The 144,179-nt window shown below is 35.0% G+C and overlaps 3 protein-coding genes across 15 annotated transcripts; 1 reads left to right on the forward strand and 2 right to left on the reverse strand.

The window, feature by feature from the left end:
- Positions 1 to 1,957: 1,957 nt before the first annotated feature.
- Positions 1,958 to 30,820, reverse strand: LOC113498973 (type I inositol 1,4,5-trisphosphate 5-phosphatase-like). Of its 2 annotated transcripts, XM_026879264.1 has the most exons (13): positions 30,502 to 30,820; positions 16,932 to 17,162; positions 14,917 to 15,084; positions 11,396 to 11,521; positions 10,841 to 10,969; positions 10,144 to 10,305; positions 9,744 to 9,868; positions 8,944 to 9,051; positions 8,656 to 8,752; positions 8,029 to 8,165; positions 7,148 to 7,295; positions 6,328 to 6,364; positions 1,958 to 2,632 (listed from the first exon to the last, which is right to left on the reverse strand). In XM_026879264.1, the coding sequence occupies exons 1-13, from the start codon at positions 30,580 to 30,582 to the stop codon at positions 2,472 to 2,474; spliced, it is 1,710 nt and encodes a 569-aa protein (XP_026735065.1). In that variant the 5' UTR covers positions 30,583 to 30,820; the 3' UTR covers positions 1,958 to 2,471. The 2 variants fall into 2 exon arrangements, with proteins under 2 accessions (XP_026735065.1, XP_026735057.1); XM_026879256.1 differs by lacking the exon at positions 1,958 to 2,632 and having other exon boundaries at positions 3,412 to 6,364.
- A 244-nt stretch (positions 30,821 to 31,064) lies between these two features.
- On the forward strand, positions 31,065 to 61,265 carry LOC113498984 (alpha-sarcoglycan). 12 transcript variants are annotated; one of them, XM_026879316.1, is made up of 12 exons: positions 31,066 to 31,702; positions 32,519 to 32,651; positions 33,797 to 33,933; positions 50,693 to 50,835; positions 51,315 to 51,463; positions 51,738 to 51,869; positions 52,145 to 52,319; positions 52,595 to 52,723; positions 53,182 to 53,303; positions 53,633 to 53,701; positions 54,627 to 54,725; positions 54,978 to 61,265. In XM_026879316.1, exons 3-12 carry the CDS (start codon positions 33,804 to 33,806, stop codon positions 55,363 to 55,365), a joined length of 1,536 nt encoding a protein of 511 aa, XP_026735117.1. In that variant the 5' UTR covers positions 31,066 to 31,702; positions 32,519 to 32,651; positions 33,797 to 33,803; the 3' UTR covers positions 55,366 to 61,265. The 12 variants fall into 12 exon arrangements, with proteins under 12 accessions (XP_026735077.1, XP_026735117.1, XP_026735149.1 ...); XM_026879348.1 differs by having other exon boundaries at positions 31,066 to 31,320; positions 32,604 to 32,651; XM_026879329.1 differs by having other exon boundaries at positions 31,066 to 31,316.
- A 54,561-nt stretch (positions 61,266 to 115,826) lies between these two features.
- On the reverse strand, positions 115,827 to 130,601 carry LOC113499073 (tyrocidine synthase 3-like). The gene is given in 18 exon segments (XM_026879417.1): positions 115,827 to 116,193; positions 116,859 to 117,016; positions 121,198 to 121,350; positions 121,869 to 122,011; positions 122,236 to 122,335; positions 122,338 to 122,373; positions 122,649 to 122,861; positions 123,095 to 123,185; positions 123,525 to 123,664; positions 124,044 to 124,202; positions 124,550 to 124,590; positions 124,592 to 124,628; positions 124,631 to 124,713; positions 125,047 to 125,327; positions 125,529 to 125,755; positions 126,347 to 126,523; positions 126,867 to 127,000; positions 127,602 to 130,601. Coding segments are annotated over 18 exon segments (2,535 nt in total). The 5' UTR covers positions 127,823 to 130,601; the 3' UTR covers positions 115,827 to 116,052.
- Between the last annotated feature and the right edge of the window lie 13,578 nt (positions 130,602 to 144,179).

The raw sequence follows: 144,179 nt of genomic DNA on the forward strand, positions 1-144,179 counted from the left end.
CTGAAATTTTTTGACAGAATTTCGTCTTCGCTATAATGTTACAACGGTTCACGCGTATTTATCGGGATCGTCCGACTAGTTTCAGACTCAAACTGACTAAGGATTTGATTTGGGTACAAAACTAGTCGGGCAAACCCGATAACTACGTGTGAGTAAACCGTTGTATCAATTAAGTATTAGTTTAAATTTGTTTTTTTTTTAACCTTAGCTATTTGTTATGGTATTGTATGGGTTTTAAAACATTCGCCCATTTCGCACTACGACATCTATATGAAAACACTGTATTGGAGAAACACTTAAATATTCTTACAAATGGGGCAAAGAATTATATTTAACTATTTCTATGAGATACTATTTTAACAGTTAATATAGACACCGAACACGTTTTATACTAAATTTTATTTATTTAATTTTAAATTACTATTCATACTGTATTTATTTTATGTATATATAATGGATATGTGTTTTCAAACGAAGACTCGAGAAAGCTGTGTCTAAATTATTTATTTGTCGATATAAAGTGTTGTTTTAATGTACGGATTTAAACTGAATGCTTACTATTATATCTAGAGGTGTACCACCACTTAGAACTTGGAGCCAAACTTTGTGACTTGGGCACTATTGCAACTTGAAATTTGGGACCCTGCTTTATATCTGCACCTGGGACCCTCTCAATTGCAACTTTATTTTTGAGGCCCTAGGTGGTGGTAGTATCCCTAAAGTTAAATACTTTGTCATACTAATAAATAGGTACTTTAAGATTTGATTGTTTATAAGTATTTTTATTAATTATGTTAACAAATCTTATACTTCAATTTTATCATTACTAAATTTCTTTTAAAATTAAATAATTCATAATTAAAATGACATACACATATAAACGTAATAAAACATGGCAAATAAAGTACCCTGTGACGTCTCCTCGACTCTAATTAATGATTATAAGTAATAATTTAATTATTAAGAGATATAGCAAAACGGAAAGACAAAGAGAAGAAATGAGTATTCTATTGAAAAATAAAATTACACTTATCATAAAGAAAAAAAAATATTACTCAAGTAATAATTATTTAGAATACAAGTATATATTTTACTAAATATATTTATGCAAAAAATAATTTACAACATGCAAGAAACTTTGGAATGTCATAATAATTATTAAAAATATTTATTATAATATTATTTTTGCAGTAAAAGTGAAGTGAAATATTCATGAATCATTTAAATATGTATGTATATATACTAATCAAATGTGGTAAATACTTTTAACGCCATAAGTGTACCAAAATTAGATACAATTTTACGGTTTTTTTCTAAATACAACTTGATATTATATTTGACAACTAAATACTAAGATTAATATTATTTTTAGGTCTACGTCATATTATATTAATGTAATTGGCGATATTATTATGTATGTAGGGAGTAAATTTAAAAAGAAATGTCTAATAAAAACTTCATTAAATTTAGAGCTTGAAAGAGTTTCTTAATTAATATTATCCAGCTTTTTTATATTATAGCAAGTAGATAAGTGACGTTTCTGCAATCTTTAACGTAGACAGGAGAACCCAAGTGTTTCGACGCTTATTGAACTTTTCAAACGGATGGAAACCTCAAGTCTACCTGCTGTAATGACTATACACGGTGATTTTTTAGTCGTCTTACAAAAGCAGCCCAGTTTATGTATACGACGTAAAATACCCCTAGGCGCGATTTTTTTTTTATCATCAACTAAGATAATAAGTACGAAGAAAATTAAACAAGAGAAATCTGAAATATACTCTTAAAAATGATAAAATTGCCGCCGCCCGCGCCCCTCACCATTGTTACAAGGCTTGGACCGCACTCGCAACAGAGCTGTGTTTCTAAAAAACTACGAATTACATCATAATATTGAATAAAAATTGCATTTAATTTTTTTTCAAATCTCATAAATACCTATTTTTTATCATGGACGTGTTCTAGTCATTGGATACATGAACTGGGCTGCTTTTGTAAGACGACTAAAAATCACGGTGTATACAAAAGAGTGCCTTCAGTGTTATGCTGGTAGACACATAGACATTCAAGAACGTGACTTAGCAGTACGTCGTTTTTGGAAACGGGCGTCAGATCTGTCATTTCAATTTATTTAAACGATTTGATTATCAAAATAATTTGCTTGTAGAAATGTCACATGGCAAGATGGAAGTTAAATAGTCTGAAATATTGAATCAATTTGGCATTTGACTTAATAAAAACTCAAAGAGTCCGTCAGATAGATTTCCAAAAAATATGGGGTGTGTATTTTTTTCTTTTATGTACGTGTTTTTATTACTTTAATAAAATAAAAATACATATAAATTATGATGGAAATGTACCTGACAGACTAACAAGATTATGTAATCAAAACAAATAACTTATTATAATCAACTTCACATTGAAATCTCCTTCAATCTCTAGACTTAAGAATAAATAAAATGATACAACATTTAAATATCTGTTTCTTTGAATATATTATTAGGGCTATCTAAGTTAAAGTGTATGTACCGTGAGTTGGGCGAGTCTGCAAGCGCGTCGTTAACAGTCTCCTGATCTTCTGGCTTAATTTGTTTCGGAGACGATTCAGAATGGAACTCCTGGCGGAAGTTTCCTGTAACGTTTAAAAATTGCTTGTAGAAATATTGAATGATTATAGAGGTAGAATAAATGTAATGAATCTGTTTAGCCTTTTCAAAGATATGTTGGGGTCGACTGTTTTTAGAGTTGTGGAGGTCAGATAAGCAGTTTTTCTTTCACAGCTAATAGCATTGTGGAGCTAGGATAAGATGTTCAGTTGATCCAAGTAATACCTCAAGATTCAAGTGAATATCCTCTACCTATTTGACCTTCACAAGTAAATCATGGTATGAACTAAATTAAGTGTGTGAGTTGTGTAACTAATAGTGCAAAAATACAAAATAATACTTACAAGCAAAGCGTACGAACAACATCAAACTGAGGAGCAACACAATACAGGGATTGAGGAAAAAACATGAGGGTCTAACCTCACCTCTTAGGGGATAGACAGACGGACTGCATATCCAATGCAATCCAAATGCAAAATGCAGTGAAACGACTGCAAAACAAAAGTGCATTTTGAATGCAGTCGGCGTGCAACCGGACTGCACGATTGGTTCAAACTGCAATTTGTAGAAATGCAGTTGAAATGCAATTTGCGGTAGGATTGCAGTTGAAATGCAGTACGTCTGTCTAGAGCCTTAAAATGTGTGGAAGCGAGACAGGGCACTATATGTATAGCGGCGTCTCACTTCCAACAACCTTACTTTAAGAGATTATAGTACAAGAGTATGGGAGATTTATAATTATGAAATTGAAAAAAAAAAAATATTTTTTGCTATAAATAAATAAATAACAAAATGAAACTATAAATCAGTGCGAATAACGTTTATTAACGTGTCACACCGCGTCGGGTGCCTCACATACGTCTTACGTATTACATCGTGTCAACTGTGGCAAGACCTTTACATTTAAGGCCTATTTTATTGTTATCAGATTATAATAAGGTTGAGTAAGGATCAGTTTTTTTGTTTGTTTGTCTGAGTTTTTTGTGTTCCACTATTATTTATTTAATAACTGTTTTTCATGTGTACTTACATTGGAATAGGTTTAATAGTTTCGGACCAAAAGCAAAGCATTTCGGTCGGGTCTGAGTAAAAACTTATTAAAGAAATAATTATGAATTCACCTCAAGTTATTCTAACAATAAACGACTATTACTTCGGAATACCTGAACCGAGTTTAGAAAATTAAATAAATTTATTATAGGGTAGGGTGGGATGTTGAATTTTTAATTTTGAATTTACTCAGTTTCAATTGCTATGTGATTTTGGATTAGAATTTAGAACTATACAGACAAAGACACATTTTTTACATATTGCATTGCATTGCTAAATTATTAATAATAAGTTGACACCTAAAGTCACTATCATTGAGTAAAGATTATGGATTTTTGGTTTTTACTAACAAATACTTTTATATTGAATCATAATTGTTTATACAGCTAAGTTTTACTCATGATTAAGAACTATAGGTATTCGAGTAAACAACGAGCTGTATAAATAACTAGTGTTTTAATTATTGAATAATAAAGTATGTTAATTTCTAAAAAAGTAATTATAAGTGAGTTATTAAGATTCAACAAAATATCGTAATAAATAAGACTTTGCAATTACCTAAATCTCAAATATAAGTCAAAGATGACTTTAATGTTAAAAGGTCTTGCCACTGAAAATAAATATTAAAATAACAAAAGTGTTACCAGTCTTAAAAGAATAGTGACTTTAAACCAAAACAATGGTAACTAATAGTGACTGTTTCTTTATAATTAAGAGTTTAATATACCAATTACGATTTATAATACTTTTTATGAGAATTATTTTTGTTGACAATTTCAAGTTGAGTGGTATTTGTAACAGATCATGTTTCAAAGCGTTTTTTGTTTTGTTTAATTTTATTAGAATTCATTGTACAGTCAACTTTAAAACAAAAATAAGTTAATTGATATGGCTTATGATAGTTTTGAATAAATTTTTATGTGCTGATTAGTTTTATTTCCGTCGTTTTAGACAAGTTATAATGGAATAATTCATAAAGCTGTTATTGCTTAAAGATATTTATGCCCTCTTTATTTAATTTCTTTAGTAAAAGAGTATCTTAAAGACAATTTTCCCCATAGAAGTGATTTTCGAAACAGCTCAACTAGTCATAACATAGTTTCTAAACCGGATCAACAAAATATTTAAATTGTTTTTTTTTTGTAGCATTATCAGAAGTTGAACTTAAAATATGTCAACAAAAAAAATCAAGAAGACTACCACCATATTTTAAAATAATATCATTACAATTGTGTAAGCGAGACAACATACTATACGATGTAGAACGGCATCTCTTTCCCACAACTATAATAATACTTTTACAAATGGCAGTATTCAGAACGCATACGAATGTACGTATCGCTAAACACTTGAGCATACAGACTAGATTTATATAAACCATTTGGTATAAATTTCATATTAAATTGAGTAATTATATTATTATTATCGAAAAATTAATATTATTAACTACTTTATTGCATTGAAAACTAAACCCCCATTGTCAAATGCTCCGGAATTTTGATGGTTATTAATTTTGGTATGAAACCTCTTTTATAAATTTGAATGTCCTAAAAAGGTTTTTACCTTTTACCCGACTGCGTTAGGAGGGTAATGCTTTACCACTCTTGTGTTCGAATATCGAACAAGTTATTAGAGTGGGGATGAGGGGGTAAAGTAGACTTAAACTAATGATTATAATAACGCGATATCGACTAGTAGTAAGCACAATAAGTATTATTTAACAAAATAATTGGAAAAGCTTAAAATTAATATTCAATTAAATTGATATGTTAAAGTTAAAAATGCATGCGGGTTTAAAATACCATGCTTGTATGGTAAAAATACCATATTTGGTCTTACATAACCATTATTATGGTTAAACAAAAAAATCAAAGTGCCATACAACATAAAATAAAAAAAAACTGCACAAACAATGCATTGTCAAACAAGTACCATCGAAACGTTACCAGTCAATATGAGTCAAAAGCTTTAAAGTAACATTTCGAAGGTAAAAAAAATCGACTACACAAAAACTAGTCGGGTTCACATCACTAGCTACAAGCTCAGGTGCAACACTTAGTCAGGTCACTACAGTCACACTTCACTTTGCGCGCGCGCCGCCTACAGAACCCATAGCACTTTAACGCCAAACAACACAACCCCCCTTTTTTACTAGCCTCCGACTTGCACGACTCGCGACTATTAAGTCTTTGCAACTCCGGAATAGACTTAACTTTCTCATCTTTATCATTAAGTAATTTATCTAATCGACTTTTTAGTTGGGTGGGAGAAACACTACGGTCTCGATGTTTAGTCGATTTTGTAGTCGATACAGTGACTTCAGTCGATAAGTCTTCGCCTGACGATGCTTCGACGTTAGGGCTATGAGAATCGATACTTTCCGGGGTATAAGGATCGACGCACTGTCTAACACTGAGTAAGGTATTATCTACCTCGTTGACGTAAATACCATCATGGCTGCAATAATCAGCGGAGGTTATTTCGACGTGGGGTATTCGGAGCATGGTTTCGTTAAGCGAGCCCGTGCGAGTCCGTTTGAGCTTGTGGTCGTCGAGGCGGTCGGGGTGGCTGCAGGAGAGGGGGGGCAGGGTCAGGGTGTTGGACGCGTACAGGTTGGGGTCCGTGGGCAGGCGCGGCAGGGGCAGGGCCCGCCCCACACACGGGACTCTACCTCGCTCGCTCTGCAGCATCACGCGCAGGTAGATCGGCTGAGGACAAGAGCTTAGGTTACAATATTGAATTGTTTTTGGTACATTTCTTTGAAAATATTTAAATTTCTTTTGAAGATCGATAACATTGCTCTTTTTAGAATACTCTGGGAGTATTACATAGTTTGTAAGCGTTTCATATTTATAACTGGTCTTTTGTTTTTTCGTTCGATTAATATAATAATCACATTAATGAACAGTATAGACAAATAGAACAATTTTGGAAATAGAGACAGCAGGCTGTACAATAGGGTAGTTGACTAATTTTGAAAAACTAATTCATCGTGTGCCTTATGGTCTAATTTAGGTGAAATATGAATATTTCAGTAAAATTCAATTTGTAACATATTATATTTTATGTTTTTATGAACTATTTGACATTATGGCTAAAAACACGCCAAACTGTCATGACGACTCGTGTTACTTCACGATATGCTAAACAAAGAACTGTTTGGTTGAGTGGATAACAAGTTTTTACAAATTATCTTTTAATATGGATATTGTCAAATGTCAAGTTTGTTTTGTGTTGCAATACGTGACGTTACGCGCCGTTGGCGCAAATTGGCGTTCGTTGTCACGTGACTAATGACAGTATTTCTGGAATGTTATTTCTCAAAAATATTAAATAATCATGATTTATTTAATCAATGTGATCGTTTTTTCACATTTACAAAGAAGAAACTACAGACACTCCAGTTGTAACGATAAGACAGTTTAGTGTCGCCAATGGATGTTATATCTGTGTGGAGTAAAGTTCCATAGGTGTGTGGTCGGGCGCCTCACCTTGTGGTCGCCCATGCAGGCGTCGCCCCCGATGACGCCGTAGGCGGGGCGGCGGCGCGCGCCCGGCTCCCGCGCGCGCGCGCCCGCCTCGCCCTCCGACTGGTTGCGCACCAGGCGCCGCCGCGCGGGGCACTCGCTCTCACACATCCTGCGGCGGACAGGCGGCCCGTTATAATGTAGGTCAAGTGTATGGGAGAAGTCCCCTCGGAGGAAGTAGTGGGAGAAAACCGACTTGTTATACAAGAATTCATGAAACTTCACATTAGACTACTTTAATACTTTAGAGAATGCCACTATATTGATGGAAGTCCAATGATGATTCCTGCTAGGGTAGCAGGCTTGTCCGAAGGAATTACCATGGCCCCAGTAAAATCACAGGCAGATTTTAATTAGTTGAAATCTAAAACTGAGAAGTGGGTTGACTGCAACCCACTCCTTTTTTTTCTCGTTTTTTAAAAACGAGAAGAAAAAGAGAGTGGGTAATACCTTTTCTGATTAATTTCATTGCGCGTTCCAAGGCAGTTAATTGCTCTCCCTGGGACACACCGAACTCAAGTGTTTCGATGGTTTTCATTGGTTTCATTTTAGATCCTGGCTTACAAGAGTTGCAATGATGACCATGTGTCCACCACACATGTCCGTCATTGCAACTCCTGTGTAAGCTAGTCCTATTTTCAACCCAAGGTGAACAAGTCATAAAATTTAATGATTTTGACACATCCAAAAGAAAACCACTACTTTCTTTATTCCCCTTTTCACTTTGAACAAATCCCGGCGAAAACAGTCAACTAACTTTTTTACAAAAAATACTCTAGACGTTCTTGCTTAGTACTTTCCCAACTTACGTATAAAACCCAAATAGTGACCAACACTACACTGACCTGGCATTAATAGCCTGCTGCACGCTGGTAGGATCCGCAATACTCTTCCTGCTGAAGTTAATCCCAGCGGTGGGCACCGACAACGCGTCCAGCTCCGCCATGCTGCTCTTCTTCTCCAAGGTCTTGCCGGGACTGCCCTATATCAAGATATCGGAATAATTTATCGCGGCGTTGTTTCTCTAGTAAAAAGCATATTTTGTGGGTTACCCAAATGCTTCAGCGATCGAACGTTTGATCCCCGCCTAGAAGACACGCGGGGTTCGAAACCGTTACACATTGCGAACAGTAAGTTTGGCCTGGTGACCTCAACTGCTCGGCTACATTATACTCTAAGAATAGACTACACGAACATAAGAGTAGTTTAAGGTCCCACGCAAAGCGTAAAGCGGAACGCACTATGTGATTACCCTTACATAGAATAAACATTTTTATACACAATTGCTTGATAAATTTTCATTTCATTTAAATCTTTGCCAAAAGATTTCAGTCCCTAAAGAACTATTAATAAGCTGGATTTATTAGCTGACTGAACGACAGCTGTTCCACCGCAATATACCAAGAAAATAAATCGTTTCATACATTCCACCCACACAGTAATCCTAAGAACTGTGTCTGTACTCCACATACCTGCGTGATCTGCCTCGCGGGGGACCCGGACCTGGCCGGACTGCTGTCTGAAGACGACACCCGTCCACTGCTATCTGTGGAGTCTGTCACGGATTTCCTGAAAAAAAGATACAGGTTAGTTATAATAGGTTAGGCTTCATTCATTAATGTATCGCTATGTGACCCACACTATCTCTTAAGACACAGGTATACGTTATATATTATATCCTGGTTTAAGAGGCAGGGTTATATTTATTATTAAAAATAAAAATAAGTTTATTTTTAAACAACCAGCTATCTATAATTTACCTAGAAGCATGGACATGCCTGGAGTCATTAGTCCGCGCGGCGTCCGCGTGCTGCAACAGCAGTCGCGCAGACTGCGAGAGCAAGATGCGGTCACACCAAGCAGGACAACTGTACACACAGATAAAAGAGTGCTTAAAGCGAAAGTAACACTTGTCTTCTTTGCTATTGTACGAGACGGCAATCATTATTATTATTCAGTTTAATGTATTTTTACACCTTACTTTGTTTTCCAATTTCTAATTGATTTGTTTATATTATATGCTATATACAGATGAAATCAAAAATATCTAAAAACCGAATAATAAACGGTCACGGATTTCCGTTGCTTTCTCGTCCAGTAACCTTCTAGTCGCTAAAGAAGTTTTATTCCAAAATATCATTCAGGGGTTGGATATCTAAAATACAGTTGAACTCGACGAAAAATATCGGACGTCCATGATTTTTATTTAATCACCTTTATGGACATCATACTAATATTATAAACGCGAAAGTTTATAAGTATGGATGTTCGTTCACGTTTCACGCAAATATCACTGAACGATATACAATTTAGACGAAACTTAGTAAACAAAAAAAAAGGTTATCACATCTCATATTGTTCCAACAGCATAAACAGACAATATATAACCAGGATTAACACATAGGATAGTTTATATTCAGTTTTTATGTTCCCGTGGGATTATTTTCGATCTGTCGCAAGCGGATCTGCGGGCAACAACTGGTTCCTTATATTTTCATCCATATATAAGTAACCATCTTCACTTATATTTAAAACCTACTTTAAATAACAACATCCATACCGTGTCTTCATGTAGTGTGTGGGCAGATGCACGTCCTCCTCGAAGGGGTACGAGGGGGGGAACTTGACGGGGAACTCGTACAGGTGCGGCCGTAGCGCTTCCAACTCGCGGTCGTAGCGTTGTAGCTGAGGAACGATATATATATATTTTTTTAACATCTCCCTCAGTAAGGTATTTAATCCTTGTGTTGCAAACATACAAATCACATGCACAATGACACCCAGATTCAGAACAAGCATTAAAACCCCCAGCGACACTTCCGTGGGAGGCGTTTTTTTTAAATAAGACAATTCCCTGGACTGTCTTGTTCAGGAAAGTACCTGATCAATCTGAGCCAGCAAAAGCCAGTAAGTGGCCTGCATGCATCGCCTGTCTCTCCCTACTCTCCCCCCGCACTCACCCAGGGCTCCCGGAATATCTTCTGATGGTCGACGTGCGCGAACTCCTTCTTCCCGATGGTGAGCACGACGCGGCCGTCGGCGGCGGCGCGGTACTGCAGCCGCGACGAGTCCACGTTGGCGCCGTTCTGCAGGCGGGATGCTGACAGGTCTTCTGTTACTTTCTGTTGAGGTATAAATGATTTTTCAGTTTGTTTTTGTAAATAGATCAGTTGCCAGATCTAGCGGCAAAAAGTATATAAGTTTATGTCTTTTTTGGGATCCAGCCCCACCTATAGGATATCTTATTTCAATACGCGTGAGCGAGTCGTTTTAAAAGAGAAAAACTAAACGGTCAAAATAAATATAAACACCAATTTCGATAACTCATTCCTAATTTTCCGCTACTTTCAGGAGAGATTTAGGTCAATAAATTTTACTTTACATTTCCCATTTTGACTCCCTATCCGGACTTCGGGATTTTTCTCTTCTCCTTAATAGATATATTTTGTGATAGATTGTTGAAACCAAAAAGACACTACCAATCTAAATCAAACTCATAATTTTTTATAATAAGTTTTCAAGGCACTACGTTACAGTAATGACTAAATGCAAAGTTCCAAAATGCAATTGCTATAGAGAAAAAACGGCAAGAAACCTCATAGAACATTTCAACATATCGTATCTTACTAAGTTTCATATAATCTGCAAGCTCCTTACCTTAACTACACCCGCAGTGTCAGCCCTAAAGTTAAAGTCGCCGAAGATGAAGTATGGCGCCGCGTTGACGTCAGAGTGTAGATGACGTAACGTGTGACGTAACGCACGCCGGCGACTGCGGCAATACACCTGTAGAAAAAAATTAGAAAAGCCTTTAACAAGTATTTTAGCAAGGAGGTTTATACTATTTATATAGATTAGCCCCTATGCGGAGGTTATATACTTATTGTACAGGAAATACAGCCAGCAAAAACAGTAGAAGTATAAGGTTTCTCCAAGATTGTCTGTAAAAAGGACTGGTAAGGGTTGTAGGTTATAAAAAACCACCCGTACAACTGCTGCGGAAGCTGACACACGCGTACTAAGGCCGACAATTATAATGATATATAGTTATAATAATTATTTTGTATGACAAGTAAAATATTATTGATACCAGAAAAAAAAGTACTCAAATAAAGATATATCTAAGCCGCCAAGCTTAACGTGTAAAGATTTACTCCATAATAAAGCCTTGTTTAAACCAAAAATATTACAGTAAAATGATTAACAACTTACAGAAGGGAATGGTTCTATAGCGAGCAGGTTCGACGCGTCATGAAACAGGTGAATGTTGACGAACTCCACCGCCGTGCCTCGCACCCACCACCGAGTACGGAGGAAACCTTTCCGGGACCATTTGCACTGAAACAGAATATAATATTTAGCTTTATGTCTTCAGGAGCTCGTGGCTAAACTGCACTTGATACGGTCGGTCTCTGGATGGGTGACCATCTATATCATAACGACCTATCTCCGTGTTTAATTTTGTGACCGGGCTACTATTTTATACATCTTTGACAGTCTTTAGGAAGTCTAACAATCAATTTAACTAAGGGGTAAATTCTTTCCCAGATAACTGGGTTGAGGAGGTTAGATAGGAATTTGTGAAACACTGGTACTTAGTTCAATCCGGTTAGAATGCACGCCAATCCCAATATACTTGGAAAAAGGCTAGGATGATGATTATTTGATATTGTTTAGGAAGTAGTTCGTTTTACATGCGTAAACCTGAATTAGACCCTGAATTAAGTGTCACTCATTTTTACTGCTTAATTTTTTTTTGTCAAATACTCTATTTTAACATGCTCTATAAATCACTATTTAATTTCGTCAATTCAACTAATAACATTACCAATTACACTACAAACGACTCTTTACATAATACCAAGTACATGTAATACTTATTACCTACGTCAAATACATAAAATTAATTGTTGTAATCATTAAGATTCCTTGTTAATTATATGCGTGACGTGTGCTAATCGGACCGTGGACGCATGAATGGCGGGCCCTTGTTACAACGAGATTACATCAAGTGACGTAGGCGTATATTGTATGTAGATTGTGCTGCTAATGTAGGCAGATGCAAGATTAAATAGGGATGTTATAGAGCTGTGTTAAAGTAACCGAAAGTGACAAATATCTGAAGGGTTTCGGATATTTTTTTGATAAGGGCGAAGTTGGTTTGAAATTCAGTATCGGTTTTTACTAGCCCAAGAAACAAAATAATCAAAAACCTTTTTCAGACACTTTCGACTTTCGAAAATGACTTTGGTTGCGGGTTTTAAAATGACTTATTGAGTAGTACCACACAGCATCTTTCTAATCTGGCAAGAAACGCTATAAGCTGAGTCAATTGACCCAGAAATGAAATAAAAAAATGTAGAACTGAAACTAGGTATCAGATATTTTTAAATATTATCAGATATTATTATATTACTGGCTTTTCGACCGCGGCTTCGCCCGCGTCGACGTCGGTTATATCGCGTTTCCAAGAGAACTCTTCAAAAGTCCGGGATAAAAACTATCCTATGTTCTTTCTCAAGGTCAACTCTATCTCTGTACCAAATTTCATTAAAATCAGTTCGGTGGATTAGACGTGAAAGCGTAACAGACAGACAGAGTTACTTTCGCATTTATAATATTAGTAGGGATTCTTGACCGGCTTAGATAGCGATATGATATTTCTCATGTATCCGAATCCAGAACCGAAATGGCTCATAAGTGACATCCCTACTTTAGAGCGAATACTGGACAGTGTGGTTTCATTAAAGACAGCTGTTATGGTGCATTTTATCATAAAGTGAGTTACATGCACGGCTGCTGGCAAAATGCCATAGGATGAAGTTTGAACCACTTGGGGAACAACTCGTATCTAATTGAATTTTATGATATAAAGTTGGATAATTACTTAAGGATAATTAATAATATTAATTTTTAGCTAAGCAATAATTGATAATAATGATCACATCCATAAGTAAATATCTTAATTAAAAAAGAAGCAACTCCCGCACTGAGAAAGGTAATACTTGTGTTGCAGGGGGTTTCACAAACATTCAAGTCAGCACTAAAAAGCCAGCCCTCGTGGATCACACAAACGCTGGCCTACGCGGGGTCAATCCCGTGACACGTCGGGCTTAAGCGGGTTTGGCGTAGTGACCTTAAGTACACGGCTAGCTTTGGATTGTTCAGCTGTTCCATCAGAAGGCTGAGTTTCCACCAGAGATGTGCTGACCGAGGCGAGGTAAATGAAGCGATTCTATTGGTTGTTTACAAACACATACCTCGCTACGCATCCTCGAACGTATCTGGTTGAAACGCAGCCTAAAGCTGGGGCGGATAGTACGATCGTACGTACGTCACTAAAATGTAACCCCCTAGCAGTACCAACACGCACGCGTGTAGTCTTACCAATTAATGAAGCTGTCTAGGCCTACCTAGATTGAAGTTTTCAACAAAGCCTTCTTGTGTTCAACCTTTGTCCCCATGTAAGCAGGTTTCTTCCCTTGAAGTTATCCCGTGTATTCAAAAAGACCGGTTTAAAACTTTATAGTCATACGAAAGGTCAAAGTTCATGTGGAAATCATTAAAAATGCAAAGTTAAAACGACTGTGACACGACTATTTACTTACCCCATTTTTCTTTACGGTTGAAAAGCACGTAAGCGTTTACAAGCTAGCGTCATTTAAATAGTATTAGAGAAACTACGTGGGAAACCGAACAAGTGCATATGAACTTAGAAAACACCGAGAGTCTTATCACGAAGGTAGTGACATTGAATAAAAGTATTTACACGTGTTCTAACAACGGTTAGGGTTGAAGTATTCATTTATATTCTGAAGAAAAATGCAAAGGAAGAGATCTGAAGGTCTACCGCCAGGCCTTAGGACCCATTTAGCCGATGCGAGAAATATCGTGCAAGTTGTAATTCATTGCTAGCCGTCATATATCACGTTAGATACCCGAGCTTGACGGCTGCACAATGTATTGCAATTTGCATGGTATTTCTCGCATCGTCTAACTGGGCCCGTAGAGTAATATTGCTGAGGGTGGGGAAGAGAGATGCCGCTCTTCACCGTGTATTGTGGTGTTACGCTTCAACAGCCATAATATTAATACTTAAAGACGTGGTGGTAGACCCTCTGGTTGTTAAAAATTTCTCCGGGAAACAGGTCTAACACCAAGGAGGCATTTAAAGGTTCTTATATAAATATGGAATAAGGAAGCTCGTGTATTGCACTATATATTATATAGTATTACTGTTAGAGTATTTATTGTGTATGACTCACAATGATTACGAATTTGTGGTCGTAAACAAGTGTCTCCTCAAGATAAGTGGAAGCCTCTTTATTGTGTAGTAACGTTAACTTAACAATAGTTCTACTATTAACAACGTTAGTCACATTTTATGTTCAATTCAATTATATAGCTGTATTACCAATAAATAATTTATAAACTGAATAAACTTCTAAATAAAAAGCAGCACTTAAGAGCTAAAAGGTTTCATGTCAGAGATCTAAGACAATATAAGCTGAACAAAAGGTGTCGCAAAGCCCTTTTTGTTATTTTTTTCCTACGGATTATTAGTTTCAAACTTAATTTTTGACCCACCCTAAATCGACCGAATCCACCCAGTCCAAACATACAAACATGAAAAAAAACCAAAGGAATTGCGAGCCTTCTTATATTTTAACCATCTCCAAACCTACAAATTTGTTCTACGATCATCCTAATCCAAGTGTATCTGAACAACTTACTTCAGGGAAGAAATGCTGTGGGAACTTGGCCTTCTCCTTGGTGGTAACCTTCTCAATGTTGCCTGTGTGTATCTCCTTGCCAACCGCGTCGACATACGCCTTCAACTCGAAGTCCCAGATCTTGAGGTCCGTTAGGGACGAATGAGCAAAGTACATATTGCCTAGAGCCTGGAAAAATGTTTGGAAATCATAAATTGATGACATGTATTTTGTAGAATTTTTTATAAGAATTTAATAGTGATAGGTAGGTGCCGGAATGAGCTCGATAGTTTTATTTTTTAAGGTCCCAGAGTTATTGTAGGCTATGACTGCTTCATGGGACTTAGCAAGAATTAAAGTCATCAGTCAGAAATAAACAGGACTGCTTTAGAACTGGTAACAAAAAACTTAAAAAAATGGTTCGCAAATGACTCCCAAATATTCAAAACACACGCATAAATAACACCTAGACTTTGTAGAAGCATTTTTGGAAAACACAAATACTTGTGGATGACGAACCAGTAACTCGCGCACCGTTCAAAGGGGAATGAGAGTTATACTTGACTTTGTACAGATTTTCCAAAGAAAATTTACTGGTACCTAGTGTGAAGGGAGACCCCTTAAATGGGACAGTTTAAGTCTAAAATGAATTAGGAGAATAAATAACAAGAAGTTACATTTTGTTACGGTAAATAGGCCATTTTATTCACGAAATTTATAGACGCCCAACGGCGTTGGGGTACTTGGAAGCATGATAAATAAGCGTAGTTTAGTATAAAATATAAAACAGGCACATCTTGATTTGGGGAACAATTGGAAATTAGTTGGTATCTTGTTGTCCTTAGAAAGAACCTGGTCCTTTTTTAAGTTTAGTTTGCTATATTTTTGCAGGAAACAGAACATCTTTAATCGAATGTTATCTGATTAAGAAATTGATAAGATAAGATAGAATATCATTATTAAAAAAAGTGTTTTGGATGTTCGTCATCATCACATTTTTCTTTATTAAAAAATAGAATACAACCAGTATCTTACAGTATTATGTATGGCTCCTAGAGCGATTATTGATAATTACAAATACAAATTAATCGAAACCAATATTATTAATATTGTATAAATATCAAGAGTGCGCGAAACAGGTTTAAGATTGCAAAAAAGAAAATTAATATACGCTGTTCATTACGAGAAGGCGATGTAGAATATTCGCCTTATATCGTACAAGTAAAATAATAAAGTAAAACCTATTTGAGTCGGACTCTGACGTTGAGGGTTCCGTACAAATAGGCTAAAGGAAAAGAAATAGGTCACCTATCAATTTTATTCCTGTACCATGCATGAGTTGACCTCGCTTTTGATACTGATTTTTGTTACATATATTGGCAATAGAAATACATCATAAGAGAAGAAGAAGAGAATTTATTAGTTAATTGTCTAGCTAGTCTAACTGAAAGACAGTTTAAGCCTTAATAGAATCCTGTTTCCACTTTTAAGACACGGAACTAAAAAAAAAAGACAATAAAGGGCCCTTGACACGCGCAACGCAAGTCTCCGCCGGATATCCGATGGCTTCAATCATGGAAGATGGCGCCTGATTTACGAACCTTACTGACTATCGCAAATGGCTATGTATGACAGTAAGCCAGGAGATTGAAAGTTTAACTCGATCTCGTAGCAGTTTTTTTGCTGTGGTGGAAGATATTGTAGTCGTACTGCGTTCGCTACGCGTAATTTAAGGCAACGTAGTACTTTTAAATGTGGTAGTAGGCCTCGTGAACTTGAAGATAAAAATATAATATAATATTCCACAACTTTCACAGAAAGCCATCTAGTCTTAAACTAAGCAAAACTATTTATTTCTAAATACAAAAATAATATGGATATATTAAACCCAGACACAGAAAACGAACGGGCTTATCACAAAAACATTTGTCGACAAGACAAGACCTACGGTGTAGCAGTCAGGGCCACTAACGAGTAGACCAAGAGGTCAATCAATCGATTGAATTTGCGATGACAGTAATTAAACATATACTCACAGTAAACTTCTCCGGTGAACTGAAGTCCTCATCCAGGAATATCCTGATCTTATCGAAGAGCCTCAACTCGGGACAGTCGCAGAGCCTCTGCACGAAGTCCTGGACGTATTGCATGGACTTCTCGTATGCTTTGCCGCCGACTTCCTGAAGATGGAGGGCAATGAACTTCGGGTCCATCCGGGATACTGCTTGGAGGAACTCCGATGTCCATATTGGTAGCATCACTGAAGGCTGTGAATAAATTAGAAATAAAATTATTATCATCTAGTTTACATAACAATTAGGGAGGATATACCATCACTTTTTTTGAGTTCAATAAATTCGAAATTCTCCATCAGAGGGCTTTATGAAGAAATGTTAAAGGGAAATGAAATGAAATTAGAAATTATTGATTCTGTAAGTAGGATACACGTTTCTATGTCTTTTTTTTAATACCCTGAGAATAAATGTCAGAGTAAACTCAGAGGTCTCTTATAAGATTTTATTCGTAAGTTTAAAGACAGCTGTTCAAATACATAATTAATTGCATAATCAAGTACATAGTATTTTCTAAATTGGCCTCGTAAAAAGAGTGTTTAATGTTACAAACTATTAAAACAATTTGTATACGTTTTCCATCCATGCTAATGCTATAAATGCGAAGGTAATTCCGCCTGTCAACCTAAATACTGTAAGTACCTCATGTAAAGTGCGGTTTAGGCTATTAGAGTGGGAGTAGATGCTTCAAAACCCTTCACCCGAAATCAATTACCCACACCCCGCCGTAGCTCTGCAAAAATATATTTTCTCGAGGCAAGGAAAAACACGATATTTTTTTAAGATCATAAACAAATATCTCCGTTCTATTTTTAAAAAAGCGGTCGTAATCATTCAATTACTAGGGTTCGGGGTCACTTGCAAAAACAAAAGAAAGAATTTCATAACAGCTTTCCATAGAATTTAATTAAATTTTGGAACGAAAATAACATCATAACACGATGAATTTGACTAGAATTTTTCATAAGAATTTTGATACGGAATAACATTTAAAAGAATTATACTTTTCTTTCCAAATTTTCAAACAAATAACGAAAATATCATGAGTACGAACGACATGAACGACTTATGTTGTATTATGGTAGTCTTAGTAAAGGTCAACACTGAAATATAACTCAATATAACCGTGTCTGCATTTGTATGCCTCTCTGCTGTCAGAGATGCATTGAGGAAAACAAACACCACTAAATACTACAACCAAATAATAATACAGTAATGATGTGAAAATAATATTCTCGGTCCATCCATTGTTCAAGCCTTCATTCTCTCGACGCGGTAGTAATTGCTGTCTTTTCGTCACCTTACAATTGATACTAACTCAATTGACATTTGAACTATCAACAAGACAAGCAGACAGGTATTTTAATGTATTTTGAGAACGACCGGGTCGGTTTTAGATGACAGGTCAAAACGTGACTGCGAATGAGAACTACATGTTTATGTAAATTCATTATTGTTGTTATTAATAAGATCCGGTCGAGAGGATTTTTGCGAATGTTATTAGTAGGTCAGTTGATTGGCAGGTCATGGTTGTAAATAATAATTTTCTTAATAAAACTCACTTAATCGATAAGTGTTGGTAAACTAGACTTTTTTTTGCAATCATTACAACTGGGCAAGTTTATCACACTGTGTGCCAAAATATTTCGATGCTTCAAACTTTGCCCATAAATTGTAGTTTTGAACTACTCTGCAACGCAACTCGAACAAAGTTTTCGAGTTTCAGCTGTTTGATGGCTTATATAACTTTGATTGTTCTCGTCTAATATTTATTTTTAATCAACAGAAGGTAGTCAGATCAGAAACAGATGAGATATTAAAAAGCAGTAATGTAGACACCATTCCAAAAGGTGCCATCGTCGACGTCCCGTAAATAGATCGAACCACGCCTTTTGATAAGCACAAGGGTATTGTTATGCATGTAAACAGGTTATACGTAGTATATATTATAAGGAAACATGCAATAGTTTTTATTATAGCACATGATACAGTAGGTAAACAATACACGGAAGGATCTAATGTAGCTGAAAACAATGCACGAATGAGATAATTGACTGAAACAGAACAATTACATACGGTGTTCCACAAGGTAGGGTGTTTGGTCCAGTCTTTTTAAAATGTTTGAATATTACTATAATTACCCATGCTTTGGACGGATGTTATTAAGTTAATAGAAATGCAATAATAATGATTGACAATATTTAATGTTACCAAATATTTTAAGTAAGTCAGAGCAGTAAGATGACTGAAAACTAAAGAACTAAAGTAATAAAAAGTCTCGTGAAGTGAATCTGACATCTAGATATTAAAGAAATTGACAAGGCAATACAAGAATGCACAAAAAAGACGAACAAATGAAGACATTACGTCGGTCCTATATTCAAATGTCACGGTTTTATTACAGGATGTTAAATTTATGTTAATTACGAACTTTACTATCGTTTATTTTTAGCTCTGGTTGCGTTTTACGAAGAAACACGCATAAAACCAAAACTTATTCACGGAAAAGGTCACTAAAGAGACGAATAATTATTACAAAAGAAACAGTAAAGTATTGAAGATCAAGAAATCGAGAGTGGTATGTCTAGTGGTGATAAAATTTTGCAATAGACTTTACCTCATAAAAAAGAGCTAATTAATTATTTTAAACTTTCAAACTAACAATATTTAAAGCAAAACTGTTTCAACTCCTAAGCGAATATGTAACTATTCAATAGACAACTCTTTTCTTAACTTTTTTATAATAATTAAACTAGTTTTCACAACAAATGTTGACCTTTCTAACTTCTGAATGTGACTTAGACGTGATGTGTGTGTGTGTTTTTTTTGTATTGTAATTTAAACGCTGTTTTCGAATCAATAATCCCTAATTTTAGTTCTAGACTGTAAAACGTTTCTACGCTGGAAACTGCATTATTTGGTCTTATACATTAATATACATTTTTTTATTTACATTTTCGTAAATAAATCTACATAAAATTAAAACAAACGTAAATTATTCAACATGATAGTCCATATTGCTATCGATCTTACAATTCTAGTCAATACTGGCGCCAAAAATCATAAACCAGACATCAGTTTAAGAATGGATATATTTAGTAATTCGTGCCATGCTTGGCACAACAATTGCTAATACATCAACGGAATAACAAGCACCTAATTACTATTACACATGCGTTTATTTTAAACCAATTCACATACATTCTAGCCCCTATCACATGGGAATACCGTCATCCGCGAATTCTGAATGAGTGATAACAAGAAGAGTGGTTTAACAGAACGAGTTACTAATCACGTAGACCAAGTTTTAAGAACACTTAAAATTGAGCCATATATTTTTGATAGTAAGGTTTCAATTACATACTCGTATAAATAATGGACCTACTTTGAGCTTACACAAGAGCAGTAAATTGAAACCCGCCCTAGACAAGTGAAATTTATACCAGTAAATTGCAACTGATTTATTTGTAAAATAAATTACTACAACCGATACTGAAGAAGGAGGGACAAATCCAAATGACGTGACTTATAAAAAAATAAGTATTTTTTTATTTTTTACAGATTTAGGCAATTCTTGCATTCGTATGAGACCAAAATGATGGGTAAAAGCGTCTTCTTGGAACCCGCTCTATCTCTAGCGATTTCTAGCCACTTCCGGTATTACCGATATTACTAGATCATCACACCAACGCCACACGAATTACAGGTACAGTATTCAATCAGTATTACAAAAAAAATCAGTGATCTCCAAAAGATAGCATGGCAACTCACGATGGACTAAAATTCTGAGGGCCTAGCAATAAAATTGCACAGGAACATAGACCTCATAGAAAGTATAGGAATGATACTCGGTTCAGACTTTTTGTCTTGTCTGTTGACTACATCCCGTAGAAAGCTAAAAGAGAGTTTCCACAGCACCAAATACATTATGTAATAGTTTTCCCCTTCAGCAAGATGGGAGCTGTATTAAACGTATAATAGTGTCTTGAGTTTAGGACTGGCATTGTATTACGTAACGGACACAAATTCTAAGCTACATACAATTTTCCGGTACCCTTTGGAATATACATACATTTTGTAGACAATATGGTAGGGGAGAAGGTAGAAGATATTTTGAGTTCGTAACGAGGTATGTGGATTTACATTTAAGGTTTCCCGAGTAATGGTCTAAAAATATTTAGTATCAACATTTACATAGTGTTTCAGTGCCATTTTTGAGGTATCACAGTTGTAAGTAGAAGATTACTTCATAATACTGAAACCTTGCAAACGAGTCTTAACGAAATTTGGGTTGTGATTCATAATTATGACCTTGAGGTTAATAGTGTGAATTGACGCGGAGCTAATATGAAGATTCGGTCGAAAATATTAGGTGAGCTACTCGTCCGAGATAAATATTGTCCAAGCTAGAAAAACAAATCCAAGTCAATTCTTCTTTTCATTATATGATTAATGTTGAACGTGTGTCAGTTTTTAAGTAGCCTTATAAAAAATGTGTTTACTGGTTTCTTTACGATGTTTCACCGTTTTAAGAAAGTGTTAATTACTATGATCTAAATGGCAGCACAACATTAGAAAAGTCGGTGTGTATCTTAGGATCAGATTTGAGATTTTTTACTTGACAGTCCAACGGTTTTACCACCAGGCTTTCACTGCAAACTGCTGAATCAAAGTTTACCAGGAATGTTAGATAACAAAACCTTTATCAAACTAATGAATAACTGTTCTTCTCAGAAACGTAATACTGGGATTACCAAGGGGAATAGAATATCAATAATGTGGTAATACCGTATTACTTAAAGACAAAAGCCTTAGCCATAAATGAATATTCAAAGGCGGTATCTGTAACGCAAACTCATTTAACGCACGAAGCCATAATGTAGTCTAATGTGTTATAGATTGGAATTCTTTGTCGTCATTGCATTCAGTATAAGACAATGTTTGAGTGTTCTGATCATTGTTTTTTGTTTATAATATAGGAGCGGATGGGCAGGCCTTTGGTGGAGCCGGTGAGAAGTGGTCATTGATGTCCGGTGACGTCCGCAGACTAAGCCAAAAAAATTGTTGACATCTTAAAGAATCAGTTGATCTAGTGATATATAAACATTGATATCGGAGGCACTAGAACGGAGAATCTAATAAAAGAGCTAGGTAGGGGTTACCTAACTTAATGATAATAGCCTCTTGTCTAACCTATGAAAAGTTCATGCGGGATCCGTGATTAAAAAGTCAACTTGATTCCTTATCCCTCTATTCGCCGCAAAAGCTTTGATCTAGCATTGTCTCTTACATTTTATATGAGATCAATTTACATAAAAGCCTGCCCAAAACAATTCCAAATGCTTCTAATATTACTTGTAAGAAAAGAGTCTTCACATTTACTATCTCTCTTGTTGTCCTTTAATCGTTAAAATTTTTGTTCAGCTGTAGCTTCGCCAGTCGCCACCCCATCCTCGCTGGGGCGGACAATTACGTTTATTTATGGACAGACCTTCCTCGAGAAGGCGATCGATTGTTGAAGACGAGAATAAAATCTTTTCAATATATTTAAGATTAACCCGACCCCGATAGATGCGACAGGCAGGCGTTGGAAAAGGTCTTCATCTACACACGTAGTCAGAAATCTCAAGGGAATGTACTATGTAGACGGGATAAGAAGTATTTATTGTAACCATTGAGCCCCAAGTATGCTGAAAATATCCATTATGATAATTTGAAATTTTATTACAATTAACATGGTTTCCCTCATCTATATATTACTACTGGTTTTCACAATGGTAACTTTAGTGAAAATCTCTATTCTCTCTTATATCGATATTCGAGCAAAAATTTCAGTCATTTTGCCTTGCTATATGAGTGATAATCATTGAAATTACCCGTTAAGCTTACTCCGTTCCAAAAATTTACAAAATCGATACATGTTTTAGCTGTCAAAACATAACAAACAAATATTTACTATAGCTTTTAATACATTAAGTAGGTACTCACATGAAACACTATCGATTGATTAACAAACCATCCAACTTCCAATTTTTGCTTAGTATATCGAAGCGTAATGCTTTCATCAAATTTGGAGTGTGGAATTAGGTTACATGATAGGTTGGTACGGTTGACGGGAGCGCTAAATTAATTTTGGCGGTGAAAGTTTCGTGCGATAAACACGTATGACCCAGTATCGCGCCGCTGGTTAACCGTATCAGTAGCGACATAGGCATCGGTATTACCTCATGCTCTGTAATGGATACTTTAAGTGAAGGCTTCTAGCTCCATTTCAAGATTCTTCGAGATCTTGATTATTCAGTAGCTCTCAGCATAGCAAAAGCCAGATTACGAAAGTAGGGGAATGTGTGATACTATATTTCTGTATGGAGTTTTGCTTGAATTTTGGTTAATGTATGCCGTATGTACCGTAGGAGTACATTAAAAATTTAATTTAAAGAAACATAAAACATAAAACGGTACCGAAACAGTCTTTCTGCTACTTTAGTCTTGTTATATAAAAGATGACCAAAAGGCTAGTGATAAAGATAATTCCGAGAACAATCCTATTAGGAAAGTCCACTGTTCTACAAATATTTTAGTAAAAACTCAGTATACCATCATTAAAAACAAAGTGCTTCAATTAATTAGTCTAATAATTTGATAACGAACATTACCATTAGTCTGAAACTATTTTTTCTAAAATGTTTTTTTTTTCTTAGTATATAGTTGATAGGGTCTAATATTAGAAAACCTAAAAATTAAAATCTGAAATAAAAGGGTTGGAAATAGCCGTACACATATGGTACAGTAGGATTTGGAGTAAGAAAAATACCGTAAAAATGAGAAAAAAGTTGTTTATTGTTCATAGTTATTTAAAAATGTAATCAGAATAAAAAAAACCGCAGCAAATGAAAACTTATTAAAAATACAAGAAAAACATACACTAAATTAGCATTTTGTGTGGTAAGCAAGAAAGCATTCAACATGCAATCCAACATTACATTTGATGCATCTTGCTGGGCTTTGTCGGTGGCAATGTCCACATCTCGTTCTTTTATTATCGGGCTGTTTTATTATATAATGACCCTTGTCATCAAATCGGGAATCCATAGTTAGAGATGATTGTCGGCTAGGTCCAGGCTTGCTTCGAGACTTATTCGATTCAATTATGGATATAGCTATGCGACGTCTAAAATACAATAAATCTTGTTTGCCACCATTGTATCTATAAAGTAGCCAGGCATTTTGCACTGACATGTCAAGACAATGCAAAATAAGGGGCATGTACCACTTTTTTCCCCGGATGCTAGTTCTGACTGACGAAATATTTTGATCAGATAAGTCGACACCACCCATATTTTGGTTATACTTCTGAATCAAGTGAGGCTGAGATACACTAATTTTCTTTTTTAGTTGTTGTGAGTATCTCTCTGCCTTATGACACGGTAATATCCCCGTTGAATTTGAGCAAACTGTAACAATGCTGTTGTCATGCCATTTACAGATTATAATGGAGTCACTAACACGATAATCATACTCTCCTCTTTCCTTCTTCTTCATTTCTTTATTAGCTATCAAAGGACATTTTCCTGTTCGATTTTCTCTTATAGTGCCCGTTACACCCATATTCCTTTTTGTTAACTCTTCAACCAACGGTAACCCGGTAAAAAAATTATCAATATATAAGTGATATCTGGATCCAAGCTCAAGTTTCATTAGTTTATCTGAATATGTCAAAACTACACTAGCCCCAAGGCCTAATTCAGCATATCTGGCGTTCAAAATTGTAGTGGCCCCTTGGTAAGGCTCAAACCAAGCTATATAGCCCCCCGCAGTAGCTCCTACCCACAGTTTGAACCCATACCGTATGGGTTTGCCACGAATAAATTGTTTACATCCATGTCGACCAAAATAAGGCACCATAGCTTCGTCAACACTGTGGTTTTCTTTGTGGGGACAGTGGTCTAGAAACTTGGCAGATAATTTGCTCATAAGTGGCCGAACTTTTGCAAATTTATCAGAAGAATCTAACTGATGGTTGTCCATACAATGTAGATTTGAAAATATGTAGGAAAAGCGGTCTCTCGATAAAGCACTAGCAATGAGCTCATTCTTCACGTCAGGCGAGTTCTCCCAATACATTCGTCTTCTATTTACCGAGGAATAGCCACTTACTAACAGAACACCAATCATACACTTCATCTCTTCTATTTTTATATCAGCAGCAAGGTTTTTTCTTCCTATGTACCTGTTCGTCTCAGTGGTCAATAAATCAAAAACATCCTCCGAAAAAAACAAAGAAAACCATTCTAGTGGTGATTTTTCCTGAGGGACGTGGTAATCAGGTCGCCATAATGATAGTGAGCCTTCGTAATCCCGTTTCCTCCAGTTATATTTTTTTAAAACTTTATGAAGGGGCTCATCATTCGTGTCCGGATCCCCAATGTTGTCCAAACTAACTGTAGCGGGTTGACGTAGCTCTGCGTCCGCTCTGAGCAAGCTGGGAGGTAGATTATTGACATTGACCTGATCTTCGTCTCCAGAGTCCTCGTCTGTCAGTTCTGCATTCGCATTATCAGGCGGAAGTATGAATACATCATTTTCACCTTCGGTTGTCTCAACATCCCCCTCTTCCAATAAAGATAAGATGTCATTCAGGGATAATGGTCTGAAAAGCAAAAAAAAAGTTAATTGAAATGGCATATAGTCCTACCGTACCAAATAGGGTACACCATTATTCATGTCTAAATAACTAAAAAATAAATAAATAATTAGGATATTCAAATGTCACAATGAAATGATAAGATAAAGATGGATCAATGTTATATCGATGTTCATAAATTGCGATAAGCATGGGGATCAATTCCTCGACATAAATACCAAAAATAAAAAATATCAGTACCGATATAACTTCCGGGTTATCTATTTTTATAATAGGTTCGTAATTAAGTACTCATAACAGTAAATCCCCGAATGGAGCTAATCGTGGTTACGACGTTGAATGATGTGATAATAATGTAGGCTCTACCGATTTTTTTCTCTCCAGGCTCTCGATTTAATGTAAATTCCCACGTTTTTTATAAACTCACTTTCTTGTTTGTTTTTCGTTCCGGTTGGATTTTTGCAACTCAATTTTAATCCTTGTGTCGCAGAGGCACCACAAACATTTAAGTCAGATGCATAAGACATCCAGATTAAGGACAAGCATTCGTAGGTCACACAATGCTTGTCTATAGCGGTGCGGAGATCAAACCCGTGATACATATCGCGTAGTACTAAATTGGCGAATTTCGGTTCTTATAATCTTCAATAAGTTATATATACCGAGAAAAAGGGGAGGAAAGCCTGTGCTCTGAAATGAGACTCGAACAACTAAATAGTTCCCTATGAAGTGTCCTTTGAACACCAAACAATGCCAGTATACGAAATTCTACTACTTTAGTCTAAACATCTACCGCCATACCTGACGGCTGACTTATCCTACTACTATTATAAAGGCGAAAGTTTGTAAGTATGGATGTATGGATGTTTGTTACTCTTTCACGTAAAAACTAGGTACTGAATGGATTTGAATGAAAGTTTACCACAATATAGCTTATACATCAGAAAAACACATAAGCTACAATTTTTGAGGTTTCTAATGTGAGGTCGTAAAAAAACACATTTTTTGCGCTTACATTGCATACGCTGACTGAATCCTACAAGATAGATAGAAGGCAGATAGATAGAAGGCAGGTATAAATTATAACTTATATCTTCTAACGCGGACGAAGTCGCGGGCAACAGCTAGTACAAAATATTTTTGACTATAAATTTAAAGTCGTCAGGTATTGGAGACTGGGCTTTCTTCGTTTCCGAAGAAGATTGCAAATACTAATACATAAAAGTAGCACTCTTCAAGAGAAAGGTCAATTGACTTAAAGACAAAGTAAAGAGGTACTTCAAAAGACGGTCTAGGTAAGCTTGAAACCGTGGCCGCCTCTATTTTTATTAACACCCCTTGTGCTAGAAAAATATATAGCACAGTTATTCTCAAAGGTATAGGAGGCTTTTTCTACCACAACTGCAACAGTCTGGACTTCGGGAAGAGAAAGGAATGGGTGCGTCATATTTTGTCAGTATAATTTTTGCCGAGTAATTCTGCTAATATTAACTCTGTATCGCGTCCCGACCTACCCAGTACCCAGCTATTTAAAGATAGGGCCATCATTTCATTTAAAAATAAGCTTATCATGTAAATCCGTCAATATATTGCCGCCTACGCGTAATAACAACTATTTTTTCAACGGACATGCTAGATTAGTCAGAATACAAAAATAAAAATCAAGGGCAAAATAATTGCAAGCACATTTTTTTCATAGAGATAAGGATTTATGGGTATTTCAAAATAATTGCTCGTTCACGTAGGATTATAACTGGTTTTTCTTTTTCCCCATCGCGAATATTGACCTTAGGAGGTCGCATTGTTGATTGACTTATGATAAAAATCACTATTAAGGTATTTGTTGTGTTGTAAGGTCAGGTTTGATGTCATCCAATAAGGAATAGACGACACACTAACCGATCCGCTGTTGCACAGTATCACAAATTAGTTCCATGTTTAAAAAAAAGAAAAATAGTTAAGAAATTGGTTTAAAAATTCATTTTCTACTGTATTCAAGTACATAGCCTCTATGTACTTCTTAGGGGTACAATGAAAAACTGTGTCGTAATTCTTCTGTTTAACCCGTTTATTGACCATTAATGTTATTGTATATTGTGGTTAGCTTAAGGAGGATTCAAATAAATACTGAATATTAAGCGTAACGTTTTCTGTATTATCACAATACAAGCAAATATAATTAGATTTATCCTGAGCATTCCAGTTTTAAAGGTTAATTGAAAAGGATAATATTACGACAAAAATAAATGGATTCGCAGAAATTATACGAGTTTATAACTTCATCCAGTAATACGAATGACGAAATAGGAATGGAATGTCCTCTATTCTATACCAAGGGACGTAACTTAATAACTAAAAAATAAGTAAAGAACACATCCCAAAAATGGTCGATAGTTTATTTTTGCTTTCACATCTCATATGTTGTACATAGCTAAGGACTAGTGATAGGAAATCCATTTTCATGTCAATAAAATTGTATGAAATATGACAATCTAATTGAAAGGATAGATTTCCATGCGGTTTTGAAGGATGCAAGGAAAGACCAACCGACAGAGATCATCAAAATGTTTTAATTTGTAGTAGACATGAATGAGAGTTTTAGAATCATTCTGTTACAGATGTAGGGAGTCTACTTTTGTGGTTCCGAATTGTCATTCCTATGGAGGAGAACTGGTTAGACTAACTAGATAGACTAAATAAGTAAGTGTAGAAAAATAACTAAAACAATATTGTACAACTTCATTATTATTATAATAACGGCCTTTACGTCTATTGCAGACGATTTATGGGGTAGTGTCTGTACGACAACGCCTTTGGTGACTATACAGACCGCTGCGAGAGCGACATATCCTACCACAGGCTTGACATGAGAATTCAGTGGCGTTTGGTGTTGAACCACATTCATGTCATTATTACTATATGCTATCAGTTATGTTATAGAAATGACTATGCCTATAAACAATATGATCTATAAGTCATCTGTTTCAGTACTTAAGCTTAGCAATATTGGTGTATCTTTTCCAAGCACATAAATATTAAATAAATAAACGACTGCATTGTATAAGTGACATTTTAATACAATCATCCTAATTGGATTTTAGTCACATTTTATTACTAATCTAAATTTTAAAATAAATGCCAAGTTTGTTTGTTATTTTTAACTAATACCTAAACAAAATAGGAGTACTTAATTATGTAACATATTAAATAAGTTTAAAGCACTGCAGAAATAACTGTTTTTTTTATCTAGTTATATGTGGGAGTAACAATAAATGTTGTTAACATATCACTCAATCACTTTTATACTAATGGTTAGATAAGATATTATATGTTTACAAATATAGATAACATTTTTAATATAAGTGTTGAAGCCACTGGAAATAGGCATGGGTTTTTATGGAGAAAGTTATCATTAGCTGAACTGGCAAAAATTGTTTTGCCATAGAAATTATTTCTGGGGGATTTCTGGTCAAGAAAAGTCGTTACATACGAAAAAAAGGATAGGACTGAACATTCCTTATTGCTTATTATTATGGGATTTAAAAAGTAGATAGTAGCCAATTTTGAGATTTACTAAACATCATCATTGGCCTAGCCTTTTCCCAACTATGTTGGGGTCTGCTTCCATTCTAACTGCATTCAGCTAAGTACCAGTGTTTTACAAGGAGTGGCGGCCTGAGATGTACTACAGATGCATATAAATTTTCATGAAAATCATTTAATTGTTTCCGATGTATGGTAACTATTGTAACTAACATTGTGATATGAGAATATGAAATATATTTATTGGGTTTTCTAAGAAAATAGAGCAGGTCAGATAAGTAAAATTCCTTAAATTATTCAATTAAATATTGTAAGACTAGCTAAAAGAAATATTTATGAGGTCATAATTTTAAGATTATTTTTCAAATGGATCTTTCAGGTTATTTTTAATCTTCTATTCATACCAGATCCATCTTGACGGCATTGGGCAAGTTTGTAATTAAATATATGGAATGTATAATATATAACAATGTATCTAATAATATGGACTTGTTGTTTGTAGCAACAATGTTTCTACATAATTAGGTACATGTACAATATGTGTTAATTTAAAGCTCTTCTATTTATTACTGTTCTGTGTATTAATAATATCGCACCCAATAACAATATTCAAAATGCAAGTTGACCTTTTCAAATGTTTGACATATTATTCTTTAAGATAAAATAACTATTATTCTTGTAGTCTATTACTATTCATCCTACATTCTACTAAAAATAACAATTTTACAAATAACATTGTGTTTATAAAATCAAGATAGCTGATTTTAGAAAATTATTCTATTAGAATAATTATAAAATATGTATAAATTAAACACACTATCATCAATCATGAGAGAGATATTATTTATATATTTTTTAATTAGGTCTTAATTATATTAAAGCTTACAACCAGACTAGAGGCATAAATAAGATGAAGTCCTTCTACAATCCGCTGTGAATTTTAAAGTGCTGGTGATTATGATAGCAAATAATTATTTAAGAATAAAGTTAATAGTAGAATTATGTTTTATTTTATGTTCATTATGCAGAATGTTTAATAATAAAAAAATAAATAAATAGACTAGAATTTTATTTAACATTGATTTACTCTTAAGAATTTATATTACACCTTTTAAAATAAATAAATGGGGGTAAATGAAAAAACAAATTCGCGCGTGAAATCCTCTTTGGTATTCTGTTAACAGCTAGCATCAAGTGCATGCAACCAATTTGTTTAAATTTAGAACACTTATCTGCATATAAGCATCGCGCGCTACATTTAACTAAATTAACGACATGATCACAGACATTTGATGTCACCTAACGATGAGACAAGAATGAAACATAACATAAAATGATAATACTCACATCTTCGAATATAGATCCAACATTGGCAGTCACAAGTAACAACGGCACTTTATCCGAACCCATCTTTTTGAACTTCAACATGTTCCTGATAAGTTTTTGGGTGAAAACAATTCCTCTAAACGAACGAGGTTATTCTCAGTCTAGCGACGTTTTACCGCTGTTTCTATAATTTGGCGCGAACACGCCTTAACTAAAAATACTGTTGATTACATTATTTTGTTTAATTATTACGCTTTCCCGTTGAAAACGGAAGATTTTTTAGTTTAGCTAATTCGTCTGAGTCGCCCCAGCCCTTTCTGACATTTGTATGAATGAATGACATTTTTTACACTCACATTTGCACGTATAAACAGCGTAAACCCTGAATAATTTACGAAGTCTACTACAGGTTTAAATCAAACCGGTAACACTGAATAGAAGATAGCTTTTAAAATATTTTAAATTTTATTTTTGCATAATTCTTTTATATTTTTCGTAATATTAACACGATTCAAATATTAAAATTATTTTCCCAAGTCAAAAACTGAAAAAAAATTAAGCGCTCGTACGTTGAACGGAACGTTTTTCTTGTACCAAGAAGCCTATTCAATTTGGTCGGTTGTTGCACCAATGACGTCTCCGCTGGCTTTACGTCACGCCCACTTTCAGGGCCGTATTGGCGTAAATAAATATGGGAACGCGGTATTATAACCGAGAGGTCAAGATATACGTAGGCTATGACGGTGGAAAATGAGTTTTATAAATGTTTTTCATTATTTACTTTCGTAACGCTAACATGAGACACGAGTCGTTAAAATTATCTATACACACACTTGGTAGGTACGTACACACGTAGATTTATGACAATGTTACGTGTTGTTCTTCAATTATGTACTGTGTTTGAACATAATTAACTTTAATAAATATTGTCTTGGACGTTTAAATAAAACAATAAAAATAAATAATCAAGTTGGAACACTTTACATACGTAGTTTCATTGAAATTCACTATAAGTCGTAACTAAAGGACTAAGACTTTGAGTGTGTTTTTTACTTTTTATTTCGAAATGGTTGTGCCAATGTCGATGAAATGTGTAATGACCGAAGCTGATGCACTCGGTTAACACAACTTTTCGCAAGTTAAAATATCACCTACGCGGACGAAACTGCGAGCAAAAGCTTGTTTGGTGTACATTTTACTCAATACGCAATGAGTAGCTATGGTCTGTAATTGTGCTCTCATGCCATGAATAGTCCTTTGTCTGCTGTGAGACGCTGACAGGCTAGTGTTCATTGCTTGTCAGGTTTTCCTCTATTAGACTAAAGCCTATTCATTGGTGTATGAAGTGTCCGTCCTGAAGCGAGTAGGGTGGTTTGATTCCTTTACAGACATATAAGGGAATCTAAATAATGCTTATGTGAGAATACATGCTCATAATAATAGTGTTCTTGTGCCTCATTATCTATAAAAATATGGTTGCATCGTCGGGAAGAATGTTTTAAAAGAAATGAACTAGAAACGAATGATTCAAATGTGGTTACATCCTCTCAAACAGCGAATTGGCGTGATAAACGTCGTAGAGTGGCACCTCTTTCCAACAACTAAAACGATTACCATTTAAGAGGTGCGAATAGGTTAACTATTAGTGGAAAGAATGTCAAACTTCTTTAGTTGAGGCACTGGAAAATTCTACCCCGATTTCCTTTGTAAGTTTGTCAGTAAACAGAGAGCATCTGTGAGTCTTAATAACAAACAAGCGTCTCTGGTCAAGCATGTCCCAATGAAAGTAGCGAATCCACAATTTTCATTCTTTATTCACAGATCACAGGAATATAACATACAGGAGCAATATAAATTTCAATTTATATTTAGGAAATAGGCAAAATTTAATGATTAACACGCAATTATTTTTTATTTTGTTTTCGATACGATAAAACTAGTAAACAAACCATCAAATATCCGCTTCCATAGCTTTTTCCGCTTCCCTAAACAGTTTTAATATTGCGCAATTCATCTCTGTATATTTTCGGGCGCACAGCGGCTCGCACATGCGCCTTAAGTTTGACGGCGCTCTGTAAACGGTTAAAATAGAAATCGATTGTCGTGCTATTCCTGTGAATTAGGTCGGGTTTATTCCTTAAATCAGCCATGGCGGACCACTAAGGAGGTTGGTAAGTAAAATCTTTTTTTTTAATAGACCTAGCTGTGGTATTTTGTGTGAAAACTATTTGAAATGTTGTACGTGCTGAAAAGCCGCGCGGAATTCCGTTGCCGGTTTATTTACGGAATTTAATGGTGTTTTTCTTGTTAGTTATTTTATTAGTAAACAATTTGGGATTTTTGACGTTAACTTGGGAATTAATTGCGGTCCTAGATTTTATGGGAATTTTAACTATTCTAATCAACTTTTATTAAATATTTCAATATAATATGACTGTTATTTATATATGGGATGACTTTTTTATGTTTATTTTAACGTAAGTGAGTGTAATTTTGAATGAACAAAAACAATAAAATATAACATTATTTTTCCTAATTAAATCTCTACTGAAAAATCTAAAGCGCTATAGTTACCAGGTACGTATTTAGGTAAACATAATAAAATGTTAACGTTTTTATACACGTGTTCACTTCGGGTCAATTCGGCTACTTTCGGCTTAATTCGGAGCCCTTTTTCTGGTCACGTGGGTGTCTGTAAATTTTCAGTCGTTTCGCCATTACTTTCCTGGAAAGGTAAAATATTGTTCTGTAAGGAAAATCATTATTTGGGGTAAAGTGGGAGTTAAAAGTTGTTAAGTTGTGAAATGTGACCTTTAAGGTAATTGTCGTTTCCAAGTTCAGAAGTTAAGCAAAACTCATTGCTTAATTTCTTGTACGAGTTATTTATTTCGAAAAAGGACGTCTCCGCAGTATTTCTTGTGTAAAGCAGGGTTTCACAATTATTAATCACATTTTTAAAAAGGGCACTCAGTTTATTAAATGGTTGCGAACGCGGTGGTCGATACCCAGACGGCAATTAGAACACTAACCTAACCCAAAATTTGAATTTGAATTGGAAATTATCTAGTAACCAAGTAGGATGTGTAAATGATTACAAACGTGAGAAATCTTTATTGACAAATTTTTTCTTCGTTGTGAGATCCAAGACAATAATATATTATCCTACCTTACACAAGTTGCAAAAAAGACTGGGTTACTGGGGAACATTTTGAGGTTTTGAAAGAAAAGACTGTATTCCAAAAATGTATAGTTATTCCAACCCTTATTGTCCTGGCAGCTCTCAGGTGATATTAAACTGATTACCTTCTCGTTCCAGTGCCATCATGGCGATGTGGTGCTCGCTGCTGCTGCTGGCGTCGGCATCAGCGGCGTCGGCACACATCCACCGCGCCGTCGAGACCGAGATGTTCGCCATACCTATCAGCCCCAACCTCTTCAACTGGACCTATCAAGGTAAGCTTCAACTGCATGGATAGAAGAGTGGTTGAGGTCACCACGCCAAACTCATTATCCGCGACATATCGATCCCGCGTACGGCAAGCGTTTCTGTGATCCACGGATGCTCGTCCTGAGTCTAGGTGACTGTGTATAAGACTCGTATGTTTGTGAAACCCCACTGGATGCAAGGATTAAATTCATTAGTGAGGGAGTATTTTTTTTAAAACTTATTCTATGAGTCTAGAATCTGTCAATATCAGACAGGACTTTTGTTCGTCCTATCTTAGCTAGTTCACTGGATTATTCTGTACCATTTGACTGAGTATTAGGCGTTTATGTATGGGTAAGGTATAGGTTCGGTCAGTTTCAAAAATGTATCAGAGGGTCACCGCAGGTTTTTCGGCCGATAGTTAGATTCATGGACTTTAAGCGCCTATAGGATTAAATAAACGGTCGGTTTGTTTGTCGATCACATACTAGACGATTAACGGAAAAATGCGCTAAACAATTTATCGTTACTAAGCGTACCTAAAATTTAATCTGACCAAACTATCGGAGAACAAGAAAAAAACTACCGACTCTTCCAGTAAGACCATTGTTCGAAGAGAAACCCGCAGGAGATAAACAATTCAGGTTTAGGCAGTAAGAGTCTTTCACTAACCGGACTCTTTAATCCCCCACCTAAACAAAAAAGGGTCCCAGAGCAGGGCCCTTGAAGTAAGAATGCTGCTTAATATAAGAAGGTATAAGGATCCTAGGTGCATACTGCATGATGAGTTGCTGTACAATTCACTGACTAAATGCGGGAGACGATTCAGGTTTAGTTAGTCACTAGAGTGCCTGAATTGAATGAAGCGGTTCATAATTCAGTTAGAGCACAGTCATTACCCGCTTCCTCCCCCGAGGAGATTGGTGTCAAAGAAGATTCTTCTCCAAAACAAAAAAAAAATGAATACCTCTTAGGTAGGTATATTATGAAGCACAATTAAGAAAGCGAGTAACAATATCCTATACAAATTTAGGTCAGCTGATGTCTGAAGACAATTTTAAAGGGTAAGTATTTCTTTTGGACAAGCGAATGGTGTCCTTTGCTCATTCACATCACAAAAGTGGTATTTATAATAATACGAGGGGCTTTTAAACATGTTATATGGGTATGATTAAGAAGGGTCAAATTGAGAGCAGTAAATGTAAATTCGATACTGTTGAAAAAAAACTCAACACGTGGGACAATGAAGGAATAACAACCGTTTTTTTTTCGTTTTAAAGAAAAGTAACACTTGTGATATTTTTTACTTTTTCGATTTTTACCTAAGCTTTTTACGGGCTAAAGTAATAATCATAGTGGAATTTTATTCTGAGAGCATTTATAAAATAGATTCTCTTTATTTGCTAAGGCAGATTCGAGTATACAAAAAAAATATGTTGATTATAAAATACAGGTATTAAAGTTGCGCTGGGGGAAGCCTAGCAGTGGACATCGATAGGCTGAAATTATTGAAAGTTGCGCTCAGTAAATATTGTGCTAGGCATTATAGGTCTGTCAAAGCGCAGGTGGTGTTTTGTAAATTGAATGCTTACTAACTAAACTAGAAATAAATGAAAACAATTATAAGTTTATCAAAATACAGTGAAAGGAACTTTTGACGTCATTTCTGAGTATATATGTTGCAAAGTCGTTACGTCACAAGCCCCCTCTCGATCTCGTAATCTATAAAGCTTTCCTTTGTCAAATTGTCATCTCGACAAATTTTATAGTTCGTCCAAAAATTCAATTACAAGACTTACATATTTATCTTTTACTGATCTATCTAAAAAGATTTTAACTCTTATACACATCAGATCTTGCATTTTAAAGGAGAATGGGCATTATTGTAGGAGCTGTGTCCCAACCCTTGCAGCAAGTTGCGACTACTATGAACATGTTCAGTTAAGCTTTTTTATCATCAACTAGCTGTTGCCCGCGACTTCGTCCCCGTGGTAGAAGATATAAATTATGATTAATACCTGCCCTGATTTTTTCACATTTTCCATTGTATCTTAGCTTCTATTAGTCGCAGCGTGATGGTTTATAGCCTAAAGCCTTCCTCGATGAATGGTCTATTCAACACAAAAAGATTTTTTCAATTTGGACCAGTAGTTCCTGAGATTAGCGCGTACAAACAAACAAACAAACTCTTTAGCTTTAGTATAGATATGCTAAGTTTTTACTGTAATTTCGTGCAGGTCAAAAGTTACGGGGCTTCAAGTGAATTTATTTTTTCGTTTTAAATATTGCTTTAATCTTACCTACTTCATTACACTTTTCGTTGCCAGGCAAGGGGTCGGAACTATCAAAAGTGTCTGGCTAATGTGAAAACATCATCTACATATTATTACCCAAGTATTTATAAAAAAATCAGCTTTTGTACTATCACGTAAGTTAAATTACAATGTCATGAACATTAAAGGTGTCTGGCAATGGATTGCCATTGCCACTATGCTAAGTGTCTGGCAATAAATAGCGTGATTTTTAATAATATCCTGAAGGTGTCAACGAAAAATGGCGCTTTATAACTTGAACTAGTTAGATCGATACTTTTGGCACCTTTAGTACTGTTTATATGCCAAAGCCACCATGACCCAAACTCCATAATCGACCATTGTTGTTACCTATGTTGGAAGCAACCGCTGACAAAGTTTAAACTTTTATTTAATAACGGAGGTCTGGTGTCCACGGGCTCTTACTCTATTAGAGGTTGGTTTTCCACTTGATTTAAAAATAGTTTCAGCCTTTTTGTCACTAAAATACTAATTGATTAACTTTTATTTAATATTTTATTAAAAAAATGAAACCATTATAACAGATTCCCTGCACAAGATACAGAGTTATGCCCATACAAAAAAAAACATAACACTAATTGAGATTGTATAAATTCCAGGGTCCAGGTGAACGAATAATAACACCACACTCACTACTAACGAACTTGTAATGATATATATTATAGTAATACTGACGATTCACAAAAAAATAAAAATTTACAAAAATATATATAGTTTTACATGTAACGAAACCATAGCGCGATCTAAATCGATCCCAACGCCATCTATGGAGGCTTGGGTCAAACTTTTTTACAATGAATGTTGAAATATATTTAAAAATGCAATTGATCGCGCTACGGCTTCGTATACAACGTTGAACATACCGCCCACCAAGGACATATTGCTCAATGTCCTTCTACACCGCCCACCGTGCTCAATAAATTTTAATTGAAGCTGATGTAGAATAACTAACAAACAAATTATATTTCCATAAACAACAAAAAATAAATAAGTTTTACTCAAACTTCCAATTCCTTGACAGCAAATAAACTTAATCCATGCTAAATAAAATAACTAAAAATGGCACTTTATGACATTTATCAGCGCTTATAACTAAACTACTACCGACAAAATGCATAGTTTAGATGTAGGTCTCTTCATGGTTGCTGATTGAGTACGGATTGTGACTACACGAGTAATACCGTCTGTCCCAGGATGTTTTTGAACAATCCTACCTAACAACCACTTTCCTGGAGGCATATTATCCTCCTTTACTAATACTATACTACCCAAAGAGGGTTCCGGAATTTTGTAAGACTATCTATATCGCTGTAAGAATTGGTGAAGATAGTCGTGCGACCACCTTCTCCAGAAGTCCCGCATCATCTTCTGACAGAGTTGCCACCGATTCAAATTGGTAATATTCGTTGTGCTCTCGTAACTTGCATCTGGCGGCACAACTGGTGACTCCCCTAACAAGAAATGACCAGGTGTCAAAACTGACATCTTGTCCTGATCTTCTACGTAGGACAATGGCCTTGAATTGAGGCATGCCTCAATTTGAGCCAACACCGTTGCCATTTCCTCGTACGTTAACGTAGAATTGCCAATGACTCTTTTTAGATGATGCTTAGTGGACTTTATACCTGCCTCCCATAAGCCACCGAAATTAGGTGCATGAGGAGGAATAAAGTGACACTCCGTACCATTATTCGCAAGCTCACGTGCTGCTCCCACAAAATTTGTGGCATTATCACTGTATAGTTCAGCGCACCTGCCACGTCTTGCCACAAATCTCTTGAACGCAGCTAGGAAACCCTTTGTGCTTAGCTCACTAACTGCCTCCAAATGCACCGCTCTAGTGGACATGCACACAAATAAGGCGATGTACCCCTTGTAGGATTTATTACCTCGACCTTTGGATACTCTTATGTTTATAGGTCCAGCGTAGTCTACTCCGCTGCAGAGAAACGGTTTGCTAGGGGTGACTCGTGCTGAAGGCAACTGTCCCATTAGTTGCGTTCTAACCTTTGAGTTATATCGAATACATTTAACACAAGCCCTTACAAATTTTTTAACCAATAGTTTAACTCCTAATATCCAATACTTGGCTCGCAAATACGTCAACATCATTTGAGGTCCACCATGCATAGCATAGTTTTCGCATGCGCCTCGGCAATTAAAAGATTCGTCAAAAAAGACTCCTTCGGTATCAAAATGGGATGAATCCGGTCATAATTCAGTTGCGCCATTTCCAACCGTCCTCCAACTCTTATAATTCCTTTCGAATCAAGAAATATGTTTAACGACTTAAGACTTCCTTTCTCACACATCTCATTCTTTCTTAACTCTTCTAATGTGTTACTTAATCCTTCTTCTTGACTTTTCCTTATACAGACTTCTAATGCTTCATCTAATTCTTGTTTAGTCAGATGATTTGACCTCATACTCTGTCTGTTTACCTTTAAAAACCTACGAATATAAGCTACTACACGAATCATTCTTTGCAGTGTTGAAAATCGATTCCAAAAAGTCACATCCAACGTACACGAATTAACCTTAACTTCTTCTAATCGAGTCATTAGGTGTTTTACTTTTTTATACTCTAATACTTGCTGTCTTAAGAAATCCGGGCCTCGCCACCATATCGTCATGGACTGGAGTTCAACAGATGAAACGCCGCGAGATGCACAATCTGCGGGATTGTGTTTTGTTGACACATGAGACCAGTGATGTGTGTCCAAAATACTTAAAATATCAGAAACACGGTTAGCCACGAACGTTTTCCAACGACTAGGGTGGCTGCTGAGCCAAGCTAGCACTACTTCACTGTCTGTCCATGCGTGCCAGTCAAGCTTTTGGACACCCAATACTTCTCCTACTTCAGCCATCAATTTGGCTAGAAGAACAGCCCCACAAAGTTCTAGTCGAGGAATGGACACTTGTTTAATGGGTGCAACCTTCGTTTTTGCTGTTACTAAAGAAATATGAACATTCCCTTCTTTGTCCACAACCCTCAAATAAACCACCGCGGCGTACGCCATTTTTGAGGCATCAGAAAAACCATGTAATTCGGTAATCGTGTTTTTATCTTCATGGTGCATCCATCGCGGAATCCTAATATTCATCAAGGAAGTTAAACTACTATGGTAAGTCAACCATTCTTGCAATAAGTTACCTGGAATTGCTTGATCCCATTCCATTCCTGCTAGCCATAATTTTTGAATAAATATCTTAGCTTGAACGATACTAGGTGCCAACCAACCTAAAGGGTCAAACAATCTCGAAATCTCCGAAATAACCTTTCTTTTTGTTACAGGTGCTGCCAGCGCTCGAAATTCCACAGTGTACTGAAAGACATCTTCGTTCGAGTTCCAGGTAAGTCCCAAGATTTTGGTAATACTGTCTATTTTTATTTTTAATTCCTCTGTGGTTCCTTTTCTATCCATAATTTTATTTAATAGTTTTTGACTGTTACTCTTCCATTTTTGTAATGGAAAACCTCCTTTTATTAATATTTCCTTTAGTTTAGTGTATATCTTGAAACAGTCTTCTATATTTTCAGCTCCTGTCATTACATCATCCATGTAGAAGTCTTCTAAAATTATCTTAGATATTCCAGGTTCAGCACGACATTCATCGTAAGCCAGCTGTTGAAGAGCCCGTACAGCCAGGAATGGTGCCGACGCAGTACCAAAGGTAACAGTTTTCAATTGATATTCCTCAATTTCTTTTTCAGGATCATCTCGCCAAAGAATACGTTGTAGTATTGTATCCTTCTTGTGTACCAGAACTTGACGATACATTTTCACAATATCTGCTACAAGGCATATGCGATGTGTTCTCCATCGCATAATCGTATGGCGAAGATCTGCCTGCAAAGTAGGACCGACTAACATGTTGTCATTCAGTGACATTCCCTTCGATCCTTTGCAGGAGGCATCGAATACGACGCGAACCTTTGATGTTTCTTTATCCTCCCGGACAACGGCGTGGTGAGGTAAGTAGATTGCTTTTTCATTATTATAATCTACTTCTGGTACTTTTGTCATGTGATTTAACTGTAAATACTCTTTTATTACTTTCCCATATTCTTCTTTAAGTTTTTCGTTTTTCTTAAATTTTACTTCCAAACTTTTGAATCTTTTTTCAGCAATGCTCCTGGTCTCACCAACCGCACAAGCCGGGTCCACATTACGCAATGGTAGTCTTACAATGTATCTACCATTACTGTCGCGTTCCGTCGTAGCTGCAAATAACTTCACGCATTTATTTTCTTCCTCCGTAAGCATTTTCTTTCTAGGAGGTTCTGCTTCCAGTTCCCAAAATTTTTTAAGCATGTCATCCTCCTCAACACCTGAATGCAAAACGGTAACACGTGTTGTATTACTTGTCTGATCAACATCAAGGGTACCTGACAATATCCACCCTAATTTAGTACATTGAGCCAATAACGAACCAGTTATATTCTTTTTAATGCCCTCCTGGATGACCTGGCTGTAGACCTCAGCACCTAATAAAACATCAATTTTATTAGGCCTGTAATATTCTGGATCAGCCAAGTCATCATCAGTCAAGTCTACCCATTCTACCTTGGCTACCTTTGTAGTTGGGAGAAGAGCTGTGACCGACTTCAAGACGAATGCATTAACCTTAATGACGACACTGGGGTCTATTCTAGACCTCAATGTGAGAATCACGCTGGACTTGGCCGTAGCACTCTTGTCCCCACCTACACCTATCACAACTTGCTTTGAAGGTGTTTTATCTAATCCCAAATACTGGACTGTAGATTCTGTCACAAACGAACCTTGTGATCCTTGATCGAGTAAAGCCCTAACAACCCTATATGAACCGTCTTTCGACTCCGCTTTGATCAAAGCGGTAGTTAATAAAACCGTTTTACGGCTAGTCCCTGTCGAAAGACACGATACCATTGGCTTGCTCGATCCCTCCGCTTGCGCGGTCACTACATTATTACAATTTTTAATCTCATCCTTCGCTGACGTTGAAGCGACTGATGATAATTCCTCGTGAATCGTACTCCCATCTTCACCAATATTGGACCCAGATGCACCGCTTGGGTGCAGCAAAGAATGGTGGCGGTGTCTACACACCTGGCACTTAAGAGTGTTTTTACAATTTTTTGCAGAGTGGTTGTTGAGTAAACAAACGAAACACAAGTTATTTTCTAGCGCAAACATACGTCGCGCTTCATTCGATTCTTTACGAAATTTCGGACAATAATTAATCTTATGATCAGCTGAGCAAAATGTACATGATAACAGGCCTTTTTCTTTTACTACATGAAACGAATGCGTCCCTTTTGGTTGTGGATGTCTTGGCTGTTTATTATTCCCAATAATTTCCTTGTCTAACTGTTCCAAACCCCTAAAGCGACTATACAAATATTGTGAAAATTCTTCAAATGTTGGTAGCTCGTCACTTGAGTCCGAGGCCACCTTCAATTCCCACGCCTTTCTAGTCTCCTTATCTAATTTTGAACTAATTATATGAATAACAATCAGATCCCATGAAGACACATCCACACCTAGATTTTTTATTGCCTCTAAACAGTCTGACGTAGTACTTATTATTTTTTTTATTTCATAAGCAGATTCCGACACTAAATTCTTTTGGCTAAGCATACGTTTTAAAATGCCATTGGCTAAAAACCGTTTATTGTTGTACATATCGTCCAACTTTTTCCAGGCAATTTCATAACAATCAGATGACATTTTAATATTTCGCAATAGCTGCTCAGCCTCTCCTGTCAGATGTCCTCGAAGATAATAAAACCTTTGGGCATCATCTAGGGCCTTGTTTTCATGTACAAGCCCTAAAAACAAGTCCCTAAAAGTCTGCCACTCCGTATATTTCCCAGAGAACATCGGGATTTTTATTTCAGGCAACTTAAATCGTGTACCTGAATTTCCACTTGATACCACAACACTTTGGTTATTCGAACTTAATTTAGTTAACATCTCTTTTAATTCAGTCTTATAATCTACATACAACTCTTCTACATCGTCATATATTGCATTCTTGTGGTAGTTCGAATTATACAAATCTGATCTTTTGACTTGACTTATAATTTTAGTATGAGTGTCCGAGAATAATCTCCATTGTTGCTCTAAGTTATCAAGCCTAGTCTCTACATAAGCAACCGATAATCGCTCTTTTGGCGATTTCTTAAAATTAGACTTAGCTTTTAACATTATAGCTCTAATGTCTTCTTGCAGATCGCTAAAAGCTTCCATTTTATTAAGTTAAAAAAATGTAAACAATTATTTGAAATACAAGAAAACAAATTAAAATTATTTTGAAATTTTACAAGTCTTAGAATTCAGACCGAAATCGTAAAATAAATTGTAAAACTATTACAAGTCCTGAATTACTGCTAACTGCGCTATTACAAGTTCAAAATTTCCAAGTTACAATTTTCTATTTATTGTTGACTTCTTCTTCGCGATAATGAATAATTTAAAGTACTCACGGCTTTACTTCAAACCAATATTATTCACTATCACAATACACCACCATATAAGTGGCGCCCCCTGCCGGCACCGCGCCCGCTGCTTGTTGCACTGCCACTGCACCTCCCTTGCGCCTTCCTCCGGCTGCTGCTGCTCACGAGTCCGCTGCACCACGCCTGACTCCCGGCTGTTGCACCGGTTCCACCTTCAGCTCCTGGGCCCTCTCTCCTGGGGTCCACTGAAGAGGCTGCTCTGGACAGTAATCCACTGTCCAGTAATGACGCTAGGGGTGGTAGTCTCTTCCACCACCGGAGACTACCAAAAAACACTCGCGACCAATCCGGCTCGAAGGACCATGTATAAATTCCAGGGTCCAGGTGAACGAATAATAACACCACACTCACTACTAACGAACTTGTAATGATATATATTATAGTAATACTGACGATTCACAAAAAAATAAAAATTTACAAAAATATATATAGTTTTACATGTAACGAAACCATAGCGCGATCTAAATCGATCCCAACGCCATCTATGGAGGCTTGGGTCAAACTTTTTTACAATGAATGTTGAAATATATTTAAAAATGCAATTGATCGCGCTACGGCTTCGTATACAACGTTGAACAGAGATCTTTCATATGATATAGGTAGGAAAATGTTACAACACTTGGGAGGAAACCGCACATTCTCCTTTAACACCTTTCTCAGTTGTCAAATGAGCTAAAATTTTAAAGTATATATATTCCTTCGTAATACAATATTATGATGACATGGAGCTGATATGATGCTTAACCTGAAAGGTAGTCATAAGGGCTCTGCCATTTAAGCGATAAAACTCCATTGAAGTATTTGAATCGCAAGGAAATAAAGCAAGCTGAATACTATTTTAAATAGCTTTTTCTTAATTTGTCCTTATGTTTTACTTATTCTGAAGAAATCAAACTGTCCAAAAATTAAATTATTTTTTCTCACACTTACTTTTTTAATAATAGTTAGATAATTATCTTTATTTACAATCTCGACTTGTGTGGCAGGTACCTAACACTAGTGACGTCATTTAAGATTGATATCGTCACGAAGGCGACATTGGAAGTAAATAGTAAAGTACTTATGTGTTAAACAGTCATATGACAGGTCGCGTGTGTGGTTGGTGCGGCGCTAAACGTTCTATATTAATATACTAGGTAAATAAAGGTCACTGGTAGCACGAAAACATTAGGAAAGCACAGGGACGGAAAAGAGAAATCGTGACTGCAGAATCTTTAAGCCTTTTCCCAAGTTTGTTGCGGTCGGCTTCCATGCTAACTGGTTTCAGCTAGGTACCAGTGTTTTATAAGGAGCGGCTGCCTATCTGACCTCGGCAACACGATACCCCTTAGTTAGACTTTCAAGCTTCTGACTACCTGTAACTACTGACAAAGATGTATGAATAACAGCCGGGACCCACAATTTCGTTGAACTCGTTATGAAAAAGATGATCACCCAGCCAATGACCAGCCGCGTCAAGCGTAGCTTATCCTGTGATCGATTTACTTATGTAGATGATAAAGCTTAGCCACGATTCCTCGACTCCTCTAAGTAATTTATATCATATTCCATAACATATGATTCTAAGTTTTGAACGACGGAAAGAGCGCAGCAATATAAATTTTTAATTTGTTGTTAGAGCGGCAATAGTTGTACACCATCTTTTAGCTTTCACGTTTCATTAGACGACATATAGATGGATAGCCAACCGAGCCTCAAATTATGCCCTTCTATTAGCACCTAATTGATTTAGTTACGAAAGTGCAGTCAGTTCATTAATTTAAATACAATTTATTTTCTATTTATCGTCCGTCTTAATATTATTTTTAAGATGTTACTCTGTTTTGTTACAAACACAGTCATTACATCTAAGTATTATTGGTATATATAAGAATGAATCCCTATTTCCCTTGGTCACAGTATCACGCGTGAAAAAATTGCGTGGATAATCAAAGAACACTAAACCACCATATTAAATAATCATGAATTTTGTTACGATAGTGATTTGTTGGAGCCATCTTCGCAAACAATATTATAAAGACACCGGGAACGGGACCTACGTATTCACGCGGGTGAAACGGAGGGGCACAGCTAGTATAATTATAATTTTTATCGCTTTTCCAGCACACAAATCATTCGAGAGATTACAAATATGTTTGTTTTAATTTTCATCAATTTAATACGACATTATGTTAAAGATGAAGAAGAAGACAGTGGCAATGATTATTGAGGATAAGTTTTGGATTTTGGTAGCTTTTATTCCGTCGTTTACAAAGCAATGGTCGACGGGATTTATTGGAATTTGGAGTCTTAAGTTATTTACCTTATGTATCTTTCTTTTAATATCACAAAGCTAACACTTTTAAAAGCATTGAGTAAGTGATTATAGACACGAATTATAAAAAAACGTTATTCATTCGAAGCGCAATTGTGCTTTTGGGCCGTAGGTAGGTACATGATATTTATGAATATTTTAATACCTATATCAATATAGCATAGAATCGTCCTGTGCTTTCAAGCTTTTTTGTTTGTGTTTGTCAAGTTTTTACAATTCAAAACCTCCGCAATATTCTTAATCTGTCTTGCTTTTAAGCGACTGGCATGGGCAAACTTTTGTGCCACAGTAAATTACTCAACGTTCATTAGCGGAACATCTTGGCTTACCTATATTACGTTATAGTAGCATGCTTGCGAGATTATATTGAGTTGTGAAGTTTAGATATGCAATAATTACCTACGCAATTCGCACTGTGCTTCATAAGTTCTGACAGAAAGCCGACCCCAACCTTTGGGCGAAGGCTATTAAGATTACAATGCTTGCGTTATTTGTTAATAAATATTTTATACAATTTTTAAATGTTTTATAATATATGTACCATACTTGAAGCGAATGAAGTTTTAATACTGGTTCTATTAAATGCTATTTAGCAACCTTAAATTTAACTTTTTTTATTCAGACTTAAAGACTAAGCAACATTACTATATATTGCCTACATTATAAAATAATATCATATTTTTTTCTAAACGCAGTTACTGTTAAACAATCAAGACTGGTAGTGCCATCTAGGCTCTGGCGTAGGAGCTATTTTACATCTATCACTCATTTAATGGCATGGTTTTTTGTTTGAATATGCATTAAAGTGACAAAGGTAATCCTTGCCAAAGTGTGCCCTAAAACAATAACTATTTAAATGGGTAACCGATGCAGTCTAGCAAGTCCAGTCAATAGATATGATATTATGGAATCTCGCATTTTTTTTAGCAACCGCTCCTAATGCGCACAGTATCTGAATCATCTCATAATCTTTATTTTTAACAGCGCTAATTATTAAATTATAAATATATGTTGCCAGCACATGTATCTCGATACCGATCAACCCCGTAAAAAGATTTTGTTTTTTTTTTAAGCTAATTACCAACGAAAATAATATGGCATTATAGACTACGTTTCATATTATTCATATAAAACGATATAAAATGAGAACCAGCATAATTAAATACATTTCTTTGTGGTCCCAAGTTGGGCGCCATTACGATCGTTCTCATAATTTTCTTGATTCACATCAGCAAATTACAGTCTATTTGTGGATGATATAACAAATCAATTGTACCGTCTTTGTGATATCCCCTTGACGAATAAGTACCTAATTTATGAAATTGGGGAGCCGACACGTGTACGATCTGCGTCGTACAGACTTTCAAGGACATATCTTTCCCTAATTTATTTCATCCATACAAATACATCAATTATAATACCGAACAGTACTTGAAAAGATCTCACCCCTTCGAAAAACGATTTTAACAAACATTCGCAATTGTTAAAAACGTTATTAAGTGACCCCTCGCATTTACTCACACATGGACAGTGTACAGATCATATTTGTGTGCGTAATTCCGCAGCATCTCACACATAGGACACCTGTATGCATATATTAGTGCTTATATATGTGTGCGTCAGTTCTCGAATGTTCTGTGTTCCGCGTGTTATGATTGGTCGCTTGCAGGGGAGCTAGCCTCCCACTGCATCTAGATGCGCATGTCCTAAGGGTAGGTACGCCGGGTGCAGCGTACCTCCATCGATCATTCGACCATTAGTCATTTCCTGAGTAACACACCTTGATTTATTGCTCCATAAAAATATTTTTTAGTTGGTGTTTCTTTAAAATGTAGTTGATTTTGATAAGCGGTAGTGTTGTTCGAGCTCTGGTGACGCAGTTTGCTGAATATACAGGTAAGATTTAGCTGATTTTTAGGGATTTTTTTGGACTTGTTTCATTTTGGGTTGTCCTTTGTTATAAATTCAGTGATTTAATTTTCTTTTGGGTTGTGAGTGCATTTCTTATTCGTTGTAGCTATTAAAGTCAATTTTATTTAGCTTTTCCGGTCGCGAATTTCTGGTCTGTTTGAATTTTCTTTGTCTAATTAGGTCTTTGTCCATCTTAATATTCGGAATCAGTTGCAAAATTTGTTGATAATTTCCTTATACCTTTTACATTTAGAATCGGTGTCTATATTTGCTACAAGCTACAATCGTTAATCATGGTACTTACGCGTCCAATCTGCCTTTAGGTGGAAAAAAACCTAAGTTTATTATTCCTTTTTTTCGTGACAATTAGGTTCAAACCCACGTGATTTCGCATATTTTCTGACCAAAACCCCAATTTGTCCTGAAATTAAAACTCTCATACATTTTCACAAAAAGCGTATCTCCATATTTAATTTCTGCCGATGGTAACGGGGTGGACACGGGAAAATCGATACTCCAGGTCGCTAACGCGCATGTCCTAGTCTATTTAGGTCCGTCTGGAACACATATAGGTATCCAGTGTATCTGTACTAACTACCCACCCACTGCTCGCCCCACGCCACCCTATCCTGCCCGCCCGCCCGCCGCCCGCCCGCCGGGAATCGGGCAACAGGGCGGATATTACGTACTTGAGCTTTTGCAAATGAAAGGAAATTTTGCAGTTATTCTAATCAAGTAGTTATTTTGTTTTACATTATCAGCGATACTTTATGTAAATTAGTTATATTGATTATAATGATTTGAAGGCGCTTTGTGAAAGATGATTCGTAATGATGCTGGTCGGTAATGAATTGTTCCAATACACCGGTTCCTTCATCAATTTGTTTGAAACCTAAACTTATTATAAATCTTTTATAAAATATTGAATTCGTATTCATTTTTTTTACTTTTGACTTGTTCTGATGATCACACTTACTTGACTCCCCTCGGACGTTACAAACCACTTAAATATAATACATAGGCACGCTACTTAACTAAGGTATTTTTTCCGAAAAACGTGTGTTATCATGTCTCAATCGATATTAATTTCCGTCGGGGGTTGAACCCGCACCACGTGACTTAAGATCTTATCCGCCATCTTAACTGAACATTCTGGTCTTTGTTTAAATCTCTTCTGATTATTTAATTCAAATCGAGTATCGCTTAATCAGAGACGAAAATTAGTTATTACGTAATGAATTAAAACTTTCCATTCCTGAAATTTGCCCTTTCAAATTTCAAATTTCAAATATCAGAGTTCACTCCGACTCATTACGGAACGTTCTTTGTTCGGTTGCATAACGGGTTGCCAAACAAGATGGCCGACGCGAAATCGATATCGTTGCATCACGGCGCATGCTCTAAACTGTAGTTACGCGGCGTGGGGGGGCGTGGGGCGACGCAATGGCGGATGCACAAGCTGAACAATGTTGCTTCTTACCAAGTGAGCCAAGCTTTTTCATGTAACACGCGATGTTGTAGTAATAAGTGTTAATAGTTGCATTATTTAGTGTTTTAGTGTTTGTTTTAACATGGAGTTTAATTAGGTAAGTGATTACTGCATTAGGGCGGGCGTTCGTCATAATCATTACAGTTTTGTCTATATGAGACAAAGTTGACCTGACTTATCGCTGTACAGATATTGTGTGTATTAATTAGGCAGTTTTGGCAAGGCGATGTCTAGTTTTAAATGTACGCGTTTTTTTTTTTCTTGAAAGTAGACAGACAGATTAAAATACACGTCTCAAATGCTATCCCACTCATAACGTAAATTAGACTTTAAAATTGTAGCGGTCTTTTAATTCGTATTATTTTTTGGATCTTCAGTTACGTTTATTGAAAAAGTATTATGAGTGAGAGAATTTTGAGTAGGCTGTTCATGGCATCGCATTAATTTGCGTTCGTTGTAATGACGGATGGCGTAAAGATATCACTTAATACAATTTTGATTTTGTCTTTTGTTAAGTCTTTTAATGCAAAACGTAACAACCTTCGAGATTTAGAGTTATACATTTCTGTCATTTAGGGACCGTATGGAGTTAAATTAGGTATACTCTTACCTTGAAGACTGTAATTAATTTAATTTGTCTTACAATTTTGTTACTTTTTTATTTTAAACAAATTACATCCGATTGATATATAATGAGTAGGTTACAGCGTCACAGGTAAGAGAGTTGCATTCACAGCGCATGCGCTAGACTCAGGTGCTACGTGGCCTCAACCAACGTAATGGCGGATGCGTACGCTTTAACTTGTTGCAATCAAACCGAGCTTTTCGATAGACCCCGCGATGTATAAATTCAGTAATTAAGTGTTTTAATAACATTATATTGTTTAATTAGCTAGTCCGTAGAGGAACTTAGATTTCAAATTCGTGTTTAGGAAGTACGTTTTGATACATTCGTTTCGGTGGTTTTTTTTAAATTCAAATCCCTTTATCAATTTATAAATTACTCCATTAATCAAAACAGGGACAGAACTTCACATCTCGTAACATTTCACAAAGTTCTTTGTTCGGTTGCATAACGGGGTACCAACCAAAATGGCGGCTATAAAATCGATAGCGTTGCATCACGGCGCATGCCCCAAACATACGCCGCGTGAAGTGTCGTATGCAAACGCGGAAACTTGTTGAAATTGAATCAAGTATTTTACCACGCGGTGATTAAATCATAGAATATTATTGTGTAGTTCAGTAATTAATTGGCGGATTGAAATAAATTAGATATGACATGTGAAGATGGAGGTTTTATGCGATTTATTTCTGGTCTCTGTGAACTATTGAGGACTTTAGAAGGTTACATTTGATAGCTACTCAGGTATATACAACAGGGTTTCTAAATTTTATATTACATTTTTCCGTGATAATATAATTTGTAGTGGTGGTTTAAACTTGGTGGCGGTGAAGGGAGGGGGGCGGGCGGGTGGATGATACTATGACTGACTATTTATTGTTTTTTTTGACGTTCAAGTTATTTCTTTGTCATCTTATATCCTGACTTGGGTCAATAAATTTTGATGATACCCAAATGGTATAAACGACATCGTGGGCGAAACCGTGGGCGAAAGCTAGAGTAAACATTCTTTATTTAGAAGTTCGTTTTTTACAAAGATAAGACATAATCAATGATAACGTTTGTAGCGCGCATGTCTATACTTATAGACACCTACTTATATTTTTATTTGTTGCTGATTCCCGAAGGCTGTTATCAATAGCCTTTTCTTCGTTAACCGTCTCCAATTACGGACGCGTCTAGTGATACGGGGTTTTGTTTGAAGACTTATTAGATAGGTAACCTTTTTGTAAATTTATTTCTTGTTAATTAGTTACCGTTAGGTTATGAAAGTTTAATATTTTGTTGCTATTTATAAACCTTGTATTTAACGATTCGCTAAAAAAAGGTCTTGGAATTATTGGGAATTTTCAAAAAAAAATGCCATTTAGGACTGTATTTTTTATTAGAGATTCGGTTGCGTAGGAAGATACTTCACTTGGTTTTAAATATTGTATCTTGTTTTTACAGCAAGCGGGAGAATTGACCTGAGCTATATTTTTTGGAACACTAAGCATTACCTTTTCTCTAACATATTTAAGCTACAAATCCTAATTTGCCTTTGACTTGCTTTACTGACTTCGTTTATGATTTTGCCATTCTCATACATTTTCTCCTTCCTCTCAGAGTTCGACCAACAGTACCGCTTCCACGCCTCGTTGCTGGGCAAGCCTGAGCTTCCATCTTGGCTCCGGTACATCTACAGCGGCAGGCATCACTCAGGGTTCATCTTCGGGACCCCACCCAGAGGCAGCCACGGCCCTATTACGGTAAGTTTTTAAAACTGAAAGTTGGAAAAAGGTTATATTTTGGAATCATGATTAGCTTAATAAACTTTTATTTTTTAGACTTTTTTTGTGGTGTTTTATCTCGCTTTTTTATATAGCCCCAGTAGGTTAGCACCGAATAGGAGTCTTTTGTCATGAGCTGACGAGGTGATGATCTTGTGAGTCACGCTTATCAATATACAGTATGCGAGATAGCAGGGAATCATTTTTGGAAAAAAAGTCGATTTATAGATTATGTCGATTTAATTCAAGAGGAAACAATACAAGGCTAAATAGTGAGCTTTCTTGATTGGACCATCGTTTAGTATCCTGTGAGAATAAATCAATTTTCAATATCATTTTTTTTGTCAGATGAAGACTAACATTTATTAAAATTATTCTTCTTCTCTATCTTTTTTTCTGAATTTTACGTTTCATATTCGAACGAGTCTCATCAAAAATTTCCTTTTTTGTTTTCCTAGATTGAGATAATAGGGCTGAACCGACAAGACTATGAAACGCGGCGGGTCCTGCTCACGCTAGCAGTAGATCAGAAGGAGAAGATGGCGAGGCATGAGGTCGAGCTCAAGATAGACAACCTGAATGTAGAAGACCTGCTGGATGAGCACAAGTAAGTTTATCTTTGCATAATATATTCAACCTCGGGAGTTAGTTCAGGTACGCTATACAGCTGATGCAGTAGTCTCAGTATGGGCCCAGGTTTAGCTGGTCAAAACTTTTAGAGGTTACTTGGGGTATTTACATTGTAATTATTTAATCAATCAATCTGTCTGGACTCCTGACTCTGTATCCACTGATGGGCTACTTCCTAAGTTGTACTACAGCGCTCAGTCCGTCTACCTCATCCAAACCGAACCAATCGTACAAAAAAACTTTCTTTTTAGGATGACCCGCCTGAAAGACATCCTACGTACTAAACTATGGACTGAGAGTAATGGAGATCTCTACGCGACGTTCCTGGCATCTGCTATCGACTTAGGCGCGAGACTGCCTTTGAAGCCCAGTGATGGGGAAGGGTAAGTTGTCGACCCTGTACCTCTTAATCTTTATCCCCTGTTCCTTACCCTATACCCCTTACCATACTCTGTACCCCTTACTCTTTAGCCCTCACCCTCAACCCCGTACCAATTACCTTTTACCCCTCACCCTTTTACCCTTACCCTTTACCTCTACCTCTTACCCCTTACCCCCCCCACCCTTTACCCCTTACTCTTTACTCCCCACCCTTTACTAGTCTCTATGGTCTCTACTCCATTCTCTACTTAGTACTAAATAGATTTTTCTCTCTCAGGTTAGTAGTCCGCCTCGGTAGTACGATGCCCTTCTCCATCGAGCTGAAGCGTCTCCGGGAGGAAGTCAGACCACTCTCTCGTCTGCCGAGCTGCCCTAGGGAATACAAGCGGACGACGGTGGAGCGACTCTTCAGGGATGCTGGCTTGACCTTGGATTGGTGCAGTTTTGAACTGGTAGGGATTCAGGGGTTTTAGTTTTCTTACTGATGTTTCAAGGTTTTTTTTTGTGAAATAGTGAGTGGTAAATTTTGCTACAATGATTTATAGGTGCATCAAGAAAATACATGGGATAGAATAAATTATTTTTCCTTAATCTTCACCTACCAATACTTATGTCATACCTTCCTCTTAAATATTAAACTTTAAAACAAACTTGTTCTCGACAAACAACAATTCTCGAATACCACTCTTTTTGCACTACAAATCCATTTTATATTAAAACCATCCAGTACAACACCATCTACAAGGAGCGCTCGACCTTACACCTTGAATACCTGACGGAGGTGCCCAACACCAGCAAGTCTGCCAAATCCTTTAAGGCGCTGGACACACGCGAAGCCTGGACTGCTCCTAATAAGGTAGGTTCATTCACGTTTGGTGATGTTAATGATAAAGACTTCGCTATGGTCAATGTGCTAATAAATATTGATAAAGGGTTAGGTTTTTCCTTAAAACCAAGAGAGATTTTGGAATGGAAATCTTTTAATTTTCCACGTTTGGTGCTTTTTATGAAATGAGCTTCCTTATGGTCAATGTGCTACTATTGAAAAGAATTATATTTTTTCCCAAAAAACAAGACAGATTTTGGAATGGAAAACGTTTAATTTTCCTTTGTAGATAATTTTTTCAAATTAAATCTTTTTCAAATTAATCACAAAAAATAAAAACTGTAAACCAAAAAATATGCTTTCGAATGGTAAAAAATTTGCTTCTTCAAACCCTGCCAAAAAAAGAACAGGCTGTACAGTTACCAGTTACCTCTTACAGGACCTTGTATTTCTTGCACATTTTCTCCAAGAGCCCTTCTTTTCTCCAGGAATCCCTACCATCCCGCAGCTACGGCAAGCTGTTGACAGCAGCAGTGCTAGTCCCCATGACGCTCATGCTGCTATGTGTGACCGCCCTTACAGCCGCCGTGTGCGCTCTGCATGCTACCGTGTAAGTGGGCTTTTATAGATTTGCGGTACCGAAATAATTTGGATATTTACAGTTCATCAGATTATATACTTCTAAAGCACTGAAACGAAACGTTAAATTTGAAATGGTGCTTAAATTTACCCTTTTTTTCAAAACCGTACACACTGTACATAGTATTCTTTTAAATTATAGACGCATACATTTACTAAAGTTAAATTTCAGGCTTATTGTAAACTGTCCCGTGCAAAATTTATACAGAAAAGGCAAGACATTTTTTTTTAAATATCTTTATACTTCAGTCGAGAAATATTCCTATACTTATATTGTTTTATGATTTATTTACTTTTCAGTCGTGACCCAGAATCAGAATATTTTCTGGACAATATATTTCATATCTGTATTGATTATAGAAATAGAAGGTTCGAAGTATTTTTTTTTATTACTTGTGGTAAATAACTAACAATACTAAAATTAGCTTTTCCTCAAATATTACTAATGACGTATTTCCAACTAAACGTCTTTTTACATACCTATGTGACCTTATTCGAATACTTGCATTCAGACGGATATTTTTTTTATGAATCAGTTTTATTTTATTAATTGTTTACCCACATTACTAATTAGGTGTTATGGCGTATTCGTTTTGTCTAACAGGAAAACTAAAAATATAAAATTAATATACATGTTTATGAAAAAGAATAGTCAAGCGCTAGTCTTGCGACACCGAGGGTTCGCTTGCTTGCGGCACAGATATAATTAAGAAAAAAGAATTAGTCACCCATCAAATTAATGACCTTACCAATCTAAGATTAAACTTTATTTTTATTGAGTATTAGTTGTTATAGTGACAACAGACATACACACATCGTTAAAAATTTCAACTAGTTACCGTTCATGACAGACAGCAGCACTTTAATATTAGGTTTCCTTAGAGTTCAGAACCCTAAAAACCTATTTGGATAAACAATACCCAATCACTTAGCGCAATGTTAAATGATCGGGTATTTATAACTCGACTTGCCAAAAAGGGTGTGTGTCCATGTTTGTATATACGGGACTGTCCAAGTTTGTAAATAAGTTTTTGTATAATTAAGTACCACTAAAACTTCTAAATACCTTAATCGACCAAAGTCGGTTTTACATCAAAATGTGTACGTTGTCTATTTGTTAAAATTCTAACAGCACTCAGAGTTAGAGTTAAACTGGCTATACTAACCATTAATCTTGCAGAAAAATTATAAGATCTGCAACTATTTTACAATTTTCTCTTTATCGACTAATACAGTCAGTCAAAGCTTCAACTTTAAGATATTAAAAATTAATCATAAATAAATAATATTTCAGAGCACACAAATCAAAGGTTGAAATGTGTCGTTACGGTACTGGCAACACTGAACAGACGCAAGTGGCTGACAACACTAGCACGAAGAGTCTTGGAGTCAGGTATGTGAATGACGCTGATAAATCTAACTAGGGAGACAACCAAAATTGCAATAATAATAAACTAATTAATCTGGTTTATTCCATTTTTATCCTTACTGAACCAAAAATATTTAATAGATTGTCCAAATAGAAATTACCTCACAAATACACAAATTCGCAAATTAGAAGTAATCCCATTTTACTTCTAATTTGCGAATTTAAAATTAGCTAAACGCAAAATCATTTATATCAAACAAAGCTATTTCTTTCCAGTCCAAACAACAGCCTGGCTCGCCCTTACAGCCCGAAGTCTTCCACCAACCTCGCGAGCAGCTACAACCGCCCGCAGCCACCACCATACATGGGCTCCGCCACCAACTCGCTCCACCACCGCAAGTCTTCAGACATCACCCCGTCAACGAGCTCCCACACACCCGAACACAACCGCACACACCTTCTAGAAGAATCCCTCAAACTCCTCAACGAAGCCAAAATCACAGGAGAATTTGATATCAAAAATCCAATAGTAGATCTTAACGATGGTTCTGAAGATTACGTTCCCATCAAACCGGATCAAACTGGTTATGTGTCCATGAAACCGGACTTGGATGATATTGATGTCCCTGATTTGGCTAAGTTTGGGATTTCTGGGGGCATCTGACATGAGGCCTCGGCGGACGGTGAGCCGCCGGTCAAGACCTGGTTCTGTTAAGGCAACAGAAACAGGCTGATTCAACTAAGAATAGGAATGGATGATCGTATAAGTCAGTAAAACACCAAAATTAACCAAAATTACACGGAAAATGGGAAAAATAAAATTTTGAAGTTCTTAATAACTTGAGCTTAATGAATTGACTCTTCTTATAAACCAAGTCTCTTTTGATGAAGTTATCCCATAATGTAAGGAAATAAAATATAAGGAAAGAGAGTAATAAATCTTATGGATGAAACAAACTCTTGGATTGCAATCAAAGCAGGTAATTCCTATTCTTAGTTGCAAATTAAAACAGCATAAATAGACAGTAGTTTTTTGATTTTTCAGTAAGCTAGAAGAATGGTTAACGGAGTACGCAAATAAAACGATCTAAAATCAAACAATTCAAAAAAAAAAAATTAAATTAAACAGAAAAACTAAAAAACCTTTAGATCTGCTATTGCTGAGTAAATACACCTTTTGAACTACATAATACTGAAAGTAACTACTGAAAAGAAAAAAAAATGCCTGAATTTCAAACTTTGAAAAATGTCGACATGATTCAGTAGTGCGGGCTCCGTTAACACATTTCTTCTATTTTTAATTTGCGAGTTTTTAGGGCAACTTTGCAGGAAATGGATCGTAAAATGTTGGCAAATCACGAATCACACAAGAGCTTTGGGTATTTCAGTATTACTATAACTGAAATACTCAAATATGATTCAGAAAATATCATATAACAAACGTTGTTGTATAATGTGAAAAATAAGGTCAATTTATACTAAAGCAGGGGCAAAATACATCTAAACGTCTTCGTCAAACGTCAAACGTCGTAACTCGCGGTAATATCTGCTGTGAAAAATGAACCTTACATCGTTAAATTAAAGTTGAATTTGCTCTTAACAACAAAGTGCAACTGAGACTCTAACACAAGTATCAACTCGCACCAATATCTGCGATGAAAAAATATCAGCTTTATGCTGTTAAGTTAAAGTTGCAATTCCTATAACACCTTTAAGATTGCCAAATTTCGACAACCTACTTTAATAACAAATGCCAATCCGCAACAAAGTTTGCGATGAAGAAATCTCAGCTTTATGCTGTTGAGTTAAGGTTCAATTTTGCTGTAACACCTCTTGATTGACGTAATTTGACACTGCTTTAGTACCAATTGCCTCAAGTCCTGTTCGGTTATCAAGATTTTCACTAATAACCGTGTATATATTTTAATCTTAAACGCAGGCATTATTAAGGGCCGATTTCATGATTACAAATAAACGGGATCAAAATAGACTCGTTGCTGAATAAAATCTCAATAGCTTAAAAAACATTAAAAGTTGATACGGGCTCACTGCGGTTGGTCTTCGCAATGGTCACCATAGTCAACACCAAGACCTCACCATTGCTTTTAAATATCTCGACTGTCATACGTTTATCTTTGTCAGTCCTTTATTCATTACTATACTGTTACCTTGATAAATTAACTTAATCAGTCGCTTTGATCTAAGATTTAGTAATTTGTGAAATTGGCCCTTAACTACTTAGAGTAATATAGCTCGTAATCACTTAGGAATAAGGTATAAAATGCCGTAGCTTCGTTACCTAAATAAAGTTAGTTGACGAAACTGCGGTATTCTTAGGTTATTTAATACTAGACAACCAACTAAAATATACCTCAGATATATATTATTTAGTCTAAGTAAGCATAATGGATTAGTGTGTGTAGCATTACGTCACAAAAAATAAACATGACCGATCAGATCTCTATATTACATATAAAGGCTAGTCATAAAAATAGTACAGTAAGTAAAAAAGAAAAAAAAAGAAAAAAAAAATACAAAAAATATAAAAAGCAAAAAAAAAAACAGAAAAGGTAAGTATTGAATTTGTCTGAAACTAAGTCAAAAGAAAGAATACAAAACGGATTTCTAATTAAAACCAAACTTACACGAAAAAAAAGCAAAAAGCCAGTCTAATAAATGAACCTACAGCAGTCAAATATTCGAAAGTCACATTGAACTGTAATATAACACAAACTTAAAATTCAATCAATTTTGAACAAAACAAATTCATACTTACCTAAAGGCATTATTAACCTCATTCGCAAACGCGATTTTCAACGTCTTTAAAAAGCATTCAAAAGCTTTCCAGTTTATTTGTTCATCAACTTTAACGCCTTAATTACCGAACTACCAATTAAACATTGCTCAAACAAAAAAATCTTCAATGATTTGTGAACGAACACTCTGGAAAGCATTTTTACGATTTGAGCGCTTTTTAAGCGTCGCCAAAAAGCGTCGGTGTTAATGAGGGTTTAATAAGCCTTTTCAGGACGGGGACATTTTCATGGACTTTCTCCGGATCGTGGGAAAGGGGCTCGTGGACTTTCCCCGCCCTGGGGAAGGTGGAGTCATGCCTATTGGCTAAGATTACCGGAATGACTCATCCTTCCTTTAAACCAGGGATACTGGGCCGTGAATCCAACTATCGCTACCCCAGGTCCCGAAATAGGATGGTGTTTCACTCGGGTTAAACATATTTAAGTTAGGTATATGACGGTAGAACAAACTACTTGTTCGTATACCTACTTATCAGCATGGGATTAATTCTTATTTTACTAGGAACTACTCTAGATGTAGAAATAACTCTCATTATAGGAACATTATAGTTAAGGAAAAAAAATGTACATACATTTCACTTAAGTCAAGTTAGAAGATAATTAATTAGTACGTAAGTACGAGAATACCTATCTATGTAAATAAAGGATTCTCTAATTGCAGTTTCAGATGTTTCTGAAAGTTAAATAAGGGTTAGATTTATAAGAGAAACAGGATTATATGGTCCGCACTAGTAGTATAGGTTAAGCTGTCAATGGCAGGCATTAGTTTTTAATGTACATAGGTAAATGAAAACAATACTTCACTGTTAATAACTGGTACTTATAGTAAATATACTACCACCATATTCGTTATAGTACTTTAGCACCAATGCTACCTTCTATACCAATACTTAGATCAGTCTTTAAATGTCCCACTGCTGAGCAATGACCTCTTCCCATAAAGAAACGGTTAGGCCATTCATAATTAAGACTTGTATTTAAAAAGCCACTTTCTATCGAGTGTCGAAAAGTTTCCCCAAGACATGCAAGTCGTAAGCAACATCAATTCAAGATAAGATCGTATTCCTTTTTAAAAGGCTGGCAACACACTCGTAGCTCCTCTGGTATTGCCAGTCCGTGGGCCGCGGTAATCGCTTAACATCTGGCGATCTGTCTGCCCGTATGTCACTATCTCAGAGAAAATGAATAACACAGTAGCGACTTAAAAAATAAATTGTCAACGTAAAAATAAACGTCTATATGTACCATCTATCTTGAAACGGGTGAAACAGTGATTTGCAAAAACGAAGTCAGAGTAACAAATTCCATTTCGACAAAAAGTCTTAACATCTTTCTAAAAACCATCGGAGTACAACATCTTATTTCGTCTAATCCATCGGAGCTTAGCAACAGCTTTTCATCAATGCCAAGTCATTATTGACTAAATAGCAAAAGGCATAATATTGAGGTTCCTCATTGAAGAAGGTTTGACCGTCTTGTAAGATAAGCAGGGCGCTAGTCTCCGCTCTCACTGGACAAGAAGAAACGCAAGGCTTTCGCTCACCAATGGGATCTTAAACAGACTGTTGAAAAATCACCAAAGAGCCTGAAGTTTCTAAGTCAATACAATTACAGAAATCAATACTGTAGTCAAGTTATATAACAAATATCATCTTGTTATTCTTAAGGTACCATTCGTAAGGGCGATTATTTAGCGTTGTGTTTTAAAAAGCGTTTTAGTAACAGCTGAACATTTGAAACTTAACAACCTAAAGCCAGACGCTAAAAACACCACACTCGGTTTCATAAAGATCTCGCGTTTGAAAGCGCTACCTTATAAACATCGTAACTTACTGTAGAATGCATTCGTTCCATTCTAACGGTTTTTAAATGCGACCTAAAAACGCCATCTATCGTCACGTCTCCTATATTATTCCATCTCTACGGAAAGGCTCATGAACGCTACAGACCACTCTCGTAGCATCTCGTAGCACTTTCTGAGCTAACAAAAATCATTTGCTACGACACAAGAAGACAAGCGTCCTTGCGAATGGGGCCTTTTGATTTGAAAGCGAATAAAACTAGACCATAACATCCAGTTATTAAGGTGTATTATTGTTTATATGTAAATATTTCGACTTGTAGAATACTTGTAATCATAAGTTAAGGAATATACTGTACATATAGCTATAAACATATAAACACAGAGGTACAATTTATTTAGGTATTAATTATCCAAGAAAACTTTAAGTCTGTAGATAAAAAATATATTTTCTAAACTAGGTTAATTATATTTTAGTCGAATAGGCATGAGAGGAGATGAAAGTGGGTCACGAAAAAATAAATAACTGAGTAGTCTGTATATAGTAGATAAAATAGGAGTATTGTACATATATAAAGAATATATTTTTAAATAAGGTCTGATATAATGTACATATAGAAAGGAAGTGAAAACGCGAGTCATGGTGAATAGATGTAAATAACATTTAAGAAAAAAGCTTTGGAAGAGATCTAATATTATAGGATTAAAGTTAGACTAGGTTTATACAGCGTTTTAAATGGACCTTGGTCATATTTAAATTACGTCTTGTGTCCGTGGAGATGACCATCTTTCTCCACATTATATCAACTTAACAACAAATTGGATTGTCGTACAAAATTATTATAATTATCAGCTGATGATAATATGACACTTAAAATATTTTCAGTGTATGTAAATGAACAACTTTTGCCATTAAAAGTTCACTTTGAAAAATGGTTTTAACAAATAATGTCTATCTATTTTAAAAGCTGCCTCTGTGCCTAAGCATCTTTATCCAAGAACACCAGGTAAATTGCAGAAAATACAAAATTAACATCAGCTGATAAAAATAATAATAAAAGCAATAAAATTATATAAAATCGAAATGCATCAAAAAAGAATAGTTTTGCATAACAACAGTTACCTCTCACAATAGGATTGACTCAAATTATTGTTAACATCAGCCAATAACAATATGAAACTTAAAAGACACTTCTGTACGATGAAATAATTAACATCTAAGAAAACAACTAGCTAAACAAAAAAAGTGTTGAAATACAGAACCGCCATCTGCTGCACAAAACAACGCACTGAAATACGCTATTGAATGCTTTAAATAAACAACTAGATCCAAAAAACAAGAACCAAAACTTAAAAAACAATCGCAAACTGATCAAAACGAGTCACTTAAAAAACCACCTTCTACACATTGACATAAAGAACGTAGTCCAATAAACCATTATAAAACAAGTTGATCCTTCCTTACGAATGATCGTCTAAGACCTCAGATCTTCACACATTGTGGACAAATACAGTACTGTATATTATTAGGGTCCGTTTAAGCTCGCTGTATAAATAGATAATAAGTTAGGCAAATAAGTATGTATACAATTTCTCACTCGTGGGGCTATTATCGAGGTTAGTTGTAAAATAAAATTAACACCGGCCTGTACATATAAAAGCGCTGGGGATAGAATATAATCTAGTATAGAAATTAACGTAGGAAAGTAGGTTAAACATTACTCTCTAAGTTACGTTTAAGGGTCTAAACAGACGGATCGCATTTCAACTGCAATCCAACTGCAAATTTGCAGTTCGGATGCAGTTTGAATGCAGTTGACACGACTGCAATAGAACTGACAACCAACCATTACACGACAGCAACCCGACTGCATTTGGACCGCAGGTTTGGTTTGCAGTTGAAATGCAGTCCGTCTGTCGAGAGCCTAAGATCCAACATCTTTGAAACCGAGAAACCGTGCTAGAACACGTTAAGGGTCATTTTCCTGCGTCGCGAACATCTGAAGCAGTTGAGCTAGACAAATCAATGAGGGTAAAATCCTTTGTACGACTCTTGAAATAAATTCGGCTGTTAATTGACATCTAAACATACAAATCGATCTACTGTGGGATATAAGTTACATAGTAAAAAGGGTTGGGGGACAGATAAGCAGTCATTTGGCACAAAAATATCATATTTAAAATTGAATAGAAGCTGGCCCACACGGATCTAGAGAAAAGATTTTTCAAAAGAAGCAATAATATAATCTATAATCTACTACCATACCATCTAAAAGACAATTGCAAGCAAATACCCTGCAATCCTAACTTAATACTATCTTACATGGAGAGACTGTTCTAACCACCAGAACCAATTTTACTAAGCAACACAATATCCCACAATAAGATGATCATAAAACGCCTAACATCAGCTTTCCTATAAAATCAATACCTGTCATAAAAGTCACCATAGCCTGGTATCAAAAATCCAACCAAGCATTAAGGGCAAACGGCAAAAACAAAGAAAACACAACACTACCATCTTTAACTTTTCCTACTTACACCATAACAGGACCAAACCCTTTGTGTAAGCAAGACGGAGTACATACTATATAACAGTGTCTCCCTTCTACATCATCATAAAAATATGACAGTAATAAGATCATCAACTGTCAGGTGTGTTTCAAAAAACAAATACACAAAGCTTTTGGCGAACCCCACAGACTTCTGCTTTATCCAAGCGATTTTTCCACATCGTTAGCAAAGATACAAAGAACTGGGTTGTATGGAAATGACAGGTTTGTCACGTGACGAAATGTCATCTTCATATATTTCAGTTTTATCTATTGTCGTGAATGCAGAAATGTAACTTGGCTTGACAGGCTGTTGATGAAGGGATTACTATATAAATTTATTTCACGAGTCGTATGAAGTGAATTAGATTAATTTAATATATAATGGTAGTATAAGAAGATAAATCTATTTATTTATAATGTAGTATATAAGTAATAGGTCGAACAAATTGCTTTAAGTTTCAGAGATAAACTTAATGAGATGAAAATAATTGAATAATGATTACCAACTTACCTGTTAAGGCATTTTAGAACTTGTATTACGTCAAAAGAAAACGTTAAAACCTCTTTTCGCTTGGAGTAACATCGAATCCACGATACTAACTATTGATGTCTAAATCATAATAGACCTTAAAGCAATGTTCTAAAATCAGAAAATTGAAAAGCAAGTGACACTGCCGATCAAGTGCCAAAAATAACAAAACAGTTGATACTATAACAACTTAAAATCTTACAAAGAATATCTATTTATTACTCGTCATAATCCATCTTTGCAGTAAAGAATAAAAAATAAGATAGTCACTAACTCCAACATCACTAAAAACTTTCTCAAAAGGAAAAGTTAAATACAAAATACAGTAGTTAAAAAAACACATGACCGAACTCGTTAAGGTAACTCTTTGTCACTTAAAGTCATTTTGCAATCGACTTTGGCGGGCATTATCTCATTCATTTGAATAGCTGTACATAGTAAAGGTATAAAAAAAGTATATTTTTCTACGTATGATTAAGTTAGGTATAAAAATAAAGAAAATTATATAAAAAAATATTTATCTGTAAATAAATTTAGTAAGGTTAAAGAGATTATATAATTTACAAAGTATTTTGCAGTTAAGGGTGTAAATAGCAATTCATCGTCATAACATAAAGAAAAGTGGAGTAAAGACCGTTTACGTGGAACCAAACACAAGTTCTAGGTTTAAATAGTCCTGGATTCCTAATAGGTCCTTTAAAACAACTACAAAGGCCTTTGAAGACAAAAAAATGTTATGAAAGAACAAATACTTTGTCTAAATAAAATATAATGAAACGTTCTTATAAAAAAAGAAAACAGGAACCATTTCACTATAAATAGTTCTGGTCGAAAACAATCTTTAGAACAACTAAAAAGTACTTAAATTAGCACAAAAGTCATAATTCTGTTAAACAAAAGTCAATAAGACCATTTGCCAAGATCCTCAATGTACCATAAAATACTTAATTAAGGCCAGTTTCTATACAAATTTTGTAGACATACTAAACATCAGAAAATAATCCCACCTGTCAACTACCTCAGACAAGGGAGCTATAACGCATGAATTTAGACCACACTTGACCTTTAAAGTAACACCCCGGACTATGGTCTAATGAGCTGCCTAGAGCATACAGTACCTGAATACTCTAGGGCCTGTACAAACAGCGGTACCAAAATAAAGCCCTGTGGCTGATAGTAAAAAAAAACAGCCAAGGCTCATTGAAGTCCAGACTATTTTGGCCTGATCATAAAATTTCTAGGAGAGACATTGAAATGTCATCCCATCACCTAGGCCAGCTCATCTGCGAGGCCAGCTCATCTGCGAGTTACAGCTTCAAGGTCCAGTCAACACCTTTGCTCCATAAAACCAGTCCAGTTCCTTGAGAACATGAAACACTTTGATCTCATAACATAACATCACATTCTTTCACCGGTCTATATAAACCATAGAAGCTGTGTTTGACTCGACGGCAACGAAGTCGTGAGCAAGCTCCTCCACAGATAATTGTAAATAATTGTAGTTACTTATAAGCAGAGATAGGAATAAAAGCGATTCTAAGTACCTTTAAGTTATATTATAAGACAGTGCTACGTGCGACATACCAAAGGATAAAACAGTAGATTGTACAGTCTAGTCAGAAATAAGATTAGTTTTAAGGTAATATTAATATACGCACAACGCCGTGTGGTATCGTGGTTCCTTACAATCACTCTCTTGGGCAATTAATACATTTGAATTTTTTATGAGATCGAGATCAAGCTCAGTAATGTTGAAATTAAAAATCGAGTATCTAAAAAATTGCCAATCAATTAATCACATCATTATAATAAGCTGGAATGTTCTTACAACTATACCTTGTCAGGGACTTGTCATTTCCACTAGCCTGCTAACGAACATACAATAAAGACCTTTAAAATCATTAGGACGTGAAACAATAACTATTCAAATCATACTAAATAGTAAGGCAATGATAACGAAACTGCCCGACGAGTTTCACGACAAGCGATCGTGACGAGAAACACCCGATTTACCAACGTTAACACCATGTAAGCAGTTAATTGATTCCAGTTGCTGAAATAACTTTAATAATACCTACCATCTAAAATGAAATAATCTGACTCACAAAATAATCAACAAACTTGAAATAAAACTAAAAGTAGTTAAGTCTTTTTTAAGATCATAGGACTATTATTAGAAACATTTTCGTCATCACTACTTGATCTCGGTTACCTATCTACCTAAGATATCACACGACTGTAAGATTTTAGACACAACCGAATTCCCAAATTCGACTTAAAATTAAGAAGCTCCCAAATCCGCATCTGTCGCTACATAACATCTTCAGGCGTTACAGATAGCATGTAAGTTGACGGTTCCTTAAATTTGAGTCTGGCTTGAGTGCGGTCTTAAGTATAAACTGTGGAGCTAAATTTGTTAGAATCTTCCGACAGATCAAAACTTTTTGGATGCAGTATTCAATGCAATTTATTTGGCCTTGCAACAAATTCTACAACATACAAGGTTTCGGCAATTCAGTACGGTATTATTAAACACATAAAACACCAATATATGAAACAAAAATGAAATTAAAAAATACACTTGGATCAAAAGAACATAATAAAACAACTTCAATATCAAAAATGGCTGCTTTAAAAAAACCTCAGTAGTACATACGTACTAAAATCTATTGTTTGTTGATCAAAAAATTACATGTACACTCTTATACCAGACCACGGTCCGCAGACACAGATATTAATACACCAAAGTGTGAACAAAACATAAATAGATACAACAAAGATTCCATAACCCATATAACGGCGTCACTCACTAGCCGATAACGCCACCGCTCGACTAGTTTTCGAATAAAAACGGAGTTTCATAGCGTGAGAAACACATAACGCCGGGTGAGTTGCGCCGTTTTGGCGTTTATTTAAAACCATGGGTTTTGATCCGTTAGAGGATTAGTTTAACTCGACAGGTTATAAATGTAAATTAACTGTAATATAGGGTATATTATTTTGTATGATTAGATTAACTTTAGGACCTTAATTTAGTGAGATCCGCATTGCTTCTCTTTAGTGTAATGAGGGTGGTTCTGATGCGAGTGGCACATTAGTTAAGTAACGTAACTGCATTGGATTTGTGTCTCTCCAAATGTTATTAAGTAAAATAATAAAAAAAGTAAAAAAAAACAAAAAGTCGAAAAACAAAGAAAAAAAAACAAAAATCACGAAAAATCGCAAAAAATACTTCAGATTTATTTTTGTAAATATGTAAATACATTTTTTGGTTAATGAATGTTTGAATTGACACAGATTTTTATGTTAGTTGTTAATTCCCGTCTAATTAATTAGTTATAGTTTAATTAGAGAAGAGACGATAAGTTGTATGTACATATGAGAGGAAACATGGCTATGCCCTACTATTAGAATATAATTAGTTTAGGACTGGTGTTGAGAGGTTCCAACCTGTTTTATGAGCTGGCCTTTACTTTTTACAATTTCTGATATTATAACAAAAGATCTATTTAAAAGAATCTTAAAAAATCCAGCAAAGAAGTTTAAATAATAAAGGTCTTAACCATCAATCAAATACAAAATAAATCAAATTAGAAATTAACTTATTGCATTCTACCAAAAAGACACCAGCAATATTAATTCGAATGCACCAGAAATGGTTGGATATAAGGAACTCATAGTCAGTTATAACACTTAGGACTACATTGCACAAAATTCTAAGAAATACTATTTCTCAGTACCAGTTTTGAAACAAGTAAATATGTCATTAACAAATTGACAATGGCTAATTTTGGCCTACCATCTCTCATTAAAACTCCAAGCACTACATTAACAGGTTTTAACTCAGTGCACAAAGCATAGAACAAATATTGATCTTACTGGAGTTCCTACAATGTCCGATCATGTACTATGGAGTATTCATAACTTAAAATATACTAAAAGCAAAAGGCGAATCCGAGTCCAATAAAAACTTAATCTAAATCGATTGACACGAAAAGAAAAATCCATATAGATGTCGTAAATCTTAAAAAAAAATGTTACAAAATTTCAGCCGAACAAACTTATTGCACAGTAACATTGCAAGACAATCAAAAGAATCTAAAATGAGAAGAAAAGCCAGCTAATAAACACAGATTAAGAAAACTCCACCAACCGTACTAAATTATACAATACAATATCGTAGTAACAGAACATAAGACATATTTAATAAATTGTACATAATGATAGACTCTGATGGAAATCACTCAAATACGATTAGTAGGTGTCACGTCTCGAAACCTACCATTAGAATAGGTAAATATAACAACTTAAATTATACAGAATGATTGGTAAATTAAATGCTATTGTACATAATTGAAAAGAAAGACCTAAAGGAAAGTACATAGCCTAATTTGAAGGCTACATCTGGAGTTACAACATCAGTTAATGATAATAAAAACGGTCTACAAGAAAGTACATTGTCTAAATAAAGGAAAAGGCAGAATTAATAACATCTAAGGAAATGAGATGGTCCCAACACATGAGTTTGATGTACTAAATCTTGTAGTAAATGGTGCAAGTAACTGGTAACTAAAAACATCTATACAGCGCGAATCATCTCAGCGCAGTTGCCACGCGTAAGAAACAAAACACTAGCACGATTCAATTTTAAAACGTTCAATGACTATACAAACAGTACTGGTACTAAAATAAACTTAAATAACTATATAATAATAGATTTAAAAAAAAAACTAAAAACATACGTTTTTTAAATGTAAATAGTCCAGTCAGTCCAGCCTTGTCATCGGGTTTGAAGTTTCCCTGAAAATTTTAGCCTCTTTTGGCGTATGTTAAAATTGAAGTAAAACTATTTTAAAATGACTTTCTTTGCGGTTATTAATTGCACTGTAACTCGTGTCTTTATATACCTTCTCCTTCTAACATCAACTGCAAAGAACGCGCTTGGGTATTACGTAAGTTTTAAAACTATACACAGCTTATCTCCGCCAACAATTACAATACGCTGTTGGGCTAATATCATGGTTAACAAAGATATCGCTTGTATTGCAACTTACTCAAAAGCTCTAAAGTTTGAAAATAATTTTATTTCAATTAACACCATTCCAAAAGGTTTAAAACATTATTAAATGTATATCACAACTTTACCATCTTAATTTGACTGGACCCTCAAGATACAGGACAATTAAAATGAATTGTGTTATTTAACCACCAATATAAATATTGCAAATGATTTACCATTCATTCTGTATAATAATTAGGTTAAGTATTGAAGTAAATAGAACGCTTGGGCTACTGAGCTAGCTATTAGTTTAGGATGTAGGTAAGGATATTAAGTCTGTACATATAAATAAATCTTCCGCGGCACTCGGGCGCTAATTAATTTTAGACTAGGTTAAAAGAGTATAATAATACTTAATATAAGTTCCTAGTATATAACACAGTTCAATTGATGTTAATGAGTCAAGCCATTCGATACAGGCACGTATCTTAATTCTTGCCGCAATGCTGCCATTGGCCGTCGTGAAATCCAAATCACCTAAACATTTATGCTAGTCAGACAGAATCCACTGGATCAAACATCCAAGGACACTTTTTAACTGTTGTGTCCCTTTTTAGGTAAAATCCTCCTTTTCACGATTCTCTATCTTAGGTCATTTGGTAGCACCCCTCGCGGAAAGCATTAAGATCGTCCCTGATCCCTGCTATCTAAGTTGAACACGGCGGTACCGTCCATCCGCTGGCACCCATTGTGTGGTTTCACAGTTTTTAATCAATATTATGAAAACACCTTCAGTAACCAGTAACAGTCCATCTATCTACTGGTGTCCACTGTATCTTACCTCCACACCACAAGATCAAAAGCGACCTGTTTAAGATCTTTTAAAATGTAATATAACAACATGCCCCAACTTTCACACAACGCCATCTTGTGTCAAACTAAGCATATCTTGTATGTACTAGACAACTGTTAAATCTACTTATATTTATATATATATTTCAAAATACATATATAATATTGATAAATTACACCCAGACACAGAACAAACGATCGTGTTGATCTCACAAACAATTGTCCTCTGTGGGAATCGCACCCACGACCACGATTGCAGTCACTGTCACTAACCACTGGACCAACAGGCCAGTCAAATGTGGTCTTTGTATAGACGAGTGTTTGAGTGGAGTCCGCGTATCAACAACTTACAGTGTAGGATGCCCCCAGCTGGTTAACCGATGATCCGAGAAACGGCCGGTTCGAGCTGAATGCGAAATGCGGTGGACCGGGTGTCGTGACGCAACTTCGCCGTCTATACCTAGCAGAGGAATTCGATATGACTCAGTTAAATCAATTGAAAGTGTTTAGATAAGACGTTGCGATCTTAATAAAAAAGATTGTGGATGGAAACTAATATGATATTAATCCATAGATTAAGGTTAAGTCAAACAAAATTGTACATATTATTGACAATATCAGAAATGAACAATAATTACTTCGTAAGTTATAGTGTTTAAGAATTGATACTTATAATTATTGTTAAGATAGAAAATAGTTGTAAGTTAATGTATTTTTATTGAAAACAGTTTATTTTTTTGGTTGTTTTTACATTATATTAGTTTTTTTTTCTATTTTTAATCAAACTCTCTTTGAAAAACAAACATCACTACTAAAAGTCTAGTGAAACGTTAAGAAATTTCACGCCAAACACAACAAAATTCACGACATTAACAATACGTGAAAAACAACACTTTCCGTAGAAAATAATAATTAACATTAATACGAACCATATTTAAAACATCGATAAAAAATAATACCAATTAACAACGCTACAATCACGTTACAACCGCGATGTCAACACATAACAACTTTATAACCAAGTTAAAAGTACGTTCAATCATAATAGGGCAACGAATACTCAACTACAAGTCAATAAAAATTTAACCAAGTTCCAAATACAATGCCAGCACAATACAACCGCCAGCAATCGTACAAACTTGAAACTTAAAATAACAATAATGAAGTAACCATAGCAACCCTTTGTTTACTGAATTAAATGGATTATATATATAAAAAAAAAAACAATAACCATGACAAATATTTTTCGGTCACAATTTTTTAAATATTTTTTTTTACCAAATTAATTGACTTTTTTTTTCTTTTACTTCGTTTACAATTCAATAGCATAATAAGTAGTTTGAGTACTAATTATACTATAGAAATATTAGGATAAGTTCGGTGAAAACTGTCAAATCGGGACTGTGTACATTAACAGGGGCATTATCCAAATAATAAAATTAATTAAGGCACCACAATGCGGATGTGCATATAAATCTATTGAACCGCATTTTTAATTAAGAAATTAGATTAAAATTTGATATAAGTATTCATTTTTTGAAGTATGGTTTTTTAGATTGCTTTTTTATTCTATTCTGTGATATGTTTTATATTTTAAGGCATTAAAATGAAACTTTTTTACGAATCTAAACTCCAGTCAAGTATTACTAAGACCATATTTAGACATGGCTCAATAACATCTTAACGCCATAATTACGAGTATAAGACCTTACAAGGTGAAAAGTCTGTATGTATGTACCATGGTGATCAAAATAGCTCAGTCCAACATCGTCGCAACATCTGATGATAGGTACTTATATCTGAGACTCCTACCGTCACTAAATCCTGGTAACTTGACAATTGAAATAAAAAGCGGTAACATTCGTAACGCGTTGATAACTTGACAATTGTAATAACTTAAAGCGAAATAAATCGTAAAAAGTTTTGTTATAATTTTGTAATGTTATATTTTTGTAAGATTGTGTGTTTCTTGGTATTTAATTTTTAACAATTTTTAAGTATTATTACTGTGATATTTGTTTTATAGTGCGTTAGGTACAATGCGGATTGACGTGTATTAAAGGCTTTTAAAATCTCTGCCGATTAACCAACATGAAGGCATTTACACTAGGCAAAAAAAAAGTAGAATGTACATTTTCACAATTTCTATTTCTTTTGTCTGTTATCTTAGTTTTACAATATTTTCTATAATTAAGAATATTAGATTTAAGAAAAGAGTGTAAATTGTAATTTTCTGAGCCACGCATACATCGGATCCATTGGACCTAGTAGTTATATATAATAGTTAGACATTCGTTACACAGGGTGTTTGATAAACCACTTATCATATTTAAAGGCACAAAACAGTCACATAGGTACACAAAATACTTAAAAAAAAGAGAACATCGTTATTGCTGGTTTCAATATTATCCTTAATAATAATCCACCAAAAACACTTTAAAAACACGTCTCTGTGAAAAAATGAACCCTATTCTGAGGTGTTTAGGACGAAAATTGTTACCTATCTACGGAGCGACGTTTAGTCAAAAACTTTAAATCAGCATACAATTGGAACAAAAAGAATTCTTATTCTCATTCCACAACTGGATACCTCCTATCAAAATCTTATCATCGTAAACTATGGTTGATGTTCTAACAACTTGGTCCCTAATCCCGCCATTTACAATTGCCGATGTATGTAAAGAAATTGGATTAAAATGACAATAATCGTATTCTCCTAAGCATTCTCCTACTTGGCAATTTAACCTAGCCTTTTACGAATACATAGTGACAGATTTAATTCAATTTCCATTAATTCATTGGCCATTGTTAATAGCGGATTTTTATCCGTTTCGTAGACCCTTGACAACAAATAACACAATATTATCAATATGAGAAATGCTTTATCAAGCACCCTGTACACTTATGTAATTATTTCATAAACATTATATTTAAGACAAAATAACAATTGTTGCTTTGGTAGCAGCCCAAAAGCAATGATTGTTATACAATACAATAAGTTAGCTATTAACCAAATAAGTTGTAAATATAGAAAGGGCGGTATTGCTTGGGGTTCACAAGAGACATACGGAATTAGGTTTAAAATAATTATAACGTAATTTTAAAGTAGGTTTAAATTAACTCTTATGTTAACCGGACGCTTACGGAACATCTAAAACAACAAAATGTTACGACATATTTGTGTACAGCCCACAACACTTAAAGAAATCGTTTACAACATCAGAGGGCGCTTAAATAAGACCATAAACATAATAAATAATTAAAAGCAAACAACACCAACACCAGTACTTGCACTAAAAGCTCAATAAATGCGATCAATCGAAATTAATCTCAGTTAATACTTATCTGACTTTAATTCTCAGCACAATTATCACCAAAATAACTGAACGCGGTTAAGCTAAAATCGTTTGACATTTAAACTTTGTCATATTACTGAACGCGATTAAGACTAGCGACATCTATTGTACTTTGAGCAACATTGAGACACGTTTATAAAAGCTATGACGTAACCGATCCTGAATCACGCAATCAAAGTTCACGAGCAAAACAACCAAGTGGCACTCAAAACATCGTAATGAATTTGAAGATTTCTGCTGTCGTAAAACATAAAAACACTTACCTACCATCTGTTGACAGTTGCACAGTTACTAAAATATAAGCGGGTAACATAATATTGAGAATAACGTAAGGAAAATATTAGGTTAAAACTTTAGTTTTTTACTAATAATAGGTTACTTAAAATAAGTACTTTGGTAAGACAATAAAGGCGTAATATTACTCACACTAATTAACTATAGATATAATACTTTTTATTTGATTATTTAGCTTAAGGTTTACGACCCAGAGTGAGGTTTGGTCCTTAAGGCTTTAACTCACTTTGGGCAGCCCTGAGCTACGTATTGATCCGCATTTGGACATACAGATTATTTACTGTTATAAAAGGGGTGTACATGGATACCAATAGTTAAGTAGAAAATACACATGAAAAATGTGGTATGTTAAGGGATTAAATTATTATAAGATTAAAGTTAAGTTAATAAGGTGATACTATGGAACCGGTGAAACTTAGTATTTAGATATTAAATATATTTATTGGTAGTAATCTTCAGAACATTAATAACTTGAAACCATGGAACAAATGAGGGTAAAACATCTGAAATATCTAAACTCTCTTGAAAAAATAAATATCTCATTTAGGTATAATATAAGTGAGATTAAAAACACCTGAAATATCAAACCTCAATAATGAAATACCAAAACAATTACAGCAGAATATATTATCTATTTATTAAGTATGAGGTTTAAAACACCTTAAAAGTCAAACCTTTATAGTGAAATACCAAAAAAACATCATAAATAAATATTCACTCAAAAATGACTCTTATAGACTGCCAACAAAAACCATTACATCTATCCATTGGTCAATGTTCTGAAGAATAGGTTTATAAGATAAAAGTTACATACTAATTTAATGTTTAATATAATTTAGGAAAGGCCTGGTTACACCAATAAATGTTAACCTTTACGCAATTGAAATTTAACATCTTAGAAAAACACCTGGACTAGTGACTCCCTTATAGTTCCAAATAATTTAGTCTATTTATAACATCTAATTGTCATTTAACATCAAAGCCTTAAGGAATAGCCCAGTGGTACATATACAATGATTCCAACACATACCAGTGTCTTTTCAAAATCATGTGCATATTACAAAATAATTATCACTAGCTAAAAACTGTGAAGGATAAAATCAAAGAGAAAGAAGCACACATGAGATTCTTTTATGTATGTAGGTAAACATCACGGAGAAATAAGGATCTATTCTACTTCTTCCGTCTTTTAAATGTATGTGTTCAAGACAGATAAACATGATAAACATGAATAAATAAATAAATGCGGACAACATCACATACATTGTTCTGAACCCAAAGTAAGTTGCTAATGCACTTGTGTTATGGAATTCAGATACAACGAAGGTACCACAAACACCCAGACCCGAGACAATGTAGAAATGTGAATTTTTACACTGACCCGATCGAACCCGGGACCTCAGAGCTAGCGACACCTTGAAACCGGTGTGTACGCTACTCGACCACGACTATAACACCAGGTTTTAAATCAACTAAATGAACATCTAATCTAAAAACATAGAGGACAGCTTTCACATAAGACCTTTTAAATTTTAACCTATGTTTAACAAGTAAGGTTTGGCAAATGTTACATTGACAACTTTATATTGTCAATCAATTTTACAAAGAAAGAATAAGTGTTGTTCATCGCGCTAGCTACCTACGTTGAAGGTATTCAGATCTTATATACCTAATTTACAAAATAAATAATTAATCAGAACAGCTTTAATGTCGAGCATGTATTTTTCGGACACTGTCGAAACAATAATTATAGCTGCGCCAGTCCAATACATTGTTCTTTAACCAAGAATCAAACCAACACCAATTGCATTTGACAATATAAAGTAAGCCCACCTGAATTTGTAACATGATATAGACTAAACTGAGATCAAAATTAATCTAAGCTTACCTTTATTGGTGTAACTTGCCCACTAGTTGTAAGTTAAGGCTGTACATATAAAAAAACTGTCTAAAATCGAGGCTAGTCAAGAGTACGTAGTTTGTAAAAAAACTAACATTATTTTTTATTTAAATTTAGGTTACCTGCTAAGGTTTGAGCCTAGCACTATTTATTCATAGTTAGATAACCTCTGCTTAATTAAGCAGATGGTTTAGAAATAAGTAAATGTCTGTAATCTTAGCATTTAAGGTATGTATTTAATTTAAAATAAATAGCATTAAACTCTAAATTGTTGTTTTATTTTTATTTCTACCCTTAGGTGTATCCTTTCGTGTAGTGGAATTGATAATTAGACGATGTATAGGGAGAGGTAAACCCCCGGTAAGATACTCGCTGTATCGCTAAATTTCTCTGCATTAGGTGATGGTGATAAGGTAACCTTTGTATTACTCGCAAATTAGTATTGGCGAGTTAGTTTACTGCACTAACTAAAGCTCAATTATCATCTCTCAACCTTTGCAGTCTTTCAAAATTGATGAAAGATTTGCAAGATGAAAATTTATTTGGAGATCGATAGAGTCGACATTTAGTAACTGTAACCCACCTGAGAAGAAACGTCGAAATATAAGGTTTCTTGTAAAATCCAGGGCCCATAACCAAGTGACAAACTGACCGAAATTAAATGTCATTCTCATACATTTAACATTTTTTATTGAAAGTATTCAAACAAAACCGAATTTGATATAGAGATAGCTTTTATCCGACTTTGTTAAAAGAGAGGAATGTTTTTTCAAATATAACCAGGCAAAGCCGCGATCAGCAGAAAGTCAAATATATTTTTGGGAGTTGAAAAACATTTATATAGACTAAATTACTTATTCAATTAAAATGTTTTTTTTTTACAATAAATTAAACTAAACTAATATTTACCTTTTAAACACTATATCAATATAAATGAATATAAACACACGTACAAAACAATTTGAAAAGAAATATTCAAACGAAAACTATACTGTGAGGGATCGTTACGCAGCTAACTTCCATAAATAATTATTCACTTTTTAGTGCCGATAACGCCTAATAACGCTATTCATAGTCGCTGACGAATACTTACGTAAACTTCTGTCTACACCGCAGCTCACAATCCAGTAGCTTGCACTCATCAACTACAAGTACGTTTGGTTTGAACACGGGCTTCAACATAACAACGCCATCTATCGGCCAACTCACTGGGCGAGGATTCATTCCTTTTCATAACTTCAAACTTCCAGCAAGTGCAAGCGCTGTAGCTGCAATGGCGCTACTGTTGTGTACTAGCTACGAAAGTACTAGATCTCTAACCACATCTCGTAGCTCGGTAGCAGTGCCACTACCGGTGTGCTACAGAACTGTACTACGAATGGCGTAGCACGCTTCTCAAGCGCCACTGCAGCGCTTCCAAGCGCCAATAGTTTGAACACGCCTTCTTGGTTAGGTTTACTACATTATCTCAAATGCACTATGCATAGGCCCGACGAAGTTCACACAGCATTCACCTTTGCTCGCTAGGTGGCGCTGTGGTCTACCCATAATTCATGTGTCTTCCTTATCATAGAGGGCATTCAGACGATTAATGTAAAATCAAATATCATTTTTTTTATTTCATGTTCCAGGCTTTTTAAAACTTTAGTCAACTGTAGATGTCTTTCAGTAGACTCTAGACTTTTAGTAGACACAGTTCCAAAATTTTATCCCTATGGGGAAGAACAGGCAAGAAACTCAATTGGTAACTCTTTCAAAAATATAGATACAGTGCATACCTATTTTACTCATTTTATGTAAGTAAGAAAACTTAAATTAAAAAAATAATAGGCTAGTTATATCAACTGACACTGTATGCAAACTTTTTTACAGTTTACTATTCTAGTTGGTTTCAATGAAGTTTTGGCTAAATGACTAACTTTGGGCTACATTGTCAAATCAAAGTTATCTTTCTGATTTACTAATTTTTTTTTAATGTCTTAGGGACTCGTTAAAGGAAATTATAGATAAGGTACCTATTCTGTCTTTACTACAATAACATTTATGCTACTAAAATTCACGGAACATGCCTTTCAATTCTGCGACAGCATAGCTTTTTACTAATAAAGTAATTCGAAATATCCGACGACAAGACAATATAAGCTTCTCTATAAATATAAACATATTGTTTAGTCTTTTTAGGGTACCGTAACCAAACATTGACAACAGAACCTAATTATCAGAGCTCCGCTGTCTACCCGTCTGTCACTAGGCACACAGAATAAATGATCGTGCTCAACACACAAACTTTTGTCTTAGGTAGCAATCGAACCTACGATTTATAGCAGTCAGGGTCAGTAACCACTAGACCAAAAGGCCAGTCAAGGCAAATCGGTTGAAATTAACAAATTATCTATACTAATATATAAAGTTGAAGAGTTTGTTTGAATGCGCTAATCTCAGGAACTACTGGTGCAAATTAAAATAATCTCTTTGGGTTGATTGGACCATTTATTGAGGAAGGTTTTAGGCTATATAACATCACGCTGCAACTAATAGGAGCGATGATACAATGGAAAATGTGGCAAAAACGGGGAAAAGTATTCAACTTTGAGGCCTGCCGTTCAAAACTTCCTAACTTATATCTTCTTCACGCGGGCGAAGTCGCGGGCAACAATTATAATACCTAAAACATGAAAATTAAGGTTAAGCTACTTTGGAATTGAGTCATTACTTAACTCGACCTTTATTTTACTCAAAATTGACCAATGCCTCAAGAAAAAAAACAGTATCAGAAGAATGATACTGAAATGACAGGCTTATTATTAACCATACTCCGCTTAGAAAGAACTGATGAATAAAAGGACAAGTATTAGATATCTGTCTCATTTTGCCTTGAGGGTAACAAGGTATACAATAATACACATACTTACAAATATTTTCCGTTGCTAACCATTAGAGACCGGTGTAATTTGAGCTTTGCTTCCATTCATTCTACTCGTTACCACGGCAACAGAAATCATTACAGATGGATGACAAGTGATGCTAATTAGTTCTTGATGAATTGTTTTTTTATGTAAGTATTTATTTTTAATAGAAAATATTTTTTTGTAATATTTTTATAGCAAAAAAAATTGAGGCTTCAATTATCATTTTGTTTTGTTACACTAATGGCGCCCAACAGGGGCTGCATACAGCCGTAAGATAATTATAGAGTAAAGTTATGTTCACCCAACTTACGTCATTATTTTATTACAAGGTCATGATCACTGATAAATTCTTAAATCAGAATGCTCAAAATGTCCAAAAATTAAAGCAAGACCAAAAAACACTAAAAAAAATTTTAGCGAAAAAATTCATTCGCGATATCATGAACAAAAAAAAGACTCTGCACAAGCATTTATAGATCATAAAAAAGTATTTCCTACGGGATAAATTCCTTCCAAACTCGAGTCGTGGTTGGCGTGGTGACTTCAACGCATCCGTACACTTGACTATATAGCACACGGTTAATTTTCTACTAAAACCTATTGCTATATAACCCATAATGTTGCGAAGTCGATTCACACTTGTCTATTTATTATTGTTGTTTACCATATCTTGGTCGGGCACACTACATCATCTATTTTTGTCGTATCACTATCCCAACTATGAGAATATATTTTTGCCTTCTTCCCCTTCGACTTTCAGTCACCTCAACATTTGACCTATTCTTCCTCATATCATGTTTCAATAATAATATGAACATATATTTCTGTCTTTCGCTATCCATTCATTATTTACTTAATTGACCTCTCTTTGTTAGGCCATTAATTTATCCTCAATTTTAGCCAAAATATAATCTTAGATTAGTGTGTCTTGTATCTTGATAAGCTATTTAATGTACTATTCTTTGTTGTGTTGTAATACTTCATTGTACAGACACCAGACCCTTGATAATACGTCGCAGGTTTTATGATATAATGAATTTAAGAAAGTAATGTTAATTCATTATCATTATTGTAAAAATAGTTGTAACTTTGAAAAGAAGAGTCTTTGTAAGAGCAATAAAAAGCAAAACATGTTCAAAAATCTCATATCCGACATCAAATATTAAACCCAAAGATTATCGAAACTACAATTCGAATAGTAATTAGATTGGACCTTTAAATCTCAGTCTAGTATATAAATAGAAAGTCAGACAAATATCGCCGAGACAAGCAATATTCGTAGCCATCATATATTTCGTTGTAAAGTTAAGTAGTTTCTTAATTGAGATAATCACTCATTCTTTTTTAGTTAATATACAAAAAAAGCAAATATTTTCTACTCAAAACATACCTAACAATCATCCCAACGTACCTACAAACTCAAAAACCTGAAAATCCAACCCAAAACTCCCATTTTCACCCCAAAAGCGTATTCGAGAAAGCTATAAATTCAAATCTAGATTCAGCATGCATAAATCACGATATGGCCAGCAGACGAGAGTGACGAATCGATAACATTAGGGTTTGGCTACCCCTCGGGTTGCCGGTGCAACGCGCATGTCCTACTCACCTGTGATTTCGGAGTCAGGCTGCAATTGTTCTCATCAATCTTTTAGTCCTTCCGTTGAGTACTAGGTTTTTTAAATGGATGGATATTTTGGTGTAAGATATATTTTTTGGGTTACTTGTTGTTTTTTAATCTAGGTTTGGTTTTTTTTTACTGGAAGTAATGAATTTTTTCGCAGTTTTTTTTAGTTGCCATATCCCATTTAATAAATAAGATTTAGATGTTATAGAAATTGTTAGAATAAAAAAATAACTTTTCCAATTTCGTGGTGTACGAAAGATAAGAATTTTTAGGTTTCTACTGTAAATTAACTCATGCGCAAGGATGCAGTCAAAGGCAGAAGGAAAAACTCCCCAGAATTTAAAGTCTTGTTGAATTATGAAAGCTAACCAGATCACAGAATACAGTTATCATTTAATTTTAATCTGTTAATATCGCATCCAAAAGCCATTGATTTGATGGCCATTTAACCGAAAGCAAACTATTAGCTCCCTCCAAATAGTTTGACTCCCTGTGGGCTTTGCCGGAGGCAATCAATGATCACAGGAATGAATAATGACTAGGAGATCCACCACCTCTTAAAATAAGGATTTTACAGTTGTTGAAGCGTGACAGAACACTACACAATGTAGAGCGTCGTCCCTCTTACACACCTGCAAGAATACTACTTAAAGACCCGGTGCCACGTCTCTAAGTCATGAAAAGAAATGCCTTCTTTGTTTCAATGTTTCTTTACACTGACGGTCACACGGTTACTTCTTAAGACCATTTTGCATTCAGGGCATGCACGTTGACGTCATGCAAACATCTTTGAAGGTCTCACCGCGTGTTAACACTTTGTAACTTGATAAAAACTGATTATATTATTGTTCTTTTTTTATATGCATCGTATTATTCCTTAAGAAAAATGAAAAGTTTATTTTAAAACTACTTTGGAACTCTTTTCTTCCTTTGTAAATTAGATGCCTTTAAAAAGATGTTTTTACTTCTATGAGAAGTGAATAAGCATTAAATAGGGTTAACTGACAAAAAGTTCTGGGACAAGAACTGAAGTTTGAAAATATTTTAAATAAAAATGGCGTCACATTAACCGCAGCTTCACGTGACAGGGCTTTATGAGCAGTAGTTAAAGAAATAAATCGTTGAGTTTTATGAACGCTGTTGTAGAAACTACTGCAAACTAATAAAAAAGTAAGTTGAAGTATTAAGATGAATGAACAAAATGATTAAAACTACAATGACCACCAGTTACCCTAGACAGGTGTAATCTCGCCAGTCGTTAGCGTTGATTGAATCGCTCAAAACTATTAGAATTGAGTTTCAGCTCAAAATGTATGAAAAATAAATGAACTTGTAATTTTTACCTTCTAAAGTAAAGTCTCCTAAATATTGTATGTTTTTGGGGGCATGTAAATGAAACATTCACCGTTACATCTTTACTTGTGTATATGGATACCTGGTTAATATATATATTATTTTTTAATTCATAGCGGTGATGGTTCAAATGTTAACAGTACATGAAACATAAAGTTTCATATTCGATTTTGTATAGTAACAATTTTAAATTTGAGATAAGTAGTTATCACATTGCAATAATATTTCCAAAACTACACAAAATATACGAATAGTTTAAAACGAATATAAAATTTAATGTAACCCATAAATTAACTCCATGTTCGGAGATGAAATATGAATTGGGACCGTAACTCTTGTACTAAGGGCTGTGTGAGGGGATGAAATTCTAGGGCACGATCAGTGCAACTTGTTGCGCCAAAGACTGCAGTCATGTCCAAATTGCTTCCGTAACTAATAAATTTAAATATCAAATTGACTTAAAATCAGTGATAAAGTGTCTTCGGAATCATTCTGGTGAGTGTTGAGAGTAACTTCAGTTTTTTTGGAGTGTATTTTCGGGTGTAATTTTTCGGGGTTCGCATCAGATGTCCAATGCATTTACGGCGCATGTGCCTTTCATAATTTCTAGACAGGCTGTGATTTATTAAGGCTATTGATTGCCAGTACCAAGCCGTGTGCGATACATTCGGTACCTTCGCAGTGCGTGCGTCCGTTCGTCTTGAATAATTATAGTTTTGGTGCAGTGTACTGGTTTCTTATGTGAGTATATTACTATATGTGATAAATTGGATATAGTTTGAGTAGATTTGAATCATATTTGCGGTTTTTGCGAAATTAAAAAGGTTTTTATAGAATTTCTTTGTCTCGATTTCGGTTGGTCAGTGCGGTCCGGTGCATCGATTTTTGCCTTAAATCGAAACTTTAATATTTTTTTAATGGTGATTTTGGAATTTTACGTGCCAGTGAGAATAGTGTAATGGTATTTTTTTGGATTTCTTCGATTATGATTTTTGATTTTTTAATTAGTTTAAAATTCGGTGTTCGTCTTGTTTTTCGGGAAGTAAATTAGGAAAACTAATGTTTTAGTGGGTTTATTCGCGGTTATCCAATGCTAGGTATTAAAAGAAAACTTTGAGATTTTAATAAAAATTTTAATAAAACAATATTTCATTTTTTCGGGACGGATAATCAGCCGACGACGGTTTTAAATTGCTTAGGTTTCGGAATCACGTTGCTGTTTTATGAAAAACTTTTCTTTGTTTGATACGGACAAAGAAATACTTTTTCTGGAAGGCTTGCCGACCAGCTATTTATATCACTCCGGGCTGGCAGGGTTGGTGGGGGTAATGGTGGGGGGGGAGGCGTGGGAGGGGGGGGGTGAATCAATATTCGATACATTGATAGTGCGCATGCCTTAGGTCTTAAATCTAGGGCATGCCAGGATGTCCTAGATTGGGAGTTGGGAGCTCTCGCAGCGGACCGGCCGAGTCTATTTATAGAAGGAAATTTCCATACTGTTGTGCAACTTAGATTTGTCACTTTGTTATTTGGACTCGCCAGATTCTAGTCAACTTCTTGGTATGCAACTCAATTCTATAACAATAACGCCTAATAAAAACAATTAGCAACACAACTTTACACATTGCTATGCCTTTTTCCAAGGAGTGATCGTTGTCCTTCGCTTTTGCTATGAAGTTATCTTAAGGCGCGCCGTTTTTTTCCTTGTTGCTTTCCAACCCACGTCATGAGCTCAGCAGTGCCATCTGTAGCTCATTTTCTTAGTTGTCGCTTACTCATTAGAGTTATTATTGTTTAATCGGTTCGACAACGAGTGGACGTGTTGCGTTAAATTAGAAATTTCTTTTGCAGCAACGGACTTAAGAACGTCTTCTTCACTGGTCTTCTTAGGCTAGGGGAGAAGGGTAGGTGGTTTAGTTCTAGAACTTTTGAGCTTAGTTCATCTTTGTTCTAGCCGGGTCGGTTTGAGCTGCGGGTGGAGTGGGGGTAGCGGGGTTGTAAGAGGGGTGCGGGGGGGTGCAGCGGGGTAACGGTGGTGAGGGACGAGGGAAATGACGCAATGCAGTTATTGGGCGTCTCCGGCGAGGATAGGACGGAATTTCCCGCTCCACTTGTGTTAATTTGAACAAAGGATTTTCCAACGGATTCCGGGTTTAGCTACTGCGCATGTCAAACTCGTTAGCGCCTTAGGTTTGAATCTTTTCTTAGATACAATTTTATGAAATCTTTCGATTATTTTTTTTTTTGTATACTTAAATGAGTTTTCATTTTGTTTCAGGTACGGCGCATCCAGACAGATATTGATTTGCTGCCCTCGGGAAGCAGTTGCAATACATTGAAGGTGAGTTTTTATTATCTCTATAAATAGACTTATATTTAATTTCAAGTCATTTGATGGTCTGTCAAAGTGATACATTTTTTTTATAACTTATTTTACATAGCAGCGTTTTCTTTTAAGTCTTCTCATCTGTTATATTACAGTTAGAGAAGTAGATTTTTAATAATGTGTTCAGTGAAGTATATTTCTTAATCTTTGTATTTAAAATAATTATTTTTATTAAAGTTAAAGAACAAAGTCCTGAAGTGAAATTACTGTAATATTCTACCACGTGTATTGGTAGAAAATTTAATACAAACACATCCTTGATATACAATTAATGTTCTAGTTAGTACAAAATAATAACATCTAATATCAACGGTATTGTTTTGTTATGATTTTCTTATAAGGCGCTCTCGTTTTCCTTAGCGATTGCTAAGACCTTTTCTCAAGGCGCACCAAATTTTTCTACGAGCTCGGTTGCGCGATACACAGCCAATTTTCTATATTAGTACCTACTTATCAAAGTTTAATATCGTTAAATATATTAATTTTTGATCGGATCTATTTTTTGTGGAGTGGAATTACGACTGTCCTCTTTGTTTATCTTCTAAGAATTCAGAGGACTTAGAGGTAGGTGGAAGTTCCCAGAATAGTTAGGTTTAGCCTTCGCTTTGTTCTGGCCGGGTCGGCTCAACCTACGGAGGATGCGCGGACAGAGGGGGGTAGTAGGAAGAGCGGGGCGGGGAGGGGGGTAGCAAGCAGGTCAGGGGAGGTGAGGGGCGCGGGGAAATGACGCAATGCAGTTATCTTCTATGCTATCTAGGTCTGCGCTGGCCGGGTCGGCTTGAAGCTCCGTACGGCGATAGAGGGGGTATAGCGGAGAGCGGGGAGCGGGGTAGAGGGGCGTGGTGCCGGTAGCGGGGTAAGGCCGGCGTTAGGGAGGGAAATTGCGCAATGCAGTTATTCTGTGGGAGCCTCTGGTGAGGATAGCACGGTTTCTCTTACACAACCTATATTGACTGTGGGTCATATTGGATCCTGAAGCCCCCTTTGAAGATAGGGACACGCAACGGGTTTCTACCGATACAAGCTTCATTCGTTAGTAGCTTTCTACATTGAATTGTAAAATATTAATAGAATTTGTATATAAAATTGCTTTGTCTTTGGAATTGTTAAATTTGTTTTTTTTTTGTTTTAGGTCTACCACGTCTGGTCCGAATTGTACGCTGCCATCTAGGAGAAGTTGCGATAGACTAAAGGTAAGTTTTTAATTGATTATATTAATCTATTATTGAATTTTCAGTGAACATTGTTTGTTTTTACGTAATACGATTGAGCCTATATAGTTCATACATAACTGAATTTGCTGATTTCAAAGATAAATTTTCATTGTCTTAAAAGTCTGTCTCTTAGTTTCATAAAGTAGAGTTAAATAGTTTGCTTCAAATAAAATATAGTCTAGAATTTAGTGATCGCTTATCACACCATAAACTACAATATTACGAAACACAATTTAGGTTAGAATTCAAAATGTTAATAGTTTCTTTTCCATAAAAGACGATTATTAACCTTGAGATATAAATAGCCTAATAAGAACAAAAATTTTTTTTTTTAAAGACGCGGTATCTTTCGAATGTAACGTTTCTTATTATGTACGTTGCTAAGACTTTTTCTTAAGGCGTTCCTTTTTTGTGATCGCTCTTCTTGGTCTTGGTAGCACCTGTGGAAATACTTCTAACTCATTAATTGTTGTCCTAATTCAAATTAATAATAAGGTTTAATCACCGCCTTTGCTGGTTTTCCGAAGATTAGGAGAACGGATTTATTTCTAGAGCTATAAGCTTTAGCTAGCCAGTAGGTTTTGATTTAGCCAGCTAGACTTGTGAGCTACTTTTGCTACTACAAAGATGGGAATCCTTTATCTTTCTGAACCCACCGTCCCTTCGAGGCCTTCATGAACTTCCAAGATAACAGCAAGAAGCAAGGGTCGTGAAATTAAATGTTTTTTTTAATTAACCTAAAATAGTAGTACAATAAGGAGCTTTTTAATAAACCTTAAATCTTAGTCTAAGTATATAAATAGAATTGTCAGAGAAAAGGCAAATATCAGTAACGATACTTTTGATTTAGTATGCTTCTTTCCAAGATGTGATCGTTGCCATTTAATTTTCGAAAATCGATCGTACCTACTTACATCCAATTATTTAATGTGTCTTTTTATCCCCTATAATCTGATCACCGAAATCATCTGATCAATCTATGAATTTTTGAAGGATAGGTATTAATAATTAGAAATAGAATATTGAGAAATTTAAGAGCTAAAAATGTTTTTATCTTTTCTTTTATAATTAGATAGAAGAACGTCTTCTTTGCTAGGCTTCTTAATATGGTGGATAAAGAGTAGGTAGTTAATTCCTAGAACTGCCTGGTTTAGCCTATAGCTTTGTTCTAGCCGGGTCGATCTGAGCTAAGTGAGATGCCCGGGCAGAGGTCAGAATGGTAGGGGGGAAGGTTTACAGCGGGGTAGAGGAGGGGATGGGCGGGGAAAATGGCACAAGGCCGCTTCCATGGAAAGGGCTGTAATGTTCTAGAATTATTACGCAACAGCTCTGTTCTGGCCGGGTCGCTATGCGCTACAGGAGGGGTTATACAGGCAGGGGGGGGGGGGGTGAGATCCGGGCGTGGTTGAGGGGGGGGGGACTTGCGGGGTTCGGGGAGTGGGATATATAGAGGGGTAGAGACGCCAAGGGGGAGAAGGACATTGGCGCAATGCAGTTATTCTGTGGCCACCTCTGGCGAGGACAGCACGAGTGTTTTTTCGGTCCAGCTCATTTAATTATATAAATCCTTTGGTCAGTCTCTGGTTGGAACTATGCAGTCATTGAGAAACAGTAGCGAAGATCGATATGTAAGTTTCTTTTTTATATTTACAATCAGAGTTACCTTGCTATTACGTAAGAGCGTTATGCCTGTGAACCGTCTTAACTTATTGAACAATAGTTTTTTTTGCGGTCTGTTAGTGTAATTGGAATTAAATAATATTATAACTTTTAATTCAAGTGTATAAACATTTCGACTACAAAGGGTTGGAAAAAGATAACCATTTTTTTTAATAAGTCGTAATTCGGATGTTTTTTGGCTAAGAGTTTTTTTTGCGGCATTTCTGATTTTTCTATCAACTTTCAACGTGAACTTAGCTTTTTAATAAATATTTTCGCCTATAATATTTAAATGGTTGTTCGTGATCTCACCAACGTGTATTTTTGCGATATTAAGCTATTCGAACATGTTGCGCAACATGAGACGCGCCAAATGACATCTGGGTTTACCGCGATACGACGTTCCTGGATATCCTTTAGCCTTGTTCAGCCCAGGTCAGTTTGAGTTAAGGAAGGTGCTCAAGATGCCTGGCTATTTTAAGGGTGTGTCCGGCGATATTAGCAGGGTTTCTGCCACATTTTCTCCTGTAGTTGGAAATTGAGTATTTTAGATGGTCCTTTGTTGATTCTTACAACGTATGTATAATTTTTATGCACTTAATTTCAGTTACCAGTTGGCGTAGATTATGTAATACGGTTAGGCATATCAATGTATTAAGTAGTCGAATATAAAAAAAAAACCTTTTTTACATCGCAAGAATCTACTGTGAATATTTCTCCTGAAGTGAAATTATATTATAACATTCCGATAAATGGAATTTTACCTTTAATATAAGCCCACCCTTGAGATATAAATAGCCCAATTAGTGGAAAAGAAAAATTATAATCCACTGTTATCATTTAAAAACAAAGTTTATATGCCTATATTTTTTGTATTTTCTTTTTCCATTGCTATGACTTTTTTTAAAGGCACTCTATTTCTCCAAGTCTTTTAAGCAATCGTTATGCTTAACAGAACTCCTTCCAACTGATCGGGTTAACGAAATGTTTCGATTCTTATTTGTTGAAATTCAAGTTTATCCTGGTATTGTAGGGAATGAAAGAGCAGGATAGGTGATTTAGTGCAAGAACTATAAGGTTTAGCTTTTGTCTTTGCTTTGGCCAGGTTAGCTAGAGCTACAGAAGAGTAGACGAGGGTAGAGGAAATACAAGAGGAATATAGTGGTTATGCATAATGCAGATGTATTATAAAATAGCTCCGTTCTGGCGGGGTCGGCTAAGCGGAGGTATGAGAAGGGGGGGGGGGGATTCGCGGGGATTGAAGTCGAGCGATAGGGTTAAAGCGGGGTAGACGCGGTGAGGAGGGAGGGTTGGGATATGGCGCAATGCAGTAAATCTGTGGTCGTCTGTGGTGGGGATAGCATTCATATTTCCATTCGAAATTGTATAGGTACTTTGTTTTGAGTGCACTTTTGAAATTTAACAATAGTTTTTAAATACGAACCTCTTTTGAGATGAGATTCGGATAACAATATAGATAATAAGCTAGCATTTTTTTAAAGACGCTGTTATCTTCAACGATATTTGAAGGTTAAAAGGACACTATGTTTTTTTCTATAAAGTTCTATTAGGCAACATAACCGAACATTTTGCGCAACATGCCACGCATGCGCAAGAAGTATCTAATACGCAGATTAAATCGCTACTTTTCTACGGATAGCTTTTAACGGTTACGGGTTGAGCTTTGATTAGCCTTGAGCCTATTCTCTCCGGGTCGTCTTGAGCCACGGTTTTGACTAGGGAAGGAAGAGGAAGAGGGTGCAGGCAGAAAAAATGTCTTGTTCGCGATAGAATGACGCAATGCAGATGTTTTGCGGGGTCGGCTTTAGCTTTGCCCGGGTCGGCTGTTGTTATGGGCGCTGCGCAGTCTGCGAGGAGAGGTTGGGGGGGGGGTGCCGGGTCAGGTCGCGGGGCAGAGAGGGGAGGGGTGGCGAGGGACGAGGGAAATAGCGCAATGCAGTTATTTTGCGAACGCCAAGCATGTAACACGCGTCTATCTTCTCGCGCTTTACTTTAAGAAACGTTGCATTCTAGAGTACCTTTTGTGGAATTTTCAAAGGAGATCAAGATTTAAAGGTGTAGTTAGTTACTGCGTTTGATGAAGATAAGCCTTTGTTCTGGGTGAGTCGATTTAAACTGCCAGCCACGTTCGAGAAGGGGGAGGGGTAGCGGGAATTCGGGAGGGAGATAGATAGAGGCAGCAAGGAGTGCGGTTAAATGACGCAATGCGGATATTTCGTGGGCGTCCCCAGCGAGGATAGTACAGATTCTATCGAACCAGCTCTGCTAGTTTGAAAAATACTTACAACTTGAAATGATTCTAAGACTTAAAAATGTTTTTTTTTTATATTTGTGCTTAAGTATTTGTAGTTAATGTGTGAATTGCTAATAACATAACAACTTAATTTCTTGACCTTTTTTATTTTCGTAGTTGCATTGATAGGTTTTACTTTGTTCCAGGACCGCCCCATCCCCACCCTCTTTGACAGGGACTTCGTGCCGCCACCTGAAAGCTGTAACGACGAATTAAAAGTAAGTTTTGTATACCTTTTGAGATTATGACACTTTGCAATTGGGGCACAACTCCATCAAGTCTGAACTCATTTGATTCGTCTTGATACGTACTTTTGGTTACACAAAAGAAAGCTAGCTATCAGCTTTTATAGGTTTACCTCATTGCTTATGAATAGTTTGCTCGAATATTAACAATCCACTTAAAAAATTTCGATGCTCAGAGTTTTCATCCTTTTACTTCTGGCAATTATGATAGAGGTATTGATTTGCTCGAAATGCATGGTCAAGTTAAGCTTCGACGTAGCCTTACTTAACATTTTCTTCTTTGAATGGAACTTGGAACAATAGGCGAAACAAAGAACAGTGAAACATCTTTCGGCAAATGAAAGAAGTACCGGGTTCCAAATTAGCAAACATGGCCATCACTGCTCAATTCTTCTTTAATGGGCAAAGCATTACCATTGTCCATAGCACGTTTTAGGGCTTTACTATTCGTAAACTTGAACTTGAATAAACATCTTACACATTTTTCGACAACCATATTTGACATCGCAAAATAACATAAAGTGATCATCTATCAAAACTTGAACAAAAATTAACCTTTTAACACATCAATTATCTGTTCATCATCATCATCATCATTTCGGCCTATAGCTGTCCAAAGCTGGACATAGGCCTCTCCATACATTCTCAAGCGCGACCGGATCATTGCCACCTGCATCCAACGAGACCCAGCGGCTTTCACCAGGTCGTCGGTCCATCTAGCAGTGTCGAGTGGCGCACGCACCGGTTTCAAGGTGTCGCTAGGTCTGAGGTTCCGGGTTCGATCCCCGGTCGGGTCAATGTAAAAATTCACATTTCTACATTGTCTCGGGTCTGGTTGTTTGTGGTACCATCGTTGTATCTGAATTCCATAACACAAGTGCTTTAGCAACTTACTTTGGGTTCAGAACAATATATGTGATGTTGTCCGCATTTATTCATTTATTTTATTTATCATATTCATATTCCATACGTCTGCACACATTTACTCTACTCTTTACTCCACCGTATCCCATCCTGACAGTATGTTTCCCCTTGTGTATAGAGCATCATGGCTCGGAGCAGCTACATGACGGTGCTCGTGACGCGTGAGAAGAACTCGCCCTACTACCTCGTCGAGATGAAGATAAAAAAGATTACGGGTCTAGAGTAAGTTTGAATTAGCAATGTATTATACATAGTGCCTGACGGATAAAAAGGGTCTTTGGAAGTTTCGTTGGTCACTTTTCCCAAAATTTTCCTTTTGAAGTATAACTAAAAATGGCCAGGAAACATGACGGGCTAGAGTCTGTTTAACACTAGGTCTCGTTAATCTTAATGTAGGTAGAGAGTTAAAATTTGTTATGTCTGTTGGTGAAACAACTAATGATAAAGTGTAGTAATTTCCTGATGTTTTCCAAGTTGCACTCAACCGATTCTCTATAAAAGACATCTTATCTTCATTGCCCATCAGATTAGTTCTAAGACATCTTTAACTTTTAGGCCTACTACTACGGTCTACAAGTATAAAATCTACGTGGATCTCTGGACCGAAGTCAATCCACACATCCCACTGGTGCCACCGACTGCATCACCAAATGAAACGTAAGTATTTCAGACAATAACTACTAATAACGTGTTGGAACGGAACCCGGTTATATATTAAACGCTTTTCAACATGGTAATACCTTATCCAAGAAAGCGGAGATGCTCTCTCTTGGATCTATTTAAACAAAAAAGGTTTCTCAAATTTTGATCAATCGAGCTAATCATTTTAGAGACAAGTTTTTCCGTATTTTTTTTTTTGTGTTTATAAAGAAGTTCTTTACTTGCAAAGGAATCCCATTTATAATATAACCGGAGTCTGTCCAGACATAGAGTAATTGTTATAACACTGTATGCAAAGAATAGTCATACTTAGATGCTTAGTCAAAACTGGTCTCAAAAAAAACAAGAATATTTTCCCCATTGCTCTACCAGAAATGACCTTGCACACTTCACCTTGCAACGTGACTGTAATCACCTTAACATTTTACTAAAGGTTCATTTAATCAGTTATTATAGTCACTACTGTCATATTCGAGTATGAAGCGAAGTCATTTCTGCCGAGCCCCTCTACCCAAATGAAATTTCTGCATCCTGCCAATACGCTATGCTCTTGCGAGAAAATATGCGAAAAAATATAATAATTATTATGTATACACCTAGTCGCGAAATTAAAAAAAAAACTTAGAAAAACATGCGACTGTCTGTCTTTTGTGCCTCTTCCAGCGATCCAGCTGTTCTTATATAGTATTTTGATTCTTAACTTAGTCCTAAATATTAATGTATTTGTCATCAGGTCTAGTAGAACTTATTTCTTTGACCAGAGTGAGGCTCAAGAATTCCTAAGGTATGTAAATACAAATATTCAGTCTGAACGTCACTGCTTTAAAACAAATTCAATTCGTTCTTATTCTGCAAAGTATCAAAAGGCTTAACATCTTAAAAGTATAATGCTCCTGAAAAATACTAGTGCTTTATTTGAATTTTTGTTTGAAGCAACGTCATTTCAATTGGTTTTAACCATTTTAGCATCATCGATGACATATAAATGTCCAAGATATCCACGCGCGAAAATAAATAAAAAAGAACAATGGAAGCTGGCTACAATCTTCAATCGCTCAAAAATAGCTTCAATCTTCGAATCAACTTCTAGAAGAAATCAGGTAATGCACTACAAATTTATATATGCCGGTGGCGAAAATCCGAATTAAAATTTTGTCCTACTGTTTTGGTAACTTCTCAAGTTAGGACAACGCTACTAGCGCCACTTTCGCCGGCATAGATAACTTTGTAGTGATGTATTTTTTTTTCATTTAAAATAAAGTCTACTAACTTCTCGTTGCCAAAAATATTTCAAAATTTTGACTTGAGCTTCACTGACAGGAATTAAATAATGAAATTAGTAGATTAGTCAGTTCCGCCAAATAACTACTACAGTATTGATTTATTTTAATTAAAAAGTCTGTAAAAATGTAGATTACCTTTCAATTTTCGAAATCTTTGACGTATCATTAAAGACGTGACTTCTGAACTTCTAATTCTAACCTCAAAATTTGAACATGACAGTATACGCACTCTGCTACATAAAATTAAAAAAAATACTTAAAAATTAATTGAAACGTCTTTAAAAATACGTCAAACTTATATAAGTAAGTGTTTAGTAATAATAAATGTCTATTGATGTTTCGAAAAGACCATTTTTGTAATATCTAAACTAAAAAAAAAGAAAAAAAAATGAAACACGTAGTTCTTGACAGCACAATAAGTATATAAATAAGGGAATCTTCTACTTTACTATTATAAATAAATTAATTTACCAATATTATTAAAAAAAAATACAAAATGAACTCATGACTCGCAATAGTTATTTTTACGCTAATTTCATACACACCTAATACTTAAATAGAGAATGTCCTCAATAAATCGGAAAATAGTTGAGCTTATCGATCGACACAAGCGCAGTAATTTCTGCAAACATGGCTGCTCAAGAGCTTATTACTGTACAGTGATTACAATAAAAATTAAATTCTGGTATAATACGTTTTGTATCCAAGGCGTCTGATTTAAATGAGAATAGGACTGTGTAAGGCTTCAATGATGTTAAACAATTGCAATCGTCAAAGGTTCACTAAATTAACATTTTTGGTTGGACTTTTCGATGATGTGTAACGTTATATTTTATTAAAATACAGTAAAACAATAGAAGCTGCTATGTTTAAAAGTAAAGTTAGGTACTTAAGGCGTGGAAGAGAGAGGCCACAAATTTCACACAACGCCATCTAGTCTTAAACTAAGCAAAGCTTGTATTATGAGTACTATACATAGGCAGGTGCTCATCACACCATCATTTGTCGTGGGTGGGAATCGAACCCACTAGACCAACAGGCCTGTCAATTATTGCGCTGTAACGCTTCCACAGCCGTTAATAATATTACTTTAAAACGTGGTTTACTTTGAAATCAGTCCATTTTAAACCACAGAACACTTCACTCTTAAATTAAATTCTCGTTGCCAATACAGATTAAAACAAACGCTATTTGCCACACAGTTTAAAGCCGTGAACATCCTATTCTCATTTAAATCGCGAAATACATAATCAAAATTTCGATTTTAAAATAAAAACTTCATTGAAAGCATATCTATTAAAGTAGTTCTGTTAAATAATACATAAGTATTATCTAATATTAATATCACTGGAATGGTATTAACCAAATATTTTTCGAAATTCACTCTTTGGAAAATGTTAGTAGAACAGTCACTTCAAGCCCTACTAGATAAATGACATTAATTAAGGATAGGTTAAAGATGACAGAAAAAGCTTCTATACTAAAAACTTAAAGCTAACAAGACAAGAAAAACAATTAACCACAATTTAGCACTATGATGGCTACCCTATACAATATTTTTGGGGATTTGGACAACATCATCATCATAAGCCCATATTCGTCCTCTGCTGGACATAGGCCTCCCCAATTGCATGCCATGAAGATCTATCTTCGTCTGCTCGCATCCAGAGAACGGAGCGAAAGTAGTATTAAGAAAACCAACTCTGGTATCAAAATTTTCGTCTATATGCTTCACCTCGGACACATTTCACCACGATATGTTGCACATCCTCTACTGTGGCATAGTCAGGACAGTTGGGCGACAGGACCTTCTTTATAAAATGTGCAAACCTCCTCGATAAATCAGTTCTTACAGTTACTTCTGATGGAGATGATGATAATCATGGAAGATGGAGTTCTAAATACTAAAGCCTCTGACATGGCTTTAGACGCCCTTAACGCTTTAGACGTTTTCCTTCAGCGATTCTATCAAGTGCTTTTGTAATTCACACTTGAATTCCAAATGACAGTAGTGCGTTCCGTATTCGATCTTACCATATTTGAATTGACAGTCCAGCTGTCAAACCACAAGACTATTATTATAATGTAATAGAAATCTCTGTAATGACATTTTGTATGATATAATGCATTTGGTTTGAGATGATAACAGTGATCTCGGCAACTACGCTCCCAACTCATAAAATTTTTACAGCTAAAGAGAATATCAGAAAAGTGCATAACAGTATGTTTTGGTATATACAATAATAGTTTTCGAATCAAAATTTTAATAAGACGGTTATCAACTTACTCAAAGGCATTATATATGTGTCAAGACTTGTGACTTAAACCTGTCACTTCACACATTTGACATTCGAAGTCAATAATCAATGACGCAACGCTTCCTGGTCGCGAGTTGAAACAGTTCGACTCTTTCACTATACGACACTGGCAGAAATTGTGCAAAGAACAGCAGAATGCCATAAAAAAAACAGTTTGACTCGCGACCCCGCCGCATCAGCTCTTGATAAAGGACTCGGGTTGGATTGAAACTAGTCGGGCGCTTTGCTGTCGTTTATCTATTGGGGCTTTGTTAATGTTAGATATAAATAGGTTAATCGATGTGCTTGATATTTCCTACGCCTTTTCTGTGGAAAGTAGATGTAGAATAATTATTAAGATAATCTTCTAGTCTGGTAAGGATTTTTCGTCCCTTTCCCATTGGCTATCTAAAAAGGCAGACAAAGCAATTGAAACAGTCGAGTTAAATAAAAAATACTTTATGTACCTATTTGATTGTTTTTAATCATTATAACCAAATTACTGTATTATACCTACTTACGTATTTTTTGGTACTGTTATGCAGTTAAAAGTTTAAAAATTTATATTAAATTTTGAGATTTGGATAGTCCGTTTCTAAAATCGGATTTTTTGTCAACAGTTTTCTATACTCTGACATTTTTTACTAAGGTTGTGTGAGCTTGTCCGCACCTTTTTATCTAGCCAATGACCCTATTTCTGAAACCGTCTGTTTATGATAATAATGACATTAACTTTAGAAGGTGCTACTTAAAGTACTCAAAGTCTGGCACAGACTTACAATGTCGAGCTAACTATCTTTATATATTTTACACCTATTTCCTCTTGATGGCTTTGTTAATTTACTGAAAAGATGAGACATGAGATATCGAAAAAAAAAACAAAACAGGGAAAAGACAAACATACGAAAATGAAACTTTCTTTTAAGACGTTATACCTACACACACACACATAAAGACCACTTTGATACTAATTGTAAAAGGACAGAGAAAATTAATAATTACACCAGCCTATATACGTCCTACTGCTGGGCAAGGATTAAATTCCTTATTAATGAATTGAGTATCGTTTCGTAAGTTTGTCTTGTGTGAAAACCCTACTTTTTAGGCTTGAAAATGAAGAAAATACTACAGGTAGCCAAAATAATCTAAAATTTGAAAATGAGAGAACTAATATAAATATTCTGTTGTTTAAACTTTTGGCCTAAAAATCAAATATAATATGTAATACAACGGTCTACAACCAAATATCGAACTTAAAAATCGAATGGCTAACGTAAAGTACAAGTATCTAGCTTCGACCACAAGATGGCGCTAGTCGCAAACCTTATTTAATTTGCTGTATATTTTTATATTTGAAGGTTACCTGGTCCATTTTAAGTAAAATATTCTAGGTTAAGTATTAATTAGTTATTTAATATGTAAATATACAATTGAATGACATAAGTTTCAGTAAAACGTAGTTGTCTTATATTAATGTCAGGATATCGTAAAAAAAAAACAAAAAAGAACAAAGAAGAAATAAAATATAAAAAAAATATACCACCAAAGGCAAATAGACAGACAGAATTTTGCGAGGCAATTTGAGGTCACGGCTATTCATAAAAAAAAACGTTTCTTGATCGACACTAAACAGTTACTGAATAAAACCAATAAAAAACAAGAACACATTACAAAATAAAAACGTCTACGATAGCAATTTAAAGTTACCTTATGGATGTAAAAACTATTGATAATATAGACCTTGAATTTTACTCTAGTAATACTGATCAATAACTTATGAAATACATTCTATATCTTCATTAGATTTAATTATTATATCTATAGCTATAGAAATGACACAAAACGTCATTTTACTCCCAAAAAACTAAAAGTCAAATTTCTAAAATTCTTTTATAGAAGTAGGTTCCCAATAGAAAGTTTTGAATTAAATAATATTTTTTAATTTATTTATATATTTTTTCTGATGTAGATTTTTTAATTAATTTAATAAAAAATGATAAAAAAAAGTAGAATCTTAGTTAAAATTTATTTTCTAATTAAATAAACCGGCTATGTTTTTTAATTACACTATTTAATTTAATTTTTTTAGCGATAAATGTACATATTACTATAAATGAAAAAAAAAGGTGTCCGGAGTGTTATTGGTTAGTATGTAAAAATAATGAAATAGGTACGGATTATTAAGATTACATTAAGGACTAGAAATAAGAGGCTTTTAGCCGAAAATACAGAAATGTGGTTGGCCCAAATAAACACTTAGATTTTGTACATACGTAGTTATGTGGTTAGGTTAGGTTAGGTTAGGACAGAAAAAAGAAAAAAAAGAAAGAAAAAATAAGAAAAGAAAATGAAAAAAAAGAAAAAAGAAAGAAAAAAAGAAAAAAGGAACCATAATTTATTTTAGTGTAAACGTTATGGTTAAATTGGGTTAAAATTTTATACTTTGAATATCCTTTTGTGACCCTTAAATATCAATTTACACTATCGACTTTCTAAAATTTGCAAATAATTCTATATACAACAAAAAAAATATTTCGCCTTTTGATAACAGCTGAAAATTTCAAATTTTGATAATAGTATACAACCGTTTTGGACTATAGATACATACAAATTTCATAGAATCAAAATAATTTGCAATAAACCGACATCCTACGACCATCAGAGGAAGAAGGAGAGATAGTGATATATGGAAAGGAGAGATCTCTTTTCCATAGTAAAGTCTAGAAAATTTAGTATTTCTCAAAATTACTAGTATTTATTTAATGTCATTCGTTCGTTTTTTAAAGAAATCAAAAATAAATAAATATTTGGTATCATGCCTGCCATACCTATTACCTTCTTAAAGTAAAACTAATGCAGTGTGAAAGAGAGACGGCACTATACACCATATAGACCGCTGTCCCGCTTCCACAACTACAAGAATATTACTTTAAGAGGTTGTTCGCGAGCAAGAAGGACCTGGGCCCCAATTCTGATATTTAAAATGGCCGATGAATGAATGAAATTTGGCTTAAAATGACTATTTTCGTTTTATCTTAACCATTTTTCTACACAATAATTGGAAATTCAGTGTGGGAAGCTAAACTCATGGTCAATACAATTAAGTTTCAATTATTGTATTGGCAAAATGCTTAAGATAATAGGAATAATTTCAAATTTAAATTAATTGTCATTCATTCATCGGCCATTGTAAAATAGCAGAATCGCTGAAGGTACTCATTAGTCAGTGAGGATTCAATAGTACAGGAATGAATCGAGACTACTCATGCCAAATTCGACGAATAAGGGTCTGTGACCAACTAGTGTACATACAATAAGATAGCGGAATAGATATAAGATTAAATAAGTTTTAGAATAATGAATAATATAAGTGTAATCTTTTAGGTTACTTCAATTCATTTTGTTATTGGTATTAGTTTGATTTTGTCTCGGTCTCACTATTAATTAAGAAAAATCAATTAAACAACCCCCGGCAGTGCAACTTTAACCGAACACCACTTTTAGGCTCGACCGATTTTTGTTAAACATGTCTAGGAACATTCGCACATGTAGGTACATACCTTTAATTCAAATTGAATTCGATCAATCCATCCGTTCGGTCGCTATGATTCCGCATACAGACAGACATAGAAACAAACAAACAAACAATCAAACAGACAAACAAACATACAAACTAGCAGGCAGACACACAGACAAACACTTCAAACTAATAACACCTCTCTTTTGCGTCGGGGTTTTAAAATAATACGAAGGCGCACGCGCGGTGATAAGTCAAAATAATGACGCTTAAAAAATCCGAACAATTTAAGCAAGTGATATTTACTTTATAATGCACATCTGAATACAAAAAGACAACGATGCGGATTTGAACTTACAACCTTTAGCTTGACAGTCCAGCAGTCAAACCAATTTGCTATCACTGCTTAATACAAACTTTTGTCCAATGTCCTACGACCACCCAATGACATAAAAATATCATTTTTTTTTGTATTTAAATAATTATTTACGTAATTTTTAGTTTTTCATTAATTATAACTGTAAATACCACATTGGTAGTCACCAAGCAAACTACTGAAAGTACCTATTAATTAATACTACATAAATACTTAGAGCTGCCACTAGATGGCGTTGTTCTCTAGTGGCAGTTTTAAATACAAAGGTATTTTATTTTTCTACAATAACATTAAATAGGTACGTGTACTATAGTAAGTTAGTATTATTTGTGTAAATATAACTAAGGTAGGTTGAGTAAAGGCAAGTTGTAAATATGAAGTAGATAGATATTAAATTTACAAGAAATAGTATAGCCACTTATTTTTTGTCAGATGTTTATTAAGTTTATAATTATTTTCGTCATTTTTTATACACGTCTTTAACTGTTTTTTATTGCTTATAACTTAGTTTCTCTAAGTTATTACTCTCAGATTAAAGTATTTTTTCATAAAAACAGGTTCAAAACGGAAATTCAAATTGAAGTAGTGATCTATATTTAACCACGAAGGACAAATACAATAACAAAAAAAAACTACGAACCACAAATACAACTACAAAAAAAGCAAAACAATTTAGAACAGAAAAAAAAATAACAACATAAAAAATTAACATAAATTTCAATAATAAAGACAAAAACTAAATTACACAGATGCTCTTAAAAAACTTTTAGATAAATTTTAAACCGTTTTAGAACAGAATCTCTTAATAAATTATGTAGTAAATGGTTAAACATTCTCAAAATCCGTGGTAGAGAGTACTCGTAGTTATATTATATTACCTTTTTATTATAAGTTATAAACTCTTTAACCTTGTTCATATTTTTCTGTCAATAAAATAAGTGTGCTATACTCGTAAGTGATGTAAATATAAAATGGATCCCGTAAGCTGAGACCACTACTAATTAGTACTTACGGCTGTCACTAGATGGCAGTAGTAGATTATAAATATGTATATAGTTTAATTTGTTTCTGTCAATTTAGTTGATATTTTCCGTTTTATAATATTAAGTTTATATTAAACTTGAAAAAAATCTATATCCTATCGGTCTAGGCTTTTCCCAATTATGTTGGGGTCAGCTTCCAGTCTAACCGGATTCAGCTAAGTACCAGTGTTTTACAAGGAGCGACTGCCCATCTGACCTCCTCAACCCAGTTACCTGGGCAACACAATACCCCTTAGTTAGACTGGTTGACAAACTTTCAAGCTTCTGACTACCTGTAACGGCTGTCAAAAATGTATGAATAACAGCCGGGACCCACAATGTAACGTGCCTTCCGAAACACGGAGGAACTCGTTATGACAAAGCCATTATCAATATTTAGAATGTTGGGAAAAGCTATTGATTTCGCCGATTTTGATAAAACGATGCTAATAACACTTCTGAGTAATTCACTTTAAACACAATTAAATTAAAATTAGTTTATCCGTTCGAAAGTTCCGATGCTTCAGACAGCCACACACATGAAAGATAGAAAGAAAAAGCATTTATTCACCGCTATGACGCATATCGCATATAGGACACAATGCAGACAAGCAAATATAAAATCCAACAAAAGTACATGTTAAAACAATAGAAACAAAAAGAAATAGATAGAAAAAAAATGCGTCTCAAGCACGCGACGACACGGTACATGAAAAATTACATTACAACGCCCCGTCGTTTTGGCGTCAGGGGTTGAAAACATTAAACAGTGTGTGATAGTGTTTTTATTTTGTTAAATTTTTACTACTTTTATTTATTAACTTATTTATTTATTATATTTGTAAAAAGTTACACGGTAGTACGTACTAGGTGAAAAAATAATAATTAGAATATAGGGTAAGTAAGGATAAGATGCAAATGTACATATAAAAACCTAATACACTTAGGTCTGACGTTAAACGAACAATAATTAATTAGGCGATTTAGTGTATAAATTATATATTAATTGTAAATGTACATACTTATATATAAGTTAATTGTAAAACTTAAGAAGTTTATTTATTTCCTATTTTTCTTTTTTTACATTTTTTTTTTCGATCTATAAAAGTTGGGTTTTATTTATTCATAAAAAAATGTTGAATTAATAAAGTTTTGTTAATTATAATTTTATTATAATATATCATATTTGAGCTGAAATTCATAAGTAGTTATAACAGATCGGATAAACAAAATTTTTTGAGTAAAATTATAAAAATTGTTTACGCATTTTTGAGTTGACATTCAGTTTCTTTTTAGTCAGCTTTTAAATTGTGTATTCGTTCGTCGTGTATATATTTAGATTAAATGAGGAATTTGTAAATATAAAAATACGTGGTACAGAACAGGACAACTTAGCTAAATTAGGCTTAGTTAGGTAACTTATTATTATTTTCTCTTCCATATAAATAATAGTTTTTTTAAAAAAAGTCCTTAACTAACAAAGCTTGCATAGGCAATAACACTGATTACACTGATCGCTAAAATATCTGGAAATGTCAATTGAAAAGAACTGTCATTTCCAGACGTTTCATCGTGTTATATCTTTGTTAATGCCGATTTTTGTAAGTTATATTTATCTATTGAAGTATCAAGACATAGTGTGTACGTAAGTGTTAGTCGTCGCTTGAGGAATGCGAGTGGTGAGACAGATAAAGCCGATTGGCAAGATGTAGAATCAAAATCAAAAAGTTAGTCAAAAATTGTTAATATTAACCTACAAAATAGCACTTTTCCAAAGCCACATTCAAAATTAAAGCATCCTGATTGGTCCACGCACCACAGTGCCGTAACTGTAAAGAACGAAACACCGCAACAAACTCAGAACCACTGCGGGAGTGTACGCACTGTCTTTTAATCTACAACAGCAAGATAAAAGAAAACCCAATTATAAAAAACAAACCAGCCAATGAAATAGCTTTTGAAGTCAACCCAAAACACTTAAAAGATTTCGAGTATCAACTAGAAAGACCCTTTCAACAGCACGACCAGTCACCACAATCAGCATCTGATCTATTCACAATAATGACGTAAGGGTCAGCCATCACCTCCCATTATTTGAGGGAGAGAGTTGACACCAGACACCACCGCTGCTGACCATCTTTTGTCATCCACCCCCGCCCAGCCGCTTGCAAACCTCAGGAGTTGACTAGCTCTTATGTGCACACTTAAACACTGAAACAAACTGATACATGATTATGATAAATTATATTACCATAAAGTCTCCGATCAATACAACACAACAAACAATTTGGATTTAACATTAAATTAATACAATAGATTGTTTCCGTACGTATAGAGCAACATGCTAAGAGACAACTGTCCGCCTGAGAGTCTGGGCTGTTTTTCATCTGACTATTTACAACTTTTGAGTATAAAGTCGAAATTTGCTTTGATGATGAATGTCTGTTGCCAATATAACAACGAATAACAGAATAAAATTATAATTAAAGGGGGCTCCCATTCAACTACACGATTTTAAGCCCATTTTTGAAGATACGTACGGAATTTACATGCGCAAGACGCCACGCCTACATGACCGGTTTTATAAATAAATATGTTACCTATAATGCATGAGTTTCTAAATACATATTACAAATAGACAATTGATCTTCAATCTCTATACTTAGTATAAGTTGTATAAATTAACATAAATGTACATTACATGGGATGGGAGGTACAGTTCTATATAGTACTTGTAAATTTTCGTAAAATCAGGTTAGAAAGTATAAGGGTAAACTATATGTAGTCATTGTAAATAAAAGTATTTTCTTTTCGTATTTTTATTAATTTAGCTTTTAGACAAAATTGAAAAGAAAACATAAGGGAAAATATGAGTGGAAATTCTGTTTGTTCCACTTGAATCTCAGCCGACCCGAGATAGTAAAATTAGTTGTTTAGGCAATTAAGTGTTAACTATTAATTTATACAAGTTTTCTGGCAAAAAAATTGGAAATATATTGGTACTAGACCTTACTGGAGCTTTTAATAATGACCTGTTGATGCATCAACACCAACATCTGCTGATGCTGACCCGAAGGCCTACTGGGCTACTTCCTAAAGTAATTCTTCAGCTGTGGAAAAGAGAGGCCGCTATTCATCTTGTAGCGCGCTGTCACGCTTACACTCCCGCAATAATATAACTTTAAAACGTAATACGAATACGTTATATGAACAGTACCATCGGTATCCTATTGGTCATAAACACTAGCCAATTTGACTTAACTAACAGGTGAGACAAAGGTCACCTGACTGTGCCAGGTCATAACCAATTATATCCATTTGTATCTACTTTGCCACTATCATTACTGGCTGACTTTCAGGCTGCCAATACCAGCTAGGTTACCATGGCAACCCCGGTAGTACAACAATAGAAAAAACTGTTCAAGTCATAAAAGTGAGACAACACGCTATGGACGTAGAACGGTATCTCTCTTTTATAACGGCCACAATATCACTTTAAAAGTTAACATGCTCTCAATCAGTGTCAAAAAAAATAAAACCTATTTTTTATTAATTTATTTGATAGTTTTTGTTTCTTTTTACTTAGGGTAGATTATTTTCATTTTGCATTTATATTAAGTTTAATAGAGTTTTAAAAATGTAAATATAAAGTGAAAGATAGATATAATGTATTATTAAGAAGAAATGTACATATAATCCTCTGAGAAGGATAAAAAGTGGCCGTTTCTCTATATTAGTTCATAAGTATATGGCTGCCCGTCCATTGACGAAGAACGAGGAAGCAGAGCGGAGAAACTTAGAAACATGTACCAATAGGTTAGCAAGACTTCCCGATAGTCATATGTTTAGACTTGGGTAATTTTTTTTTTCTTTATAAATAAATGCGGACAACATCACATACATTACATTGTTCTGAACCCAAAGTAAGTTGCTAAAGCACTTGTGTTATGGAATTCAGATACAACGTAGGTACCACGAACACCCAGACCCGAGACAATGTAGAAACCGGTGCGTACGCCACTCGACCACGGAGGTCGTCGTTGTTGTCACGCCAAACCCGCTGTACGCGACGCGTGTTAAATCCCCGTGTAGGACAAGCATTTCAGATATACACGAATGCCTGTTCTGAGTCTTTGTGTCTTGAGCTTGTGACTTCAATGTTTTTATAGCCCCTCGCGGCACAAAGATTACATTCTTGACCTACTCCAGCCGTTTAAAAGTTACTCGCGGAAGACCATCCTTCACTTAGTCGATGACGTTTGAAAAAGACCTAACAAAAGCACATTTACAAAAAGACGATGCAAAAAAACCATGCAAAGTACACAATGCGGACAAGGAAAGTCAATCCTGAAGCGACCAGGTCTAGACAGAAGAAGAACGTAGGTTGTCGGTAAAGGTTTTATGCAACCTCATTGGTACATACTTCTTTTAAACTCCGTTTTGCGGCCATCTTCGGTCTAATGGTCACGTAGCCATCAAAAGAAGTAAATAAGTTTTAGATAGGACTTAGGTATTATAGTATAATCATTAGGTTAAGTAAGGAAAACTGTACATATAATCGCAGCATGATGCCATCAAATTTCCATAAAGTTCATGTCTAAATCATAATTAGATCTTAGCCTAAAAGGTATGTAAAAAGTAAAAAAAATATCATAAAAAATCAAAAAACAAAAAAAAATGTATTTTCCTTTTTTTATTACATCTTTTTATTTCTTGATTATTTTGTTACAGACAATATAAAGATGAAAAAGTTTAGATGCATAATTAGGCACCATACCGGTCTCAAAACAATCGAAAAAAAAACGCAACATTTTTCTTTCACATAATTTTTTTTTCTAAAGTTATTATTCTGCAGTCTGCAATATAAAATGTAAATGAGACCAGCTTATAAATGTCCCACAGCTGGGCAAAGGCTTCTCCCGTTACCATGTATATTTGGACATTGATCATCATATTCACCCACTGCGGGTTGACGCTTCCAGATTCCAATATTTACTTCTTCGCGATAATTACTGTAAAAGTGAATAAAAATTAACTAAAAATACAAAATTTTACTTACATACATCCATACAAATCCGTAAATATGACTGTTAGGCCTCGACAATTATCATCGCCCTAGCCTTTTCCCAAATATGTGTACCTACACATATTTGGGAAAAGGCTTCCAGTCTAACCGGATTCAGCTTCGTATTTTACAAGGAGCGACTGCCTATCTGACCTCCTCAACCCAGATACCTGGGCAACACGATACCCCTTGGTTAGACTGGTTGACTGGTTGATGAACACTTTCAAGCTTCTGACTACCTGAAACAACTGTCATAGATGTATGAATAACAGCCGGGACCCACAATTTAACGTGCCTTCCGAAAACACGGAGGAACTCGTTATGACAAAGATGGTCACCCATCGAGGCCATGACAATATTCTTGTATTTATCTTTTATCTTGCAGACTACATTATAATTATATCTTTATTTTTTTACTTCGTAAGGAAATGTACATATAATAAATGCGTTATTGAATAACGTGGAAAGGGGATCTAAATAAATATAAAATAGGTTTTGTAAGGTCAATAGTAAAACATAAGTTCTTTTTTATAATTGTTTATTTTTCATTTTCGTTATTCTATATTTTGTGCAATAGACAAGAGTTTAAAAATAATTTAATGTACCTAGTTCTACATATTTTTTTCCAAAATTGCGTTTAGATTTTAATTTTTTATACGTTAGTTCAATTATAACTTAGGTTACTTTAAAAGCATTTTTTTTATTTTAGCTTTAATTCTGTTCTTACTTCACTATGACATGGAATTGCTAATATTAAGAAAAATAAGAGAAATGTATATATATATATTTTAAATACTTCACGACTCAACATATATCTGTAGTGTGTACATATAAATTAGATAACTGAGCGAAACTGAACAAGCAAAAAAAAACCGTAGTCTGTATATAATAAGGTTCATAGTAAAATAATTCATGATGTTGGAAATTATAATCATAATTAAAGGCATAATTAGGAATTGGCGTATGAAATACGCTTACAGGTTAAGAACTAAGTTGTAAATATAGAAAAAAACAAATCGTCAAATGACGCTGTGCTATATTTTTTAAATGTATATAAAATGTACATATTCAGTAACTGTACATTTACGTACATAGTATTAGTCTATTGTATATTTCAGTCCTATCCTACGTATTTGCATCCTAGTTCAAGCGAAAGAAAAAACAGTACCATCGCTATACTATTGGTCATAAACACTACCCAACTTGACTTACTTAACTGACAGGTCAAACTAAGGCCACTTGACTGTGCCATAACCAATTGTAGCTATCCTACTGGGCCAATACCATTACTGGCTGAATTCTACTCCACTGTCACCAATAGCAATCTATACCAGATTACCCTGGCTCCCCATCCCATCAGGGTCAACTAAGCCACGACCATCCATGGCCAAATGAACTGCAGAGAGAATTGTCAGCTGACTCCTCTAGGGTACTCCCATCTACTGACCACCTGGGACTGCAAAGTATCTACCATTCATTGGTTGTTCGTGTAAAATAGGCCAGCAAGAAACACCAAGCCATCTAGACTCACTAGGCCCCTACCATCTATTCGAAATATATACCTGATGGGTTCACACTAAATATTAAGCCATATGGAACTGCTAGTTTGCTAGAAACACCATACCATCGATACCTATTACGCTTTCATCGCCTACGATCTTTGGAACTTGATGGGCTACAGATCATCTAGCCGTTTTAGCCTCCTAGACTACTACCATCCATTGGCTATCCAGCACTATAAGGGCATTATACTATTGGTCCTCTGTGACAATAAGATCATTGTAACCCACTCATTGGACATTTGGCCGTATAAGGCAACAACCACCTATATGCAATCTGAATCCACTAAGCTAGCACAGATCAGGTCAGCCGTTACCATCTGGGCCTTCGAAGCCACTACCATATTTGACCATTGGTAATACCACAGGAACCAAACTAATATCAATGTAGTTTTTTATTTTTATCTAGGATACTGTGTCCCACTGCTGGGCAAAGGGCCCCCAAATCTTAATATGATTTTATGTAAATGCAATGTATAGAAATAAAACTAAGCATAAGTTTTAAGGAGTGTACATATAGATAGAAACACAAGGACACTGATCTGAAAAAAGATTAGACTTGTAAATATAATAGTGGTTAAATAGTAAGTCAAACTAACTTGCATCTTAGTTCGAACAAAAATAGACCAGTAGACCATCACTGTCCTATTTGGCAAAAACACAACATCCAAATGACCTTGCTAGACAGACAGGATATACGTAGACCACCTGGTTATGGCCAGAAGCACATACGCGTCTGCTTTCATTACCGGCTTTTATCGCCAAAGACTCACCCGGATTTACCAAGTCACAATACCACCTGAGGACTCCTGAACTATAGATTGACTTTCCATCCCATGCAATATGCATGCAAATATTGCAATATTGGCCATTAACAAAAATCATCTTCCAATATTGGGTGACTTCTAGACAACCAACACCACTGGCCTTATAGACCAGCAAGGAACCCTAGAATTATTCGGACACTACCATCTACAGACTTTTGAAAACGAGATCGTCTTACCTCTAGAACTTGGACAACTACCAGCCATTGTCCCTAAGGTTCTATTAAGCCAGTTCTGTCCATTAAAGATTTGGCTGTATCAAGTCACTACCACCCATACACGATCTGGGCCTCTTGGGTAACCACCGCCCATTGGTCATTTGGCCTTATTGTCTCTACCACCCATTGACGATCTGGCGCTCTGAAGTGATTATCACCCATTGACTATCTGGGCCTACTTCTCGTAAGTCGCATCCACCCATTGACGACCTGAGTCTCTTAGGTCAACTACCACCAAGCGATATTAAGTCGTTACTAGAAATTTTCAATCTGGGCGTCTTGGGTCACTATCACCAATTGACCACTTGGTCCAATTAAGTCTCTAACACCCATTAACGATCCGGCTCAATTAGAAGTCTACCACCCATTGGTAACCCAGCCCTATAAGACAACTGTCAGCCATTCATTGGCAGTCTTGACCTACTAGGCCACTACCACACATAGCCTCCCAAAACCGACCACACTCCCAGAGAACGCCCTATTCGAATACCACATGAACTAAAACACCATCTAGATGCAAATAGCTATAACAATAATGCTAAGTAGGTAAGTGTTAAGGGCTGTACATATACTCGTAGAAGAGGATAAAAGTCCAGAGATGTAAAAAATGTAGGCGTGTAATATAATAGTTAAGTATTAGGTAATCAGTAATTCTAAGTTAGTTTGGTTTTGTCATTGTAAATATACAGGATGATGAAAAAGTTATCATTTTAAATGAACAGTATATATTACAAGTTGAAGTCAGTATCTACCTTAAAAAAATAAATGTTTTTGAATAAAAGAAAAATTTTAATATCGATTTAGTGGCGCTGGAATTTGTAGGAAACAAACCTCTTTATAATAGTCCTGGAACGATTTTATTAAACTACCGAATTGCCGAAAATTGTTTATTGTCTAACCGAGTGTTGTCTAACCGGAATCAACTAAGGACCATTGTTTCACAAGGAGCGACTGCCTATCTGACCTCCTCAACCCAGTTACATGGGCAACATGATACCCCTTAGTTAGACTGGTTGACAGACTTTCAAGCTTCTGACTACCTGTAACGACTGTCAAAGATGGATGAATAACAGCCGGGACCCACAATTTAACGTGGCTTCCGAAACACGGATGAACTCCAAAGCTATGACAAAGCTGGTCATCTACGGTCCAACCGCGTCAAGCATGGCCTAACCTGTGATCGATTCACTTATGCGGTTATAGCTTAGCCACGAGCACCTTATATCGTAATATCTATAAATGTAATTTCTTCACCCTGTATATTTATATGTTCGTTTTGTTCCAAACTATTTAAACATTTAATTTACATTTTTTTTTAATAATTTATGCCACTGTCATTTTTTTTCTCGAGTATACTTTTTTAAACTTATACTTCTTAGTACCATAAGATGTACATTCAGTGGAATTGAAGTTAATGATTTGATACCCGAATAGCCTGTATATAGTAATTTTAAGTACTTAATTAAGTCGAGACGGTAGGCCAGGGCTTTCTAAAAAAACGTGACGAAAATGGAAAAAAAATCTACTGTAAATGTAAATATGTAAATATTAGGTAGAGTTAACAAAGAAGATTATTTTTGCAAATAAAAGTAAAAAAAATGAAAAAAATATGTTTTAAGTTAGGTAAGTTAGTTAATCGGTTAGGATATGAAATTTACATAAGTCATTTTTTAAAGAAAAAAGCAAAAAACCCAAAAAATATGTTTTAAGTTAGGTAAGTTAGTTAATCGGTTAGGATAAAAAATGTACATAAGTAATTTTTTAAATAAAAAAATCAAAAATCCAAAAAATATGTTTTAAGGTAGACAATTAAGAAAAAATACGAAAAAAAAACAAAAAAAAATCTAGGTTATTAATATTTTAAGTATGATAGAGAAATGTAATATTGGATAGAGTGAAATACTTGTTTCAATGAGCTACAAACCAATTAGTATATATATTTACAATATGTAGGTCTATTTCAACCATTTAAACAATGATTTTTTTTTATAAATAATTATATTTATTTATTTAATTATCACACTAATCTACCATTACAGGTTACTTAACCTAATGCGGTAGCTAGGACTACAAAAAAATATTTAAAGTATTTAATTATATAGTATACTCTTTATTTTATTTTAGCTTATGTATTGTTTATTTTTAATTAAACCGAAATGTTACCGATTTTCTCTTTATTGCTAATAATTTCAATGGATTTATTATTTAACGTAAATCATCTAGTACTCCGTAACTTAAGTGTAAATATTTGTACAATTTTGACTTCAATGACTAACCCTTAAATATGAGTAGCTGTAAATAAATTAAACATAATTTAGGTTAAATCGGGTAGTAAGTATTATTATAACTAAATTGCAGTAAGAGACGCCAAAAGTTGACTGTGATATAGTTAGCTTTTATCACTAAACTGTCAAATGGACATTTCAATAATCTATCTATTTTTATCTACTAGAGATTTGAATTTGACATGATAACAATAGCTTACCTACTTTTTTACATCACGTGTCTGTCATGACATGTCTTTGTGTCAAACCAATCTCGCATTACATCATAGCAAGTCTTTAAAACCAGGTTCAAAAATGATAACCTACAACCACCTAGTACTTAAGCTAGGTGTGTCCCAGGGAAACGATTCACTATCTTGGAACTATCATCAAAATTAATCAGAAATAATAAATATTAATATTAGGATAAATATATTGCACTTCCTTTCACAGCAAGGCAGTCATTTTGGGTGTCCATGAGGATTACCATGCTTAACCAAAAAAAAAATTGTGACCAACAACTAACAATTTTGAAAATCAGTAGGTACCTAAGCCCACAATCAGTACCCTACCACCCACACCCACCCCTAGTAATCTACCAAATTTGAAACATTCAGTATCTATACAGTAGGTACTTACATAAACCACTCTCGACACAATTTTTTGGAAAAAAAAATTTGCAAATTTGAGATATGGGTAATATCACGTCAAATTTGTATTTCTAGTAGAATTAAAATAAATAAATGTTTATTGAAAATGGATCATTGAGAGTGAAATTGACATTAAATAGGCAACATCTATCTATTGCACTGTTTACGCTAAACTTCTGACTACATGGTAGCTTCTTCAACTTGCCATTTGATAATTTATTTTATTAAGTTTTAAAAAACAAACAAAAACCATGACAAATTGACAATAGCTTTCAGGTCTAGATAACACAAAATTTTAACATAACATTCGTTAAACTATAACAAAAACTCAGAGCAAAAATTTTATGAAAAAACGGAAAAAATAATGCTTTCGTCACTACTTTTCTACACCCGTTTAGATAACTACTTTGTAAATATTCACTATCTTTCCTATTTTATTATCTAACTAGGAAAAATATACGACTTAATTTAGATGTAGAACTAGTAGACACTGAATGTCTTTAAAGTCGGTAAAATAATATGAAATGTTATAACAGGATAATCTTATTCTATGAGTCCAAAAAGTAAAGATTCTTGGTGTAGTGGAAAGGAGACAGAGCTATATGCATTGCACTCTATCTCGCTTACAAAATATCGAGTCTGCACTCTGTTATACATCCAGCCTGTATAAGTCCTATAGCAGATATGGAATCCAACCTGCACCTTATATGAGAGAAAACTATACAGAGATAAGAAAACTACTACCACCAACTGCTACGAAAGCTCATTATACTGACTCAGAATCAAACATCAGTTAAAATAATTGAAATATTAAGAAGAAAAACCATATTGGAATATAAGACACAGTAAACTTGTAAATTACATCAATTTTTTAAACAAAGTAGGTACCTAAGAAATTTAATAGCTAGAATAGTACAGACAAAAGAGTATACAAGCATAAAATTAAAGACTAAGAAAGCCCCGAAAACCTAGGTTCAAAATTTGCCATAGTGGTCTGCTCACACAATTACAATACCAGCCTATTTACGTCCCACTGTTGGGCAAATACGTCTTTCCGTATATGGACGCTACGAGCATTGATCACCACGCTAGACTGGCAATTACAGACTCCAATATTGGAAATACAGGCTTCCTCGCGATATTTCCTTCACCATTTGTATGTGGTGTCAAAACCCTTGCACAGAACCTCAAGGCCACCCACCATATTAAATAATCTACTCAATTAGACAAATACAAGTTAAAACACCCCCTAAAAGTTAATGACTTACAAAACAGATTGATGTTTGCTGTCAACGTCATATTATTTTACCGATAATAAACGCGTCAGTAATATAAATGCAAGTAAGATTTGTACATTTATGACATCAGTGTATGTCAATAAACTCCCTCGTAAGTTACAAATAAATACGTAGATATAAATATGGTAGACGAGTTTAATTAGTATATGGTACATAGTTACTATAATATTTATATAATTAGTAATTAATTTAGAAAGTATTAATATTTAAACTGTGATTTTTCTTAAATAATTTTAGTATTTAGCGTCTTATATTTTGACAGGCGTTTATGCGGATCGATCTTTCAATAAATTGTATGTAAATGATGTGTCTATTTTTTAATAGACATGTCATTTCCATACACTTACGAGAAAGTTATCTTTGTAAACGCTTGTTGAAAACTTACTTGCGTACTGAGAATGTTTGAGATGATTTTCGTGTATATGTTAGAGAATTTAATTGAGAATTTGATGGTTTCTGGCTTGCATAAAAAAACGTTTATTTAATTAACGTCACTTTTCCGTTCTTTGTACTATTAAAATCGTTTTTTTATCACAACACATATCTTTGTTGGGAAAAATATATTTCCTAACAACGCTCAAAACGAAATTCTAAATTAGTCATAGTTAGTGTAATTTAGGTAGGAGTAGAGTACCTTAACCTAAAATGCAGAGAACAGAATTGGCTGAACAGTAAAGATCTAATTACTAACAGCTATATTGTGACGCAGATTGTGGTACCTAACCAGCCTAAATAACAGTAATCTCGTTATCATATACAACGTGTAACAGAATAAACGCAAGACCTTGAAATTTTTCAATTTACTCATCATTATGAACAACTTTTACTATTATTAAATCATGTAATGGTTTTCTCACGCGTATTTATCGGGAATGCCCGACTAGTTTTGGACCCAACTGGAGTCCTTAATCATGAGCTGACACGGCGTCATCGCGAGTTGAACTCTCGTGATTAAGGACTCCGGTTGGGTCCAAAACTAGTCGAGCGCTCCCGATAAATACGCGTGAATAAACCATTACATCATTTAATAATGAATGAAGTCTCACAACAGTTATTAAAAAAACTTTTACTATGGGACCAATATTGTAAACGAAAAAAAATACCGTTCAGTACATTTTCTCGAGTCGTGTATTCAAATGTGTACTGAGCTTTCGTTTTTTTTTATCGATTATAGTATTATTCCAATGATAAAAGTTGTTTAAATGATGTGTACAATGATCCCTTGAAAGGTCTTGCGTTTATTCTGATACACTGTTTATAAATACCTAATGATACTTCGATATGAATACTTTTTTGACAACTGTCGCATCATATCTGCGTTGGCATCCATCTCGCCCATGTTTTGGTAGTTTTATACCTAATTACAATTTCAAAAAGTCGTTAAGCCAATGATACCATCAAATGAGCATATAGGTATGGGTGTAATTAGGCGTAATGAGATGGTAAAGTCAGCAACGAAAGCCTATTCACACTGTTAAATTTACAAAACATGTGATTTCAGCCTGTATTTTCCACCGCTGGGAAAATAAATCAAATATCTCTTGCAATTTCTACCAACGTTCGCTCCGCATACATATATGACAAGAGCGATATACCACTTTTTAGTGACGCTCCCGACGAATATACTGTCATATTGACATTGAATAACTAAATAATTTTGCACTAGAGGGGTGATTCTCAGGAAAAAAAAACATAAGTCAATACCTTACATAAGTCATTATCCTCACTAAATGGTAAAGTAACGGCAGTGTTTAATTAAATGTATTAATTCTAACCTAATCTATTAAAAGACGTCGTACTGTTCGAACTCAGACACAGAATAACATCTATTTAAACTATTTGCAGTATTAAAAGTGTGGTGAGGATAATGACATGCTTAATTTGTATTACTTTTTTCCTGAGAATCACTCGGAGCTGGAAAAAAAAAGAATTTCAACAATATATTTTATAACACACTAGCTGTTGCCCGCGACTTCGTCCGCGTGGTTAGAAGAAAGAAATTATGATTTATATCTGCCCTGTTTTATCCACATTTTCCATTGTATCTTCGCTGCTATTAGTTGCAGCGTGATGGTATATTGCCTAACATCTTCGATGAATGGTCTATTCAACACAGAAAGATTTTCCAATTTGAACCAGTAGTTTCTGAGGTTAGCGCGTTCAAAGAAACAAACAAATTCTTCAGCTTTATATATTAATATAGATAACCAAAACGTTCTGAACTTCAACATTCTATAAGTCACTGTTTCTCATGGAACTTTTAAAATCTGATATTGTCAATCGACTTTCATTGCTGACCTTACTTAATATAGTTTTAGGTACCTTAGATATAAGTGTACATATAGACACCAGTAAGGTACGGAGGTCTTTGGAAGCTAGCGGACAGTTTAGTAGTATGTACATACATTTTACGTAAGTTTAAAGTAAATAACTTGTACATAAAGTAGGAATACTGTAGATATACATATACACCGTGATTTTTTAGTCGTCTTACAAAAGCAGCCCAGTTCATATAGAACACGTTCATGATAAAAAATAGGTATTTATGAGATATGAAAAAAAATTAAATGCAATTTTTATTCAATATTATGATGCAATTCGTAGTTTTTTAGAAACACAGCTCTGTTGCGAGCGCGGTCCGAGCCTTGTAACAATGGTGAGGGGCGCGGGCGGCAGCGTTTTTATCATTTTTAAGAGTATATTTCAGATTTCTCTTGTTTAATTTTCTTCGTATTTATTATCTTGGTTGATGATAAAAAAAAAATCGCGCCTAGGGGTATTTTACGTCGGATACATGAACTGGGCTGCTTTTGTAAGACGACTAAAAAATCACCGTGTATAGTATTAATAAGTATATAACAAATACATAAGTTATAATATAAGGGCGGATTTAAACTGAAAGTGTAGCCTGCTGTTCACTATGAGTAAGAATTACGCAGCAACTTGTATTTTCGTACAAGTTTACTTCTTGTTCAACTAGGGATGCATTTTCATTAGACCCATGACTCGTTCCATTCCAGCTCATGATTAAGGACTCCGATTGTGCCCGAAACTAGTCGGGCGATCCCGATGAATACGCGTGAGTAAACCGTTACATCATTGAATAACGACCAATGACTTCATAGAACAACAGCTCGGTCGATATTACGCGTGTGGGGACTTACTGCATTCGGGCTAACGAACAATGAAGTTCGTCAGTCAATAACTCGGTCAATATAAAACATTCGGGGATATTGCTTCCTTCTAAAAGACACGTCGTCATCGGTCTAGCCTTTTCCCAACTAAGTTGTGGTCGGCTTCCAGTCTAACCGGATCCAGCTATATGAAAGTGTTGTACAAGGAGCGACTACCTATCTGACCTCCTCAACCCAGTTACCTAGGCAACACGATACTTTTAAGTTAGACTGGTTGGCCGACTTTCAAGCTTCTGACTACCTGTAGCGTCTGTCAAAGATGTATTAATAACAGCTAAAGCCACCTGCCAAAGTAAATTGTTTGCATGCTCAATCGCACATCACTACATAAAAATCAGTTCCTCGCATAAGGACCCTTACAGCAGGCGTAATAGAATCTGTCGTCTTAAAAAAGACGACTAATAAAAAAGGATTTTCTCGTGCGGCATGCGTTAAAATCTTTCATGTATGCGGGCTCTCACAAGAAGTAAAAACTACGGCTTTCGACAATACGCGTATATATACCATATAGCTTCACTTTCACACGTCCTCACAATGGGAGGCGGTCTACATGATGAGTTTGTTCTGCCTTTATATTAAGACTTAGTATTTATGTATGTACATTATGTATATACTTATATAAGTATATTTTTATTTCAGTATTCGTCTATAATTATCGATTTGAGCAGTAATGTATTTACTTACTTATTTTTGTAACGTTTTCTTTAAGGCATTAAGCAAGCTTACCAAATCGAGTTAACGTGATAAGTCATTTGAAGAAATATCTATTACGATAAATAATCAACTAAAATTGGCATACAATTTAAAAAAATACAGGAAAATCCGAACTAAAACAGGGCTTTAAGACTTAGCCTTTTCATTTTTTAGTAGTTTAATTAATTTAGACTATTTCGTTCATCATCAGTTTCAAATCCGATATTAGTTTTTTCCTTTATTAGTATTTTGTAATTAAAGTTAAAAAGTTAATTGTAAGTATGGAAACGACTTAACACTTAAAGAACTTAGCCAAAAGCATATTTAATAAATGCATCTGTCACTTATTTTACATCGTAAGGTGACAGACACCTACACCAAACATGGCCGCTTTGAAAAAATGACAGAAGTATTTTGGAGCGAAAACAACGTTGCTATACATTTTGTTGCTGTTTTTTAATAATTATAATTACTATTTTTACAATTATAGACGGATATATCGATAAAATATTACATTTTGTCGAATAAGTTCGAAAAAATGTGCTTTAGAGGTAGACAGTCCGCCACGTGTTCTTAAAATTTCTTATTTCGGCCATTTTGGTTTATAAAGCTAGGTTTGATTAGTTAAGTCTAAAATAAATAATAGTAATGTAAATAAAAAATAACAATTTACGAGGAGATGTGACATATCACATTATATACATATATATTATATATAATAATCTAGATATATGGAAAAAGAATGTTCTACAGGGACCGAATACGTTAGCTTAGAATAATAAGAAAATAAAAAGATTAAAATTAGTTTTTTATAAGTTTCGTTTATTTTATTTGTCTTAAAACAAATTAATATTTGTTTCATTCAAAGATCAGTTAGGTTTTTTTTATATAATTCATGTATACTTAGCGTGACTTAGATAAGCTCTAAGAATATTTAATTCCAATTAATTGCTACTTCAAATATATAATATCGAAATCTCGATCAGTATTACTAGGTATAATAAATATTAAACAACGTTCTACAAAAGTTTTCAAAACTCATAATGACCTCAAATCGCCAAAAGCCAACATACGTCAAATAAATCATGAGTCGTCGTTAAAAAGAAGATAGTACGATATCCTGTCTCTCTCTACACTGTACTTAAGTACGTATACGAATATGTGTTTTACGCACAAAGCGTCTTATTGTAATAGATATAAAGACTATAGTTATGCAAAAACATTTCTTTTTGCAATGTAGCAGAGTGCGTATACTCTACAAAATCTCTTACAGCTTTTGAATTTGAACTCTATCTCTCCAGTATTCGGTTGGTTTTTGCATAACTATCAGTCTTTGGAGTAAGTTTTCTAATCTCTACTCGAACGAAACTGTTATATATATTTTTATGTGTAGTTCCTTATGGACTAGGGAGGGTATTCGTATGTATATAAAACTCTATCCTAAACTTTGGATATTTTTGATGTCAAATAAATGTTTGTAGCGAGTTTACCAAATGGTCTAAATAAATGTCTGATAAATGTATTTTGGTCTTTCATTATTATTACCTTGTGCCACGATGCCAAAAAACGGAGCAAAAGAGCCGTTAGGTATCATAACATAATAATATGCTACGCCACCCGCTACGCAACGTGCTACGCTACGTGCAACACTGCGTGTTATGCTAAGAGCTACGACACTCGCTGCGCTACGTGCTATGCTACGCACTACAGTAACTGCTACGCAATGCGTTACATATTATTATGATAGTAAGTATATTTCACCGTCTCGCTTCTTCATCGACAACAGCCTTCCCAGCTCGTAGGTATCCCACAAATGAAGAAAAACCAATAAAAATATCGATATTACATCATTTATTGTCAAATAAATTACATAAAGATTCTTAGAACACTAATTACATAATTATAGTCAATTATAATAATACTAGATTATAACTAAACTTAACTTACAGTAAGAGATCTATTATTTATCGATAAAACTATTTTTTGCTTTGTTTGTTAAGCAAAATTTGAAATAAAGCTTTAGGTACTTTATTATTTGATAAGAAGACATGATTTTTTGAAAACCAATCGGCTATTAAATTTTCAGAAATCCCGTCAAAAAATTCGCTTATTATATCGTTGTAATGCCTAAAATCTTAATACAATATTCTAATATCCAAATCTTAATTGTTTATAGTTACTTTAGACCCATACGATTCTTAAATAATACTTGTACACAGCAATTAGCGAGGTTTTATAATAATATCTTACAACTAGGTACTTCACTAATAAACATTCAAAACAAACTTGGGAATAACATTTTATTTCTAAGCATTTTTCTCAATGGTAAACAAAAACAAATATTTGAGAATCCATGACAATCTAAATTGTACTTTATTCAGACATCATAAAGTCTAATTTCGTGTACAATAATGCGTCAATATCAATAAAATACTGGTCATTATTTTTATACAATCCCAGGTTTATTGAAACTTGACTAAATACAACGTAAAATGTGCCTTAAAGCATAACAATAAAGTCTAAAATCAACTAACGTAACTTTAAATGCCGATACACTCATAATTACTGGGAATACTAGTCAACCTAAATTGCACCTTATGTTGTAGCAACAAAATCAACTTTCAACAAATAACATTCAACGACAACACAAGCTGAATTACACCTAATATCTTGTAGCTAGGGTCTAGTTTCGTTTGACTTAGTCTAGAGGTTTCCAACATACGATGGCTCTCATGTCGTCGGGGGCTTTGCCAAAGGTCCTCTCGCCGTTGGGGTCAACGTACTGGTTGATCTGATAGTCCAGGAGGGTTTGGTAGCCCAGGACGTCTGTTCCCAATTGCTGAAAAAATGCGTAAGTTTTTAAAGTGGGCCTCTACCTGACGAACGCCTTAGTTCAGAATCTTTTTGAGATGAGTCTATCAAATGAGAAGACAGCTTCTCGTATCATCCACCCTTCAATGCCTTTCAAGAGCTCTAAATGTGGAGAAAAAACGGCGCTAATAACTCCTCAGCACAATTTCATATTGCCATATATGTTTAACGGACTTTCAAGAGCGCAAATAGATCCTCTTCTTGTCGTATGGTTGATCGACAATCTGGTGAGTGGTGATAGAATTTAAAACCGCAAAAAGGCATCTGATGTGGCTTTATTAACACTAGGAGATTTGCAATGCTTCGCTCCTCACTATATTTAACTTCAACTTAGTATTAATTATATATAATTTGTAATATGCCCATTTTATTGCAAAGACATTAGTGCACGACCTGATCTTAACCAAGGGCCTTTCACTTGGCAATCCAACGGTCATACCACAAAGCTATCACTTTATAAATGGTCTCCTAAAGTATCTTTCGTCTTCTGGAGTTGGTAAAGGCCAAGGCCGACCCACACAATGGGTCGATATGGGGCCTTCCAGCAGAAAAAAGTAGCTCAAACCAAGTAACAAGATCCTGACTGACAAGACTTGTACATAGATGAAAAACACTAATAAAATGTATGCATACCTGTGTGAGCGGGCTCGTGTTGGTTGTGAATACTCCTTTGAATCCCCTCTCCTTGGCAATGTCCATGGTGGCGTTTTCCAGGGCTCTGATAGCGGACACGTTCTCCGAGGACTCAGCGACTCAGCTGTTGCCATCATGGAAGGAATGGAGTATTGTTCCTGAAAGTAGACAGTATTGTTTTTAAGATTTGCTATTATTTTCCAAGTGCCGTTTTAATATGTACTTTGTGTCTAAATGTCACTTGTCTATAATACTCAATTGGTTTCAAATTCAAATTCAAATTCAAATTCATTTTATTTGCAAGAATATAGTGCATACATAAGATGTTAAATTTTTAGGTGAACAGTACATAATATTCTGCCTTTATAGGGCATGCAAACATTATAAATTATTGACTTTACAAGAAAAGTGTTAAATATTGCCATCATTGTTGCCATCCATTTTTTCTAAGTTTACATTAAAATTATAGATATTACTTTCAACTTAAAATATTATTACATTATTATGTCAAATTATTACACAGAATTGATGATAATACTACTACACAACATTCATAATTAAAGTACTATAATGGCCTTTCCAAGAATTCGGATACAGAATAAAAAGATTTTTCTATCAACCATCCTTTTAGATTTTTTATGAATAATTTATATGGAAGTTCTTTTATTTCTCTAGGTATCTTATTATATATAAAGCCACTAATAGCCAAACAATTATTTTTATACAGTGAGTTTTAGGGATTCTCGCAGTACAATTCTGTCTGGATTTCTGGTGTTTCTTGGAAATATATCACTCGCCGTTTTAAAGATATGGCGATTTAACTTGACAAACTTTGCAATTTCAAATATGTACATACAAGGTAGTGTAAGCATTTTAACTTTTTAAATATGGGTTTGCAAGATATCCAGGGTGGTTCACCACATATGGCTCTGATGCACTTTTTTTGCGCACGAATGCTTTTGTTCACGTCAGTGGAATTCCCCAAAGTATTATCCGTAGTTGAGCACCGAAGTTACATAGCCATGATAGGCGGTAAGGACTGTGCTTTGAGCAGATATCTTTCTTAATTTAGCTAGGACATAGACAAAACGATTCAGTTTACTGCATACATTGTTTACGTGACTTTTCCAATTTATATTCTTGTCCAATATTACTCCCAAGAATCTCATCTCGTTTACTTCTTCTATTTCGACATGCCGACAAGTGATATTCAAGTTTTTGTCTTTGCGACCATAAGTGCTGAATTGAATAAATTTCGTTTTAGTCAAATTTACATGTAAATTGTTATCGTCCAGCCATGTTATTATGGAGTCAATTGTTGTATTAATGTCAGTGTTAAATTGTCAATATCATTAGAATTAGTAGTCATAATTAAAGAAATGTCATCAGCAAATAAAGTACAAGGATATTGATTATGTCTGGTAGATCATTAATATAAAGTAAAAAAGAAGTGGGCCTAACACACTTCCTTGTGGAACACCATAATTGTTAGTTTGTAATCTGAATGAACGGCTTCCAACGTTTGCGACTTATTTATGTGACTAATCTCAACACACTGCTTACGATTACTCAAATATGATTCCAACCAAGTTAATGCGGTTCCACGAATACCATAAGCTTCTATTTTTTTTAACAATATTCGGGGTGAGACAAGTCAAAAGCTGCTCATATCAAAAAAAATAACAGTCGTCGTATTTCCCGCGTCTACATTATCAATTAACGCGTGACATAAGGTTAAAGCATGCCATCGTAGTCGATTTATGTTTTTGAATCCATACTGTTCACTCTTCAGAATCTTATTCTTTTCAACAAATTCGATTATACGTTTTGACATGGAAATTTCAAATATCTTAGATATTACGGGAATTATAGTAATAGTCTATAGTTTTCAACTGAGTATTTGTCCCCTTTTTATATATTGGTTTTACTATGGATAACTTTAGACAGTCTGGGAAGCAGCCTTCGGTAAATGGAAAGGTTAATTAAATGAGTTAAAACTGGAGCTAATTCAACTGCACTTGCTTTGGAGAATTTTCGTAGCAATGTCATCATAACCAACCGATGTTGTATTCTTCCAAGGACATTATGATGTAATACATAGCATTAGTATCAAACGGCCTTAGAAAAATACTATTACAATTCATTTCTACTTTAGTACCTATACTAATATTATTCGAGTTAGTTGAACGTATCAAATATTCGTTGAAAATTCTAGCTATATCTTTCGGGTTATTAATGATTTGTCCATTGTTAATAATGTTGGTTATAAAATTTTGGCTAGAATAACCCTCGGTTTCTCTCTTAATAAGTTTCACGATGACTTACAAATGTTTTCCCTTTTTTAATTTCTTTGTCGTTCGTAAACTTAATTGATAAATCAATGCCAACGTCGTAAAATTCTGGAATATTTTTAAAGTGTTTTTATTTGTTGAAGGAATATGTTGTAGTATTTAAAGCGTAAAAATCTTTTCGTTTTACAACTCATCCTCAAACCTTTAGTAATCCAGTTTGTATTTTTTTCTTATAACAATATTGAACTCTTACTTAGGAAAGCATAGGTTGTAAAATAAGACCATAATGTCGAAGAAATTTTATAAGCGGAATTGAGATTCTGTTCTTCATACACTTCCCGAACGAAATATTACTCATTGATCTTTAAACTTAAGAACGTTTTCATACTGTAATCCCTAATGTACACATAGTGTTTTTTGTTTTTCATTACACCTGCTGTGTATAGGTATGTTAATCATTTGTGCTGTATTGTGGTCAGATAATGCCCAGTGCAAAAGTTCACCACTAGCCGAATTGACATTGCTTATCATATGATCAATGCATGAATTTTGTCGCGTCGGCTCATTAGTGTAATGCAAGTGAAATTTTTTAATAGTCAAGAATTTCTAATTAGTCTTGTTTTTAATAATGTATTAATATTTAAATCTCCCGTTAGCACAAATTTCTTCTTGAATTAAGTACCATTTTACTCAATAATACATGTAACTTGTTAAAAAATATTTTAGGGTCTGAATTTGGGAGTTCTATATAGACAAATTATGAGTATATTCAAGTAAGTCAGCTCAATGCCGCAACATTCAAAGTTTTTTTCAACTGCCAGTTCCTTAGCAATTTTGATTTTTTCATAATGTATACCCTGTTTTACGAGAATACAAACTCCACCTCTTTTTTTATTTCTGCAATAAGTATTTGCTAAGCTATAACCCTCAACATGAATCATATTTTCGTAACCTGTTTCTACAAAAGTTTCAGTTAAGCAAATGATTCAGGATCTCTATGATTGTGTTTGAGCTCAAGTAGATTAATTTCTAGGAAGTTACTTTTATTTAACAAACCGGCAATGTTTTGGTGCATTACTCTAAATGTCTTTGGGTTAGGAGTGCGAAAAAAGTTTGTTTTTGATTTTTTGTATTAGCTGGAGATATTTGTTCAGTTTGAGTGAATTTGTCTGCCAAGGCCAGTTTTTATGAGAATCCGTAAAGCCGTTCAAATGAGTGTGTGATTGAGTGTGATTATTAGTAGATAATTCAGGCCTTTGGTTTTATTCCAATATTACCCTTATGTGCATATTTTTTATTCTTATGATATCCTAAAAATCTTACATTATAATCTATTTGATCCAATCCAGAATTTATACTTTTACACAACTTAGTCTAACATTATCAAAAACAAACCATGGTCAATGAAGTAAGTATGATTGTTTTGAGTACATATGAATTTTAACATGTTTTTTAATTTATATTCATTTAGATGCATGCTTCTTCGAATTTCAATAACAATGATTGGACCATAATATAAGTTTTTTACAAATGCATATAAGTTTTCATTATACTTTGGGATTTGGTCTGTTCACCAACTGATATAATAATTCTGTCATTGGGGTGTAATATTAAATAGTTTCGCGCTCAAAAGTATTTCTTCAGTTGTGGCGTGAGGTTTTATAAAAGAAATGAATTGTACTTTTTTGCATTTTTTTTTTTTTTTGGTTTTTGCATTCCACAATAAATACTTATGTGGTAAGCATTAAAGAAAGACACAATCGTAAACCCTATTGGGTAGAATAGAAAAGAGACAGGATGACAAAGGAGCACAGACATCATCTGATCAGTTGCCTGAAATAAATCCTTCGATAATTACAGATTTACAAAACAATATATTGAGAAAGATAGGAATACCACCTGGCCCTTTAGCTCCCTTATATTTTTACTTTACTCCTTGATTTTATGACCCAAAACACTTGACGGCAATGTCAAATTAACTCCTTTAGACGAACTCCTTGACTTTAAAACTCAAAATAGTTGACATCATAGAGGTCATCTCCACTCACCCTTCCCGGGCGGCAGCATGGTGTCCCTGACGGAGCCCTCGACAAACTCCAGGAAGCACATGATCTTCATGAGGCCGCCGGTCTCCTCCGACTCGACATCGGGCTCGTCGCGAGCATCGAAGTTCAAAGCCACTGCTACCGGGGTTCCTGATGCTGTGGAGATTATGTTTCATTAAGACGTGGGGTACAATGTATTTTTAGGTAGAATATCATTCAATGATATGAGGACATGAGGGTTTGGAATATGAAATGTAAATTGAATGACCAACTAAATGATTGTCTCAAATCACAGCATTTTCGTGTGATATTTAGGTAAGTCATCTATTTTTCGTAATTGAGACAAGATCCGACTATGTATTGATCTACACTGTGGTTAAACAAAATAATTCGATAAGCTCAAATGTCCTAGAGCTTTTACTGCACGGATAGCTGAGTGATTTGGGCGCCATGCCAAACCCACCGTGTTACACACAGTTTCGATACCTGCATAGGACAAGCGCGTGGATCACAGGATCCACGAATGCTTCTCCTGTATCTGGATGCACATCATGGTGAATTAAACCTCCCACGTCCTAGGATTAAAATCTTTACTGCGGACTTGTTTTAAGTTAAAAGTGAACGTGACTACATTGGAGAGGATCTGAAAATAGAGGTATGTCTGAACAACTTACAGTTCTTCAGTACGACACTCAGTTGTGCGGCGAGCAGCGCCGGCCAGGTGTCACTGATGAGGACCGCGTAGTCCTTCGTGTCGATCTCGTGTTTCAAGAACTGCTCCAACTCAGCCTTGTTGTAGAACGATGATACTATCATTCTATACAGAATAAACTTCATGCTGCAGTACTTGCATAGTGAATTGTAAGTAAGGTAGAAAAGTGTCAACAGTTTCGTTTTTAAACTTTTCAAATGGCACACAAAGTAGTCCAATGTATTACTTCAACATTACAAAGTCTGAAATTAAAGAAAAAAATATCATAAATCTAAAAAAATATCATGTTCGTTTGTGGAAATCCATGAAATAATACTTATCGAACTCACTCTATAACTTGTTGCTTATGTTCATCAGCGAGTGGCTCAGCAGTGAACTGGTCGGTATCCTCGCTCTCGTGGTTGGGGTTCGTGCTCATGCGAGCCAAACCTCACCTAGGTTCGTAGCGCCCAAGAAGTCGCTAATCTCTGGAATCATAAAACACAATTTTTATTGGGAGAGCGAAAACTTACTTTTATCTAAACAGCTTTGGAGCTCAAATAAAAAAGAGTTGCAACCAGTGTTCAACCCAATTCCCCAACTTTAACTACACTTTTTAAAAGCTCTGTTTTGATTTTATAATGGAAGGCGACGACCGCTACCTATATCGTATAAAATAAAGACAATAATTTTCCTCTAATCAAGCATTGCTTCGAGATTTCCCCACACCCTTACAAAACAATTAACTTTAAATCGCACTCACCAATAAAGTACCCCCTGTCCCTCAGTCTGGTGATAGTATAAATAGAATTGAGTGAGTTTCCTCCCAGTTCATAGAAACCAGCCCTCACGCTGATGGCACCGCGGGCAGACCTGCCCAGCACTTCACCCACCGTCTCGAAGAGAACCTTCGCGGCTTCCAAGTCTTCAGGAGCCACGCCCGAGTAGTCCAGGTCGAGAGGAATCTCGGAGTCATCTGAGGAGTTTAGAATAGGTTTTACTATGATGTCATGGTGCATTAAAGAAGGTTAAAATGATGGGCAAAATTGAACTTTAGGTATAACTGTAAATGATGCTAGACTGGAACTGTGTTTCAGGATGATAGTTTCAGTGTGTTGTGTTGTTGTTCTTCGCAAAAAGAAAATAAATTTGCAATATAGGAAATGAACACTTGGGTAATTTGTTAGGTAAAATGATTTATTTACTAACCATTATTGTTGGTGTTCTCGTACATTTTCAGCAGAGCTTGTCTGTCAACCTTGCCGTTCACCAGCAGAGGAATACTTTCCACCTCAATTACCTGCAAGACATTTAAGAAAATTTTAGGCTACCCTTTAAATTCAAATCATTGTAAGATCAAATCTCAGAGCAATTACTTAGATAATACTATTAAGACCTTAATATAAACATTGTGAAGTGCAAATAAAGTATTGAGTATTTATTAATCTCAGATTTGACTGGTCAATTTCCAAAATTTTAAATTAATTCAAGTCACTATACACTGCGTAGTATCTTAGTAGAAAATCAAGTGTCATCTTTTTCATGAAGATCCATATTTGACTGGCTTTTTCCAAAGTTCCACAGTCTTTTTGTTTTGTATCTGTAATGGTTCTGCCTCTAATAAGTGCCTGTCCCCCACCTGCGGCATCATGTAGCTGGTGAGGCAGTGCGCGAGGCGCGCCTCCAGCGAGCGCGCGGACAGGCGCGCGCCCGCCGCCGCCAGCACGAACGCGAGCAGCGTCGGGGACCCGCGCGACGCGCCGTAGCACAGGACCACGCCTGGTATATCACAATACACTATTAGATAACTTTGTAGTATGGTGGCAAGTTTAACTTCAGAGTAAAGGGCAACTATATTGAAGATATCCAGGAATAAGTACTCTTAGGCGGAAAGGTATATGTAATTATTTTTCCTTAATAGAATGAAGAAATATATCTGAAGCAGGTAAGAGTTAAATAATCTCATCAAACTATTAATAAGATATAGCAATTAAAAAATCGTCATGCTACAGTTTTTTGGAAAAAAACCTCTTTCTTTATAGCAGCATCCATCGGTATTAAGGAAACAATTTATAAAAAAATCCAACATTAGATAGTTGATCAATGAATAATACGTCTTTATATTGAGAAAGGTCAAACTGGTAGTAAGTATACTCACATTTTTCAACACCTTCGATGCTAGCAACAGCTCTGTCGATCTCCTGCAGGTCGACCCTGTGACCTCTGATCTTGACCTGCGAGTCGGTACGGCCTGCGTACAGGATCACACCTTTCTCCAGTACGCCAAAGTCACCAGTGCGGTAGAGGCGACCGAAATCTGAAAATAGGAATACAATTTATTGAAGTTAAGTAAATTTAAGTAAAGTTTTCACATAAGATATTCTGTCATATCATTTGAGTAAATAGATCAATCGTTTGTTGATTCTTTTTTCATTTAACGTAATTTGATCCCATAAAAATTTTTCAAGTTTGGCACAGTTGTTTTTATTTAAATCAGTTGTGTTTTATTTTTGAAATAATGCTAAAATATTATTTTATACTTTCACTGCAACAAGTTAATTATTTAACCGAATTGTTTAAAAACTTTAATGACCATAAAATTCCTACGAGAATGTCATTGACTTTTTAAATCAAGCTACTCATCGTCCTAAGTTCCTAACTTACCCGGGTGTGCAGCATGAGGGTTGTCCTGGAACTTGTCACTCCCTGCCCGCCACGTACCCGGCGGCGAGGTTCCGTCCGCCACCCACACCTCGCCCGGCTCTGACTCCCGCGCAGGGTTCATCTCCTCATCCAGCAGGTAGACGGCGCAGTTGTCTAATGCGTACCTGTAAAAAGAAAGTATTATCATCAAGCTCTCAGAATTCTAACAGATAACGATTGATGGAACTTATTTATCGGGATTGTCTGAGTAAAACAAACGAACAAACTGTAAAAAAGAAAGCGGCAGCGTAACGCTCTTGTATGTATGTTTTTTATCCTTATTTTTCTGAGATGCTTCGCTAATACCAGAACAATCCAATTCCGAGCCTGCGATGTACCTTTCGGACATGCCCGCTGGAAATTCGTACCTAATCATATGCAACTATTTCTGAACCCGCTTAATGCTATATAATAACATTTTTCACAGGTATAATAAATACAAGTAGAAATAAAGTCACTCACCAATCGGGACTGTATCATGAGAATTGAGTTGAGCAGACTTCTCCAGCACATAGTAAGTCACATCCCCCATAACTTCTGTGCTTCCATAGAAGTTAGCCAGCTTGTATCCACTGTAGTCTCCGAAATACTTGAAGAACTGAGCAGCCAGGTCCTTGCTGAGGGTCTCTCCAGAACAGACCCAGAGCTTCAGATGCTGAAGAGGTCTCTCCGAGGGTTTCAGAGAGAGATACATTAAGATGGATCGGAGAAGAGTTGGTACGAGTACTAGACGTTGGATCTGTAATTAATAGTAATGCTAAGCTTAAGTAGTGTGCTGATGAAATTGATGCATATGAAACTGAAACTGGTACTAAATGCAAAATGGATATTTGATATAAATTTATTTGATTACACTTCAACAACCAAATGGAACATGACATGTGTTAAATCGAATTATTTATGGCTAGATTATTTTAGCTAGAAAAAAAACTATTCTAACCTGGTTTTCAGCCAAAACGTTGACCAGTTTCTGTGGGTCCCTCGTGGTCTCTCGCGACAGGATGACCAGGGTCCTGCCGTGCAGCAAGGGTCCCCAGATTTCACAGACTGAGTCCACGAAGGTCAAGGCCGTCTTCCAAACGCAGTTGACCTCGGAGTCCGTGTAGGGGAATGTACGGAACTGCCACCAGAGACGGTTGCAGATTGCAGAGTAGGATAGGCGGACTCCTGAAGATTATGAAATTGTTTCTTTTAGTTTTAGGAGTGTTGATAATAGTTGCCAAAATGATGATGTTGATTGTGAAGGACTTTCAGAAGAAGAAGTCACTTTGTGAAGAAGTCACTTTCTGTAACGTATGATAATGGAATTTGATTTTGAGTTAATTAAATGGGAAGACGAAAGACGAGCTTTTTGAAGTTGTTTTTTTAACTTATATTTTTAGTGGTTTCTTAGGTTTACGCGAATGTTAGACATTGAAATGAAACTACTTTTACGGATTTTATCGCGGTTTAATATTAGATTTTAGTTCCCAGGGCATCTCAGTCTGCCCGTGACCATGATACCTGCAAAGGTTTCGAACTTGGGGAACTAAAAAGTAGTTATATTTTTAGAATTACTTGCTTGGAATTAATCAACTTTTCCCATTATCATAATGGTATTTTTGGTTTTTGAACTACAAAAATTTACTAAATAACCTTATTTTCAGCAAGATTACAATCAAATTTTCGAAACTTTTTATTACTTCCAGGCAGTTCTATGGCAATATTCGAATACTGAACTCATTAACACTTCTTGAATTAGTAATTTTGTCAGCTCACCTTTAGGCACTCCAGTACTTCCCGATGTGTACAGTACTATAGCGATGCTATCGTTCCTTGCAGTTGTTAGTACTTCCATATCCTGGACGGCGTCAGCTGACAGGCCTCCAGCCTCCTCCGTCAGCTCCTCATAGGATACCGCAGGTATACCACTCCCGGAGAACATGGCGGGGTTTGCTGGAATTAAGATTAGTGTTAAAACCTAATTCATATTAGAAACTCGAAGCGATCCTCTACGCGGAGATTGATCCTGCCATTTTGTGTAGTGATCGATATCATCCGTCTATATCTGACCTTGAAAAAAAGTCATACTTCATTGTTTTTCCTCAGTATGGTTATGACTTTAAATTTGCTTCTTGGAGTACTCTACAAGATTTTCTTTGAGCGGCATTTCTTTTTCAGGTTGCCCATTTATGACACGTGGTAATAGTTGTCTTTCAAGCAAAATAGCAACCCACACATATTTTATCAAACTACCATAAGTATAATCACCAATCGCTGTATTCGAAAGTTTTCTTACCAGTATCATCATAAATGATGAGGGCCGGTTCAGCATCCTTCAGGATGTGTGCAACCCTCGCTTGGGGGAAGCTCGGCTCCATCGGCACGTATGCGGCTCCAGCCTTCCATGTTGAGAGAAGGACAGCTATGGTGCTGGAAATATTACATCAAGTTGAAGTATGTATCATGTACATGAAGGAATGAATGAATGACTGAGATGTACATGCATATTAAGTTATCAATGTTTCCCACTTTTAGTTCTCCTTTCATTATGTTCTAGATTTACTAGTCCTGAAACACTTTACACTAATCCCTGAAACAGAAATTAATTACTTTACCGTGGATATAATCTTCTTTTTTACGATTGATTGAAGGAAGTACAAGCGTAAGTAGAACATGGCTAGAAACGACTCCGAAAAAGATTCTTTCACGTCTTGCCCTTTTTTAAAGTGACAATCACTTTGTAATACACACATGAATTCGACACTATTTTGATGAGTGCAAACTTGGATTTAGACCACTGATTCCAGTACCAAGGACCTACATCAACACGGGCGTCTATCATCCCAGACTGCAATAATTGTTCTTCAAGAGGAGGGGACAGAATTTATAATAAGAAGAAAAGACTCCGCCGCCACATCAGCTCATGCCTGATGACTCCGGTTGGGTCCCAAACTAGTCGGACCATTCCAATAAATACTCGTGAGTAAACCCTTATCAAATAAATGACTAGGAATAAGATAACCATACTAACTTGTGTGTCGGCTGCATGCAGACAGCTACGACGTAGTCGCCGTCCCGGTTGGTGCTGCTGACTCTCGCGCGAGCGGAGATGGCTCGGGCGAGGGCGTTGGTGCGCGCCTCCAGCTCCGAGTAGCTGACCCTCACGCTGCAGGTCTCGTCTGGAAACATAACTTTGTTAGAAACTAGGTACGGATAGCCGAGTAATTGAATAATAGCCAGACCTTGCAACATCTTTGTTTCGACATTGCTTTACAGGGTAGTCAGATAGGAAATGTCGACTCCAGCGTTCTCAAAATGATTTCATTTCATTTCATTTACAAACTCAATATTCGCGACTGTGCAGGTTCGATTTTTGCGCAGGACACGCGTTTGTGTGATCCACGAATGCTTGACCTGAGCCTGGGTGTCTCTGTGTATGTGACTTGGATATTTGTGCAACCCCCTTTGTGCCTTAACACGAAAGACGTATTAAAAAAAGTTTTAGTGTTAGTTTTCGCGTCCGTTTTCGTAACCTTCTTTAAAATGTAAAATTAGTTTTTCATCTAGGTATATTATGACGCTATAATCAAATTCCGTCTGACACATAAATATTCATTGTCCTATACCTAATCTATCAAGAGATTTATTTTGATTATAAGTTAACATGTGTTGTTACAAATTCACGCATACATTTACATAATAATACACTTGCAGACACAATACGTTACCAGACAAATTACACTTACATTAAAAACAAAACAAAATCTAGACAAATTAACATACCTACGCGCAATTTAATATCTAACCTCGTAACATTTACAAAGAGAACGTAAATATAAAATAATTAACCAGACAATTCAAAATGAAATTAAAGTTGATTCATACTTCATAACTTTAAATTGTCAATATAATTTAACTACATAATCATAAATCTTAATCGTTGGATGGAGGAAATTTATAACTGAATGCTGGCCAGGAGTTGGACGACGAAATCCTGGCAGACCAAGAATGAGATAGGCAGAAGATATAACAAAGATATTAAGAAAATGATGGACGGAGGAGAATGACATGAACAAAGGGTAGCTTATGCCCAGAAGTGGGTTATTCAATTCTGATGATAATTATGATTGAGGATGAATCTAAATTCAGATTTTATGGGTATTTCTAGAATCTCTTTTTTCTCTGATGAAACTCCTTTTTTGGGCACTATTTGGGGATGTAGGTGAAATGAAACCATTATTTTTGTAAACTAGTAGGATAAATCATGCCTCATACAGCCTAAAAAGAAATGTCGAAATAAACTCAGGGTTCGCTGACTCTTTTAAAGTCCAGACAATAATTGTTGAACCGTGGTTGGAGTGTGTAAACATATGCAGTGCATGGACTGGCATTTTGAGGTAAGTACCGTATCGACATTTAATCTAGTATGTAACAACAAGTGGCATGCATGTTGATGCATCGATAGCTCATGGGAACCAATCATCTCTCTACCTTGATCTACCGATAATGATACTAGCTTTTACATGGGTGAAGATACTCATTCCTTCTGGAAATTCAAGCCTCTTAAAAAAAAATATTGAAAAAGAACTGACAAAGTACCGTGCTGATAAGTGTTTATTTTGTAGTTATAATTCCATGTTACGAGATACAAACTTAATTTCTTTTCCTTTCATAACTGAATGGTCTAGATTACAATAACTAATTAGATACCTAGAAAATACTAAGTACTCTAGAGTCCATTCATTAATTTGAATGAGTTCATTGAATATTAAAAGGTATTATAATGATTCTTAGAGATGAATTAAGAACGGAAATAGCAACTGGTTTTACCTCCAAAATGCTAAAGTTTTCGATATCCGACGACTTTTGACACTCTTTATCCTAATACATATTTGTAAACATCGTCAAGATATTGGCCAGTTTCATCGCCTCGTTTATCTCGGACTATCTTTAGTAAGTTCCTTTACACAATTGTATAGTTAAGACAACATTTGACCCAGTGATGACTGTATAACAAAATAATATTCTCCAAACATATTTCCCTTAAAGCTACAGTAATTGAGATAGCAATTTCTCCAAGATACGAAGAAACATTTCGACTAATTAATTAACTTATTCAGACTGTTAGAGTCTCGATGTTTTCTCGTTTTGTTTCAGACAGCTAAAATTAGAATTTCTGCGAAACATCTTTGTAACCCGAATTTCTTGAGTTTTCGAGATGAAATATTTTGTGACGTAAATAGATACGTTTTGAAGTTTTCTGTGTGGAGAATGTTAGTTTGAGAGCATTTTAAGGCTCTTTTCTTACGGTATTCGGATACGGTAAGTAAAATTATCTGAAAAGCTCGTCAAGCTAAGCTATAACTGCACAAGTTGGTCGATCACAGGTTAAGCTACGCTTGATTCGGTCCATCCGTGGATGGGTGACCATCTATGTCATAAGTAGTCTCCGAGTTTCTGAAATCACGGTTTGGGTCCCGGCAGTTATTTATACATTTTTGACAGTTCTCACGGCACGTCTTATTAAGGGGCATAGTGTTGCCTAGGTAACTGGTTTCAGGAGATCAGACTAGATAGACTAGCTACCATTTTCACAAACATGGGTACTATTGGAATCTGTAAACAATCAGGTCGACTCTGCCTCTTAAATTAGGTTGTCTTGAATTTTAAGAGGCAATGTTATAAGATAAGACTGATAAAATGTGTACAATACTATGAACTCTATTATTCGCTAAGAAAAGTTTAGTAATATAAGTACATAAAAAACCATTTCATATTTTAGAGCCCCAATATGTCAGAAATCAAATGAACAGTCCTTTCATGGGAACAAGTCTTTCGGATAATACCAAGCTAATACGCGAGCATAAACAAAATAAATCCTGGCCGAAATGAAAAACATTGTTGTTCCATAATTCAAACAGAAAATACGGCGTTTAATTTCAATTTGACATAACAGTAAAAACTCCAAGTCGAAAATAACGAGAACAAACCGCGGGCTAAACAACATCAACTCTGTTTCCGTTAATTTAACTTCAATGTGTTTTTTCGGAAGTTAACAGAGTTTTTTCCATCGTTAATACCGCTTGCTGTTTATCTGCGGTTAGTTCGGTTTTAATAATTCCTGGATTTTAGTAAGTGAAATTTTAGTAGGTATTTTGAAATTTCCATACACTATTTTAAAATATTTACAGTGTATTGAATGATTACCTTTTTTGGAAAATTGCATGAAAGATGTCTCTTTGTTGACGGAAACTAAGGAAGAAAATAAATATTAATAAGACCAAGGAGTTTGGACTTTCTACATCACAACACCTACCTACCATGGAAGATTGGGTCCGATACCAAACGTCAGAATAATCAGTTGCTTTGGCATAAACTATGGTCTGTTTAAAGTATCCTGTGGGAAGTATTGCGATTATCCCCCTTTCACAACCACAATAACTTCCAACTTACTACTTTAAGACGTGATAGATCCGAAAAAGAGAAAAATAGATTTGCGATTTTCATACCTAAAAGGAAAATAATTTCACCAACTCTTATGTTTTAATTATAACCATAAATTGTTTTCTGTATAGCGTCTATATTATTTTACCGTAATTACACACTCCCGGATACACAGACACACAATAATAATGTTCAACATTAGTTACACGACGTTTATCATAGTCTGTTTCCTTAAATTAATGAAGCATTTCGGTGACAATCACACCGAATACGAACACAGAATAATGTTTAAAAGAAAACTCATTTCATACTTTAAAAAAGGCTATTAAAAGGAAATCACCAATAAGAAAAAAATGATAATAAATATTGCATTAGTTGCCTATTATTAACATCTTTATCGAGTTAAAATTTTTTTCGCTACTTGCTTGCTTGCGGCCCAGAAGTGGATCGAAATGGATGAGTTCATTGATTGAAAGCCTAGTCTACACACTGAACTTGGTGTTTCAAATCTTCCTTGTGACCTAGTTATCAATTGCAACTGGGATCAAATTTTACCACCCAACAGTTTTACGTCAATCGTTACACATACGTTGTTCGTTATATCATTCCAATTTGTGAATACCACAATTTCACCTCATTTCATCATCGACGCCAAATCGAAAAACATCAAACGAAACCGTGTCACTTTGAACATAATTCACAAACCTTAATTGGGAGCCCGAGTAAGTTTGCAAACATTATACTCCGGGTTCCTAAAAACACCTCTGAAAGTGTGATCATTGACGTTGTGGGAAAGAGATGCTGCTCTACAAAGTAGAGTTCGTCGTATCGCTTTCACAATGTGAGTCTTTCTGTAAGAAATTGTAGTAGGCCCCCTTAACTAATTTGTCGGCGAGGATACCGTGCCGACAAGGCTTGTAATTTGATTATAGAGGCCGCAGCCACTGTCACACCGTAACATAACTTTGTGAAAATAACGAAAAAAAAAATAATGAAGCTTTAATATTTAAAGTTGGTAGGAAATTTTTAATTTAATTTAATGGGAGATGTTCTTTTTTTTTGACACTTGTGAAATGAGTTTAGTTTTGACTTTGATTAAAATGTTTCGTGTTGGTACAATGTGTCAGATTTTTACGTGTTTGTGCGTTTATATACGTACATTTTACTTATAAACAAAACAATTGACTGCACGGATAGCCGAGTGGTATAGACAGTGGTACAAACATACTCTGCGGGACGTAAAGTTGGTTTGATTTTCGCGTTGGTCAAGCATTTTTGTGATCCACGAACGTTTATACTGAGTCTAGACCTCTCAGTGCATGGTACTTGAATGTTTGTTAAACCCCTCACCCCCTCACAAAACAACAACAATTGTTAAAATAATAATGAAACCCATGCAACGTATGCAATATGTCTATACTATTAATCCCAAAAACCCTGAAACTTCACAAAATATACACGAAAAGCGATGGTGATTTATAATTTGATTACAGAACCCTGCCGTCAACATACCACAACTTCGCGTAATTAAGTTTGCCAAACAAGTGAGTTACAAACACGCTTTTAAAAATATATGAAAAAAAATGTACGAGGAAATTGAAGGCTTTTGTTTACCACGTGTCAAATACACGTGCTATATTCTGTTTTTGAGACACGTGTAGAGTTTTTAGTCGAAATAATATTTTGATTTATTTGGCACGTAGTTTAAACTGAACTAACTGTTGTTTCAATCGATCAATCAATCAAGTCGGCGTATCGGGGTCTGCCTTTGGATATAGGTCTCCCTAGAGTTGCCACAATACCCGGTAATCCGCCTCTCGCACAAGCTATGAGCCACTGTTTCACATTATATCATAGATCACATACTCGTAAATCTTATTTTTGTTGTAATTTGTTGAAAGAAGAGTCAAACTTTTTAGCCAACGGTAAAGAAAAAATATGTACACGTGTTTTCTTAAAAAGTACTTAAGTAACGAAACGTTATTTAGTTTACTAAAAGTACGAGTTTAGAATCTACATAGATTAAACACTTCGGTCTAATTTATTTAGATCACACAAGCCTAATAGACTGAAATTGACTTAGGCTTGAATTTACAGACACTATTTTCAGGCCAAGAAGTTAAATAAACTTGTTTTTTAGTGGCTTGTTTCATTTGTTTTTTGTTATGTTTTTAAGTTTAACTTATAAGCTGTAGAGTTTATGATAAAATTTAAACTAATTAATTATAGTTTAAAATGTTAATTTAATTTGTAATCGGCAATATTTGTGCCAAAGAGCCAGCAAAAGAGGTGGCTGGGTAGGTTGTTCTATTTGATTTTTTCTTCTTTTAACATTCATGTTTTATGATCTTGTATAAGATGATATTGTGCTACATTCGTATAATAAATCTGCTTTTCAAAGGAAAGTGCTTTATTAATACTTCAGCTTTTGCAATTTCAAGGGTCATGATTCCATATCAATGCGAACAAAATATTTCCATTAATGTTGATCTTACAAGTTAGCACATACCGCTGCTCGCAATTAACCACAAACTCTCAATGTGCATATCTTAGTATACAGCATCCATAACCTTTCTCCATTCTCCACACAACCCGGCAAAACCAATATTTATCAGCTCTTGATTCGCAAATGTACACACATTGCTACAAACGTTGGTTATCTGCAATAACAAGGCGTAATGTCATACGCTGTTTCTTAAATAGATGTTGTTCTATTCTCAGACTTACCCAATATGTATACAAAATTTCATAAAAATCGGTAGAACCGTTTCGGAGGAGTACGGTAACTAACATCGTGACACGGGAATTTTATATATTTGATATTTTTCAAACAATAAATGAAAAATTGAGTTAATTTAATCTGAGAAATAGCTTCAGACAACAGTAATTTAATCCTAAATTTGTGTTAAAATTATCTGTTGCTCGCGACTTCGTCCGAAGTTTTAAATAGGATCGGTAAAGGATGAATAATTTATTAGAAAATAATATTGCGACTATAAATTAAGATGTAACATCTCCTAACTTTCAAGTTGGATCAAGCTCTACACGGTGTGCAAATTTGATTGAAATCGGCTTAGTAGTTTAGGAGTACATCTCGACAAACAACGTGACAAATTATTTATATTTATTAAGATTAATTGTTGTCTCAATAATTATTGAGGAAAGAGGTTGCATGCTTATAAATTAACGTTAACATTATTAATTTTAAAACTGTTCGTTACGAAGAATATAATGATTTAAACAGTAAGTAAGTCTCAATCTCTGCGACACGGCCCACTTTATTTATTTACACCCTTGCTTCTGGCAATCTCTGAAAATCGACAGATGGAACACAAACAAAAGGAAAATAAAAAGGAATAAAGATAAATACAGTAAAGGTATCGAGGCTGTGTCGCGAATCACCTAAAGGGAATCACTTGCTCTTTGTTAGTTTTTAGGGTTCTGTACTCCAGTGGTAAAAACGGCACCCTGTTTCTAAGGCTCGTTGAAGTCTGTCTGGCTGTTCGTTTGTCCGATCTTGAACCGTTCTATCGAGACAGTTGATAAAGAAAGAAATGCTAAATTTATATTTTTTGGCAGTATTTCGTTTTTCGTAGTTTAACACCAAAAAATTAAAAAGTGAGTTGTTCAGTCATAAATTTGACGGAAATCAATTATTTTTGCTTTTTATTTATCTTTAACCTATTTGTTTGGAACCCAGTGTCGCGAATCCAATTCATACTTGACCAGTTAAGCAAAATCCCGATTTCGTGATGAGAAAGATATCAGTTACTACCAAGTTACTGTTTTGCGACGAAAAATACGTAGGCTTATGTATTATTGGTTTTTGTTGTGAATCGTTATTCCATTTGTTTGTGTCACGCAAAAGGTTTATTTGCTACAAAATTTGCAAAGCTCTCGATAAAGTATTGTGGGAGACGACAACGTGACAATAAATCACTGATTTGGATAAAAATGTATCTTATAGTAACTGTTTTTCCAAGTACCATATCAATAATTGTAACTCATTGCCATTTAATTTACCAATAAGGTTTGCTTCATAAATTTATTTTGCCAATAATTCACGATCTTCATAATAACCCCCCAAAGCAATAGCGCTCAGCAATCTGTCAAAATACTCTTTACTAAACAGCGTTGTCCCAAAACGATCCAATTTGTTTCCTGTCCGCCATTTTAGCTAAGTAAAATGTTTTGTAACACTAAATGAAAAACGCCGTTGTCCTTATAAATCTGGGGTCTTTTGAGGCAACCACAAAAGGAGATGGAAATAAAAGGCCCATTTTCACCCGTGCATAGCGTTTTATTTGAAAAGTCCCCGTGAATGTATACTAACGTGAAAACTGGGAAGCCGAGTAATATATTGAGGGGGGAGAATGTTATCTATAGCCTTGGTGTATGTGATTTTGATACTTGACAGTTGCTTGGTAATATCCATCTGTCACGCTGACGAAAATGCCCGTTAATGGTAGCCATACATATTGGCTGAATGAACGTGAAGTACTTTACCTTCTTTTTGAGTAACGTGAGATACTTTATCAACTGCTTGACAGATGATGATAATGTAGTGTATCTTTCCGTGATGGTTGCTGGAGAATTGATCGCAAAGTGAAAAAAACAGAGTTGATGTTGTTTAGCCCGCGGTTTGTTCTCGTTATTTTCGACTTGGAGTTTTTACTGTTATGTCAAATTGAAATTAAACGCCGTATTTTCTGTTTGAATTATGGAACAACAATGTTTTTCATTTCGGCCAGGATTTATTTTGTTTATGCTCGCGTATTAGCTTGGTATTATCCGAAAGACTTGTTCCCATGAAAGGACTGTTCATTTGATTTCTGACATATTGGGGCTCTAAAATATGAAATGGTTTTTTATGTACTTATATTACTAAACTTTTCTTAGCGAATAATAGAGTTCATAGTATTGTACACATTTTATCAGTCTTATCTTATAACATTGCCTCTTAAAATTCAAGACAACCTAATTTAAGAGGCAGAGTCGACCTGATTGTTTACAGATTCCAATAGTACCCATGTTTGTGAAAATGGTAGCTAGTCTATCTAGTCTGATCTCCTGAAACCAGTTACCTAGGCAACACTATGCCCCTTAATAAGACGTGCCGTGAGAACTGTCAAAAATGTATAAATAACTGCCGGGACCCAAACCGTGATTTCAGAAACTCGGAGACTACTTATGACATAGATGGTCACCCATCCACGGATGGACCGAATCAAGCGTAGCTTAACCTGTGATCGACCAACTTGTGCAGTTATAGCTTAGCTTGACGAGCTTTTCAGATAATTTTACTTACCGTATCCGAATACCGTAAGAAAAGAGCCTTAAAATGCTCTCAAACTAACATTCTCCACACAGAAAACTTCAAAACGTATCTATTTACGTCACAAAATATTTCATCTCGAAAACTCAAGAAATTCGGGTTACAAAGATGTTTCGCAGAAATTCTAATTTTAGCTGTCTGAAACAAAACGAGAAAACATCGAGACTCTAACAGTCTGAATAAGTTAATTAATTAGTCGAAATGTTTCTTCGTATCTTGGAGAAATTGCTATCTCAATTACTGTAGCTTTAAGGGAAATATGTTTGGAGAATATTATTTTGTTATACAGTCATCACTGGGTCAAATGTTGTCTTAACTATACAATTGTGTAAAGGAACTTACTAAAGATAGTCCGAGATAAACGAGGCGATGAAACTGGCCAATATCTTGACGATGTTTACAAATATGTATTAGGATAAAGAGTGTCAAAAGTCGTCGGATATCGAAAACTTTAGCATTTTGGAGGTAAAACCAGTTGCTTAACGTAGATTTGTTTTTTAATTGTTGTTACAGGTGCAACAGTATCTTAAAAAATTTAACTTTTTTGCTTTATCACTTCGTGGAATATAGCCTGGTGACAAATGGACGGGCAGAAAGGATTCTTAGTAGGCAATAGGGTTTTATTTTTACCCTTTGCTTAGTAAACCGAAAAACGTGCAATATGAAAACGTAAATTCACTTGGAAAAATATTTCCATTCTTCCTTATCTTCTCTTAATATGCAAATCAAGGTTTATTCATAAAGCACAGATAAAAACAGTATAACCACGATACTTACGGGAAAAAGACCATTTATAAGGAATAAAGATTCTTCGGATTCCCCATAAAAACTATGGTTTGCAATATAAAAGTTAACGACTTGAAGTAAGGGAAGGGAAAAATAAAATCAAGTAGCTGCCAAGGTCAGCTAGACCCTTCATTATTATGGGACAACCGAGGAAAGTTGAATGGAGACGTGACTTTCAAAAGGGGAATAAAACATTTGTGTGTGGTACTCAGTATGGACGACATTTGTAAGGATTTTCGGAAAAGACAGTTTGGATTTCCTCGAGTCTTTATACTAAGGCTCATATTGAATTTAATAAGAGAGATTAAAAACAAAACAATCATTATAATCTAGACTTATATGAATATTCGATTACGAGTGATGACTGCTAAAATGACAATAGTTTTAGACTTCCATGTTTATGGACACCTTATTCCTAATCCTTCTTAAATCAATTCATGAGTGCATTTCAGCATTTAGACATTCCATCTTTAGTCGTGTCAAATATTTATTCTGTTAATATAAGTACTCTTTAATAGATTGTTTTACAGTAACATACAAGTCAGCTCATAATTAAGGACTCCTAAACTACTTGGGCAATCCCTATAAACGCGTAAGAAAACCCACGATAGTTATCTTAAAAATATAGTAATCCGCCTAATCTGCCTATTCAAACCCAAAACTGTATAAGACTTGATAGCAAAAACTGAGCTTGAGATATGTAAAAAAAGGTTAAAACAGAAATACTAAATTCCGATGCCACTCTTTTTTTTATGTGGATCCCCCTTTTACGAAAATCGGGTTTTATTTTTGTACTATATTCGTTTCCACTTAACACCTCTTAGAAACGTGCTCAAACATGCACGTCAGCTGTTCATTATATGACAATAGTATGTACGTTAGTTCGTTAGTGCCTTTGTCTTTGTCCAAATGGAGACGCTTCAGGCTCCATTAAATCCTTTTACTGAACGCTTATCCGTTGCACTTTTTTTCCTTTTTATAGAATCGTTTGTCTTTTTGGGATTATCCATTTGCATTGATCTGGTGATTCAAAAAGGAAGAAAAAATCTGAAGGTGACAATGTTATTACCGAAGAAAATTATATAGGCATTCTTCAAGTCGTTTTCTTTTAAATATTATTTTTGAGTATGGGATTTGTTTTTCGGATATTTAGACATGCTTGTCGCATCAACATTTTATGCATAGCCAAAAATAATTCGTTCATTTTTTACAGGGAAGAATTCACTAGAGAACGAACTATTGAATATGTACCAAAATAGGACGGCATGAAAAGCACTGTACATAAGCATACGCATTTAATCATAGCCAGATTTAGCGACAGGGAGGCGCCGTCGCATGGTCATTCAGTGCCGGCGTGTCATTGAAACCAGTAATAAGAGGGTTTCATTCACTACGTTTTCCATATGCCAGGATTATAGCCAGAAGTCTGGACCACAAAATCAAAAAAATCGAGGTACCTATTTGCATTGTCAAAATGATAATAGCTAATGTATTACTCAATAGCAACAATGCAGGTAGGGTAGGTTTTGGCTGTATATGTATATGTAGCCTATCTGTATATGTAGTGAATTTAATCTTGAAAACATGCAAAGCAGTTTCGATGATATCTTAAACGATAGCTATTGACCAAATAACTTAAAATGTTGCAGTCGCAAATATTTTGAGACCACAACACAAACAATTATATTCTAAGTATGATTAGATTTTTTCTAACCTGTGAAAAACTAAAGCAGTCTAACTAGAAAGCTCTAGGTAATTACAAAACCGCAGTAAACCTTTCTCATAGATCTTTATCATAAAAGATGCTTAACTATCCTGGATGGAGCACGATCAATTAAAGCCGCCATTAAGTGGTCGGTTAAGTACCCGCACATGTGGGTTCCTGACATAAAACTACTTTACAATAGAAATTACTATTTTATAGTACGTAGAGAAGATATACGGACTATTTATTCTAACCTTCACTTATCCTATGTTGGGTTCTGTTTACGGTATCACCAATTTAAGGGGAATCCTGTTCATGTATTTTATTGTGAGCGATTGCCTATTTTTGTGTTAGTGTAGTTGCTATACTTGTTCATGAGATATAGTAGGGTTCCGTTTCTGCGCTTTGGCTACGAAATTCAAAAAAGTTGTTCATTTAAACTTCAATAAAAAATATATTTCATATAACATCTATATTATATAAGTGAGAATAACTACGCCATTTTTTCTCTACCAGCATCCTTCAAAATCATCATTTTTGAAGTTTCCAATATGGCTGGACGTTAAAATATTTAAATGGAAGCTCTTTAAACAAATAAAATTTTAAATAAATCCTCGCTCTTCACTCAGGAGCAAGCATGTAGCAATTGTGCAAAAGGTCAAACTCTTAGCCAAATAGGTCGTTAGTTCTATGACCTATTTTCGCAGGTCGTACGAGTCGAAGCCGGGACAAATATTTGGGTAAACAAATAAAATGTGTAGAAAAATATTATTACAGTTTTCAATGCTCGGACAAGCGTTTTATTTAGCTCCCTGTCCAAGGGATAACTATGAACTTTATTACTGTGATAACACTCTCTGTTCAATTTTTTTACTTAGATGGTTCAAAAGATTTTCGCACGTGTATTTATCGGGATTTCCCGACTAGTTTCAGTCCCTACTTGAGTCCTGAAACAAGCTGCTCCAACTTGCGATCCCCCGCAACCGTTAACCGTTTGTATCGTTTATCGTATGTAGATATCGTAATATTCAACAAATTGACAGTTATAGAAGCAATACAATTGAATATTTTCCTATTGACTGTTTCTAAGCTGACTGCCAAACTTAATGTCTGTCTTTCTCGACAGCTAAGCAATTGTGATCGGATTTTATTTGGAATATCTTGACTATTGAAAAATGGACACATATTGATATTTTGTGGTACTGTTTAAGATATAAAATTCTCTATTCTTTTAAGATTCCGTACTCTAAGAGTAAAATGGAACTCTATTACTAAGGCCAGCGACTTTCATCTGTCCGTATGTCTGTCACCAACTGTGATTTAAATCTTTAACAGATCATGTATATCTGTTGCCGCTGTAACAACAAATGCAATAGGTACGTATGTACGGTCATAAATGAGATGGATGACCTTATTTTTCACTTAAGTAGGTATTATTACACCCTCCGGCTTTGTGTAAGTTGATGAACATTGTATCATCAGTATTTCCCTGTACTGATTAATTGTGCATTCAAATAGGAAAGCATTTTGCCTGTATAGTTGAACTGCACGTTTGGAACTATGAATATGTAAAAAATAACTATGAGTTTCTCTCTTCTAAATCCTTTTAGAAGGCTTGTGTATGTCATAATTATTTATCTATCTATTTAACAACGGTCTAATTTACTTCCTTCTAGTTTTGGGCCCAACCGGAGTCCGTTACCATAAGCTCAGGGGACGCTAATCTGAGCTGAGTGTGAAAATATAGATTCTGAAAATTTATATTGGAATTTGTTTGACATAATGCAAACTCATCTTTTTAATTTCAAGCTGAACGTTCTCGTAAGGATAGATCGCTATTTATAGCACGATGATCTGCTATTTTGTCTTTCGTTCTTAAATACATTTTTATCCCTCTTTATATACATTTTTCCGTTCTATTCTAGTAGTAATTACTAATTACGGAGCCATTGCTGCCATCACCAATACTTCGTGCTTAGTCAGTAAGCTATATTCTGTATAGATATTGAAATCTCTTTAGTATTAGAGTTGAAAAAACATTGACCCGTGTTTACCCTTTGGATACGAAACTACAAAAATAAAAGTCTGTCGCAATTGTTGCCATTCAATCCACAATAACTCACTTGAATTCACATCGCTAAAACAAAGTTTCGTTAACAACACCCACATCTAAGGGTCCGGCGTTATCCAACGTATTTCATTCAACCTGTCAATTTCCCTGTCCCTTTTAATTTTCCGAATCTCGGTCCCATCAAGTAAAAGTTAAGGAAAATATATATTTTTCGTATTAGATGTGTTTGGGAATATTGCTGAAGGGTGTTAAAACTGTTGAGCATTTAGTCACGTTTCATACTATTTTTGGGTGAGTTATGAAAGTTTCTAATAATAAAATTAATCTTATACTTAGGTTTTCTTTCAATTTAACAACTCAGTCCAAAAAAACGAAAGAATAGAAAAGAATTTGTTGTGATTGATTAGCTTTAAATTCATTACATATCTGATACACATAAGCACAATAATAACTCAAACTAAGTATCGCTCAAGGATACGAAAATTCTGAAAGTTACAGCAAGAACTGTCCAAATTCAACAGTCAATATTCTTATTACAGCTGCGGGATCTGCACTAGCCCAGCTACTCTGTTTTCAGCGACGTTTTAGTGTAAAACAACAAAAGCTTTAACATCCTCTTCCGTACTCATGGTAACAACAAAAACCTTTTCAAATCTGCCCAAAAATGCTGACAAATAACCATTACCACAAACTCCAAAAATGTCAGTGTAATCATAAAAGGTGACCTCTGTTTCCAAATTTCGGGACTGAGCGAAATTCTCATTATGAGGCAACAAGCTAACCCCGTAATGCGCCGGCACGCTCATTATACCAGAATATGCATAATTATATTAGTACCTGGACCTGTACTATGAACACTTAAATCAGGACTGATGCTGTGTTGAAGCGAGATGGAGCAATACCCAGGGCGTCTTTCTATCTCACTCACATCGACAGCACTCCCGTTTTAGAAGCCAATGGTACGAGGATTGGTCTTGTTTTCTTAAGGATTGTTGTATGCTAAATTGAGTTGAGAATTATATTCTGTATGTATTAATATAACGTATTTAGATTTAAATGAAGCACATTGGGTCTCACTTCGAAAAGATTAGAGACTAAGATTTTCTCTGACAAATATAAAACATAAATAAATCCGTGATAAAAAATAAATCGAAAGTTAAATAAATCAGTGTTAAGAACTTCTAGTGCAATCAGACAACCTCAACCATTGCATCCAATCTATTCTCCAAAGAGGCACCAGCAATTGATCTCAACAAAGGAAAGTCTTTCCTCACAATTTTCATTTGTTTCTTTCACCGTCCAACAAATCTAAAACAAAACGAAAATAGAACAAAGGAGAGTGACTTCTACATCAATTTCACGGGAACATGGCGTCTAATGCAAGTCAAGTGAGTTCATTTACACGGAAAAATCCTTAATCATGGAGGTTCTACTCTAATAAATGGACGGTATAATGTTTCAGCATCGACACACAGCGAAAGTAGGGTTAAGTGTGAGTGTAGTTGTGTGAGAATGGGTGTATGTGTGTGTTTGTGTGGAATAGTGCGGTTGTTGTTAGCCAAAATGTTGTTTAAGATGAATTTCCTTTGAATTCTAAAATAGATTCGATCGGTACGGTCGCAGAGGGTTCATGACGTTATGATTTTAAATAGGAATTAATTCACTTTCCATTCATAAATTGTTAAAAGTTTTTAAATAAAAAAGGTGCTGTTTTATGATTTGTAGTTTTATAGGTATAAAAACACTCATCTTAAGATTACTAAATCGTAAGAGTAACTTAATGAATACAGTTTTTCCAAAGTTTTCCTTGAGTTTCCCCTAAGCATTTGAGGTTACACGCGGAGACAAAGGATATTGAACAAAAACCACTAAAAAGACAGCCGTTGAACCATATTTTCAAGAAACCCCTCTAAGGGTCCGCTAAATAGGTCGCTAACCTTATGCTTACCTGTTTTTAACCTCAAAGGTCAACAAACGGAGTTTTAATTCCCTAAGTTTATGAGAGGTAGCTAAAAAGAGAAAAACATCCTGTTGTAAGTTGTAATTAATTTGGTTAAACACAAATTAGGTTAGTTTTAATGTCACAATGAAACTTAGAAGTAATATGAACGAGTTAGTGGTTTTTGTTTGCGATGGTAAATGTTTAATAACTAATATTAACGTGATTGAATACAGGTAAGTGCCTTGTGCATGCTCAAATTCGACTGTTTTCATTTTATAACCAAAGATTTTAGTCAGAAGTATATGGAAACAACAAATGGAAACAAGCTGAGTGATGACAGAAAAGCTGTTGAAACAGCATTTTTGAAACCACATTATTGTGAAACCGAGACAACACAATACCCAACGTATCGCGCTATCTAGCTTCTTTTATAGCAATAGAAACTTATAAGTAAAGGCTCGATTTAATTTACATGGCAATGTTAACGTTAAATAAAAGTGAGTGTATAAAAACTTGGGAAAATAGCTGCAGAACATCAATCATAGTCCAAACATATTTAAATGTTCCAAGTAATTTTGAACATTTAACAAAAGCTCTAATTCGAAACAAATGCTGCTTTTAACGACAATAACCCTTTCCCAAGTTCTTATTTCAAGGTGACTGCTGAATTTACATTTTTGGTACACAGGAGCACTTTGGCGGGTCGAGAGTAAATTTCACTGTACAAATTAAATAAGAATAAGGTTTGGAAGGCAAAAAGTGTGGAAATTAATGCAAATTGAAAGGAACGAAACCTTACCGTATCGTTGGAAGGTCTAAAAAATATATAAACGCGATCTGTGCTGCAAATAAATGACCTGTTTGTTGGATCCATCTTGTTGGAGCTCTAAAGGATTGCAGTATCTGGTGTTGCTACTTAGACAAATTGGAATATTGTACTAATAATATCGCTTACTGACCTGTATTTAGTCATTCGGCCTTAAATATTGTAATTAACTTATCCAGGACGTAGGACAAGAAACATTTTACTTTTTGAACAAGGAATTCTACTTTTTTCTCTCTGAAAAAGAAATAGTTTTCAATCACTTTCCCATGTAACAAGCACGAAAGATAAACTCTAAAATCGACAGCATATAATTAAACCCAAATACTTTCAGACTTCAAACACTTCAACCGAGAAATACAAACAAAAAACGAGGTTTTATTCTGACAACAAATCCAAGAAAACAATTTTGTTCTACAGTTTTTCTAAGGAATCAGAGTCACAATCATAGGGGCAAAATTTAATAAGTGCTCACACTGGTAGTTGACCCACAACCTAGTAAT

The sequence above is a fragment of the Trichoplusia ni genome, chromosome 1, assembly GCF_003590095.1.
Source record: "Trichoplusia ni isolate ovarian cell line Hi5 chromosome 1, tn1, whole genome shotgun sequence".
In the NCBI taxonomy this organism is placed as follows: domain Eukaryota; kingdom Metazoa; phylum Arthropoda; class Insecta; order Lepidoptera; family Noctuidae; genus Trichoplusia; species Trichoplusia ni.

Coding starts and splice junctions, on each gene's coding strand:
- LOC113498973 (XM_026879256.1), bottom strand. CDS start 30,582: ATGTTGAAGTTCAAAAAGATGGGTTCGGATAAAGTGCCGTTGTTACTT. Junction 17,163..30,501: donor TTGGATCTATATTCGAAGAT/GTGAGTATTATC, acceptor ATTTATTCACAG/CCTTCAGTGATGCTACCAAT. Junction 7,296..8,028: donor CAGCAGGCTATTAATGCCAG/GTCAGTGTAGTG, acceptor TGTCCGCCGCAG/GATGTGTGAGAGCGAGTGCC.
- LOC113498984 (XM_026879276.1), top strand. CDS start 31,244: ATGTTTTTCATTATTTACTTTCGTAACGCTAACATGAGACACGAGTCG. Junction 51,464..51,737: donor GACCTGCTGGATGAGCACAA/GTAAGTTTATCT, acceptor CTTTCTTTTTAG/GATGACCCGCCTGAAAGACA. Junction 51,870..52,144: donor AAGCCCAGTGATGGGGAAGG/GTAAGTTGTCGA, acceptor TTTCTCTCTCAG/GTTAGTAGTCCGCCTCGGTA.